The following is a 144,179-nucleotide window of genomic DNA, read 5'->3' on the forward strand; positions in this document are numbered from 1 at the left end:
GACCCAGTAAAAAAAGAGAACTACCAGCCAATATCCCTGATGAATATGGATGCAAAAATTCTCAATAAGATACTAGCAAATCGAATTTAACGGCATATAAAAAGAATTATTCACCATGATCAAGTGGGATTCATTCCTGGGATGCAGGGCTGGTTCAACATTCGCAAATCAATCAACGTGATACATCACATTAACAAAAAAAAAGAGAAAAACCATATGATCCTGTCAATCGATGCAGAAAAGGCCTTTGACAAAATCCAGCACCCTTTCTTAATAAAAACTCTTGAGAAAGTCGGGATAGAAGGAACATACTTAAAGATCATAAAAGCCATTTATGAAAAGCCCACAGCTAACATCATCCTCAACGGGGAAAAACTGAGAGCTTTTTCCCTGAGATCAGGAACACGACAGGGATGCCCACTCTCACCGCTGTTGTTTAACATAGTGCTGGAAGTTCTAGCAACAGCAATCAGACAACAAAAGGAAATCAAAGGCGTCAAAATTGGCAAAGATGAAGTCAAGCTTTCGCTCTTTGCAGATGACATGATATTATACATGGAAAATCCGATAGACTCCACCAAAAGTCTGCTAGAACTGATACATGAATTCAGCAAAGTTGCAGGATACAAAATCTACAGAAATCAGTTGCATTCTTATACACTAACAATGAAGCAACAGAAAGACAAATAAAGAAACTGATCCCATTCACAATTGCACCAAGAAGCATAAAATACCTAGGAATCAATCTAACCAAAGATGTAAAGGATCTGTATGCTGAAAACTATAGAAAGCTTATGAAGGTAATTGAAGAAGATTTAAAGAAATGGAAAGACATTCCCTGCTCATGGATTGGAAGAATAAATATTGTCAAAATGTCAATACTACCCAAAGCCATCTACACATTCAATGCAATCCCAATCAAAATTGCACCAGCATTCTTCTCGAAACTAGAACAAGCAATCCTAAAATTCATATGGAACCACAAAAGGCCCCGAATAGCCAAAGTAATTTTGAAGAAGAAGACCAAAGCAGGAGGCATCACAATCCCAGACTTTAGCCTCTACTACAAAGCTGTCATCATCAAGACAGCATGGTATTGGCACAAAAACAGACACATAGACCAATGGAATAGAATAGAAACCCCAGAACTAGACCCACAAACGTATGGCCAACTCATCTTTGATAAAGCAGGAAAGAACATCCAATGGAAAAAAGACAGTCTCTTTAACAAATGGTGCTGGGAGAACTGGACAGCAACATGCAGAAGGTTGAAACTAGACCACTTTCTCACACCATTCACAAAAATAAACTCAAAATGGATAAAGGACCTGAATGTGAGACAGGAAACCATCAAAACCTTAGAGGAGAAAGCAGGAAAAGACCTCTCTGACCTCAGCCGTAGCAATCTCTTACTCGACACATCCCCAAAGGCAAGGGAATTAAAAGCAAAAGTGAATTCCTGGGACCTTATGAAGATAAAAAGCTTCTGCACAGCAAAGGAAACAACCAACAAAACTAAAAGGCAACCAACGGAATGGGAAAAGATATTTGCAAATGACATATCGGACAAAGGGCTAGTATCCAAAATCTATAAAGAGCTCACCAAACTCCACACCCGAAAAGCAAATAACCCAGTGAAGAAATGGGCAGAAAACATGAATAGACACTTCTCTAAAGAAGACATCCGGATGGCCAACAGGCACATGAAAAGATGTTCAGCGTCGCTCCTTATCAGGGAAATACAAATCAAAACCACACTCAGATATCACCTCACGCCAGTCAGAGTGGCCAAAATGAACAAATCAGGAGACTATAGATGCTGGAGAGGATGTGGAGAAACGGGAACCCTCTTGCACTGTTGGTGGGAATGCAAATTGGTGCAGCCGCTCTGGAAAGCAGTGTGGAGGTTCCTCAGAAAATTAAAAATAGACCTACCCTATGACCCAGCAATAGCACTGCTAGGAATTTATCCAAGGGACAAAGGAGTACTGATGCATAGGGGCACTTGTACCCCAATGTTCATAGCAGCACTCTCAACAATAGCCAAATTATGGAAAGAGCCTAAATGTCCATCAACTGATGAATGGATAAAGAAATTGTGGTTTATATACACAATGGAGTACTACGTGGCAATGAGAAAAAATGAAATATGGCCTTTTGTAGCAACGTGGATGGAACTGGAGAGTGTGATGATAAGTGAAATAAGCCATACAGAGAAAGACAGATACCATATGGTTTCACTCTTATGTGGATCCTGAGAAACTTAAGAGAAACCCATGGGGGAGGGGAACAAAAAAAAAAAAAAAGAGGTTAGAGTGGGAGAGAGCCAAAGCATAAGAGACTGTTGAGAACTGAGAATAAACTAAGGGTTGATGGGGGGTGGGAGGGAGGAAAGGGTGGGTGATGGGTACTGAGGAGGGCACCTTTTGGGATGAGCACTGGGTGTTGTATGGAAACCAAATTGACAATAAATTTCATATATAATAAAAAAAAAAAAAGATTAGCAATTCAGATCTCATTAATATAAATTCCATTTTATACCACTTATATTAATTTATAATTTATAATTCTATTTATATTAATGATGCCTGGATTGTTACTCTTAAATTTGTTTGATATTTCTTGATTTTGTATTTGTATAATTATATTAATCTTCTCACATTACTATACATATTTAATTAATACACAGTTTTCTTCTTTGTAATGTTTTTAACACATTTAGAATCAAGAAATATATATAGCATGATATGTTAAAATTAGTGGCGGAAGATAAAAGCTGGTAGTTATTAATGTAGAGAAAATAAATGAATAAACTCCCAATTTGGATGCAAAAAAAAAAATAAATAAAAAATAAAAAATAAAAAGGTACTAGAAACTAAAATGGATTCAAAGGTAAAAAGAGTATTTAAAAACAATGAGACAAAAAAATATATATACTATCAATGTCTCTTTAAACAACAGAATAAATTATCTTAACATGAATGCAAGAGGAGTATTACTATTTGTTAGAGTTTATATTTCTCTCTCTCTCTCTCTCTGTCTTTCTGTTTATATTTTTACCACTCTCCTATTTGGTACAAACATCTTTTAAATTATGTCTTGCCAAAGTCAAAGATAGTTTTCATTGGTGCTTCCCTCTGGAGGGAAAGCAAGGGTGAGTGTCATTTGAAGGTAGACAGCTTCTTATTTGTTCTGTTGAAATCCTTGCACACTGCAGAGACTTGATAAAAGCTTAAAAAATAAGGAAAAAATCTACTATCAGTGGTACCATCAAGATCAATGTCCATGGTTATACTGAGAAAAAAAAAATTAACTCCACAAACTCCAGAGTTTGTGTTTCTGTAGACACATGAAAACCCTTCTGAATTCAGGCACTGAGAGTTCTGATTATCTTTTTTTCCTCCACAAAATGATACTTTCTTCTCCTAAAAGGAATGCATAGCCATCAGTTTAAAGATTCATTTAAATCAATAATGTTCTCTAAATTATAGAACAGTCTCCTCAGTGGATAGCATACTATATTAATGTGGAGACAAAGGTGATTGTCTGGTACAGAAATCCAGGAGCTCTTCCTGGGTTACCAGATATTATGAGTTGAATTGTGTCCCCAGAAAAATATGTTGAAGTCCAGTCCCTTGTACCTGTGAATGTGATCTCATTCAGAAATAGGATCTTTGCAGATACAATTCAGTTAAGATGAAGTCATTAGAGTGTGCCCTTATCCAGTATAACTGATTCTATAGGAAGAAGAAAATGCCATGTGAGGACAGACACAGCAAGAACATCATGTGACAAGGGAGACAGAAATTAGACTGATACAGCTGGAAGCCAAGGAACATCAAGGATTGCTGGCCACCACCACAAGCTGAAAGAGGCAAGGAAGGATTGATTCTACCAGATTCTCAGATGGAGCATCATCCTGCCAAAATTTTGATTTTGAACTTCCACCCCAAAAAACTGTGAGAGAATAAATTTATGTTGTCTTAAGCCATCTAGTTTGTGGTACTTTATTATAATATTCCACAAAATTAATATAACAATATTGTATTAGAACAATGGCAGGCATTGGGAAAAAACAAAATTTGTCTCAGAAAACTTGGATTTGGATCTTGGTTCTGCCACAACCCTGCTACATGTATATTATGTTATTATTATACGCTAGCAAACTATTTTCACTTGAATTACAAAATGATTGTTTTATCCTCAAATTATAAAAGTTTATAATTATGTGCAAGTGGTTCAAGAATCAAGAGTAACCCTACTATTCTGGACTGCTAGGATCACCCTGTTATATTTTACCAAACAACTGTTTCACTTTGATGCTTTTTAGTTTTATTTTTCATTTTTTTGCCTTTTAGTTTTTTAATTTAAATTTTTGTTGGTTAATACACCAGGAAATATTGGTTTTAGGAAGAGAATTCAGTGATTCATCACTTACATACACCTAGTATTCATCACAAGTGCCCTCCTTAGTGCCCATCCCCCATCTAGCCCATCCCCCACCCACCTCTCCATCTGTCTAGCCATTGTTTGTTCTCTATCATTAAGAGTCCCTTGGGGTTTGATTCCCTCTCTTCTCTTTTTCCACCCTTCCCATATGTTCATCTGTTTTATTTCTTAAACTCCATATATGAATGAAATCATATGGTATTTGTCTTTCTCTGGCTGACTTATTTCACTTAGCATAATATACTCTAACTCCATCTATGCCATTACAAATGGCAAGATTTCATTCTTTTTGATCACTGATTAATATTCCTATATATATATATATATATATATATATATATATATATATATATACCACATCTTCTTTATCCATTTGTCAGTTGATGGACATTTAGGCTGTCTCCATAGTTTGGCTATTGGCTATTGTTGATAATGCTGCTATAAACATGTGGGTGCATGTACCCCCTTTGAATCTGTATTTTGTATCCTTTGGGTAAATACCTAGTAGTGTAATTGCTGGGTCATAGAGTAGTTCTATTTTTAATTTTTTGAATAGTGGCTGTATCAGTTGCATTCCTACCAACAGTGCAAAAGGGTTCCCTTTTTTCTGCATCCTCACCAACACCCGTTGTTTCTTGTGTTACTAATGTTAGACATTCTAACAGGTGTGAGGGGGTATCTCATCATGGTTTTGATTTGTATTTCCCTGATGATGAGTGATGTTGAGCATCTTTACATGTGTCTGCTGGCCATCTGGATATCTTCTTTGGAAAAGTGTCTATTCTTGTCTTCTGGCCATTTCTTAACTGGGTTATTTGCTTTTTGGTTGTTGAGTTTGATAAGTTCTTTATAGATTTTGGATACTAACTTTTATCGATTATGTCATTTGCAAATATCTTCTCTCACCCACAGGCTGCCTTTTAACTTTGCTGACTGTTTCCTTCGCTGTGAAGAATATTTTTACCTTGCTGAAGTCCCAATAGTTAATGTTTGCTTTTGTTTCCCTTGCCTTCAGTGATATGTCTAGTAAGAAGTTGCTACATCTAAGGTCAAAGAGGTTGCTGTCTGTTTCCTCCTCTAGGATTTTGATGGTTTCTTGTCTCATATTTAGGTCTTTCATTCATTTTGAGTTTATTTTTGTGTATGGTGTAAGAAAGTGGTCCAGGTTCATTCTTCTGCATGTGCCATCCAGCTTTCCCAACTGCATTTGTTGAAGAGACTTTTTTCCATTGGATATTCTTTCTTGCTATGTCAAAAATGAGTTGACCATATAGTTGTGGGTCTATTTCTGGGTTTTCTATTCTGTTCCATTGATCTAAGTGTCTGTTTTTGTGCCAGTACCATACTGTCTTGATGATTACAGCTTTATAACATAGCTTGAAATCCAGAATTGTGATGCTTCTAAGTTTTTTTTCTTTTTTCGGGATTGCTTTGGCTTTTTGGAGTCTTTTGTGGTTCCATACATGTTTTAGGATTATTTGTCCTAACTCTGCAAAAAAAAAAAAAAAAATGCTGGTGGTATTTTGATAGGGATTGCATTAAATGTGTAGATTGGTTTGGATAGCATAGATATTTTCACAATATTTATGCTTCCAATCCATGAGCATGGAATGTTTTTCCATTTCTTTGTGTCATCTTCAATTTCTTTCATAAATGTTCTATGAATTTTCAGAATATAGATCTTTTAACCTTTTTAGTTAGGTGTATTCCTAGGTATCATATTGTTTTTGGTGACTTTGATGCTTTTAAAGAATTTGTTTCTTGATATCACAGATTTTTTTTTAAATTCCTACTTTGTAAATTTTAAAACAGTGGTGAGAAAGGAAGTAAAGTATTAATAACTGTAATGAAGAGAAGCTAGAAAGACACTCCGTGTTTATGTGTGTCTTATTGTTGATAATCTCACTTGAAACAGTGAGGTTGGCTTCATAGACCACTGTTATGGACTGAACTGTGTCTCCCTAAAATTCATATGTTGAAACTATAACCCCTCCTGTGACTATATTGGAGATAGGGCCTTTAAGTAGGTAATCAAGGTTCAATGAAACCATAAGAGTGGAGTCATGATTCAATAGGGCTAGTGACCTTATAAAAGAGAAGAAACATCAGACCTCTTTCTCTCTCTCTCTCTCTCTCTCTCTCTCTCTCTCTCTCTCTCTCCCTGCCTTCCTCTCTCACCCCCAACCATCTCTGTCTCTCTGTCTCTCACTGTCTTTCTCTCTCTCTACCATGTGAGGGCAGAGAAACACAACCATCTGCAAGCCAGAAAAAAAGTCTCACCAGAAACTGAATCCTGCTAGAATCTTGATCTTGGACTTTACAGTCTCCTGAACCATGAGAAAATAAATTTCTTTTTTTAGTCACCCAGTCTACGTTATTTTGTTATGGCAGCCTGAGCAGACCAAGACAACCATTAAATGTCTGGCAGGGTAAAAGAAGGGCTGCATAATGTGTACAGTTAGAGAAAGTCAGATGATCTAAGTCAAAACTACTATTTTGAAAATACATTGTATCTGAGTCTTCAGCAACATCTTGGTTTTCTTTTTAACATATCAAGGAATAATTTTGGGAAGTCTTTGAAAAACAAAGATTCCTGTGCCATTGGGCCACAGCCTCAGAGATTTTAATTCAGTAGGTTCAGGGCAGGGTCTGGGTTTTGTTGGTCTTGGTTTTACCTTCCCCAGATGATTCTGATGCATCACCAGATTTAGAAACCACTGTGCCAGGGAAGCATATCAGAAAGGATAGAGTCAATGAGTGCAATACCCTTCTCTCATGTTTTCTTCTCCTCTTCTCAAACCTGCATATCCCTTACCAACCATTCTCTTACCAGTAAAATGATTTTAAATTAATCAGTGTTGAATTGGAATCTGTGTGTAGAAATTTTCTGAAAAACAACAAAAAACCCCACCACTCTCTGGTCCAACAATTAGATGGTATGCAAAAAAGCGGAACAAAAGCCTGAGAAAGCCACTGAATCAATTCTATCTGCTCAAGAGGTCTGTTACAGATTTCTAGAATCTTGTATTCAAAATGGCCTTCTGGATTCATCTATTTACTTTCATTTCACCTTTGCATTTTTTGTCTCCCAGACTATAAAGAAGTGAAATTCCAACATTCCTTTTCCCTCCTCTCCCTCCTCTCTAGTTGGTCACCAAATCCTACTGATTGTGCCTTTTTAAGTCTGTCTCAAATACTTCTCTACTTCTTTATTATCCATAAGCTCTCTTATTTCTGATACATACAATTTCACACATAATTATTGCAATAGCTCTGGTTTTCCTTGCTTGCAGTCTTGACCTGCTGTGATCCAATCCAGATTCAGGTCTTTCATAGTCCTGACAGTGACTGGCAGGGTTCCTTTTCCTTTCAAACTTAACCTCCACAGCATTACCCCAGCTCTGACCCCTAAACACACACTGGCCCCAGTCACACTGAACTGTTTTATTCTCTCAATAACTTATTATTCAAATGAATTCCTACATTAGCTATTGTCAACCATGTCTCTGCTCAGAATAGGACTTCCCCAAGACTTGTCCAATTGTAATCATCATTCCTTCCAGACCATTTTAAGTTCTGCCTCCTCCATGAAATGCTATAGCTCTTCCCCTTTAGGGTTATTAGGGAAAAAATCATTTCTGTGAATAGCTCAAATCTCTGAATAGGCCTATTTTGGATAAGAAAAGAATATGGGGAGGTAAAAATCAAGCTTTGACATTGTGCCTCTAGAGCCTGGGATGTAAAACAAAGTCTGAAGAAGCTATGATGAAGAGAGAACCCAGTGCCTGGAGAGAGTCAGCTCTGCATCTTTTATTTCCCCAACAGCTCCCCAATAGTATTGGGGGAGGCACAGCCTTTTCTTCACCATGCAACATGGCCATGGAGAACAACACCACCATGAGGGGAAGGCCTGAACCATCTCCCACATGAAGGACCATTTAAGCTATAACATCAGGGACCACTACTCACAAAGTAAGGAGAAAGGAAGGAGTTGAAAATCCACTGAGGGAAAGGTAAAATATTCCACAATTGGCACTACCATTATAACGTCTGAAGTTCCTAGAGCTGAAATTTTGAGAGAGGCTCTTGTGAGAAACTCAATTAACTTTCCTTCCAAGGACTCGCTTTGGGAAGTACTTATTGTTAATAATTTCCAGGGCCTGGGGGCGCCTGGGTGGCTCAGTCGGCTAAGCGACCGACTTCAGCTCAGGTCACGATCTCACAGTTCGTGGCTTCGAGCCCCGCGTCGGGCTCTGTGCGGACAGCTCAGAGCCTGGAGCCTGTTTCAGATTCTGTGGCTCCCTCTCTCTCTGACCCTCCCCCGTTCATGCTCTATCTCTCTCTGTCTCAAAAATAAATAAACGTTAAAAAAAAAATTAAAAAAAAAATAAAAGAAAAAAATAATAATTTCCAGGGCCTGATATAACTAACTTTAAAAACATTTTTTTAGAGGGAGAGCACATGCACAAATGGGTGAGAGACAGAGAGAGAGAGAGGGAGAGAAAGAGAATCCCAAGCAGTCTCCATGCTCAGCTTGGAGCCCAATGCAGGGCTTGATCCCATGACCTCAGGATCATGACCTGAGCCAAAATCAAGAGTCACCACTAAAAACCTTTTATAATATCAACCCTTTCTCTCTGTACAGACAAATGGCACACATGGAATTCCCATGCTGGCCCAGTCACCTGTGAATTCAAGAATTTGCTGGAACTAAAGTAGGTTTGGGGCCCTCAGACATGCAGTCTTTGCATCCCAGACTCAAAGAAAAGCAATTATTTCTCTTTCATGTTTTTACTCCCAGTTTCAGCATCCTCAATACAAACTCACTCTTTTTCTGTCTCCCATCACATTAGGCTTTGTATCAATCCTTAAGGAGGATGCTGGTGACAAAAGTACCAACTTTGGAGTCAAGACCTCTGACCAGGTGTGTGACTTTGGAAAAGGCCAAACACATCTTTCTTTTCATGGCCTATATCTTTATCTGTTCCAAAAAAAAAAAAAAAAAAAGCATAATGTATATTAATGTCTAAGGTGTCAAATTCCTCTAAAATTCTTGGGGATCAGATATATAAATTTATATTGAATCTATCTATAGTGAGAATATACCTCCATGTCCTGGCAATGGCATTAAATAACTTATCTACTGACTTTTCTAGGCCTTACTCCTGGTACCAGATTGCCAGATTTTAAACCTGTTTTGCTACTTACTGGCTACAAAAACTTGTGAATGTTACTTAACTTCTTTGAACCAGCCTACCAATCTAAAAGATGAGAATAACAGCTCTTTCTGCATAAGGCTGCTACAAAGATTAAATGAGTTAATACACACAATATGTTTAGAGTAGCACTGCACATAGTAAGAGCTCCATGAATGTCAGCTACTATTACCATCCCTATTGTTATGATAAACTGAGAGTAGCAACCTGCTTTGAGTTCTCCCCTGATTCACGAGAATCAATTAAGATAATACATGCCGAAGTGATTTGTAAATGTAAAAGTGCTATTTAAAGTTAGGGAATTATACAAATGCTCAGCAACTGGTGACAAGATTAGGAAGAAAAAGTACCACATATCCATATAGTGCAAAACAATTCAGCAACTGGAAAGGAGGAAGTACTGGTACATGCTACATACAGATGAACCCAAAGACATTTTGCTAGGTGAAAGAAGGCAGACACATAATATTGCATATTTATATGCACTGATCTGCAAATTTATAAAGACATACAGCAGATTAGCAGTTGCCTAGGACAGGAGGTGAGAGCAGGGAAATTGAATATAAACAAGCACAAAGGAACTTTTTAGGGTAATGGAGATGTTCTACAGCTGGATTGTGATGATGGCTGCACAACTCTACACATTTAACAAACCATTGAGTAATATACTCAAGACAGGCAAATGTTACGTTATATAAGTTATACCTCAATAAGGTTTTAAAAATAAGTAAGTAAATATATATAAAGTTAAGGAATTATTATCATCTCATAGGTGGTGTTATAAATTCTGTTTCTTTTTTTAAAATGATTTGAAATTTTGGGTTTTTGTGGAGATAGCAAAAGTGCTTTAAAAGTTGTAAATCTTTACACAAAGTATTATTACCAATAAAAATAAATCACAATAAACATATCTTAAGGCATTCTATGATTGGTACATTCCAATCCCCCAACCACCACACACACACACACACACACACACACACACACACACACACCCTCACTGAGAAATACTCCCACAGGAATACCCTGCTTTGGTGAGCCTGAGTCCCACAGCCAACTGATTCCCATAACCAAGCTTTCGCTCCCTTTCCCTCAGCACTTCATCACCCCATCTCTGGAACACACTGTAACATCTTTAGAGCTAGTCCTCAGTCCAAATCTCAGCTCAGCCACATGTATCTCCCTAGGCAAAGTATTTACTGCTGAGCTCCTTTTCCCTGAGGGCAGGAAGACAGGCACAGAAGCAGAAAGATTAGCCATACATTGAGAGAGCCTAGTAATACTCTACACAGGATTTCCAAATTCAGCTTAGCCCCAATCCCTTCACAGAAGCTTCTCTACTCCTTCAGCTCTTTCATGTAGTAATCCGTGTAAGTGCCTTCTCCTACCTTGACTTTGAAGTTCCTTGAGAGCAGGGATCAGGTATATATCTTTCAAACTTCTAGGCTGGAGGTGTTTAAGAAATATTTATTGAAAATGTGTTATTTCTACTCTTCACTGAGTGAGCTGGCTTCTCAGGATCACTTTCAGTGAAGAAGCATATTGGTCATGAGTCAATATCATTAGAGCCTGAAGTTTAGTTCCATGATAGGTTTATCCTAATCCACCTAGTCTGTCTTACTTATTTCCTTATGGGAACAAATATTAATGTGTCCAACATGGAGAAATAGCCAGTGTATGCCCAGAGAATAAAGCTTTTTCTTAGTGCAAGGCCCACTGTGCTTATAAAGTTTGGACACTGATGACATATTCTAATCAATTAAGTTAATCAACTTAGATTCATTACTTTGTTCCCTATATCCCAAGGTTGGTAAACACCATTAGCAAATAGAGTCAAGTAAATATTTTAAAGAGAAAATACCTTCATACAAAAGCATCGCCAGAAACTGTTGTCAGTTGAATAATTTGTTTACAATATTTTGTCACTAACAGGCCCATCTCTACAGAGCCCCTCCTGGTATCCCTCCTTGGAGAAAGTATACTAAGCCATATGACTTATTTTAGCAAATGGAATAAATTATCCTATAATTGAATAAAATCGTTAAAAGCCATTGTGATGTTCTACCATTATTCTTCCCTCTGCCTAAAAATGGTCTGACCCCATCAGCCTAGGTCGCCTAATGAACATGTGGAGTGGACCTCCAGCCAATCCACAGCCAATATTTACTATGGGCAAGATATACACTTAACTGTATATCTTTGGGGGTTATGCTTTGATTAGTCACTAATAGCGGACTAGTGCAGGAAGCTACCGATAGATGTTTCATCCTCTCCCTCTGGCCTTTGTCACATCACGGGCATAGAATGCAGTTTGAAGTTCATTCTTTAATGTTTATTTATTTTTGAGAGAAAGAGAGACAGAGTGTGAGTGGGGGAGGGACAGGGAACGAGAGAGATACAGATCTGAAGCAGGCTCCAGGCTGGGCTCAAACTCACAAACCACTAGATCATGACCTGAGCCAAAGTCAGACGCTTAACTGACTGAGCCACCCAGGCACCCCTTGAAGTTCATTCTTTAAAAGCAATCAGTAAAAGAGAGAAGACATATATCATAGGGATGTTGAGATTATCTGGTGGGATAACATACGGAGAGGACCTAGGATTTTATGAGCTCAGTAAGCATGAGCTCCGCCCTCCCACAACTTCTCCCTTTCCCATTTTATTCCCACTACAGACAAATGTCTACTATAGTCTTGACTCTATACTGGTGACATGGAAAAAGTCATACATAGTTTCTACCTTAAGAATCTCCTTGTCTAATTCCTATGAGGAAAATGCAGCATGTGCATGCTTGCTTCCTCATATATTTAAGTAAGTCTCCAGCATCCAAGCAGAAAGTTAAAAAATAGGATTAGGATGTGCCTTGAACAAGCTATTGTTCATGATTTTCCCCACTGTTCACCACAACCAACCACCCCTTCTCCTATACACACACAACTATCACCCCCACCTCCAGCTGGTATTCCTTGATCCTCAAGGTGGGATCCTTCCTTGAGGGATCAATGCCATCCTTTGTGGTTCCACAGAACTCTGTACTTCCCCCTTCTTCTAACTATTACTTAGGATTAGATTTGTTAGTTTGTGAATTGGTCTTCTCACTAGATTCTATGACCCATCAAAGAAGAAACTGTATCTTCTTTATTGTATTCCTAGAAGCTGGCTCATGCAAGGTAAAAGGAAGGTATTTATCAACATTTTTGAATAAATGAGTGAATGAGTGTGCTCAATTAATTCTCCTTCATAATGACTTTTGAGTTCTCACTGCAAGTTGATAAATTTGTTATGCCATGTGCCCAAGGCTCCACTCAATATCCTCATAGATATTTTTTTAACTGGCAAGAAATTCTCTGTTATGAAATCGGTATGTAATTTACATATACCCACAATCTTAAAGTACTCTCAGAGCCCCATAGAAATTCAAATGGGCAATCGACAAATTAAATTATCAGCTCCTAATTAAGCAGATGTTGACTTTCACTAAAATTGGTAACATATATCCTAGGAATTAATGAATAGCTTGAGAATAACCATGAACTTCATGAAGCTAAAATCTGCCAAAGCCAGGGATGCTGAAGTATGTTCAGGAGAGTTTCCAAATGTATATGTTTCTATAGTTGCTTCCACTGCAAGAACTAAAGAATAAGTAAGCTAATTTCCTTTAAAAAAAAAAAAAAGACCAAATTGAACTCAAATTCTATTCATCTTTTGGAAGGACTCTAGAGTCGCCAAAGTAGGACCACATCCTCACTTACTCTTGGGGTATCCAAAAAGCTTTGATTATATGAGGTTCTTTTTTTAAATGAAGAAAAATTGGGGCGCCTGGGTGGCGCAGTCGGTTAAGCGTCCGACTTCAGCCAGGTCATGATCTCGCGGTCCGCGAGTTCGAGCCCCGCGTCGGGCTCTGGGCTGATGGCTCAGAGCCTGGAGCCTGTTTCCGATTCTGTGTCTCCCTCTCTCTCTGCCCCTCCCCTGTTCATGCTCTGTCTCTCTCTGTCCCAAAAAAAATAAATAAACGTTGAAAAAAAAATGAAGAAAAATTGAAGGACCAAGATGGTGGAATAGCATGGAAGTTTTTTTGCATCTCTCATCCCTGAAATACAGCCAGATCAACACTAAACCATCCTGAGCACCTAGAAAACTGATTTGAGGATTAACACAACAATCTGCACAACCTGAACCGGAGAACTTGGCAGGTAGGCGGCATGGAGAGGTGAACCTGGGGAGAAAGCTGCAGAGGGCAGGGAGCTGGTTTTGCTTGTGGAGAGAGGATGGAGGGGGGGGTGGTGGGGAAAGTATGGAAGGCATCCCCCCTGCCCTAAAGCAGCTGGAGAGAAAAGAAATAGTACACAAGGACTGAACAAAAAAAAGGAGAAAGGAGAAAGGAGAGGGTTTAAATTCCATTAAGACTCTATAAACAGGGGGGGTGCAGAGTCTGAAACTCTGCAGCTCTATACCTGGCGGTGCTCTGGTGGGAAGGACAAATCCCCAGGAGCATTTAGCAAAGTCCTCAGGGTCCTTGGGCCACACAAGGAGAGGCAGTTCTCCTGCTGGGAGGACATTTGGTAGAGGCTGTGTGGCCTCCCCAAAGGCAAAGGTCCCAGTGGACTCCAGAGAAAAACCACATTCGCTGGTGCTGTTACAAGGATGTTAAAGGGGAATCCTGGCCCCAGATGTGTGTTGTGATTTTCCATAATCCCTGAAATGCTGCTGCTATACAATCAAGTGAAATTTTGGGGGGGCAGGCTGGCACCCAGCCACAGTCTCTGGGCATCTGCAGCAATGCAGTATCCTGAACATTCCTGGGGATGCCCAGCACCTGGCCATTGCTCAGCGAGACCCTACCCCAGAAGGTCTGAGCGGGTCAAAGCCACAGTCCCATTGAAGTGAGATAAAACTCAGGAAGGAGGTGCCACCTGGCAGCTTGATGGCTTGGTCATGGACAGCATAAAAGCAGGGAGTGGATGGAAGCCAGAGACAAAGGACAGGTGTTTGACTGTCAGTTGGGGAGAGTACAGAGTTTTGATTCCAGAGATTGGGTATGGGGTGACACCATTTTCACCCCTCCCTTGCATGCGCATACAGGCCTACACGCGCCACAGCAATCTACCCCAGTAAGCTAAGCAGCGCCATCTAGTGGAGAACGGAGCCATTACACTAAGCCCCGCCCAACTGGGCCAACCTTGCTGTTCAGAAACAACACAAGTCTCTCTGCCTGCTTAGTTTATAGGCTATAAAGTACTTCATAGTTCGACTTCTGGAGAACGGATGTAATTTCAATCATACTCCAGTCTGTTTGCAGTGTATCTATTCAATTTTTTTCTTTTCTTATTCTTGACTACAAAAGAGAAAAAATTTATTTTTATTTTCCATTTCTATTAAAATACTGTTCTTTAATATTTTCTACTATATTTTTTGCTCTTTTGCAAATTTTTCAAGTTCTATTTTTTAATTCCATCATTTCATTTTATTCTATTTCATTGTATTCATTTTTTCAAATTTTCAAACATTTTCCTTTTTTTCCCTTTTTTCTCTAATCTATCAAGCTTCTTTCAACAACCAGACCAGACCACACCTAGGATCTAGCACCCTTTATTTTTTGTGTTGTTTTTAATTTTTTAATTTTAATTTTTTTACCTTATAATTTCTTTTTCTCCTTCAAAATGATGAAAACAGATTAGAATACCTTTCTGAGGAGATAAAAGCTAGTCAGGATGAAATAAAAAATGCTATAACTGAGCTGCAATCTCGAATGGCTGCCACAGTGGCAAGGATGAATGAGGCAGAGGAGTGAATCACCAATATAGAAGACAAACTTATAGAGAACAATGAAGCAAAAAAAAGAGGGAGACTAAGGCAAAAAAGCACGATTTAAGAATTAGAGAAATCAGTGACTCATTAAAAAGTAACAACATGAGGATCCTGGGAAGATGGCGGCGTAGGAGGATGCTGGGCTCACCACGCATCCTGCTGATCACTTAGATTCCACCTACACCTGCCTAAATAACCCAGAAAACTGCCAGAAGACTAGCAGAATGGAGTCTCTGGAGCCAAGCGCAGACGAGAGGCCCATGGAAGAGGGTAGGAAGGGCGGAGAGGCAGTGTGCACTCCACGGAGTGATGGGAGGGAGCCAGGGCAGAGGGGCGGCCCGTCAGCCAAGCAGAGCCCCCAAGTTTGGCTTGCAAAAGCGGAGAGGCCGGAAGGAGTGTGTTCCGACAGCAAGCGGGACTTGACATCTGGAAGGTTATAAGCTAACAGCTCTGCTGGGAGAACGGGAGGGCTGGAGGACAACAGGAGGGAGAGTTGTTGAGCCCTGACGACAGAGCTCAGCTTCGTGGGGAACAAAGGCGCTGGCCAGCACCATCTCCCTTGCCCATCCCCCAGCCAAAATACCAAAGGGAACCAGTTCCTGCCAGGGAACTTGCTTGCACCACACAACACCCAAAGCTGTGCTTCTGCGGATCCATCCCTCCAGCAGGTCGGACTCCCTCCTGGTGCCACAGGGCCCCTCCCGAAGCAGACCACTGAAGGAAAAGTGAGCTGAGCCTGCCCCTCCCGACCCTGTGAACCTAGCCGATCCACCCCAGCTAATACGCCAGATCCCCAGCACCACAAGCCTGGCAGTGTGCAAGTAGCCCAGGCAGGCCATGCCACCCCACAGTGAATTCAGCCCCTAGGAGAGGGGAAGAGAAGGCACACACCAGTCTGACTGTGGCCACAGCGGTGGGCTGGGGGCAGATATCAGGTCTGACTGCGGCCCCGCCCACCAACGCAAGTTATTCAAGACAGCACAGGGGAAGTGCCCCGCAGTCCTGCACCACTCCAGGGACTATCCAAAATGACAAAATGGAACAATTCCCCTCAGAAAAACTTCCAGGAAATAACAACAGCTAACGAACTGATGAAAATGATTTAAACAATATAACAGAAAGTTAATTTAGAATAATAGTCATAAAATTAATCGCTGGGCTGGAAAACAGTATAGAGGACAGAAGAGAATCTCTTGCAACAGATATCAAGGGACTAAGGAACAGCCAGGAGGAGCTAAAAAATTCTATCAATGAGCTGCCAAATAAAATGGAGACAACTACGGCTCAGATTGAAGAGGCAGAGGAGAGAATAGGTGAACTAGAAGATAAAATTATGCAAAAAGAAGAAGCTGAGAAAAAGAGAGATAAAAAAATCCAGGAGTATGAGGGGAAAATTAGAGAACTAAGTGATGCACTAAAGAGAAATAATATATGCATAATTGGTATTCCAGAGGAGGAAGAGAGAGGGAAAGGTGCTGAAAGTGTACTTGAAGAAATAATAGCTGAGAACTTCCCGGATCTGGGGAAGGAAAAAGGCATTGAAATCCAAGAGGCACAGAGAACTCCCTTCAGATGTAACTTGACTCGATCTTCTGCACGACATATCATAGTGAAACTGGCAAAATACAAGGATCAAGAAAAAATTCTGAAAGCATCTAGATATAAACGTGCTCTAACATATAAAGGGAGACTATAAGACTCCTGACCGATCTCTCTACTGAAACTTGGCAGGCCAGAAAGGAATGGCAGGAGATCTTCAATGTGATGAACAGAAAAAATATGCAGCCGAGAATCCTTTATCCAGCAAGTCTGTCATTTAGAATAGGAGAGATAAAGGTCTTCCCAAACAAACAAAAACTGAAGGAATTCGTCACCACTAAACCAGCCCTATAAGAGATCCTAAGGGGGATCCTGTGAGACAAAGTACCAGAGACATCGCTACAAGCATGAAACCTATGGACATCACAATGACTCTAAACCCATATCTTTCTAGAATAACACTGAATGTAAATGGACTAAATGCGCCAACCCAAAGACATAGGGTATCAGAATGGATAAAAACACAAGACCCATCTATTTGCTGTCTACAAGAGACTCATTTTAGACCTGAGGACACCTTCAGATTGAGAGTGAGGGGATGGAGAACTATTTATCATGCCACTGGAAGTCAAAAGAAAGCTGGAGTAGCCATACTTATATCAGACAAACTAGACTTTAAATTAAAGGCTGTAACAAGAGATGAAGAAGGGCATTATATAATAATCACAGGGTCTATCCATCAGGAAGAGCTAACAATTATAAATGTCTATGCGCCGAATACAGGAGCCCCCAGATATATAAAATAATTACTCACAGACATAAGCAACCTTATTGATAAGAATGTGGTAATTGCAGGGGACTTTAACACTCCACTTACAGAAATGGATAGATCATCTAGACACACGGTCAATAAAGAAACAAGGGCCCTGAATGAGACATTGGATCAGATGGACTTGACAGATATACTTAGAACTCTGCATCCCTAAGCAACAGAATATACTTTCTTCTTGAGTGCACATGGAACATTCTCCAAGACAGATCACATACTGGGTCACAAAACAGCCCTTCATAAGTATACACGAATTGAAACCATACCATGCATACTTTCAGACTACAATGCTATGAAGCTTGAAATCAACCACAGGAAAAAGTCTGGAAAACCGCCAAAAGCATGGAGGTTAAAGAACACCCTACTAAAGAATGAATGGGGGGGCGCCTGGGTGGCGCAGTCGGTTAAGCGTCTGACTTCAGCCAGGTCACGATCTCGCGGTCCGTGAGTTCGAGCCCCGCGTCAGGCTTTGGCTGATGGCTCAGAGCCTGGAGCCTGTTTCCGATTCTGTGTCTCCCTCTCTCTCTGCCCCTCCCCCGTTCATGCTCTGTCTCTCTCTGTCCCCAAAATAAATAAATAAACGTTGGAAAAAAAATTAAAAAAAAAAAAAAGAATGAATGGGTCAACCAGGCAATTAGAGAAGAAATTAAAAAATATATGGAAACAAATGAAAATGAAAATACAACAATCCAAATGCTTTGGGATGCAGTGAAGGCAGTCCTAAAAGGAAAATACATTGCAATCCAGGCCTACCTCAAGAAACAAGAAAAATTCCAAATACAAAATCTAACAGCACACCTAAAGGAAATAGAAGCAGAACAGCAAAGACAGCCTAAATCCAGCAGAAGAAGAGAAATAAAGATCAGAGCAGAAATAAGCAATATAGAATCTAAAAAAACTGTAGAGCAGATCAACAAAACCAAGAGTTGGTTTTTTGAAAAAATAAACAAAACTGACAAACCTCTAGCCAGGCTTCTCAAAAAGAAAAGGCAGATGTCCCAAATAGATAAAATCATGAATGAAAATGGAATTATTACAACCAATCCCTCAGAGATACAAGCAATTATCAGGGAATACTATGAAAAATTATATGCCAACAAATTGGACAACCTGGAAGAAATGGACAAATTCCTAAACACCCACACTCTTCCAAAACTCAATCAGGAGGAAATTGAAAGCTTGAACAGACCCATTACCAGCAAATAAATTGAATCAGTCATCAAAAATCTCCCAACAAATAAGAGTCCAGGACCAGATGGCTTCCCAGGGGAGTTCTACCAGACGTTTAAAGCAGAGATAATACCTATCCTTCTCAAGATATTCCAAAAATAGAAAGGGAAGGAAAACTTCCAGACTCATTCTATGAAGCCAGTATTACTTTGATTCCTAAACCAGAGACCCAGTAAAAAAAGAGAACTATAGGCCAATGTCCCTGATGAATATGGATGCAAAAATTCTCAAAAAGATACTAGCAAATCGAATTCAACAGCATATAAAAAGAATTATTCACCATGATCAAGTGGGATTCATTCCTGGGATTCAGGGCTGGTTGAACATTCACAAATCAATCAATGTGACACATCACATTAATAAAAGAAAAGAGAAGAACCATATGATCCTGTCAATCGATGCAGAGAAGCCCTTTGACAAAATCCAGCACCCTTTCTTAATAAAAACCCTTGAGAAAGTCGGGATAGAAGGAACATACTTAAAGATCATAAAAGCCATTTATGAAAAGCCCATAGCTAACATCATCCTCAATGGGGAAAAACTGAGAGCTTTTTCCCTGAGATCAGGAACACGACAGGGATGCCCACTCTCACCGCTGTTGTTTAACATAGTGTTGGAAGTTCTAGCATCAGCAATCAGACAACAAAAAGAAACCAAGGCATCGAAATTGGCAAAGATGAAGTCAAGCTTTCACTTTTTGCAGATGACATGGTATTATACATGGAAAATCCGATAGACTCCACCAGAAGTCTGCTAGAACTGATACATGAATTTAGCAAAGTTGCAGGATACAAAATCAATGTATAGAAATCAGTTGCATTTATACACTAACAATGAAGCAACAGAAAGACAAATAAAGAAACTGATCCCATTCACAATTGCACCAAGAAGCATAAAATGCTTAGGATTAAATCTAACCAAAGATGTAAAAGATCTGTATGCTGAAAACTATAGAAAGCTTATGAAGGAAATTGAAGAAGATATAAAGAAATGGAAAAACATTCCATGCTCATGGATTGGAAGAATAAATATTGTCAAAATGTCAATACTACCCAAAGCTATCTACACATTCAATGCAATCCCAATCAAAATTGCACAGCATTCTTCTCGAAACTAGAACAAGCAATCCTAAAATTCATATGGAACCACAAAAGGCCCCGAATAGCCAAAGAAATTTTGAAGAAGAAGACCAAAGCAGGAGGCATCACAATCCCAGACTTCAGCCTCTACTACAAAGCTGTCATCATCAAGACAGCATGGTATTGGCACAGAAACAGATACATAGACCAACGGAATAGAATAGAAACCCCAGAACTAGACCCACAAACGTATGGCCAACTAATCTTTGACAAAGCAGGAAAGAACATCCAATGGAAAAAAGTCTCTTTACCAAATGGTGCTGGGAGAACTGGACAGCAACATGCAGAAGATTGAAACTAGACCACTTTCTTACACCATTCACAAAAATAAACTCAAAATGGATAAAGGACCTGAATGTGAGACAGGAAACCATCAAAACCCTAGACGAGAAAGCAGGAAAAGACCTCTCTGGCCTCAGCCGTAGCAATTTCTTACTTGACACATCCCCCAAAGGCAAGGGAATTAAAAGCAAAAATGAACTACTGGGACCTTATGAAGATAAAAAGCTTCTGCACAGCAAAGGAAACAACCAACAAAACCAAAAGGCAACCAACGGAATGGGAAAAGATATTTGCAAATGACATATCGGACAAAGGGCTAGTATCCAAAATCTATAAAGAGCTCACCAAACTCCACACCCAAAAAACAAATAACCCAGTGAAGAAATGGGCAGAAAACATGAATAGACACTTCTCTAAAGAAGACATCCGGATGGCCAACAGGCACATGAAAAGATGCTCAACGTCGCTCCTCATCAGGGAAATACAAATCAAAACCACACTCAGATATCACCTCACGCCAGTCAGAGTGGCCAAAATGAACAAATCAGGAGACTAGAGATGCTGGAGAGGATGTGGAGAAATGGGACTTCCCAATTGTTGGTGGGAATGCAAACTGGTGCAGCCACCCTGGAAAACAGTGTGAAGGTTCCTCAAAAAATTAAAAATAGATCTACCCTATGACCCAGCAATAGCACTGCTAGGAATTTACCCAAGGGATACAGGAGTACTGATGCATAGGGGCACTTGTACCCCAATGTTTATAGCAGCACTCTCAACAATAGCCAAATTATGGAAAGAGCCTAAATGTCCATCAACTGATGAATGGACAAAGAAAACTGTGGTTTATATACACAATGGAGTACCACGTGGCAATGAGAAAGAATGAAATATGGCCCTTTGTAGCAACATGGATGGAACTGGAGAGTGTTATGCTAAGTGAAATAAGCCATACAGAGAAAGACAGATACCATATGGTTTCACTCTATGTGGATCCTGAGAAACTTAACAGAAACCCATGGGGGAGGGGAAGAAAAAAAAAAAAGAAGAGGTTAGAGTGGGAGAGAGCCAAAGCATAAGAGACTGTTAAAAACTGAGAACAAACTGAGGGTTGATGGGGTGTGGGAGGGAGGGGAGGGTGGGTGATGGGTATTGAGGAGGGCACCTTTTGGGATGAGCACTGGGTGTTGTATGGAAACCAATTTGACAATAAACTTCATATATTGAAAAAAAAAAGTAACAACATCAGAATCATAGGGGACCCAGAAAAGGAAGAAAGAGAAAAAGGTAGAAGGTTTACGTGAGCAAATTATAGTGGAAAACTGTCCTAAAGCAGAGAAAGACACAGACACAAAAATCCAAGAAGCACAGAGAACTCCCATTAGATTCAACAAAACCAACCATCAACAAGACATATCATAGTCAAATTCACAAAATACTCAGGCAAGGAAAGAATCATGAAAGCAGCAAGGGAAAAAAAGTCCTTAACCTATAAGGGAATACAGATCAGGTTTTCAGTAGACCCATCCACAGAAACTTGGCAAATCAAAAAGGAATGGCAGGACATATTCCATGTGCTGAATCAGAAAAATATGCAGCCAAGAATTCTTTATCCAGCAAGGCTGTCATTCAAAACAGAAGCAGACATAAAAAGTTTCCCAGTCTAACAAAAATTAAAGGAGTTACTGACCACTAAACCAGCCCTGCAAGAAATTTTAAGGGGGACTCTCTGAGGGGAGAAAAGATGGGGAAAAAAAAAAGACCAAAAGCAACAAAGACTAGAAAGGACCAGAGAACACCACCAGAAACTCCAACTCTATAGGCAACATAATAGCATAAATTCCTATCTTTCAGTACTCACTCTAAATGTCAAAGTACTAAATGCTTCAATCAAAGGACACAGGGTAACAGAATGGACAAGAAAACAAGATCCATCTATATGCTGTTTACAAAAGACCCACTTTAGACCTAAAGACACCTTCAGATTAAAAGCAATGGGATGGAGAACCATCTATCATGCTAATGATCACTAAAAGAAAGCCAGAGTAGCCATATTTATATCAGACAACCTAGACTTTAAAATAAAGACTGTAACAAGAGATGAAGAAGGGCATTATATCATAATTAAGGGGTCTATTCACAAAGAAGACTAACAATTGTAAACATTTATACTCCAAATGTGCAAGCATCCAAATATATAAATCAATTAATCACAAACATGATGAAACTCATTGATAATAATACCATAATAGTAGGGGACTTGAACACCCCACTTACAGCAAAGGATAAATCATCTAAACAGAAAATCAACAAGGAAACAATGGCTTTGAATGACACACTGGACCACATGGACTTAACAGATATATTCAGAACATTTCATCCTAAAGCAGAGGAATACACATTCTTCTCCAGTGCACATGGAATGTACTCCAGAATAGACCACACACTGGGACACAAATCAGCCCTCAGCAAGTACAAAAAGATCAAGATCATACCATGCATATTTTCAGACCACAGCGCTATGAAATTTGAAATTAACCATAAGAAAAAATGTGGAAAGATAACAAATACTTGGAGACTAAAGAACATCCTACTAAAGAATGAATGGTTAACAAAGAAGTTAAAAAGGAAATTGAAAAGTACAGTGAAGCCAAGGAAAATGATAACACCACAGCCCCAAACCTCTGGACCACAGGAAAGGTGGTCATAAGAGGGAAGTATATAGCAATTCAGGCTTTCCTAAAGAAGGAAGAAAGGTCTCAGATACACAACCTAACCTTACACCTTAAAGAGATGGAAAAAGAACAGCATATAAAACCCAAAACCAGCAGAAGACAGGAAATAATAAAGATTAGAGCAGAAATCAATGCTATCGAAACCAAAAAAAGAGTAGAACAGATCAACGAAACGAGAAGCTGGTTCTTTGAAAGAATTAACAAAACTCATAAACTACTAGCCAGTTTGATCAAAAAGAAAAAGGAAAGGACCCAAATAAATAAAATCAATAATGAAAGAGGAGAGATCACAACCAACACAACAGAAATAAAAACAGTAATAAGAGAATACTGTGAGCAATTATATGCCACTAAAATGGGCAATCTGGAAGAAATGGACAAATTCCTAGAAACATATATAAACTACCAAAACTGAAACAGGAAGAAATAGAAAATTTGCACAGACCCATAACCAGTAAAGAAATCGAATTAGTAATCAAAAATCTGCCAAAAAAACAAGAGTTCAGGGCCAGATGGCTTTCCAGGGGAATTCTACCAAACATTTAAGGAAGAGTTAACACCTATTCTCTTGAAGCTGTTCCAAAAAAATAGAAATGGAAAGAAAACTTCCAAACTCTTTCTATGAAGCCAGCATTACCTTGATTCCAAAACCAGACAAAGATCCCACTAAAAAGGAGAAACTACAGACCAATTTCCCTGATGAACATGGATGCCAAATTCTCAACAAGATACTAGCCAACCGGATCCAACAATACATTAAAAAAATTATTCACCACAACCAAGTGGGTTTATACCTTGGATGCAGAGCTGGTTCAATATACAAAGAACAATCAATGTGACTCGTCACATCAATAAAAGAAAGGACAAGAACCACATTATCCTCTCAACAGATGCAGAGAAAGCATTTGACAAAATACAGCATCCTTTCTTGATAAAAACCCTCAAGAAAGTAGGGATAGAAGGATCATACCTCAAGATCATAAAAGCCATATATGTAAGATATAATATCGCTAATATCGTCCTCAATGGGGAAAAACTGAGGGCTTTCCCCCGAGGTCAGGAACAAGATAGGGATGTCCACTCTCACCACTATATTGGAAGTCTTAGCCTCAGCAATGACACAACACTAAGAAATGAAAGGCATCCAAATCGGCCAAGAGGAGGTCAAACTTTCACTCTTCACAGATGACACGATACTGTATATGGAAAACCCAAAAGATTCCACCAAAAAACTGCTAGAACTGATCCATGAATTCAGCAAAGTCGCAGGATATAAAATCAACGCACAGAAATTGGTTGCACTCCTATACACCAATAATGAAGCAACAGAAAGAGAAATCAAGGAATCGATCCCATTTACAATTGCACCAAAAACCATAAAATACCTAGGAATAAATCTAACCTAACAGGTGAAAAATCTATACACTGAAACCTATAGAAAGCTTATGAAAGAAATTGAAGACACAAAAAAATGGAAAAAGATTCCATGCTCCTGGATAAGAAGAAAAAATATTGTTAAAATATTAAATTATTATTTATTAATAATTTTTAATATTTTAAATAATTTTTTTAATCTTTAATAATATTTATTAATTATCATTATTTAAAATATTAAATTAAAATATTAAAATACTACCCAAAGTAATCTACATAAACAATGTAATCCCTATCAAAATATCCCCAGATTCTTCACAGAGCTAGAACAAACAACCCTAAAATTTGCATGGAACCAGAAAAGACCCCAAATAGCCAAAGCAATCTTGAAAAAGAAAACAAGAGCTGGAGGCATCAAAATCCCAGACTTCAAGATGTACTACAAATCTGTAATCATCAGGACAATATGGTACTAGCAGAAGAACAGACACTGAGATCAATGGAAAAGAATACAGAACCCAGAAATGGACCCACAAACATATGGCCAACTGATCTTTGACAAAGCAGGAAATAATATCTAATGGAATAAAGACAGTCTCTTCAGCAAGTGGTGCTGGGAAAACTGGACAGCGACATAGAGAAGAATGAATCTAGACCACTTTCTTACATCATACACAAAAATAAACCCAAAAATGGATGAAAGACCTAAATATAAAACAGGAAGGCATCAAAATTCTAGAGGAGAAAACAAGCAAAAACCTCTTTGACCTCAGCCACAGCAACTTCTTACTCAACACGTCTCTGGAGACAAGGGAAACCAAAGCAAAAATGAACTAGTGGGACCTCATCAAGATAAAAACCTTCTGCACAGCAAAGGAAACAATCAGCAAAACTAAAAGGCAACCAACGGAATGGGAGAAGATATTTGCAAATGACATATCAGATAAAGGGTTAGTATACAAAATCTATAAAGAACTTATCAAACTCAACACCCAAAAAACAAATAATCCAGTAAATAAATGGACAAAAGACATAAATAGACACTTCCAAAGAAGACATCCAGATGGCCAACCGACACATGAAAAAATGCTCAACATCACTCATCATCAGGGAAATACAAATCAAAACCACAATGAGATACCACCTCACACCTGTCAGAGTGGCTAACACTAATGACTCAGGCAACAAGAGATGTTGGTGAGGATGCAGAGAAAGAGGATCTCTTTTGCATTGTTGGTGGGAATGCAAACTGGTGCAGCCACTCTGGAAAACAGCCACTCAAAAACATTTTTGAGGTTCCTCAAAAAATTAAAAACAGAGCTATCCTACAACCCAGCAATTGCACTACTACGTTTTATCCAAGGGATACAGGTATGCTGATTTGAAGGGGCACATGCACCCCAATGTTTACAGCAGCACTACCACAATAGCCAAAGTGTATACACACACACACACACACACACACACACACACACACACACGTGTGTGCATGTATATACACAATGGACTATACACACACACACACGTGTGTGTGTGTGTATACACAATGGACTATTACTCTGCAATAAAAAAAGAATGAAATCTTGCCATTTGCAACTAAGTAGAGGGTATTATGCTAAGTGAAATTAGTCAGTCAGAGAAAGACAAATATCATATGACTTCACTCATATGAGGACTTTTAGATACAAAACAGATGAACATAAGGGACGGGAAGCAAAAAATAATATAAAAACAGGCAGGGTGACAAAATTTAAGAGACTCTTAAATATAAAGAACAAACAGAGTGTTGCTGGAAGGGTTGTGGGAGAGGGGATGGGCTAAATGGGTAAGGGGCTTAAGGAATCCACTCCTGAAATCATTTTTGCACCATGTGCTAACTTGGACGTAAATTATAAAAAATAAATAAATTCTAGAAAGTAAAAAAATAAAATAAAATAAAATAAAGTAAAATAAAGAAACATTTTTGTTCTGCTTGTTTTTACATAACAGTTCTATCACCTAACACATTTCAAACTGATGACTTGGAAGTACTATCTTTCTTTGGTAGGAAAACATCCTCCCATCCCATGTTCCTGTTTGGCTTTAGACCACTTAAGCCTTTTCTTTTAGTGTAATAGGATTAACAGAAGCTAATCACAGTTCAAGACTATAGTTTACCAACCTGCCTTTCTCTTGTTTAGTGAAATTCCCCTTCACACCATCACTCAGCCCCTGCTGATCCTGAGAGGCACTACAGAAGGCAGGAAGAAAGGAATGCATGCTTGCTTTCTGAATTGAAAAAGGATTTCATTTGTTTTAGAAAAGCCAAGCTACCAAAAATTAAATCAAATCAAATAAAGCCTTCTCAATTCAGCCATAAAGCCACACACTAGAAAGGCAAGTGTGAGGCAGGTATTTTGGGGAACTACATAGTTGTCTACAGAGGTTCCAAAGTCCTTTCAACTTCTATCAGGATGACTATAGATCATATAGTCTGCATAAAACTTGCCATTCCACAGCATTATCAACAATAGCCAAACTATAGAAAGACCCCAAGTGTCTGTTGACTGATGAATTAGAAGATGTAACATATATAATATATATAACTGGATATATATATATATAAAACATATAATGGAATATTACTCAGGCATCAAAAAGAATGAAATCTTGCTATTTGCCTTGACATGGATGGAGCTGGAGTGTATATGCTAAGCAAAATAAGACAGAGAAAGACAAATACCATATTATTTTCACTCATATGTGGAATTTAGGAAACAAAATCATATGAACATATGATAAAAGAAAAAAAAAAAGAGGGAAGCAAACCATAAAAGACTCTTAATAGAAAACAAACTGAGGGTTGATGGAGGGAGGTGGGTGGGGGATGGGCTAGATGGAGGATGAGTATTAAGGAGGATACTCGTTTTGATATGTAAGTGATGAATCACCAAATTCTACTCCTCAAACCAATATTACACTATATGTTAACTAACTAGAATTTAAATTAAAAATTGGAATAAAGAAACGAAATAAAAACATCTTTAAAAAAAAAAGATTTGCTATTCCATTTTATAACTCCCAATCTCTCCTCTCCCATCTGCCAGGGTTGTAGTTCAAATAATCTGATTTTTTTTTCTCCCAAAATATCAGGGAATCAATGTATATACAGCTTCAAGTTTTCAGAACCACTTAAGTTCCCTCTGGGGAAGTAGTAACCAAAGCCCTCAGTATGCTTCCTTCAGCAGTGCCAGGATTCTATAAAGTCCCTCTCAAGTTAACTCCTCTGGCCTGGCAGCAGGTGAATATCCCTGGAACACTGGGAAGAGCACAGAGACCTTTGCAGCCTGAAATATCAACTCCAACACCTCCTTTTCTCTTTTTCTCCTCTGTTTTCCCCACCTCTCTTCCCCTTTCCACTTTTCCCCACCCCCAATGCTCCCCTACTTCTTCCTCACCCTCCTCTTCCCACCCCTCTCCTTAAAGCACCCTGTGGATGTTGACTGTAATTTTCCCCCTGGGGAAAAAGGAGTAATTCACTTCCAGAGGATTTGCCTGGAGGAGCCACAGACAGGCGAAGTCCAAACCTGTCAGCTACTGTATTCCCTCTCTCCCCAACCCAAGCTGGCCACAGAATAAGGGTATAGGGTCTGCCTTTCCTTGCACCACCTGGACCCTTCTCGCCTGGGCCTCCACCAACAAAGGGCTCAGGCGGTGAGACCCTGGTCCACACCGCCAACCCTGTAGGCCAGGTTTATAGCGTGGACAGCGCTGCCCTCTAGTGTTTGCAACCGGGAGCCCTGAGGGCGCCATCAGCTTCAGAATTTCTCTTTTACAGGCTAAGCAAGATCTGAAGCACCTCAGAGCTCCGACCTCCAAGTTCTCCTCCACCGCCACCGCCCTCATCGCACCCCGGCTCACCTTTTCATCCCACCCACCCCCTTCGCTGTTCAGTGGTGTCCTGCGCGCCTGCAAACCTGCCTGGTGATTTAGTAAACTGCTCCCCGCTCCTGTTCCTGTTCCTGCTCCTGCTCCTCCTCCTCCTCCACCTCCTCCTGCCAGCTCTCGCTCACGCCTCCTCTTCCAGTCGGGGCACCCAGACTTCGCAAAGCGCAGCGCCTGCCGCCTGCAGCGCCACGGGGCAGCCCAGCGCATCGCGCTCCCAGCTCCTTCTGGCCGCAGCCAGGGGGCACGGGCGCTGGCAAAGGACGCTCGAGGGCCCAACGACCCTGGACTCAGCGTGCTCCAGAGCTGGGTGTTGAGAGAAGCTGTGCTTTCATAAAGCTCGGGAGAGAACGGAGCGCGTTTGGTGTGAGACTTGGGGAGCCAGCGGGACGCCCTAGGTCGCCCAGTACGACGCGGCTGCACGCACCGTCCACAAGGTGAGGGGCGCACGCTTCCGGGGACGACCTGGGCCTCCCTGCTCACCCCCTCCCCAGGCCAGGGGCTCAAGCTCTGGTTGAGGGATTTTTGCCCCCTCTGAGGCGCGAAGGCGGCCGGATTGGGACAAGGGAGGGAGACTACAGGGGTCGCGTGGGCACTGTGCCTGCCCCCTGGACCTCTTAGTAAGGAACGCATTTCTAGGTTAGACAATCCCCAAACGTGTGAAGCTGCGTGTCGACATTGTGTATAAATGTGGTTGAAGAATTTTATCCTGCTGCCCTTGCCAAAAGACTTGAGGCGGCTTAAAGATGAAATGAATGTGGGAGGGGTGCTAGGAGGAAAAAACTTGAGTGGAAATCACGCGGAGATGGGTGTGCGGCGAGGACCGCTGGAGGACGAGGTGATTTCAAAGCCAACGCTGATTGAAAAACCTTTGATTGGAAAGGACCGTACGGTTGCTCCAGCCCTCAGAAAATAATGATGTGCTTAGCCTGATAAAGAAAATACCCAGATGGGGAGATGATGGGTTTGACTCATTTTCTTAAATTACAAAATAAACCTTGAAAGTGCAAGTTAAGACGTGAAGTTTAGTCTTTGGCTATTTCCAAACCCAATACTGCAAGGTGAGAGAGACTGGCCTCCTGCGTAATGAAAAGGAAAGGGAATCCAGGCTAAATGGAAGTGATTCCTGCTCCTATCACAGGATGATACATGATTTTGCCTTGTTAATACATATATACTTTTGCTTTTTTGTGCCTTTTTTTTTAACCTGTATCCAGTATTGTATAGGACCTTGTATTCAACTCCACCCTGCTTGTCCTTGAGTTACAAGGGTGAGGCAGAGGGTGTCAGCATCCCAGGATGATGCTTTCTAACCTTCCTCACTGTCCTTCCCTGCCTCCTGCACCAAATCTGAGTCCAGGAGGGAATAATAGATGGTCAAGTAAGTTGGGGGAGGGGTGTTTTTCCAAAATATGTCAGGGTTCTCCTACCACTCTTCTTTTACCCCAAGCTCCAGCAGTTTATGCTCTTGTTCTGAACTTGACATTACTAATACATTTTCCATGGTTACACATTTGGACATAATGTTCATGACCTTAGACACCCAGGGTGGACTTATGAATCTAGGGCTTCCCTGACTTAACCCTGTTTATGGAGCAGGAAGCAGGGGCCTGGATCTGGCTCTCCATGCAGCTTCTTTCATAGGGAGCATATTTGCAATACTTTCGAAATACAGATTTGAAATACAGAAAGGAAATTATGAGCCAGCCTTTCTGTACTTCTGGTGCACTTGTATTCCTACTGAATTAAATGAGATGACCCTGTCTTCAACAAATAAATGAGTGGAGGCGTTTGAGGCCCATTTAGCAAGTGCAGAAAATATGCCTGCCTGCCTTTCTCCTCCCTTCAGAACTTTAGCCCTTAGACCACAGAACTGTGAAAATGAAGCTAGCCTCCCAAGTGGGACTCAGTTCAATTTCTGTACCATGTTTAAAGCAAAGTGTGTTGCTTATTTCTGAAATTGCACAGCACCTCCACAACTAACTATTTTGCTGCCTTGAAGTGGGAAAAGTACTTCTGCCCAGATATTTCATCACTAGAGATCTATACAGAGAAACTCATTCAAATCCTGACTCATCATTGTTGATAGAACTTAACTATTATGTCATCATCATCTGATATGGGCTTTTGAAACCCAGGGATTTCTACAGATCTCTGTATAAATTGAGACTTGTAATGATAGAAGTGGAAAGGAGCTCAAAAAATAATGTAGCCAAAACTGTGGTTCTCAGAGTCTTGGTAAATGCATGCCTAAATATTCCTTTAGGTGGTAATTCTTCCTCTTATAAAGATTTCCAGGGATGAAGACTTCACAGATTACTTTTATATTAAAAAGTATTCAAATTGACTATTAATATCTACAAGCTGGCAAATTTAAAATTCTACAGGAATCAACATCACAAACAGTAAACTCAAGTTTTCATTTTCTCTTCTCCTGCCCATGGTAACTTGACTTGGGGCATATTCCTAGGCCAGGTGTTCCTGGGTATCTTCCTGGACACACCTTTCCCTTGGGCACATGATGACACATCAACCACGGCATACCTTGATACTCACTCTGATGTCACCTTTGTTAGCCATTTTGGTATCTATTCAAAACATTTCCTCCCCATTTCTTCTTATTGATGCCTGGCCAGCATTAATTATGTAAACAAACTTCCTTTTCTTTTGAGATAAATAACCAAGTCAGGATTTCTCAGAGATAGTATTTAGGAAGAAACAAAATCTAGGACACACCACAAGCTCAGGTGATGCTGCAATATGTTCCCGTTCCTGTTTGATGAGGTTATTATTGGAGAGCAAAGTGAGGTTATCACCAACAGCATCTCATCCCCAACTAGCTGAAGCTCCTCTCTATCAACATATTACACCATCACCACCACCAAGATTCCAAGGCTTCAGATTGAAAGCAGATCCCTTTACAGAAAACCTTAGGCCCTGACCTGATGGGTTATCTTCTCATTGCTCAAGCATCTGATTCCCTACACCTCACCTTTATACACATGTCATTTTTTCATGCCTGTGGTCCTTCTTGGAATTTTATTTCTATGCTAGCCTTTAAAAGTAAAAGATCTGAAGCTAATATTTTAATATGGGGAGGCTTTTCCTCCATTTCTGTAGGCTTATTTACATAAGAAAATAAGCTTGAGGCTGCTCAAGAAGTGAGTTTCCACAAAATAGGGATTTATTATTCATACCATATGTTATCAAGGCCATTTCAGGGTAGAGGTGAATCTGGGCATCTCATGCTATATGCTCCTTTCCCCTCCACCTCCCACATTTTTATATGTATGAAATTATATGAACGTTAACTTCATGAAAACACTGAATATGCTCTATGGGCAAGGAGGGGGCAGATGGATGGACAAGGAAGGAGAAAAGGGAGAAGAAATGGGTGAACAAGGGAGAGAAAGGGGGCAATGGGGCAGCAACTCTTTAGAGTGGCTGACTACTCCCTTGTTTCCTCCTCCCTGAGTCGTTTTGTAGAACCAGTATTGTGGCCCCTAAAGCTTAGGGCCCAGGTGAGTGAATTTACCAAAGTCCATCCTCCTGGGAATAAAAGGACTTTCATCAATATTCTATCTACTTTTCATAATTTGGTGTCCCTTTTCAAATTTTTTGGATTAAAAAACTAAGAACCAGAATTTATAAAGATCAATTAATCAATTTGTTGTTCCTAAATCATAACAAATTGGTAAAATCCTTGAGAATTCTATTTCTAATACAGTTTGATTCTAATCTTGTTTTTCATTTTTAGTGTTCTCTCTCTTTCTTTTTCTCTTTCTCTTTTTTGTCTTGCCCACTGTGGATTAGCTGATTCACTATGGTCCTTATCCTAATAGATTTCAATGCTTTCATTTCATGATTTTATTCTCCTAAGACACGCCAAATGAAAAATAACATAGCCAGTGGAAAACTTGTAATAGGTTCATTGTTAGCACTCTCTCCTGTTGGTCAGTCCTCAACACATACAGCTGTAGGATTAGGAAGACAAAATCCTTTAGAAAAAGCTGTAAAACCCAATTCTTCTACATCTGGATCATTTAAAACTACAAGTTGTAAGAGGAATGAGCATCTCAAGATTCTAGTTATCGGTACAGACCAGATGGAAAGTCTTTATGAAATGTGGCATGAGAAGGAAAGCATTTTTATAGCAAGAATATAATATTTTGAAAAACAGCAACCAATAGAAGCAGCAGCATGCAATTCTAAAATTCTTAGATCCTTCTAATGACCCCGTCTACCTAAAGCACCCAAATAAAGTAAAACCAGACTCCAGGAAATGTCTTTCCTTAGCTGCAGCTGTTCTTTATCCCTTTATTAGATAATGGGCATGTGGTGATATTTCCAAGAGATTTTGGAGGAATCTGACTTAAACGTTAAAGTATGAGTTTTGTTGGGACAGCTTGCCCAAGGAAGTCACATTTGTGTCAAGATTGGTAATCTTGCGACTTGAAGACAAGCCAGAGTGTCTTTGGGGAGTAAACTTCACCAAATGGATAATGAGAGTTATAGGCAATACCTCTCAAAAAATGACTTCAGCTACAATACCCTAATAATGTTCAGAGGTATCATAGGTCCATTCATCTGCACTGGTGGGAGTGGGGAGGAGGAAGGAACCAAGATGATGAACGTCTGCGTCTGCTATGCTTCAGGAACTGTACCAAGAACTGCACATACATTCTTTTATTTAATCCTCAGAAAAGCACTGTAGGGTAAGTGTTATCAGCCCCACAATTATCAGCTTCACATCCTTTCATTAAAAACCTGTATTTGCCATCCAACCACCTGACCTGCTGTCCTTTTCAGGGAGCTTCAAAAAATCCAGACAGAGCGAAGTGAACATACACAAGGAGAATACCTAGAGAGAAGGTCTGAGAAGTATGCTGGTAATTGAGGGGATCCTATGAATTTGGACTTTACCCTGTAGGCCTGGGGGAATTATTATAGGATTTTTAAAAGTATTTATTAATAATAATGTTCATACAGAGATGTATACAAATCCTAGTTGTTAAGCTCAGCAACTTTTCTCAAACTGAACATACCCATGTTACTAACCACCACCAAGATAAGAAATGGCACATCACCACACAAATAACCTTCCCAACCCCACCCAGACATCACATCAACCTCCCTAAATGCAACTCCCTGCATTCCAACATCATAGATTATTCTGAGCTTTCTATCTGTGTAAAGTGTAGGGAATGGTATCTTTTATGATTTGGTTCAGTGTTATATTCATGAGATTCATTCATGCGGATGGTTATACTAGTAACTTGTTCACTTGTTGCTGTTGTTATATGCCATTGTGTTGTATGAATGTGCCACGATTTAATTATCCATTCTACCACTGATGGGCGTTTGGGTTGTTTCCAGGTTTTTGCTTTGATAATGCTTCATTATGGTATTTTAAGCTGTTGACCAAAATAATTAGTTTGGTGTTATAGAGAAGCCATTCTCACTGCACTACAGAGTGAAAGAGAATAAGTGTGGAGGAGGCAGTTGCCCTGAGAGCCCAAGCCAAGGTAGTAGCAGTAGACAAGGAGAGAGGGAAACAAGAACACAATTAATTAGGGCTACAGTGGAAGAAGGAAATGATAACGTACAAATAATAAACAGACATAGAGAGTGAAGGAAAGTATGGAATGCAGGACAACTCTCAGCTTCCTAAACTTGATGAATAATGTTTCCTTTCACCAAGACTGAGAACACAGAAGAATGAACAAAAACATATTTGTTGGATCTCAGAAGATTAAAAGAATTGCCCAAGATGACTCCAAATCTGTGCTTCTGCCACAAAGCACTTTGTTTCTCCCCTGGCTCCCACCAAGCCCCTTCCTCCTGCAAAATCACCCCTCACACCCCAAATGGTAATAGTCACCTAAAAAGAAACATGAACTACTTCATGTTTCCTGAACTGTTGACCTATGAATCATTTGCTTTTCCCTTCAATTTTGTCTCACAATTACCAAAAGAGAAGGAGATGATAATGAATCAGCTAAAACTTTGTTTTACTGCAAGATAGAATTCTTCTCAAGAGAGTAGAAATAAATGAAATAGACTGCAGATGGCCTAGTCTTGCTCTGGTTCATTCAGGAGGGCAGATGTAGTTAACAAAATGTGCAGAGAGGCTGATTCCGGCACTTCATGGAGGAGTTGTCCAACACTATCTGACTCACAGTTAAGACTACCTGTGAAGTATGCACTCTGCATCACTGGGAAGTGCAGCATGTTTGGGGACATGTCACAGGTTGGGTTCTCAGTGCTCTAAGAGAAACACAGTCTAAGATGGGTTTTATTGTGCAGTATGTTGATTAGGGAATGCCCTTGTCTTGAGAGCCACAATGGAGGAAATGAAGGAAACTGCTCAGCAAACTGAGCTGCAGAACAACAGCCTCAGCCAACCCTGTGGCGAATCTGAGCTAAAAGTAGTTGGGGCATCATAGTTGCCCCAAAATAGGTGAAAAGGGTCCGGCTTTCCAACCCCTTCCTCCATCAGGCACTGAGTGGGAGCTACCCCGAAAAGAGCACCATTTTGGGAGAGGCAGCTCTCAATGGCCAAGGACATCCCCGAAGGGGCTGATGGCTGAAGGCTGTCCAGACCCAATCTCAGCAGCTGGCTACAAGCTCTTTCTTGAAGGAGGGATCTGGGCAGTATGCCTCTGTGTCCTTCTCAGGATATTTTTTTATTTGGACTTTGACTACAGAGGATTAAGCTAGATAACCTTGCAGGCCTTCCAGCTCTGACATCTGCATATACTTATTTCATTAGATTTTCCAGGTTCCTGGCAGCATTGGGATTTGCATTTACTTATTTCATATACCCAGGTTTGTAAGCCACTGAAGAGTTTACAAACTTGTAAATATTTTTCCATTTCACCTTTAGTCCCTCCTCCCTCCCATTTCAGCACGTAAATATATCACTTGAATAGCTGAACGTGGATGGAAAGCAAGAATTCCTATAAACATATGTGGTCCCTTGATGCAGAACTTCTCGTGAGAAGGTAGACAGAGTAAACTGCCAACTGTCTTGGGAAGGAATTTTTAAATCATCGTAAGGGGACTGTGTGTGTGTGTGTGTGTGTGTGTGTGTGTGTGTGTGTGTGTTTAGTGTTTGAACTTGAAATACACTTTGCCACAACTGCTCCTTTTATGATTGGACCTGCATGACAGCTGAAATATAACAGAAAAACTGCTCACGAAAAACCTCTCCTTGATATCTCTGCCTGTTCAATTAAGTAACATAGTATCCCACAAAGAGATTTTATGCTGTACACTTTTGACAAGGGCTGACTGAAACTTGGCAGCTTGAAGAACCTCTCAGAACAAATTCTACCAGGGAAACCCCTGCAGTCACATCCGACACAGCAGTTCCTGAGCTGGAGATGCTGCCTCTGACCTCATGCTGCATTCTACCTTTGCCTTCAATTCTGGGGCTGCTGCTCCCAGCTATACCACAACTGTATTTAGCGAACTGCTACCAAGAACCACTCTACACAATTTCTATGGCCCAGAAAGGACAGAATTACACTCTGTTTTCTACATCCATCCCAGCTCCATTCCTTGGTGCTAGTTTGGTTTTCTTTCAGAAATAATTTTTGTGTCTACAAAAGCATAATCTTTTTAAATTTTTTTAATGTTTATTTATTTTTGAGAGAAAGACAGTACATGAGTGGGAGAGGGGCAGAGAGTGAGGGAGACACAGAATCCAAAGCAGGCTCCAGGCTTTGAGCTGTCAACACAGAGCCCAATGCAGGGCTCGAGCTAACAAACAGTGAGATCACGACCTGAACCAAAGTCAGATGCTTAACCGACTGGGCCACCCAGGTGCCCCAAAAGCATAATCTTTTAAGAAAACATCACTAGTTTTTTGGCCTTCATTGTATTGATTTTCCGTAGTGTTATTATTCTGATTCTCCAGTTTGCTTCTGTTGATTGTAATCTGAATTCTCTCCCCTTTGTCCTTATCACCTAAAGTAATTTATTTGATTCCTCTGTGCTTCATTGTCCCATCTCTAAAATGTGAATCACAACTCCTGCCTTATAGACCAATTGTAAGGAGTAAAGAAAACTTAGTACAACTTAGGCCATGAAGAAATGGTATTATTACAATTATTGTCATTATTATTCTTATGGGGGTGCTGTACAAATAATCCTGACCTAAAATGAGGTGAAGAATGTGGTCCTGGCTTTGGAGAAAATAAAGAGAAATGGGTCCAGGCCAAGTTCCACTGCCCTGAACCCTGTTGGCAAGAACTTTTCTCTTTTAATTACCACCATTGCCTCTGATCAGATATATCCTCAAACCCCAGAGAATGCCTTTCCCGCTACTTTCTCCAACCACTGAATCTCTACACCCTGAATCCACTCACACATCCTTTCTTTATACACACAGGACACGAGACTGAGCCCAGTATGTGACTCTGGAGTTTCATTTGCAATTTCTCTGCACCTGGAAAGTGCACACTCTATAGTGATGCCTCTCAAACCATAGTGTGCAGGAGAAGCACTGGGAAAGCATGTTAAACCTCATGTTCCTGGTCCCCACCTGCAAAGCTACTAATCAGCAGGGGAGGGGGGTGAAGCCAAGGATTTAAATTTCTCGCAAAATCCCAGGTAATGCCGATGCTGCTTATCTGGCAAACCACACTCTGGGTAGCGGAGATCTATGGGAGTCAGCATGACATACAAAACTAAATGTTTTTGTTAAAGCTAAAGAAACAGGAAAATATGTCAGGGAACTTACTCTTAAAGAACTACAGCCCTGATGAGAGATAAGTAATCTTTAAGCAATAAAATGTGTTGCTGTCATGCTGGAAGTATTTTATTACCAGAGAACTCTTTATGGGGAAGGCAAACTGCCTTTAAAAATGAGCAAGAATATCACATCAATGAGACAATGGCCATCTCAAAGGGTACTAAAAATTTACAAAATTCAATATACAGTAAAACCTTGGATTGAGAGTAACTTGTTCTACTAGTGTTCCTCAAGACATTTCCTCAACACTAGTGTTCCTCAAACATTTCTAATAAATTTTAACTTGATAAATGAGCGATATCTTGCAACTTGAGTAGTACATGAGGCCAAATGTCACATAATCACAACTGAGCCAATGATTCTTGAAATTTGCTTTGATATATGAGTGCTTTGGATTACAAGCATGTTTGTGGAACTAATTATTCTTGCAAACCAAAGTTTTACTGTATACTTATGATTTTTTAAAAACTGGCAAACTAGCAAACTAGAAATAGAAGAAATAAATTTCTTAGTAAACTGGAAATAAAAAGGAACAGTTTTTCACATTAAGAACATCTTTCTCAGGGTGCCTGGGTGGCACAGTTGGTTAAGCAGCTGACTTTAGCTCAGGTCATGATCTCACGGTTCATAGGTTTGAGCCCCATGTCTGGCTCTGTGCTGACAGCTCAGAGCCTGGAACCCACTTCAGATTCTGTGTCTCCCTCTCTCTCTGCCCCTCCACCACTAGTGTTCTGTCTCTCTCTGTCTCTCAAAAATGAATAAAAACGTTTAAAAAAAATTTTTTTAAAAGAACATCTTTCTCGGGGCACCTGGGTGGCTCAGTCAGTTAAGCGTCCAGCTCAGGTCATGATCTCGCAGTTCCTAGGATTGAGCACCACGTCAGGCTCTGTGCTGGCAGTGTGGAGCCTGCTTAGAATTCTCTGTTTCTCCCTCTCTCTGCCCCTCCCTCACCCACACTCTCTCTCAAAATAAATAAATTAATTTAAAAAAAAAGAATATCTTTCTCAAACAATAGACAACATCATGCTTATTGGTAAAACCCTATAAAGACAAGGATGCCTAACAGCAGCAGTATTTAACAGTCATCTGAATGTTCTAATCAATGTGATAGAAAGAAGGAAAAGAAAAAAATAGAGAAAGTGATATAAATTTGTAAGTACTGGTCATGCAGTAACTATATTATTACTTACAGATGATGTGATTATCTACTAGGAAAACACAAGTGAATAAATGAAAATGCCATTAAAAAGTATGCAGACAATAAGATGTCTAGCTACAAACTATACAAAAGCCAATAGTTTGCCTGATTAGCAACAATATAATTGTAGACATTTCTACTAAGCTTGCAAATCACTGGGGAGAAAACAGACCTGAGAAGTGTTAAAAGATTCTGTCAGAGTCCAGGAAGAATGAGAATTAAACGCTCACCTCATCTGAGGAAGATGGAGGACGAGGACCCTGGAGAAAAAGACTCCACATTCCAAAACCAATCCCTATGAACTCTGTAATATTTATCCCTCCACAATTTCTGACAACACAATGTGGCATTGTAATTAACTCTCTCCTGTATTACTGTAAATGTACAAGAATAGTATACTTACTTAAGTAGCTTACACCTTAAAACTTTATTACATAGTACAAATTTTAATTTGAACTCTGTCCTACTCAAGGAAATTTTTGTCACCTGCATGAGAATTTGGCATTTAGTAATCCATAAATCTCTCCTGCCATTATTGTCCAGCATAATTTAAGTAAACATTCAGGGAAGGAGAACGGTTTCCTTTTTCATTACATTTTCATTTGATCATTCTGTCCCTCTGAACCTAATTAAATTCCTTACACAGATGTTTTTAAAAAATCAAGTATTAAATATGACATTTAATTAGTAATTAGCAATTTTGCAAATTACTAAGATGCACTCACATTGGCTAGCATATTTTATTTCAAAGATTCTAAAATGGCAAAGCAATGTCATCTCCTGACCCTTTCTGTGACATGATAAAGCCTGGTTCTGTGGGCAGCTGTGGCCTTAATTTATGCCCAAGGCATTGGAGGACTAAAACGTACTCACCCTAGGTTTTGGTCACTTACATATAAATGTAGCACCTTACAAAAAGGGATGAAAAATGACTTTAGAGGAAACAAAAGTCTCAAAGCTCAGAAGATTTGATTCGTTTTTCAGCCTGGTAGAGCGACAATGGCCCTGTGATTCAGATGGAGCAATTTTCTCCAGCACTTTCTCCAGCATTTTCTCCATGGCAATTTATGCCTTCGTACCAAAAAGGTGGCCAACTGGGTCCCATTGACTTTTGCAGAATCTCTCACTTTGCCTTGAGTGTACTAAGTGCCTCTCTCGCAGGCATATATAATATTGGTATGCATTTAATTAATAACTGATGATTCTATAATGTTGTTATTATGATTGTTATGCATTACTATTATATTAAAATATATAGTATTTATAGCATATGGTTTGTCTGTTTAAATAAAAGATGAGTATGAATGTAGGGGTAAGAAGGGATGGAGTAGAGATTTAGGGTCAGAAGGCCTAAGTGAATGTCCCAGCTTCCTGGCTGTGTGAGCTATAGGGTCTGTCATCACTAATAGGACAATAATACCTGCCCTGCCTCCCTAGCCTCCTTTTAGGGAAGTGACTCAAATCAAAGTGTGGTGTTGGAATTCATCCTTTACATCATCATTGTGTTAAGTCAACTGCATCTTGTCTCACTCCTAGGGAGCAAATCAGCACAGGGCTCAAGCTCTGGTGTTCAAAGAGCCAGGTTCAAATACTACCTCTGCCACTTGGTGACCACTTGCTTTGGGGAAAATTACCTCTCTAAACCTTAATTTCCTCCTTTGTCAGGCTGTGGGAATTTAAGATATGTATTAATCATCTGTTGCTGCATAACAAATTACCCCCAAATCTAATGGCTTAAGACAACAGACTAATTTTCTCACAGTTTATGTGGGTTGGGAATCTGGGCATGGCTTAGCTGGGTCCAGTGGCTCAGGTTTCTCTCAAAGCTGCAATCAAAGTGTCAAATAGGACTGCAAACCTCTCAAGACTCAACTGGGGGAGGATATGCTTCCAAACTCACTAATGTAGCTGTTGACAAGCCCAGATCCTGGCTGGCTGTGACCCATTGTCAGGTGTACCTCTATACAGGGCTATTATTAACAGAGCTTGCTTCTCCCAGATGTTGCAGCTTGCTTGCCCCAGAGCAAGGGCTGAGAGCAAGAGATTCCAAAACAGAAGGCACAGCCTCTTTGTCACTTTGTCAGAAGTGACATCCCATCACTTTTGCTGTATTCCATTCATTAGAAACAAGTCTCTAGTGCCAACATGTACTCAAGGGGGGAGCAGGGGAGTGGCAGAAATACCAGGAGGAACAGATCATCAAGGGCCACCTTAAAGCTGCCTACCACAATATAATATACTGAAAGCCGTTTGATAAGGACTCAATTCAGTATCAACTGCCACAACTACCTCAGTACTGTTCTTAGACTGAAATTAGATAATCTATGTAAAAGAAATTTGTAAAATGTAATGAGCAATGCAAAATCAAGATTTTATTAGTTTTGTTTTTGTTTTTGTTTAAATTCCAGTTAATTAAGACACAGTGTAATAATAGTTTCAGGTGTACAATACGGTGATTTGACACTTCCATACATCACCTTGCTCATCACAACATGTGCCCTCCTTTTTTTTTTTTTTTTTTTCAACGTTTATTTATTTTTGGGACAGAGAGAGACAGAGCATGAACGGGGGAGGGGCAGAGAGAGAGGGAGACACAGAATCGGAAACAGGCTCCAGGCTCTGAGCCATCAGCCCAGAGCCTGACGCGGGGCTCGAACTCACGGACCGCGAGATCGTGACCTGGCTGAAGTCGGACGCTTAACCGACTGCGCCACCCAGGCGCCCCAACATGTGCCCTCCTTAATCCCCATCACCTACTTAACCCATCTCCTTTCCCTCCTCCCATCTCGTAACCGTCAGTTTGTTCTCTATAGATAAGAGTCTGTTTCTTGGTTTGCCTCTCTCTTTCTTTTTTGTTCCTTTGCTCACTTGCTTTGTTTCTTAAATTCCATATGAGTGAAATCATACGGTATTTTTCTCTGACTTACTTAGCTTAGCATAATACACTCTAGCTCTATCCATGTCATTGCAAATGGTAAGATTTCAGTCTTTTTGATAGCTGAGTAATATTCCTGTGTGTGTGTGTGTGTGTGTGTGTGTGTGTGTGTGTGTGTACCACCACACCTTCTTTACCCATTCATTAGTTGATGGACATTTGGGCTTTTTCCATAATTTGGCTATTGTTGATAATGTGCCTATAAACACCAGGATGAATGTGCCTCTTTGAATCTGTATTTTTGTATGCTTTGGGCGAATACCTCCTAGTACAATTTCTGGATCGTAAGATAGTTCTATTTTTAACTTTTTGAGAAACCTCCATACTGTTTTCCACAGTGGCTGTACCAGTTTGCATTTCCACCAACAGTGAAAGAGGGTCCTTTTTCTCCACATCTTCACTAATACCTGTTGTTTCTTGTGTTTTTGGTTTTAGCCATTCTGACAGATGTGAGGTGATATCTCACTGTAGTTCTGATTTGTATTTCCCTGATGATCAGGATTGTGGGCATCTTCTCATGTGTCTCTTGGTCATCTCTGAAAAATGTCTTCTCTGAAAAATATCTATTCTTGTCTGTCCATTTTTTAACTGGATTATCCATTTTAGGGGTGTTGTGTTTTGTAAGTTTTTTTTACCTATTTTGGATACTGTTTATTAGATAGGTTATTTGCAAATATCTTCTCTCATTCCATAGGTTGCCTTTTAGTTTTGTTGATTGTCTTCTTTGCAGTGCAAAAACTTTTATTTTGATGTAGCAGAAAGAGAAATTAAGGAATCAGTCCCATTTACAATTGCACCAAAAACAATAATGTTCCTAGGAATAAACCTAACTGAAGTAGTGACAAACCTGTACTTTAAAAACTCTAAAACACTTATGAAAGAAATTGAAGATGACACAAATAACTGGAAAGATATTCCATGCTAATTGGTTGGAAGAACAAATATTGTTAAAATGCCTATATTACCCAAAGCAATCTACACATTTGATGCAGTCCCTATCAAAATACCAGCAGCACTTTTCACAGAGCTAGAACAAACAATGCTAAAATTTGTATAGACCCACAAAAGACCCCAAATAGCTAAAGCAACCTTGAAAAAGCAAAGCAAAGCTGGAGACATCAAAATTCCAGACTTAAAGCTATATTACAAAGCTATAGTCACCAAAACGGTATGGTACTAGCACTAAAATAGACACATAGATCAATGGGACAGGATATAAAACTGAGAAATGAACCCAGAACTATATGGTCAATTAATCTTCAACAAAGGAGACAAGAATATACAATGGGAGAAAGACAGTATCTTCAACAAATGGTATTAGGAAAACTGGACAGGGGCACCTGGGTGGCTCAGTCAGTTGAGTGTCCAACTTTGGCTCAGGTCATGATTTCACAGTTCATGAGTTCAAGCCCCACACTGGACTCGCTGCTGTTAGCACAAAGCCTGATTCGAATCCTCTGTCCCTCTCCCTCTCTGCCCCTCCCCTGCTTGCACTCTCTCAAAAATAAATAAAAACATTTTTTTAAAAAAGGAAAACTGGACAGCTACATGCAAAAGAATGAAACTGAAAAAAAAAAGAAATCAAAAAAATAATAAAAAATAAAAAAAATAAATGAAACTGGACAACTTTCTTATACCATACACAAAAATAAAGTCAAAATAGATTAAAGACATAAATGTGAGACCTGAAGCCATTAAAATCCTAGAAGACAGCACAGGCAGTAAGTTCTTTGACATCAACCTTAGCAATATCTTTCTAGATATGTCCCCTGAGGCAAGGGAAACAACAGCAAAAAATAAACTATTGGAATTTTATTAATTTTATTAACAGTGAGAATCTAGCTCCAAATTACAGGTGGTGATAAAAGAATAGCAAATCAAGGATTAAGATACCTGAATTCTACACCTTACTCTCTGAATGACCTTGGCAAAACCATCTATTTGTTTTATGACTTAGTTCTCCTATAAGAACAATGATCATAACAGCTTTACCAGGACAAAATGAGATAATATATATAAAGTTATGCTTAAACCTAAAGAAATGAGGTGATGATGATGATGGTGATGATGATGACGATGATGACAGCAATGATAAAGACAATTACATATTTCAGCTACTGCTTCTTGGTCCTCTGTTGACAACTGAACTAAGCAGATGTGATTTTTATCAGTTTTGTTTCAAATGTATGTATCAAATCCAGCTTCTTCCAATGTTTACAATACTTTTATATGGCTTAATCTTATCTTGCTTTCCACACTAGATATGCTACCCTGAAAAGAGGATGCAAATACAATTTTGGGAAACTGACCCATAATTCAAACACACAGAGGTTTCCATGTATCTAGTGGAATTGTAAAATGTACATGTGATATTGTGATATAATTAATATTTTTGTAATAGAAATCATCTTTAATTAGCTTGAATTTTCTGACATTATATCACATTCTGTAGAATTGGGCACACCAGTTTACACCAATATGTAAATATTCTTCTAGTGTATAAGTAATCAAGCTTTATAGTGATTGAAGAAAGAACTCACAAAACGGCCTTCTGAAGTAGGCAAATATAACCAACTCTTGATTATCTAAAACAGTGTTTTATGTTTGATTCTTGTGTTATCTACATTTCTTTTCTCACTGTACAGTGACATAAATTTAGCAGATACAAAACAAGTTCAAACTCCTTCATTCAAGTCACCTTAAGGGTGACTTTTTTTTTCCTCTGCTTAAAATGTTATACATATTTATTGTAGAAAATATGGAGATACAGAAAAGTATATGGAAGAGAATTTAAATTACTCATATTCCCACCACCCTCTGCTTAAAAATGTTATACATATTTATTGTAGAAAATATGGAGATACAGAAAAGTATACGGAAGAGAATTTAAATTACTCATATTCCCACCACCAAGAGATTGCCACTGTTAACTTCTGCCTCTGGGGCTTTCCTCTATATGGATGGAATTTTTTTTATATAATTAGAAACATACTATGTATTTTTTTATTTCTACATTTTTCCAATTAACATCATATCTTTAGTACTTTCACATATAATTATTCTTTTAAAACATCACTTCTAGTAAATATGTAACATTCTACTGTATGGATATACCAGAAGTTTAACCAATCATTATTATTATACTTTCAGGTTGTGACCAAGGTTTTTTTTCAAACACTATAAATCATAGTGTAAAAAGAAATTTTTTACATATATCTTTGTCCTTTATCATTCTGGTTATTTTAGTAAAAATCCTATAGTAAAGGAGTCCTTGAAGTCATTGGGAGGAAATAAGGTTTGGTAATTTAAGTGTGTTAAGGATTTATACACACTCGATGGCCTTCTTTTACCCCTCCCTGCCCATTCCCCTTTGGTAACAATGTGTAGGCTTTATTGCTGGAAATTGCCAAAGCAACAATCTAATTGGGGTAGCCATCTGTCATATTTTTGCCCACCCAACATCCATGCCCCTCTTCTGGTAATAGTGTTCTGGTTTTCCTTGAGAAACCTCACCTCTTCATTCTCAATTCGTATGGCTAAGGTCAAATTGAATGCACCCTTTGCTCCAAAAGTTATGTGTGACCTAGACTAATCACAATATCTTGTTCTCCTGGCCACTGTGATTGGTTCAAAGATGGCCCATAATCCAGAATAGGCCAATCAGATTCAGTGCAACACCGTTGAGAGATTTACAAATACCATCAAGGCATTCTGTCTACACTTGCTTCAGAAATTTGAGGATCAGTGCCTGGAACTCCTGGGACCAGATTTAATGAGACAACTTCCTAAGGATAAACCTCCTTACATGGAGGAAGGAAGAAATGGATCAAGATTCTTGATTTTTACTGTTTGGGTTTGGGTTTTTGGATCCACCTGTGCCTGATCTCCTGTGGACACTGAAGTCTCATGAGCAAATACATTCCTGTTTTTGCATAAACCAATTTTTAAAAAAAAATTTTTTTTTTCAACGTTTATTTATTTTTGGGACAGAGAGAGACAGAGCATGAACGGGGGAGGGGCAGAGAGAGAGGGAGACACAGAATCAGAAACAGGCTCCGAGCCATCAGCCCAGAGCCTGACGCGGGGCTCGAACTCACGAACCGCGAGATCGTGACCTGGCTGAAGTCGGACGCTTAACCGACTGCGCCACCCAGGCGCCCCATTGCATAAACCAATTTAAGAGGATTTCTGTTATATGCCTTTGAAAGGATCTTCAATAATCCAGAGATCTTATACCCTCAATTGATGAAGATGAGTTTTGGCTAAGATAGTGTAAGTACATACTTGATGAGTTGTTGGTTAAGGCAGATCCTGGAGCTGAACCCTAGTTCCACTGCTTACTATGTAATGGAGGGAAAGTTACAAGACCTTTCCCCACCTCAGTTTCCCTATCTCATTCCCTAATGAGGAGAATGTTAATACTTAATCCGTAGGGTTTTTGTAAGGGTTAAATAAGTTGATATGTAAAAAGTGCTTTGAACAGTGCCTGGCACCTCATAAGTGCTGTGTGTGTCCCTGCTGTTGATTTTTTTAAGGTGGAAAGCGAAACACAGGAGAGTAAATTTCACTCATGCAGAGATTGATTGGCTAAGCGAAAATTCAAACTTAGGTCTTCTCTATTCTCTGCTTGGTGTGCCTTCTCAAAAGTTAACCTTATCATCATCTTTATGACAGAGATTTAAGCATTAGCTTTGAGAGGGTTTCTGTCCACATATTTAAATATTTCTATGAAGGGGCGCCTGGGTGGCGCAGTCGGTTAAGCGTCCAACTTCAGCCAGGTCACGATCTTGCGGTCCGTGAGTTCGAGCCCCGCGTCAGGCTCTGGGCTGATGGCTCAGAGCCTGGAGCCTGTTTCTGATTCTGTGTCTCCCTCTCTCTCTGCCCCTCCCCCGTTCATGCTCTCTCTCTGTCCCAAAAATAAATAAAAACGTTGAAAAAAAAAATTTAAATTTTTCTATGAAAAGCATTTGAGGGAAGTCTGAAGCCCATAAAATAGGTATATGTTACAGCAGTGACCAGACCCTATCATTAGGATTGTAGGTTATTATAACCTGTAACTGAATAGCTTTTATTATAATAAATTTAATTAAATTTATTGTTAAATTTATTGATCAAATTTGTGTTAAAGTTAAAATACATTTTATTGTAATTTCCACTACAACAAGTGACTGAAAAAGAAATACTTGGTAACTTTTGCAGCTTTTTTATTTTTTAAATAATATATACCTTCCCACTAAACCAGTTGCTCTTGCAGAATGCTTGAATCATTTGGCTCTCAGCTGGAAGGTTCCCATTACCTTCTGAGCGCTGGGTGAATGTGTGCTGCGGGAGGCAGCTGGTCTCTCCTAAATGTAAATCAGATTCATCATGTCTGGCTTGGAGAGAATGTGGCATATGGCAAATGAATACAGCTGCCTGGTTAATTTTTCCACCAAGAATTGGTCTAATACTTAAATTCAGAGTGAATAAAACATTTTCTAAATAAGGATATTATGTTCAAATTCCTTATCACTGTTAAGTATTAAATCAGGCCATTCCCCTGAATTAAAACAAAATCCTACTATCCTATTCGAAAAAGTACATGGTATCTAGTATCCAATGTCATACTATTCAAGTCCAACAAGTACCCTCCTTAATGCCCATCACCCATCTAGTCCATCCCCCGCCACCTCCCTCCAGCAACTCTAGGCTGCCTTTTTATTTCTATTATTAAAAAACATTTCTGGGGTACCTGGGTGGCTCAGTCAGTTAAGCAGCTGACTTCAGCTCAGGTCATGATCTCATGGTTTGTGAGTTCGATCCCCACGTCAGGCTCTCTGCTGACAGCTTAGAGCCTGGAGCCTGCTTAGGATTCTGCGGCTCCCTCTCTCTCTGCCACTCCCCTGCTTGTGTTCTCTCTCTCTCTCTCAAAAATAAATAAACATTTAAAAAAAATATTTCCAAGCAGCTACATTGCCTATTATTAAAACACAGACTATTCTTTGGGTGGAGAGCTTTTCCATAAGGCTTTTATAAAGTACTGCTGAAGGAGATGGAGAGTATGGACAAATGGTAGAGTTGGGGAAAGATCCATGGCCTGGGGTTTTGGAGCAGTCAGACCAGAGTTCACAGGCCTGCCACTTCTTGGCTACCTGGCACCAAGCAAGCTACGAAACTACCCTCTGCCTTAGTTTCCTCATATATAAAATGATAGTAATATCATGCAATGATGATAATACAAACCTCATAAAAATTGTCAAAATCAAAATGAGGAAATGCATATAATGCTCTCAGCATAGCTCCTGTTGGATAATAAACATTAGCAATAATGTGAGCTGCTTTATTGTTGGTCGTAAAGTTTTGCTGAGTTGTCTTTATAACCATGGGATAATTATCAAACCTTTCTGGGCCTCAGTTTTGTCATCTTTCTGAGTAAACTGGGTCAGTCCATATAAAATGCCTTTCAGGTTTAAAATACTATGACAATGCCTGCAGGTATTGAGGTAAAACAAAAATCTCTAACAGTGTCAAAGTGGGGAGAATTTTTTCAAACCTATTCATGCAGAGTGAAGTTGAGCCTCATCCCTTCTCCAAGGGTGACCATCCCCTCAAAGAATTCGGCAAGGACCATCTATTCATGACTTTCATCCATCTGGCACTCAGACTTTTCAGCACTTGTGTGGGGAAGAGAGTTCAACAGCTCATTGTGGAATTTTCCTCATTTATGACAATTTTTTATATGTTTTTTTACATTTATTTATTTTTGAGAGACAGACTGAGACAGAGCACAAGTGGGGGGCAGGGGGACAGAGAAAAAAGGAGACATAGAATCCAAAGCAGGCTCCAGGCTCTGAGCAAGCATTCAGCACAGAGCCCAACATGGGGCTAGAACCCACAAACCATGAGATCATGACCTGAGCCGAGGTCAGTCACTTAACCAACCAAGCTACCCAGGCACAGTTGTCATTTATGACAATTTTAAAAGTACTACAGCCACTCTTTCAGATTCCATAAATGAATTCTTATCATAATCAAAGGGCATCATGAGGTTGATAACACAGACAAATCCAATTCAAGGATTAATTTCATTAGTGAGGATCACTAATATAGCTTATTCCCTCCCAATTGTTTTGGTGGGGTGGGTGTTGGGTGTCCTATTTAGTTGTCCATATTGATCAAGCTAACCTGAAAATCTCCTTCTCAGACCTTAACTTCGTACTTCACCAACAGAACTTTTGAAGTATCTGTGTTTTACTTTTCATGAGGGGCTCTTAAAGTTTTTTTGCTTAGACTCCAAAGTCAAAAATTAATTTAAATAGCATTACTTTCACACTAGACTTCTGAAAGCCTCCACATATCATCATTAAATCTAAATTGGTATTTTTTTCCTTAAAATATGTAACTTTTAAAACAAATGCCACTCTCTATGTGAATAGAGCTATATTGATTTATGAACTCCAGGAAGAATTACCACTAGGGAAAAAGACAGACTAGAGGAGTATTAGTTGTTAGGCAGATAAAATATTTTAAACTGGTGGTAATACTCCTCTTACAACATGTATTTGTGTTCATTGATATTTATACTCATTTTCCAATAGTGAATTGTAGATTGATGCAAATATATTCAAAACTAAATTTGCTAAAAGGAAAAACAGTAGACATATCTATTTAAAAAATTTTAATGTATTATTTATTTTTGAGACAGAGAGAGACAGAGCATGAGCAGGGGAGGGGCAGAGAGAAAGGGAGACACAGAATCTGAAGCAGGCTCTGAGCTGTCAGCACAGAGGCTGAGGCGGGGCTCGAACTCACGAACCACAAGATCATGACCTGAGCCGAAGTCGGACGCCCAACCAAGTGAGCCACCCAGGTGCCTCAGACATATCTACTTAAACATACACTGCAGGGCCACCTGGGTGGCTCAACTGGTTAAGTGTGCAACTTCAGCTCAGGTCATGATCTCATAGTTCATGGGTCACAGCCCCACATCGGATACGGGCTCTGTGCTGACAGCTCAGAGCCTGGATCCTGCTTCGGATTCTGTGCCTCCTCTCTCTCTGCCCCTCCCCTGCTTATGTTTTCTCTCCTCTCTCTCTCTCTCTCTCTCTCTCTCTCTCTCTCTCTATTTCTCTCTCTCAAAAGTAAAGAATAAACATTAAAAAATTTTTTTAAAAGAATCAAATATATCCCCCAAAACTGAAGAATGCCTTCCTAATAATATAAATGGAATAATGCAAATAATGTCACTTGAGTTTAAGTGGCACGCAATATTTTTAGCCCCCAGATTGACTACTGGCATAAGTACCAGAAAATAAAATAGAAACTAGGTACAGCCAGGCATGGGCAAATATCCTTTCATACATTTGTTAAGAAACTCAGAATAACTGCCCCTTCTTTGGTGTGACTTTTCCTTAGTTGAGGCTCTCCTGATTACAAGTAACAGATTCCCACTTCAAATTAGCTTAATTAGCAATCCCTATCAAAATAACACCAGCATTCTTCACAGAACTAGAATAAATAATCCTAAAATTTGTATGGAACCAGAAAAGACCCGAAATAGCCAAAGCAATCCTGAAAAAGAAAACCAAAGCTAGAGGCATCATAATTCCAGATTTCAAGTTGTATTACAAAGCTGTACTCATCAAGACAGTTTGGTACCAGCACAAAAACAGACACTCAGATCAATGGAACAGAATAGAGAACCCAGAAATGGACCCATAAACATATGGCCAACTAATCTTTGACAAAGCAGAAAAGAATATCTAATGGAATAAAGACAGTCTCTTCAGCAAATGGTGCTGGGAAAACTGGACAGCAACATGTAGAAAAATGAATCTGGACAACTTTCTTACACCATACACAAAAATAAACTCAAAATGGATGAAAGACCTAAACATAAGACAGGAAGCTATCAAAACCCTAGGGGAGGAAACAGGCAAAAACCTCTTTGACCTCAGCCACAGCAACTTCTTACTCAACACGTCTCTGGAGGCAAGGGAAACCAAAGCAAAAATGAACTAGTGGGACCTCATCAAAAAGGTTTCTGCACAGCGAAGGAAACAATCAGCAAAACTAAAAGGCAACCAACAGAATGGGAGAAGATATCTGCAAATGACATATCAGATAAAGGGTTAGTATCCAAAATCTATAAAGAACTTATCAAACTCAACACCCAAAAAACAAATAATCCAGTAAAGAAATGGACAAAAGACATGAATAGACACTTCCAAAGAAGACATCCAGATGGCCAACCAACACATGAAAAAATGCTCAACATCACTCATCATCAAGGAAATACAAATCAAAACCACAATGAGATACCACCTCACACCTGTCAGAATGGCTAACATTAACAACTCAGGCAACAACAGATGTTGGTGAGGATGCGGAGAGAGAGGATCTCTTTTGCACTGCTGGTGGGAATGCAAACTGGTGCAGCCACTCTGGGAAACAGTATGGAGGTTGCTCAAAAAATTAAAAATAGAACAACCCTACGACCCAGCAATTGCACTACTAGGTATTTATCCAAGGGACACAGGTGTGCTGTTTCAAAGGGGCACATGCACCCCAATGTTTATAGCAGTGCTATTAACAATAGCCAAAGTATGGAAAGAGCCCAAATGTCCATGGACAGATGAATGGATAAAGAAGATGTGGTGTATATATATATATATATATATATATATATATATATGTATATACACACACACACACACACACACACACACACACACACACACACAATGGAGTATTACTCGGCAATCAAAAAGAATGAAATCTTGCCACTTTGTATCTATGTGGATGGAACTGGAGGGTATTATGCTAAGCGAAATTAGAGAAAGACAAATACATGACTTCACTCATATGAGGACTTTAAGATACAAAACAGATGAACATAAGGGAAGGGAAGCAAAAATAATATAAAAACAAGGACGGGGACAAAACATAAGAGACTCTTAAATATAGAGAACAAACAGAGGGTTGCTGGAGGGGTTGTGGGAGAGGGGATGGGCTAAATGGGTAAGGGGCATTAAGGAATCTACTCCTGAAATCACGGTTGCACTATATGCTAACTAACTTGGATGTAATTTTTTTTAATTAATTAAAAGAAAACAAATTAGCTTAATCATGACAGGAATTATTAAAAGGTGCTAGGATATTTGGTGGAACCCAAGAGCCAGAACTAGCTGCTAGGAAGTTATCAGGATCCTGGGACCTAGTATGTATCTGTCCCTCTTCTCCTCTCTCCCCTTTTCCCTCCCCCAAGCTGGATTTGTCTTTCAGTGCATCTGTATGCATGTAGTCAAATGCTGATGTCTACAGCTCCTTAGTTTAGATGTCCAGGTTGAAGTAATGCAAAGAAAAAAACAGTGTTTCTCACTTGAAGGTCCAAATGTTTAGAAAAGAGACTGATTGACCCAGACATAATTAGGTGTCTATCCCTGGACCCAATAAACAATAGCCAAGCAGTGAGTTTACCGAATGTCAACATGGTGCTGTGAATCTAGTCCTAGCAGGATGAGAACACTATGCAGAAAAAAATGAGGATATAGGTTGTAGATACACTCCCCCAAAAGTTGTCTATTCTTTCTTTGGCTGGCACGTGTGCGCACGCGTGCACACACACACACACACACACACACACACACAACCTACTTTTATACATTTTTATTAAGAGTACTCCTGCCATATATGATTTAAGAATCTCTCATAAGGACAGTTAAGCATCTGACTTTGGCTCAGGTCATGATCTCACAGTTTGTGAGTTCAAGCCTGGCATCAGGCTCTGTGCTGACAGCTCAGAACCTAAAGCCTGCTTTGGATACTGTGTTTCCCTCTCTCTGCCCCTCCCCTGCTCGTGCTGTCTCTCTCTCTCTCTCTCTCTCTCAAAAATAAACATTAAACAAAATTTTTTTTAAAGAATCTTACATTGAACTATGCTCTTATCCACCTTCTTCCTATAGGGAGATAATCCAATCAGTCATCTAGCAACTGAAACCAACATTTCATCAGTTGGCCCTTCACCTCATAGTGAATGATTTCCAGATTCATCCATTTTCCTTCTAAGTCATATTCCATTTTGTTCGGACAATGCTCTTTTCCATTCTGCAACTCAATGCTTAAGTGGCAAAATTAGAAAGCTATCCAAAACACAAACACTCCCACATAGAAAAAGACACAAGAAGCAAAAATGTTCACTGGAACACCACATTATTGGTTACCGGACCACAGAATATATTTCATTCCACAGTACAAGAATTATAAGGTAAAGGGTAGAATAAACATATTTTATGGGCATCCACTGGTGCTGGGTGGGGTTCTTTCCATAATCAACTGTGTCACCACCTTATAATGCAAATGAAGGAATTCTTTGTGCATGCCACCCTGAGTGACTTAGGCAATCAGTTCCACATTCCTTCTATAACTCTATTAATTGTAGCCTTCTCTATTGATATAATGTCTCCTTTAGTGAACATTCTTTCAGTTGCAAGTAAAAATATACACAGATACAAAACTACACACTTTAAGTTAGTTTAGGTAAAATTTAAGTTAGAAGTTTTTTGGAAGGGTACAGGGATGTTATCAGTTAGCTTTTACTGAATAACAAATGATCCCAAAACTTAATGACATAAAACAGCACCCTTTCTTTTGAAAATTGGCTGGGTAGTTTTTGTCACCTCAGCTGGTCTCTGCTGAGATTACTCATGCAACTACATACAGCTGGCAGGTCAGTTACAAGTCTATCTGGTATGTTCTCATATTTCTGGGTGTTGGCAAGCTATCAGCTAGTACAGAAGAAGCAGATGGACTATGTGGTTCTCATCATCCAGGAAACTAAATGGGATTTCTTCACATGGTGGTCACAGGGTTCTTAAAAGAGCAATAGAGTAAACTGCAAAACTCTTAAGACCCAGACTGAAGAGTCACCCAATTCCATTTCTGCTATGTTCTTCAGATCAAAGTAATTCATAAGTTCAGCCCAGATTCAAGGAATGGGGAAACAGATCCATCTCTTGATGGGAAGAGCTACAAAAGACATTTTTGCGATCTCCAGGGAATGATGTTTCAAGGAAGTCAAAGATAATATGTATAGCCAGACACCACTGGAACTAGGAACTGTAGACCTCACAGAACCTAGGAGATTTCAGTTTTTATTCAGGACATCCATCTGCCTCTCATCACATGGTCTCTTGCTCTGCTTCTCTCAATAAGATAACTAACTTTATTTTGTGACTGTCTTCTCTTTGGTGTATGTATATAAGACAAGAGAGAATGGCCCCACAATTCGCCAGTGTGCATGTCTTCAGTTCAAGTGATCTACACAGGAAACTGAATAGTGTCTTTTGATACCAATGGGCAACTGTTCACTCAATTCACCTACTATGTCTGGGTGAAGAGCCACAGGATAGACACAAAATTGCTGGGAGCCCACCCTGTGAAAGGGGGTGTGGGATCCTTCTCAGAGGATGAGACCCAGGAGGCACATTCTATCACAGTGTGTAATGACAAAGCCTGTGTGCCATGAAAAAAACAATTCTTCAAATGATATAAGTACTCTATTACCGAGTCATTAACAAGCAAGTGCAACAACAATGGAAAACAAGCTTGTCATTTTCTTTTATTCCTTCTGAATCTGAAGTTCCTGTAAATACTCTCTGTTCTTTTAAAAGGTTGATAAACAATATTTAATGGGAGTTAAATTTGGTCTACAACTTATTTTTTTCATTTGCTTTTCTCCCCTTTTCTTCCCCTATTGAAGGAAATAGTCTAGAGCACCATCACAGGATGTGTCTGGGAAATGAGCACAGCATAAACCAGAGAAAATAGACTATCTGCATCCTGATAGCAAGCTTGATTTTCAGGAACTTCCCTGAGCCAAGTCTTACGACTTCACCACACTCTCCTAAAATTTCCAGAGGCCCAGAAAAGAATCCATTTCCCTGACAGTCTTGATGTGGCAAACAGTATCTCATGCCGGCACCACTGCTTATTTTCTACAGAGTGAATGAAGGGAACATGGGCCCCATGCAGGTTATCTTCACATCTGCACTCACCAATCATGTGACCAATGCACTTACCAATCAGAGCCTCCCCTCTGTCAACTTGTCATATGAAAAATTTAAATTTAAAATATCTACTCTTGGGCATCTGGTGGCTCAGCTGGTTAAGCGTCTGACTCTTGGTATCAGCTCAGGTCATGATCTCATGGTTCATGGGTTTGAGCCCCACGTCGGGCTCTGCATTGACAGTGTAGACAGGCCCTGCTTAGGATTCTGTCTCTCCCTCTCTCTGCCCCTCCCCCGTGCTCATGCTCACTCTCACTCTCCCCCCCCCCGCCCCGCTCAAAATAAACAAATACACTTTAAAAACTTTTAATAAAAATTAAATTAATAAAATATCTGCTATTGCTAGTATTTCATATATTGGTTATTGAGATCAAATGAGATCATATCTCCATGTGGTAGCACCTTGAAAATAGTAGAATATTCCACATTTGAGAAGAAATGGAACTTCTCTCATAGATACTTGGTAGTGAGATCAATTGTTACAAGTCATTTTATGCCCAGTGTCATAGAACAGAAGTAAAATCCAACCTTACAAATGTAGGTGACCATATGTAGAATTTTTCTCTACCTACCCAAGCCTGCTGCTGCCCCTTGCAATATCTTTGAGGCTTTTCTTCTTAGCCTTCCTCTTTAAGTAGAAGCACTTGAATAAATCCATGAGAAGAAGATTGAAGTCATGAGAATTTAACAAATTTTGGTTCTTCTGGAAAAAGCCTCCAGAAAGCTTGCCAGTAGTTTCAAAGATGATTTGTCACTCTGGTCTAGTTTAGAACCACTTTGGAATACCCATCTTCTACTATTCCTTCATAGTTTTCTCCTAAATTTATCATTATTGTCTTTTATGATTTCCTGTGAATTTTACTTTAATGGATCATGTTTTCCCATCCTTTAAGTTACTCCCAAAGTGTCAGGCGGACTCATAAAATGCTAAAACAACCAACCTTCAAATTATGTTCTGGATGGAGTAACTTTTCATATTATTCTTCATTCTTACATTTGAAATTTTCCCATACTCCAATATTTTATTTTGATAAATGTCAAATTTACATAAAATTTGAAAAACTAGTACAATGAGCATGATTCTTTAATTATTCTCTAATTATTCTAGATTCTCTAATTATTAACATTTTCCCATATTTATTTGTCTTCTGACTTTCTCTTTCTCTCTATATATAGATGGTAGATAGATGATGGATAGATAGATAGACAGATATAGATATACAAATTAAACATAAATACCTTAGGCATATTCACATATGTCTATATGTGTGTATACACACACACACACATATATAGGTTAAACTATTTGAAGTGACAAGATGTTCTGGGCTCGTCTTAGACTTTCCCTACACCAATTTGGAATCATCCATTTCTTGAAGAAGTACTGGTTTCTTAATGGAGAATGGTATTTAGAAACCACAGTCTGAGCTTTAGGTGTACTTGTTACTAGGGTGTCATTGCTTCTAGGCATTTTTAATGAAAAGAACTAGGATATGCATAATGTATTTATGTTTAATTTGTATGTATATATATTTCTGTCTCTCTGTCTCTCTGTCTCTCTGTCTATCTCTCTCTCACCCTCCCTTAGAGAGAAGGCAAATAAATGTGGGAAAATGTTAATAATTGGAGAACTAGAAGAACAATTTTAAATTATGAGTTAATATTGTTTCCAATTCAAATCAAGCACCTAGAGGTTTTTCTCACCATCCCCTGATTCAAATTAAATGCATCTCCCTTTTTCATGGTGAGAACTCTTATATAGTTTGCAGCTACATACAGGTATTTACTCATGTAATCTATCTGGCAGTACACACAAAATCATTTCAGAATTACTCATCCAAAACTATTGCTGACAATAAAGCTTCTGGGGGCATCTGGATGGCTCAGTCAGTTAATTGTCTGACTACTGATTTTGGTTCAGGTCATGATCCCACAGTACATGGGTTGGAGCCCCACATCAGGCTCCATGCTGACAGCACAGAGCCTGCTTAGGATTCTCTCTCTCTGTACCTCCCCCACTCATGCACACACTCTCTCTCAAAATAAATAAATAAACTTTAAAAATTTAAACAGGAAACCTTCTAAGTAAAGGTCAATATTTCTTTGCAGTTTCTTTTTTTCCCTTAGAATATACATTATTTTGTAATATAGAGTATGTGTCACTGTATTATCAGTTTGATTACATACATTCATTTCTACTTACACTCAGTTTTATAATTTGTTTTTTCCATTGTTTTTCAATTATTTTTTGAAGACAAAATATTTACTGAGTTCAAAAGTCCAAACATATTTTTACAAAGAACTTAGAAAAGTAAGTATGCCTACTCTTGGGGTGCCAGAGTGGCTCAATTGGTTAAGCATCCAACTCTTGGTTTTGGTTCAGGTCATGATTTCACAGTTCATGGGTTGGAACCCCACACTGGGCTCCACACAGTGTGGAGCCTGCTTGGGATTCTCTCTCTTTCCCTCTCTCTCTCTCTCTGCCCCTCTCTTGCTCACACTCTCTAAATAAATAATATTTATAAGGAAGGGAGGAAGGAAGGAAGGAAGGAAGGAAGGAAGGAACGAAGGAACGAAGGAACGAAGGAACGAAGGAAGGAAAGCAAGTATGCCTACTCCTTATTTCCTTCTCACTCACTCCCCATTGGTAACAATTTATAGTTGTTTCTGGTTTACCTTTCTTGTGTTTGTTTTCACAAACTACAGATATACATTTCCATTTGTCTTACACAAAAAGTAGCATTTAAGATCAATTCTTTTATACCTTATATTTTTTGCTTATCAGTAAATCTTGGAAATAGTTCCATATAAGTTTATACAAATCTTCCTCTTGATTCTTTTTTCCATTACTACATAGTCATTTTGTGGATGAACCATAGGTTATTCATCCTGTAGCATATGAAATGGCTTTAAAGTTGTTTCTAATATTTTACGTTTCTCTAAGTTTATTTATTTTGAGAGAGAAAGAGAGAGAGAGAGAGAGAGAGAGAGAGAGTGTGTGTGTGTGTGTGTGTGTGTGTGTGACTGGAGGAGCAGGGGAGACGCAGAGAAAAACAGAGCTAGAGAGAGAGAGAATCCCAAGCAGACTGTCAGCACACAGCCCAATGCTGGTCTCCACCCTACAGAGTCAACACTGGGCTCCAACCCACAAACTGTGAGATCACGACCTGAGCTGAAATCAAGAGTAGGATGCTTAACTGACTGAGCCACTCAGGCACCCCTAATATTTTACCTTTAAAATAATATTGCTATAATTAACATTGTGCTTTTTTAACTTTCAGAGGTAAATTCATAGAAGTAAATTACTAAAACAAGGCTTAAACATCCTTAGAAATGTTATAAATATAAATAAGCAGTGTGGGAGAGTGATGTTTTCTCTCAACCTTGCCTAATAAAGTATATTGCCAAATTTTTAAATTTTTGCCAATCTACCAGGTGACAAATGATATTTCAGTATAACTTCTTTTCATTTCTTTTATTGTGAGTGAATTTGAACACGTTTTCATACGTTTAAAGGTCATCTGCCTATCCTTTCTGTAAACTGTCATTTCATGTCTTTTGCCCATTTTTTATATTGGGTTTGGGTATTTTTCACTCAATTTTAAGAGGTTTTTTTTATATTAGGGAGATTAGACCTTTATTTTCAATACATGCTACAAAAAAAATTTTCCCTGTATGTTTGTGTATGTCTGTGTTTTGCAATGTAACTTTTTAAATGTAGTCAAGTTTATTAATATTGTTTTCATTGCATTTGTATTTTTAATCAACATTATCAAGGCTTTCCCCTGGGTTATAAAGGAACTCACCTATATTTTCTTCTGTTCTTGGATGGTTCCATTTTTATATTTAAAACAGATTAATTTGGAATTCTGATACAGATCTAATTATATCTTTTTTCAAATTGCTATCCAGTTATCACAACACCATTTATTTACATGTCCATCATTTTCCCAGTGGTTGTAGATGCCACTTTTATCTTAACCTAAATTTCCATATATATTTGGGTCTACTTGGATGTTTCTATTCTGTTTCACCAGTCTATCTCTTTATGCACTAATATAAATTTGGTACCTTTTCACTTAGGTTTCATACAACAGCCACTCCTTCTGTAGTTGGTTCCTGTAAGGGCTGAAGTTAAAGAGTCCCATCAGGCCCAATATCTCATGATTTTAAAACTTGGAAAGTGTTTGTAGTTTTGACAGACCCTAAGGTGATTCCCAATGATTCTGCTGTCTGGTATTCATCCTTTTATATACTCTGCTCTCTTTGAATGTAAGTGAGACCTGTGATTCTCTTCTAACCAATAAAATACAGCAAAGCTGATGGGATGTCATTCCCTTATGTTAGAGAAGGCTGATTCTCGCCAGCAGACATACTCTCACTCTCTTGGTGGCCTTGAAGAAGCAAACAGTTATGCTGCAAACTATGGATCAGGCCACATGGCAGAGAACTGCTGGCGGCCTCTAGAATGTCCACACCAAGACACATAGTAATTTAAAAGGCAAAAAGTAGTGATAAGGAGAGAGTGTTAAAAGAAGCAAGAGAAAAGAAAACAGTTACATACAAGGGAAACCCTATGTGGCTATCAGCTAATTTTTCAGCAGAAACTTTGATATATTCAAAGAAAAAAACCCTGCCCCCAAGACTACTCTATCCAAAACAGCTATCATTCAGAATATAAGGAGAGATAGTTTCCCATACAAACAAAAACTAAAGGATGGGGCGCCTGGGTGGCGCAGTCGGTTAAGCGTCCGACTTCAGCCAGGTCACGATCTCGCGGTCCGTGGGTTCGAGCCCCGCGTCAGGCTCTGGGCTGATGGCTCAGAGCCTGGAGCCTGTTTCCGATTCTGTGTCTCCCTCTCTCTCTGCCCCTCCTCCGTTCATGCTCTGTCTCTCTCTGTCCCAAAAATAAATAAACGTTGAAAAAAAAAAAAAATTTAAAAAAAAAACTAAAGGAGTTCATGACCACTAAACTAGCCCCACAAGAAATGTTAAAAGGGACTCTTTGTGTAGAAAAGAAAAACCATATTCAGAAGTAAGAAAAGTGGGGGGGAGCAGAAAAAAATAAGTATATTTATAAAAATCATTCAAGAGATTCATAAAATAAAAGGATGTAAAGTATGACATCATATACCTAAAACATGGAGGTGGGGGCAAGGAGAAGTAAAGAATGGGTTCAAATTTAAGCGACCATCAACTTAATATAGACAGCTATATGCAGAAGAGGGTATATACAAACCTAATGACAACCACAAATCAAAAACTAGTAATAGATATGCAAAAACTAAAGAGAAAAAATCTAAGCATATCACAAAAGAAATCCAGCAAACCATGAGAGAAGAGAGCAAGAGAAGAAAAGAATAGAGAAAAACTATGAAAACAACCATAAAATAGTAACAAATGGCAGTAAGTACATACCTATCAATAATTACTTTGAGGGGCTCCTGGGTGGCTCAGTGAGTTAAGCGTCCAACTTTGGCTCTGGTCATGAACTCACGGTTCATGAGTTTGAACCCCGCATCAGGCTCTGTGCTGACAGCTCTGAGCCTGGATCCTGCTTCAGATTCTGTGTCTCCCTCTCTCTCTCTGTTCCTCCCCTGCTGGCTCTGGCTCTCTCTCTCTCTCTCTCTCTCTCTCTCTCTCAAAAATAAATAAAAAGATTAAAAAAAATTTTAATAATAATTACTTTGAATGTAAATGAACCAAACACTGCAATCAAAAGATATACAGTGACAGAATGCATAAAGAAGCAAGACCAATGTTGCTTACAAGAGATTCATTTCAGACCTAAAGTCACATGCAGATTGAAAATGAAGGCATGAGAAAGCATTTATCATGCAAATAAAAATGAAAAGAAAGCCAGGGTGGCAATACTTATATTGGACAAATCGAATTTAAAACAGAGATTATAGGGGCGCCTGGGTGGCGCAGTCGGTTAAGCGTCCGACTTCAGCCAGGTCACGATCTCGCGGTCCGGGAGTTCGAGCCCCGCGTCGGGCTCTGGGCTAATGGCTCAGAGCCTGGAGCCTGTTTCCGATTCTGTGTCTCCCTCTCTCTCTGCCCCTCGCCCATTCATGCTCTGTCTCTCTCTGTCCCAAAAATAAATAAACGTTGAAAAAAAAAAATTTAAAACAGAGATTATAACATGAGACAAAGAAGAACATTACATAATCCTAAAGAGAACAGTCCAATGAGAAGATAAAGCAATTGTAAGTATTTATGCACCCTACATGAAAGCACCCAAATACATAAAGCAGCTAATAATAAACACAAAGGAAATAATTGATAATAATATAATAATAGTACAGGACTTTAACATCCCACTTACACGAATGGATAGATCATCCAAACAGAAAATTAACAAGGAAACAGTGGCTTTGAATGACACATTAGACCAGATGGATCTAACAGATATATTCAGGACATTCCATCTTAAAACAGCAGATTACAAATTCTTTTCAAATGCATATGGAACAATCTCCAGAAGAGATCACCTATTAGGCCACAAAACAATTCTTAACAAATTCAAAAATACTGAAGTCATACGATGCATCTTTTCTGGCCACAACGCTATGAAACCAGAAATCAACCAGAAGAAAAAATCTGGAAAAAACACATATACATGGAGGTTAAATAACATGCTACTAAACAATGAATTGGTCAACCAAGAAATCAAAGAAGAAATCAAAAAATACATGCAGACAAATGAAAATGAAAATTCAATGGTCTGAAGTCTTTGAGGTTTATCAAGAAAAATTTCAAATAAATAACCTAGCCCTACACCTAAAGGAACCAGAAAAAGAAAAACAAAATCCAAAACAAGTATAAGGAAGGAAATAACAAAGTTCAGAGCTGAAATAAACTAAATGGAAACTAAAAAAAAAAAAAAAAAAAAAAACAGCAGAACTGATCAATGAAACCAGGAGCTAGTTCTTTGACAAGATTAGCAAAATTGATAAGCCTTTAGACAAATGCATCAAGTGAAAGAGAGAGAGAGGACTCAAGTAAAGAAAATCAGAAATGAAAGAAGAGAAATAACAACCAACACCACAGAAATACAAACAATTATGAGACTATTATAAAAAATTATGTCAAAAATTGGACAACCTAGGAAAAAAATGGTAAATTCCTAGAAACATATAACCTCCCAAAACTGAACCTATAACCTCCAAAAATTTAAACAGACCAATTACCAGCAATGAAATTGAATCAGTAATTTTAAAAAAAAACTCCCAAAAAACAAAAAGTCCAAGATTAGATGGCTTCAGGGAATATTCTACCAAACATCTAAAGAAGAGTTAATATCTATTCCTCTCAAACTATTCCAAAAAAAAAAAAAAAAAAAAAATAGAAGAAGAAGAAGAAGAAGAAGAAGAAGAAGAAGAAGAAAAGCTTCCAAATTCATTCTATGAGGCCTGCATTACCATGATAGCAAAACCAGATAAAGACACCAGAAAAAAAAAAAAGAGCTACCAAATCTTTGGTGAACATACATGGGAAAAAATCCTCAACAAAATACCAGCAAACAGAATCCAATACATTAAAAAAAAATCATTCATGGGGCACCTGGGTGGCTCAGTCAGTTAAGCGTCTGACTTCAGCTCAGGTCATGGTCTTGCAGTCCGTGAGATTGGGCCCCGCATTGGGCTCTGTGCTGACAGCTCAAAGCCTGGATCCTGCTTTGGATTCTGTCTCTCTCTCTCTCTCTCTCTCTCTCTCTCTCTGCCCCTCTGCTCATGCTCTTTCTCTCTCTCTCAAAAATAAATAAACATTAAAAAAAATTTTAATCATTCACCAAAATCAAGTGGGATTTATTCCCTGTATGCAAGGTTGGTTCAATATTTGCAAATCAATCAACATGATAAATCACAGCAACAAGAGAAAGAAAAAAGCATATGATTATTTCACTAGACAATAGATGCATGAAAAGCATTTGACAAAGTACAACATCAATTCATGATAAGAGCCCTCAACAAAGTAGATTTGTACCATTCACACCTCAACATAATAAAGGCATATATGAAAAACCTAGAGCAAACATCATACTCAATGGGGAGAAACTGAGAGCTTTCTCCTTATGGTCAAGAACAAGACTAGGATGTCCACTCTCACCACTTTTATTCAACATAGTACTGGAAGTCCTAGCCACACCCCTCAGAAAATAAAAAGGAATAAAAGGCATCCAGATTGGTGAGGAAAAAGTAAAACGTTCTCTATTTGCAGAAGACATAATACCCTACATAGAAAATCCCAAAGATTCCACTGAAAAACTATTAGAAGTGACAAATGAAGTCAGTAAAGTCACAGGATACAAAATCAATGTGCAGAAACCTGTTGCATTTCTAAATACCAATAATGAAGCATCAGAATGAGAAATTAAGGAATCAATCCCATTTACAATTGGACTAAAACCAATAAGATACCTAAGAATAGACCTAACCAAGACATGAAACACCTGTACTTTGAAAACTTTGATGAAACAAATTGAAGATGACACAAAGAAATGGAAAGATAGTGCATGCTATTGGATTGGAAGAACAAATATTGTTAAAATGTCCATACTGCCCAAAGAAATCTACAGATTTAATGCAATCCCTATCAATATATCAACAACATTTTTCATAGAACTAGAATAAAAAATCCTAAAATTTATATGGAACAAAACAATCAAAGAAAATTTAAGGAATTTAAGAAACAAAACAAAGGAAAATGAGAGAGAGAGAGAGAGAGAGAGACCAAGAAACAGATTCTTAACTACAGAGAACAAACAGATGGTTGCCAGAGGGGAGGTGGAGGGGGGGTGAAATAGGTGAAGGAGTTTAAGAGTACAGTTACATGATGAGCACTGAATAATGTATAGAATTGCTGAATCATTATGTTGTACACCTGAAACTAATTAACATGGTATGTTAACAATACTGGTATTAAAACTTTTAAAAAATAATGATTATCAGATATGGGGGGAAATGATGCAACTATATGCTGTCCACAAAAAAAAATAAAATGAAATAAAAATAAAGTACCTTCTTTTTCCTCACTCTGTCACTGCTTTCCTTTTTTCCCTCAAACTTGCCACAACCCAAAATTAACTTGTGTAGATGTTTACTGGCCTCTGTCCCAACTAGAGTTAAGGTTTTGTGATAGCAGAATTTTCATCAGTCTTGTTCAATTTCAATTCTCCAATGTCTAGAAGAGAACTTACATCGAGTAAATGGTCAATAAATACTTGAATGTTTGGATGAATGAGACAGATACCATTTGCTTTGTACCATTCTTCTCAGCTGCACAATCCCAAAGTGGCAAGAGCTACAAGAAAAAGTAGCCATTTTTACAAGTTTTACATCTGCTTCTGAAGAAAACCTCTCTTCTTTGTTAGAGACACTTTTTTCAAGAGCCTCAAATGTTTACCCAACAGAGGATCCTGGCAGTCAGAGACTTGAAAGGGAAGGGAAGTGTCCACCTATCACATGTTGGTCTAGTCCCCAAACAGTATGAGGCAGCATGTTAGTCAGGATTCTCCAGAAAAAAAAGAATCTCTCTCTCTTCCTCTTCCTCTCTCTCTCTCTCTCTCTCTCTCTCTCTCTCTCTCTCTCTCTACACATTATAGTTCTGTTTATTTTATAAAAATTCAAAACATGGATTTTTTTTTTTCCAATAGGGAGAACACAAAAGAAAAACTACAGCCACCATCTTATGTATAGAGCTATGGTCCCATACCAGATTGTGACTCTCATCACAGACTTTTAGTGAGGCAATGATACTGTTCAAAAGAATCCAGAATTGGTCTCAAAGTATCTGTCTACTAGCTGGAAGTAGTAAAGAAGTGAATTATTCTAGAAGAATAGAAAATGTTAGATATAGTATAACATGAAGGAAACAAAATTAAGTAATTAATTCTCAGTAGTCATGGCTTTAAAAAAAAAAAAAAGGAGCATAAATTTAAGCCTGTATCCATCTTCAGGAGGTTAGATGTGATGAAAGAACAGCAGCACATGACAAGGAGGCCCTACTATTGGGAGAGCATAACATGAGCTTCCAGAATTGCCACTGTGACATTTAAGATGTTACTTTGTACTTTGAGCACATTTTGAATTGGGGATTCATCCTCTCTCTTGTCCTATTCAACAGCTCTACTAGTTCTAGAAGCATCACTGCATCTACTACTGAAGAGAGAGAGAGAGCGCTTAAGGTACTGGCTTACAAAATTAGTTGCTATGTCCAATATTTACACAGCAGGCCAGCAGGCTGGAGACCCAGGGAAGAGTTAATGTTCCAACTTAATCCCAAAGCAGTCTGCTGGCAGAATTTCCTCTTCCTTGGGGAAGTATTTTTCTTTTAAGGACTTTGACTGATTGGATGAGGCCTACCCTCATTATAGAAGGTCTGCTTTACTCAAATTCTACTGATTTAAATGTTAACCTCATCTTTAAAAAACACCTTCACAGAAACATTTAGACCATTTGACCAAACATCATGGTGTCATGGCCTAGCCAAGTTGACACATAAAATTAACCATCACAGGCAGGATGACGGAGGTTCAGTGGATGCAGTTGGGGTAGAGGATCCTGTGGTAAAAAGATCAGAAACAAGGGCATATATGAGGAAGAAGGGGTAAGTTTATGTAACTTCCTGAAAGATTTTGAAGCTTTCTTAACCTTCTTTTATGCAATTTTTGGAAAGAGAATCAGAGGATAGAGCCAAGTTCATTGAATCACTATGTTGTCCACGAGAAACTAATGTAAATCATGTGTCAACTATACTTCAATATAGAGAGAAGGGAGATTGAGACAAGTTCAGCAATGGAAGGCCTAGCTTTCCAATCCCATTTCAGCCAAGAGCCCACATAAAGCTGTTGGCAGGGGCTGGGTAGCTCTGAATCCCCAGGTTATCTGTGGTGACACTCTTCCCTAGTGTCGCTATAGTCTTGAGTAACAGTAAGGAAGCCAAGCCATTCTACCCAGTTTACAGATAAGTACATTGAAAGGCAGAGTGTCTAAATAAGCAAACTTAAGGGGCACACTGAAAAAGCTGCCCAGATAAGTCAGGATAAAATTTGGCAGATAAGTTTGAAAAGCTTATATTTGGGGTTCACATTGTTCCAGCTAGTAAGCTTTGCTAGTCAGATACCCTTTAAGACTCAACTGAGGCGGATGTTCTGTCCTCATAGGTGTCTTTTCAAGTTCTGTTGAGGTGCAAGTGGGGAGAGGAATGGATCAGGTACAACCACTGTAGGAAAGTGGGAGTTAATGAAAGACAGGCTAGACTGGTGTTAGAGCAACAGAATTCTAATAACTTTTAGTTCCTGTCTAGGTAATTTGGGACAAGTCACTTATTCCTCAAGCCTCAGCTTCCCCTCTGATTCTCTCCCAGCCTTACAATTTCATGATATTTCTAATCCCAGACACTCTGTTGGCCATAATGGCCTCAGACCCTTCTCCTAATGCCTGATGCTAACCCTATGTGCCTTCAAATACACTACTGCTGCTGTTGATTTTATTTCTACCACTTGAGTACTGAAAAATCCAATATTAAAAAACATTGATTTTTCCCACAAGGTGAGTCAGAATACGGGCTCTGAATTGCTTTACACATATACTATATATTTATCCAATTATAAATGGTAATAATACTATGCTAGTGATAAAAAATGAAGCTAGGATCTATCAAGAGAGCCTGGTCATATTTCCAAATACCATTACATTCTTTAATATTTTGGCCTCAAATAAGCTTCTGATATTTGGGGAATCAGTTTTTCTTTTTAATATTCTTGCTGCTCACTTGATTCAGAAAATCTCTTGTTGCTATGGAAGTCAAAGGGGTTTTTCATCTGTTTTAAAATCCTCTCTTCATGCCTTTACAATTAAAAGTCAGACCTAATTATAATGCTAAGCATCTGAGTGCAAGAGCTTGTATGAAATAACGGATACTTTTTCTGATTCAGTTTATTACTCTAGCAGACTTTAACTCTTTCCTGCTCTTTCACATGCTACTTGAATCGGACTAGTGTGTCTAAAATCAATTATATGAGTTTAATTTTCCCAAGCTCAGGAAAAAATTTTATTACTTTTTTCCTAAGCACTGGGTTATTCTAATTAATTTTCTCTTCCTTATCAGCGGATTTAATGATTCACTTCCATGCCCTTGTCGCCAAGTGCGTCACAGCAGTATTGTTAGCCAGAGGGGTCTCCATTGCTGTTAAGAAGCTCTGATTCTGGATGAAGAAACAGAAGGAGTATGCTGAGCAGGAGAAGAGGCATGAGGTCATGCCACTGAGCAATGACTGTCACCTTCACTTTGCCCTTGGGTTTTACAATGTGCACACACAAATACATGGCTCATTGTAGGTATCGTGTTAGATGGGTGGCAAGTGAAGATGAGGGAATATTCCACATTTTTTAACCTAGTCTAAGTTCAGCTCCTTTGTAGAGCTTCACTCCTTTTCAATATGAGCCCTCTAATTACTCCTGATTCATTTAACACTTGGCTACTTATGTGCCTCTGTTGTCAAAGCAAAGGCACAGCCTGACATCCACAGCAGGGAAGATAAGTAACGAATGCATGAACTTGTGGCACAAGATCCAGGCATACGTGCTCATGACTGCCATTAAGGGAAATGTCAGATCTTCTTTAAAAAGTAAGAATATGATGTGAGTGCGTGGAATTAAAAATGGAGACATATTAAACCTGAAATGGTATGTATGGCACCTGTCCATGGAAGGTGTGAAAATGTTCCTGGTCCACTCTAGCCCCCGGTAGGTTTATTTACTCCTTCCCTAAGTTGTATCCTAGATACATGGCTCAGCCTCAGACACTGAGTGTCTGCCAATACTGCAAAATGTGTGGGAAAACAGATGCATGAATGTGAATACATCCATGTGGAAGTATACTATCACCACCAAACACTGCACTGAGGCTAACATCAATCATGCAGAAAGAATAAATCAACAACCCATGCCTGTTTTGTTTTGCCTTTAGTTCCCAAGACTAATCTTCTAAGAACTGCCTTCCCGAGGGCATTTTTTCCATGTACATTTTTCCTTGTTTACAGAAAGTGGGCAAAGAAGAAGGGAACATAAAGCAGGTGAGATTTTGTTTGCACATGAAGGAGACTTTCTTAGTTATGAACAATCAAATGGTTTAAAATGTGGTTGTGTGATCTCCAACCCTTGGAGAAGCAACACATAAAGAAAAAAATTTTTAAAGAACGTTTGCCTAAAGTCATTTGGGTCACAAATAACAAGGATTGAATACAGACTGTCATACCTCATTAAACTGGCCAGACATTGATATAGGGAGATTTATATAATCATTTCTCCTGTAAATACTTGCTGACCACTTACTATATGGCGAACACTACGTGTAGCACTGAAAACACGATGAACACTCTCTTTTCTAGGCCCTCATAATCTTAGGGGCGAGACAAAGAGACAGCCCAAAATTACTATACAATTAGAGACATAATGCTAGAAAACCCTAGAAGGAAAGTATGCACTGGGTACTATGTAGTACAGCAGAGAGTCATCTTACTTGAGGCAATTCATGCTAGGGAAGGCTTCCTAACAGTATGCAGCCCTCCAGTTCTAAAAACTAAATCATCATTGATTTTGAATAAAGCTCATATAATCATCTGTAGGAATAAAATAATATGCATTGGAATCATATCTTGGGGTGTGGGGAAGGTTGCACTATTAGCACACTATACTTACAATTATTTGTAAAATTCTTGCATGTTGTCCATAAAACACTATGTACATGAATATATGCAACTTTATGTTATAATTATATTCGGTAATAAAGATGCATAAATATGTGGTCTAAGCAATAAGAATAAATCATATTCAGGGCACCTGGGTGGCTCAGTTGGTTAAGCATCCAACTTCGGCTCAGGTCATGATCTCACAGTTAGTGAGTTTGAGCCCCACATCGGGCTCTGTGCGGACAGCTCAGAGCCTGGAGCCTGCTTCATATTCTGTGTCTCCCTCTCTCTCTGCCCCTCCCCTGCTTGCTCTCTGTCTCTCTCTCTCTGCCTCTTGAAAATAAATAAACATTAAAAAAAAAGAATAAATCATATTCAGTGAAGCACAATGCTCTCGATGTGAGAGATGCAAAGAAAATGGGATAGAGGGTCATACACTCATTTAGTGATATAGCAGAGTTGTCTGCAGTGTTTAAATTATTTCTTCCTTCCTGTCTTTATATATATATTTATTTATGTGTGTATTTATTTATTTATTTAAATGCTTATTTATTATATATATATGTATTTAAATGTTTATTTATTTTATATATATATATATTTAAATATATATATGTAAATGCTTATTTCTTTTTTGGAGAGACAGACTGTGCAAGGAGGAGATGGGGAGACAGAGGAAGAAAGAATCCTAAGCAGGCTCCACACTGTCAGCTCAGAGCCCGACATGGGACTCCATCCCATGAACTGTGAGATCATGACCAGAGTCAAAATCAAGAGTCAGATGCTTAACCAACTGAGTCACTCAGGTGCCCCTGTCTTTATATATTTTTTGAAGCATGAGTAGTTAGATTTGCCTAAGTTAAATGAGCACATGGCGTGATTACACTGCGTTACTTCAACTTGTCTTGACAACAGTAATAAATTGCAATTTGAACAAAAGTCTTCGAAGTATCTTAAATTCTCTTAAAACAGAGATTCACAGTATTGAGGAACTAAATGAAAAAGCAATAAAATAAACCTTTACAAGTAACAAATGTTTGCTAATTTTAGTATCCTTATATATTCCTAAAGCTCTGCAATTGTGAAGAATTATTTCATTTGTAGGAATAATTTTCACATAAAACTACAATTGATAACAAAATTAATAAATGAAACAATATGATACCCTTAAAAGAGAAGGAACATCATTAGAAACATATTCTCCAAATTTCTTGTGCTTCATCTGCCCCCAGATTGTGTTGTTCAGGCTATTGGTTGAGAACCAAATCTGCTCAATTAATATCACCTTCTGCCTTGTTTCCGTTGCCTCAACTGGCCAAGTTCTCCATCACTGCACCCATTCCATGCCCCACTTGCAGCTCTCCAGACCAGTCCTGACTTGAGGGACTTGGCGTCTTGGGCTTCTTGCGCCTTTTAGGGGAGCTGTCTAAAGTGGGGGGGTCTCCATCATTCCTGGGGAGTGCTCACTGTGCTTTGACCCAAACTGTGACCAGCACTAACCACTGCCTCTAGGCAGTTCATCACCCTGTACAGGAGTGCTCCATACCTGATAATGAGGCTTCTATCCCTGGCATGGAATGTATGTCACTCCCTCAACTTTCTATAAGTCCCAGTTCAGGGATTCTCAGTGATTCTCAACCGAAAACATCAGAATTCTCTAGTGCAGTGTTTCTCAAACATGATGCTGTGTTTTACTCATCTGGGAAGTTTTGGTTTTGTTTTCTTAAATATCACTGTCTGGCCCTGCCTCCATAGATTCTGATTTAATGGTTCTGGGATGGGTTACAGTGATCAGCATTTTGTAGAAGTTTCCCAAGTAGTTCTAATATGCATGCAGCCAGGGTTGAGAACCACTGCCCTAGTAAGCTTCACAAATAATCTCAGTCTCACCTTCTCAGGTAATACCAACAGCCAGGTTGATCTATCCAGGGGTTCCCAACACACACACAAACACACACACACACACACACCCCACTAGCTATAAGTAAATACCTTGAGGAATGATTACAAATAGGTTGGTTTTTCTCTAAAATAAGTACTAATAACTGATAGAGTCTCAGAAGACAATGAGTGATGAAATGATGGGGTGGTTTCATAATTTTCCAGACTCTGAAAAAAAATGAATAAAAGAAATGCCATGGCCATGCAGAATTTAAGAGAGAAAAATGATATACCAAGAAAAAAAAGAGAGAAAAAAAAAAGTCAGGTGAAGTAATTGGGTCCAAAGTAAAAAAGAGATACAAAGGAATAGAGAAAAGTAAAGAGGGAATAATTGAGATTTTAAGGAAGGTTAACCTTACTTAAATTAACATTCACAAATAAGAGAAATCTCCAAGTATTCGCATCATCAAATGACTGAGAACCTGTGGTGTAATGAAAAATGTGTAAGTCTTGAACTAAAATGGACAGAGTGAATCTCATCTCTACCTCTTTCTAGATCTGAAACCTTGGGCTATTGTGGCAGATTTTCTAAGATGCTCACAAGATTTCTTATCACACATCCTCTTTTTACAATGAGATGTTAAATCTTCTAATGAGAGGAGAGGTCTATTTCGCCATCCCTTGAATGTGATTACAGTAGATGTGGCACTACATGACATCTGAAACTATGTCATGAGAAGCAGTACAGCCTTTCTTAGTCCTCTTCAAACACTCCTATTGGATCACAGGCACCATGATATGAGGAAGTGAGAGAACACATGTAGAGGCCAAATGCAGGTGTTTTGGCCAAAGCTCCAGTTGAGGTCTCAGCTAACTACAACCATCAACTTCTAGGCTAAACCCTTAAGTGATTCTAACTCCTAGCTTTCCAGGAAGACCCCAAATCTTCCTAACTGAGGCTCTAGACATAGAAGACCAGAGACAAAGTACACACAAATTCCTCTTCCTGACCTGCAGAATCCAAGAGTATAATAAAATAGTCACCATTTTATATAATTATGAAGGTATAAAATAGTGATAGATAAATTGGAAAGAAAGTTATATAACTTTTCTAAGGTTTGGTTCAATGGTTTTATAAGGTTTTAGAAGGTTGTGTTGAAAATTAGAAATAACATGTGTAATTTACATGGCACGAAATAAGTGCTGAATAAAATATCAGTTGCAATAAGGATTATCGTTCATTTCCATTAACTACTGTCTCTTTGCTTTTTTGGTTTTTTGGTTTTTGTTTTGTGTTTTTAATTTACATCCAAGTTAGCATATAGTGCAATAATGATTTCAGGAATAGAATCCAGTAATTCATGCCCTATATATAACACCCAGTGCTCATCCCAACAAGTGTCTTCCTTAATGTCCCTTCCCAATTTAGCCCATCTCTCCACCACAGTCCCTCCAACAACCCTCAGTTTGTTCTCTACACCTAAGAGTCTCTTATGTTTTGTCCCCCTTCCTGTTTTTATATTATTTTTGCTTCCCTTCCCTTCTGTTCATTTGTCTTGTATCTCAAATTCCACTTATGAGTGAAGGCATACGATATTTGTCTTTCTCTGATTGACTAATTTTGCTTAGAATAATATACTCTAGTTCCATCCACATTGTTGCAAATGTCAAGATTTCATTCTTTTTGATTGCCGAGTAATACTCCATTGTGTATATATATACATACAACATCTTTATCCATTCATCTGCCAATTGACATTTTGGGCTCTTTCCATACTTTGGCCATTGTCAATAGCACTGCTATAAACATTGGGCTGCATGTGCTCCTTTGAAGCAGCACACCTGTATCCTTTGGATAAACACCTAGTAGTGCCATTGCTGGATCATAGGGCAGTTATATTTTTAATTTTTTGAGGAACCTCCATACTGTTTTCCAGAGTGGCTGCACTAGTTTGCATTCCCACCAGCAGTGTAAAAGGGTTCCTATTTCTCTGCATCCTCACCAGCATCTATTGTTGCCTAAGTAGTTAACATTAGCCATTCTGAAAGCCAATGAGGTGGTACCTCAGTGTGATTTTCATTTGTATTTCCCTGATGATGAGTGATGTTGAGCATTTTTTCATGTATCTGTTAGCCATCTGGATGTCTTCTTTAGAAAAGTGTCTATTCATGTCTTTTGCCCATTTCTTCACTGGTTTATTTGTTTTTTGGGTGTTGACTTTGATAAGTTCTTTATAGATTTTGGGTACTAGCCCTTTATCTGATATATCACTTGCAAATATCTTCTCCCATTCTGTCTGTTGACTTTTAGTTTTGCTGATTGTTTCTGTCTCCATGCAGGAGCTTTTTATCTTGATGAGGTCCCAATAGTTCATTTTTGCTTTTGTTTCCCTTGCCTATGGAGACGTGTTGAGTAAGGAGTTGCTGCGGCCAAGGACAAAGAGGTTTTTGCCTGCTTTCTCCTCTAGGATTTTGATGGCTTCTTGTCTTACGTTTAGATATTTCATCCATTTTGAGTTTATTTTTGGATATGGTGTAATAAAGTGGCCCGGGTTCATTCTTCCTCACATTGCTGTCCAATTTTCCCAACACCATTTGCTGAAGAGACTGTCTTTATTCCATTGGATGTTCTTTCCTGCTTTGTCAAAGATTAGCTGGCTATATGTTTGTGGGTCTATTTCTGAGTTCTCTGTTCTGTTCCATTGGTCCAAGTGTCTGTTTTTGTGCTAGTACTTGCTTATTACAGCTTTGTAGTACACGTTGAAATACAGAATTGTGATGCCTTCAGCTTTGGTTTTCTTTTTCAGGATTGCTTTGGATATCTGGGGTCTTTTGTGGTTCCATACAAGTTTTAGGATTGTTTGTTCTAGCTCTATGAAGAATGCTGGGGTTATTTTGATAGGGATTGCATTGTATATGTAGATTGCTTTGGGTAATATCACATTTTAACAATATTTGTTCTTCCAATCCAGGAGCATGGAATATTTTTCCATTTTTTTGTGTCTTCTTCAATTTCTTTCACAAGCTTTCTACAGTTTTCAGCATATAGATTTTTCACTCTTAGTGAAAAATTAGGCTTATTCCCAGCTATTTTATGGTTTTTGGTGCAATTGTAAATGGGATTGATTCCTCGATTTCCCTTTCTGCTGCTTCATTATTGGTGTATAGAAACGCAACCGATCTCTGTGCATTGATTTTATATCCTGAGACTTTGCTGGATTCATGAATCAATTCTAGCAGGTTTTTGGTGCAATCTTTTGGGTTTTCCATATAAAGTATCATGTCATCTGTGAAGAGTGAAGGTTTGACTTCCTACTGGCCAATTTGGATGCCTTTTATTCCTTTGTGCTGTCTGATTGCTGAGGCTAAGACTTCCAATACTACGTTGAATAACACTGGTGAGAGTGGACATCCCTGTCGTGTTCCTGACCTTAGAGGGAAAGCCCTCAGGTTTTCCCCTTTGAGGATGATATTGGTGGTGGGTCTTTTGTATGTGGCATTTATGATCTTGAGGTATTATCCTTCTACCCTACTTCCTGGAGGGTTTTTATCAAGAAAGGATGCTGTATTTTGTCAAATGCTTTCTCTGCATCTATTGAGAGGATCATGTGGTTCTTGTCCTTTCTTTTATTAATGTGATATATCATATTGATTGATTTGCAAATATTGAACAAGCCCTGCAACCCAGGTAAAATCCCACTTGATCACGGTAAATAATTCTTTTAATGCATTGTTAGGGCTGGTTGGCTAGAATCTAGCTGAGAATTTTTGCATCCATGTTCATCAGGGAAATTGGTATAGTTCTCGTTTTTAGTGGGGTCTTTTGTCTGGTTTGGGGATTAAGGTAATGCTGGCCTCATAGAATGAGTTTGTAAGTTTTCCTTCCATTTATATTTTTTTGAACAGCTTTAAAAGAATAGGTGTTAACTCTTTAAATGTTTGATAGAATTCCCCTGCAAAGCCATCCAGCCCTGAATTGTTGTTTTGGGGAGGTTTTTGATTACTTATTTAATTTCTTTACTGGTTATAGGTCTGTTCAAATTCTCTATTTCTTCCTGTTTCAGTTTTGGTAGTTTATACGTTTCTAAGAATTTGTCCATTTCTTCCAGATTGCCCAATTTATTGGCATATAATTGCTCATAATATTCTCTTATTATCGTTTGTATTTCTGTATTGTTGGTTGTATCTCTCCTTATTCATTTTTTTATTTTATTTATTTGGGTCATTTCCTTTTGATCAAATGGGCCAGGGATTATCAGTTTTGTTAATTCTTTCAAAGAACCAGCTCCTGCTTTCATTAATCTGTTCTACTGTTTTTTGTTTTGTTTTGGTTTGGTTTGGGTTTGGTTTGGTTTTTTCTATAGCATTAATTTCCACTCTAATCTTTATTATTTCCTGTGTTCTGTTGGTTTGAGGTTTTATTTCCTGTTCTTTTTCCAGCTCTTTAAGGTGTAAGATTAGGTTGTGTATCTGAGACCTTTCTTCCTTAAGAAAGTCCTGTATTGCTATATACTTCCCTCTTATGACTGCCTTTGCCACATCCCAGAGGTTTTGAGCTGTCATGTTGTCATTTTCATTGGCTTCCAGGTACTTATTAATCTCCTCTTTAATTTCTTAATTAACCCCTTCATTGTTTAGGAGGATGTTCTTTAACTTCCAAATATTCATTGTCTTTCCAAATTTTTTCTTATGATTGATTTCAGGTTTCATAGCATTGTGGTCTGAAAATATGCACAGTATGATCTCCATCTTTTCGAACTTGTTGAGGGCTGATTTGTGACCCAGTATGTAATCTATTCTGGAGAATGTTCCATGTGCACTCGAGAAGAATGTGTATTCTGCTGCTTTAGGATGAAATGTTATGAATATATCCATTAAGTCCATCCAGTCCAGTGTGTCATTCAAAGCCATTGTTTCCTTGTTGATTTTCTGTCCATTGCCATAAGTAGGGTGTTGATGTCCCCTACTATTATGGTATTAATATCAGTGAGTTTCTGTATATTTGTGATTAACTGATTTACATATTTGGGTGTTTCATGTTGGGGGCATAAATGTTTACAATTGTTAGATCTTCTTGGTGGATAGACCCCTTAGTTATGATATAAAGTCCCTTCTTCATATCTTATTACAGTCTTTATTTTAAAATTTATATTGTCTGATCTAAGTATGAGGCCATGATACATGATACATGATACATGATAGGTTCTCCATCCCCTTACTTTCAGTCTGAAGGTGTTTTAGGAGCGCCTGGGTGGCTCAGTCAGTTAGGCATCTGACTTCAGCTCAGGTCATGATTTCATGGTTTGTGAGTTCAGGCCCCGCATTGGGCTCTGTGCTGACAGCTCAAGGCCTGGAGCCTGCTTCAGATTCTGTTTCTCCCTCTCTCTTTGCTCCTCCCCACTCATGCTCTGTCTCTCTGTCTCTCTCTCACTCTCTCTCTCAAAAGTAAACAAACATTAAAAAAAATTGAAGGTAATCTTAGGTCTAAAATGGGTCTCTTGTAAACAGCATATAGATGGATCTTGTTTTCTTATCCATTCTGCTACCCTATGTCTTTTGATTGCAGTGTTTAGATCGTTGACATTTAGAGTGAGTACTGAAAGATATGAATTTATTGCCATTGTGTTGCCTGTAGAGTTGGAGTTTCTGGTGGTGTTCTCTGGTTCTTTTTAGTCTTGTTGCTTTTCGTCTTTTTGCTGTTGTTTAATCTTTTCTCCTCTCAGTCCCCCTTAAAATTTATTGCAGGGCTGGTTTAGTGGTCACAAACCACTAGTTTTGTTTATCTGGGAAACTATTTCTCCTTATATTTTGAATGACAGCTTTGCTGGATAAGGAATTCTTGGCTGCATATTTTTCTGATTCAGCATGTCCTGCCATTCATTTCTGGCCTGCCAAGTTTCTATGTACAGGTATGCTGTAAACCTGATTGATCTACTCTTATAGGTTAAGGACTTTTTTCCCCTTGATGCTTTCATAATTCTTTCCTTGTCTGTGTATTTTGTGAATTTGACTATTATATGCCTTGTTGATGCTCGGTTTTTGTTGAATCTAGTGGAAGTTCTCTGTGCTTCCTGGATTTTGGTATCTGTGTCTTTCCCCAGGTTAAGAAAGCTTTCTGCTACGAGTTGCTCACATAAACCTTCTACCCCTCTCTCTCTCTCTTCATCTTCTGGGATTCCTATGATTCGGATGTTATTCCTTTACAGTGAGTCACGGAGTTCTCTAATTCTTATATTGTGCTCTTTTGCCTTAGTTTCCCTCTTTTTCTGCTTCATTATTCTCCATAATATTGTCTTCTATATCACTGATTCACTGCTCCGCTTCATCCATCTTTGCCTCTGTGGCATGCTTTTGAGATTGCGTCTTAGTTATAGTGTTTTTAATTTGTCCTGACTAGATTTTACTTCTTTCATCTCTGCAGAAAGGGATTCTATGATTTTTGAACCCCAGCTAGTATTCTTATAATCGTGATTCTAAATTCTAGTTCAGACATCTTGCTTACATCTGTGTAGATTAATTCCCCAGCTATCGTTTCTTTCTGTTCTTTCTTTTGGGGTGAATTCCTTCATTTTGTCATTTTGGAGGAAGAAAAAGAATTAATACAATAAAAAAGGAAAATTAAAAATAATAAAAACAACACAAAAAATCAAATAAAGGAAGCTACATCCTGGGTATGTTTTGGTCTGGTTTTTGAAAGAAGCTTGATTGAATAGAGAAAAAAAAGGAAAGAAAAGAAAAGAAAAAGAAAAAAGAAAGTAAGAAAACATTTAAAAATTAAGAAAATGTATACAATGAAATCGAATAAAATGAATTGGAGAAGGTAAAATAGAATAAGAAACAAATCTCAAAAACTATAGTAAAAAAATTTCTTAAACGTTTTATATAAAAACACAAAATAAAAATAATTGTTTTCTCTTTCTGTATCCAAGAATAAGAAAAGTAAGGAAAAAGAAAACACAAAACCAACAACAAAAAAAAGCCGAACAGATGGACCAGTGAACAGAATGAAACCCAAATGAAATTACATCCAGTTTCCCCTAGAAGTCAAACTATGAAGCACTTTATAGTCCATACACTAAGCAGTGGAAAGACTTGTGGTCCTCTCCCCAGGGCTTGGTTGGTGCTGTTGGTTGGGGCTTGGTGTAATGGCTTCATTATCCACTATGTGGCACTGCTTAGCTTAATGTGGTGGATCAGCGCTGCAGGAGAGGTGAAAATGGTATCATGCAGCTTCCCAGTCTCTAGCATCAGAACTCTGTGCTCTACCCCACCATCAATCAAGCACCCCTCTTTTGTCTCTGGCTTCCTTCCACTCCCCACTTCTACACTGTCCACATCCAAACCATTAGCCTGCCAGGCAGGACCTCTCTCCCGAATTTTATCTCAGATGGAGCTGTGTTTCCAAACCCCTCACATCTGAGGACCCTGTAGCTTGGACCCACTCTGACCCTCTGGGGGAGGACTGCGAGGAGCAATGGCTGGATGCCAGCTTGACCCTGGGAATGTCCCTGCAATCATGTTGCTGAGGCTCGGAGGTTGTGACAGGATGTCGACTTGCCCCAGAATAAGTTTGTGCAATCTCATATCATTTGCATTTCAGTGGTTATGGTAAATCACCACATACAACCCACATCAGGTGCCACTGCACCCTGGAATTTTTGTTCTAATACCAGCAATTGTGTTCTCTGGGGTCCGCTGGGACCTTTGCCTGTGAGGAGGCCATACAGCCTCTACCAAATGCCCTCCTAGCAGGGTGGCAGGGGAACCACTTCTCCCCGTGTGGCCTGTGGACCCTTCGTCCCTGGCTGTCAGTTCCTGGGGATTTTCCCTTACCACCAGAGCACCGCCAGGTATTGGGCTATGGAATTTCCAATGCTGCTCTGCCCTGTTTATAGAGTCCTAATGATATTGAAACCCTCTCCTTTCTCTTTTCTCCCTTTCTTGTTCAAACAACTGTGGGTGCTTCCATTATTTCTCTTTCTCTCCAGCTACATTTGGGAGGAGTGCTTTTCCTGTACTCTCCCCCCTTTCTCTGTCCTTTCTCCACAAATACAGCTCCATATCCTTCGAAGCTTCTCTCTCCCTCAGTTCACCTCTCCCGAGTTCTGTGGCTCAAGTTATGCAGATTGTTATGTTAATCCTCAGATCAATTTTCTAGGTGTGCAAAATGGTTTGATGCTGATCTAACTGCATTTCAGGGCTAAGAGAAGCAGATAACTTGCATGCTGCTCCACCATCTTGGCCCCTCCAACCATTGTCTCTTTGAGACCTGGACTCTGCCACCACTTTATAGTTGCCCTTCAAATCTGAAGATGTATAAGAACATGAACAAATACTTCTGTATAGAAGATGCTCTTTTAAAATTAATGATGCATAAAGACCAGCCCTTTGGTTTGAGATGATATCTATCATTTGCCCCACAACTCAATCATAGGTTACTTTTTCGATATGTGTTTTTCTGGGTGATGTAATGAATATTTACAGTGTGCTATGCACAATAACACAGAAAATAGAATCCTTGCCAAAAGGAGTTTGTGATCTTAATTAAGAATACAAATCATCAACTAGACCTGAGAGAGTTTCTAAGATATCCCTTCATTTTATACTTGAGGAAACTGAAATCTGGAAAAGTTCATCAAGTTGCTCAGAACCACACATTATTAGCAGCAGAGCTGAAACTAGAACCTAGGACTCCTCAATTCCAATAATTATCCATTCATGCCTTCAGGAAACATTTGTTGAGCACTTCCTGTGTTCCAGCCACTAGGGATTCAAAGATGAATAAGAAACACTCTTGCCAATAAGGAGTTCACAGTCTGATGGAAGATGCAGTCACAAAAGCAGATAAATATAGAGCTCAAGAGAATGTTGCACATTGTAAGATAGCATGGGATCAGAGATGGCTCTTCTTTCTTGGGCAAAGATTCAGAAAGGAGATGATATTTAGGCTGTTTTAAATGCTGAGTAGGAGTTTGGCAGGTAGAGAAAGGGCATTCCAGGTAAAAATAGCCAATTTTTGTGAATCCTTAATAATATGAATATGCATTTTCATTGTCCCAAGGTTTCTGAAACTCAGCTCCATGGACGTATTCTTAAAGGATCTAGAGAATTTTTATCCTTTTAGAGGATTACTATTTTATTGAGGCTTATTAAACAGACATAATTCTTCATAACCAAAACAATACAAGACACATATAATGTACATCTTCTCTAGAGACACATACAGCATCTGAATTGGAGGGGTTCTTAGAGATCATTATCTAAGCTCCTGTGTACACATGTGCCATAGCTGAGAAGTGATATAGCGTAACAAGCAGGAAAACGGAAACTACATACATAGTTAAAGAGCAAAAGCAATTAAAGGTTAAAATTAGGTTATTATTCCCTTTGATGCCTTCCTCCCAAGGCAGATCACAAAATGTGAAAGCAAAGGGAAGGGAGAAAAACAGCAAATAGGAAGACTATACTCTCTAGCCAGCCTATCACGGTTATAACATGGTATTTGAAAAAAAAAAAAAAAAAGACATTTCAAAAGGGCACCATTATTAATGCCACTAAGAAGGAATTGGAAAATTGCAGTTTAAAACATTGGTTTTGTGCCAGTTCTCTTTTTTATATAAATATCAATTCTCACTGTGAGGTTTTGCACCTTAATTTAGTTAGGAATACATTTTAAAAATGGCTTGCTAAAAGGTGTGATTCAAAGGAAGGAAAGTATTATCAAGTGGTGCAATGTTCCATAAATAGCTATTATTATTATTTAATATTCGTTAAACACCCACAGTGAGCTAAGCACCGTACTAAACTTTGGAAAGATATGGATCTTTCTCTGACAAGGAAAGATTAAATACATAGAAGATAGGAGAGCTTAAATCTACTTAGGATCTGAAATTTATTTTTCTACTCCAACTTTTCCTTGCTTCACTTGTCAAATTAACATAATTCACTATATTAGAGGAGGACTAATGATAGTTATTCCTTACTTGTGTTCAGTGTTTTATATTTTACAAGGGTTTTTATATGTATATCTTATTAGATAAGTTGACAGATGGTCTCTGGAAGATGTGAGCACTAAACAGAGGTAGTTTCATTTTAAGAGAAGACCAAAAACTTGGAGGGGTCAACTGGCCCGTCAGAGCATCAAAAGGCAGTTGTACTTAGGGGGAGGAGAGAGATTTTTCAGATAGGCAATAGGTGCACAAAACAACTCTCTCTACCACCTCAGCTACCAGTTTCCCTCCCTGGAGGCAGTCACCAAAATCAATTTCTTGTGTATACTTCCAGAGATATCAAATGCACTCACTAGCATACAGTTTACACATGTGGCTTCATACTATATGCACTGTTCTGTACCCCGCTTCTTTCTCTTTATGAAATATTACAGAGATTATTTCATGCTACATTACCATTTGTAATGGCTACATCAGATATTAGGTATTACTGTACCATAATTTATTTAAATAGCCTATTCTTAAAGGATATTTAGTGGGTTTTGTTTTGTTTCATGTTTTGTTTGTTCCTGCAAACTTCTGCTGTTATCATGATTCAAGTAGATATATAATTTCCTATAAGGGAATTGCTGGGCCGAAGTATATTTGAATTGCTAATTTTGGTAATTGTTGCCAAATTCTCCTCTGAAAAATCTATATTGATTGAAATTCCCAGCAGCAATGTATAGGAGCACCCATTTCCCCACTGTCACTAATGCAATGTTATCAAAATTTGTGGTCTTTGATCATCTGATAAGTGAAAAATAAGATTCCATGATAGTTTCATCTGCCTTCCTTCTAATTATGACACTGTTTGAATTTTTTTTCAAGGTTTAAAAAACTCCAGTATTTCCTTTTCTGTGCACTCTGTTTATACCATTTCAGTTTGTCTTTCGGAGTGGTTGTTCTTTTACTGGTTGATTTTTGGGAATTCTTCTCATAATAATGAAATTAGTCTTTAGTACATAATCTGAATTACATATATTTTTTCCTAATATGTCATTTATCTTTTGACTTTTTTTTTTTTTTTTTTTTTTTTAATTTTTTTTTCAACGTTTATTTATTTTTGGGACAGAGAGAGACAGAGCATGAACGGGGGAGGGGCAGAGAGAGAGGGAGACACAGAATCGGAAACAGGCTCCAGGCTCTGAGCCATCAGCCCAGAGCCTGACGCGGGGCTCGAACTCACGGACCGCGAGATCGTGACCTGGCTGAAGTCGGACGCTTAACCGACTGCGCCACCCAGGCGCCCCTATCTTTTGACTTTTTTAATGACATTTTTTGCCTTACAAATTTAGGTTTAATTGTTTGACAAATTAATTTAAACTAATTAATAAATTAATGAATTAATCAATTTGGGTTTACTTACCTATAAAATTATTTACTAATACAAGATTATTTAAAAAAGAAATTCCTTCATTTTCATCCAGTACAATGATTTTATAGGTAAAATATTAATCCATTTGGTATTTATTTGATGTGAGATAGGGATCTAACTCTGGTTTTTTTCTTGATGGGCACTAAGTGGTCCAGAATACAGTAATGAATAATATAATTCACCTTCCCCCCCCAATGTGAAATGCCACCACCATCATATATTAAATTATTTTATAAAGAGTAGTGCTTTAGTAAGACTATTATTCAGTTTAGGAATCTAGAAATTCCTCTGGGTGAATTCACCACAATTGGTGCTAAATATGACCTACTGAATCCAAGTAGATGTATGTGGCAAGGAACACAGAAAAAGTTATATGCAGGAAAAAGCAGAATGCATAGCTGGAATTCAGATAGCAAATAAGAACAATGAAAAGTTGAGATTAAAATATAAGGGAAAAAGTAGAGAAGATTCCAAAACAAATGTCTGAATGATACAGAGGGTAATAGGAAGAGACATATTCCAGTTGCCTTCATGATAAAGTCCAGACTCCACCACGTGAACTCTCACACCTGTCTTATCTGGCTTCTGCCTACCCTTCTAGCCCAGGGCATGTTCCCCTTAACTTTTCTTTCAGATTTCAGCTTACACATTATTTCCCCAGTCTTCTTCCCTGACCTGGCCAAAACTGATATTCCTCTTATGTGTCTCTGCATGATTCTGTACTTTAGACTCTAACAATCTAGTCTCTTAATGCTTTCACCCCTGTTGTGGACATTTTCCTTCACTCCCCAGATTTTGTAGCTCTTTGTCCTGGTAACTAAATTTCTCTCCATGCGTCTTTGTGTGTGTGTGTGTGTGTGTGTGTGTGTGTATCCGTGTGTGTGTGTGTGTGTGTGTGTGTGTGTGTGTGTGTAGATGGAGGAGGGGGAAGGGGGTAAATTGGACCTGATCTGTAATTAAGCAACTGGTGCTTCTTTCTTTTTTTAATTTTTTTTTCCAGAGTACATCTGACTCACAATGTTACATTAGTTTTGGGTATACAGCATAGTGATTCAACTTCTCTGTACATGATGCTGTGCTCATAGTTGGAGCTTCTTATGAGGTAGGCTCAGTCTATTTCAACACAACTTTCACATTCAGGTTTCTGTATCCACTACTTGGTCAGAAACTCCCAAATACCATTGGGTCCACATGCACAGTTGTCATTGCAGCACTAAGCCCTAGAGTGGTTTTCATCTCACAAAGGAGCAGACTGGGCCATAGTCCACTTGGGCAGCCAGCTCATCTCCTGAGTATCTTCAAGAGAAGGGTTTGGCAAATTACAGGCCATGAGCCAAACCTCCCCCCTGCCTTTTATACATATATATATATATATGTATGTATATGTATATATACATATATATATATATATATATATATGTAAAGGGTTATTGGAACACACATGCCATGATAATGATAACTACATATATCAAAAACTTATTCTTAGATCTGATTATTTCACTCTTTTTCTTATACAGGTTTAACGCCCTTCAGAATCTTTATGGATTATAGAACTCTCTAAACTCTGAAAGGAAGATATCATAGCTATGAGAGATTACTCTGAGTTCTGCAAATAAAATTATGTTTTTATTCGGCCTCCAATTGTCTCTGCTAATGAGAGAATGCAAAGTAGTGGATAATCAAAAGTCATACATGTTTGGAGACTTTGTTCTATGATGGGTGCAGTAGTAAATTTTCCTTCCTAATTGCATTTTCCTACAGTGGCACCAAAATGAGCTTGGATTGTCTGACCATATATTAACTGGGAGACAAAGATGATAATTATTGTGCTGGGCAGGAATAGAAGCCATTTAAAAATGTTTAAAAATTTCATTTTCTATTATCCTCAAAGCAGATAATCCACAAAGCAAAGGGGTGAGGGTCAATTGAGTATAAGAAATTTTTTGTTCTAGTGCACCATTATGATTTTTTACATAGCATTATAATTTTTATTTTGCAATAATTTTTTAAAAATCTTGCGTACTTCAGTTAAGACATTCATTAACTGTAAAATTTTATACCAAATAATCTCATGTTTCAATTACTATCTTCTTAAAATAGTTCATGATGTCTAAAGCATTATTTATTCTATTCATAAGTTAATGCTGTTTAAATTCTGTTAGCGAAATGTATTAAATTTTTTTATGCATTTTTTCACCCTTCATATTTTTAGTTATGCAAGGTTTAAAGGTCAGGCAGAGTATTTTAATACTTTGGGCATTCTTAGAAAAAAAAATTTACCTAAACTGGATGAAGCAAACCATTTTTACAAGAATCTGGAACCCTTGTTGTGGTTGGTGGTTGTACACATTGATATATTATTTCTGGAGATCAGTTTTCCTATTTGTATAAAAATCCATGAAATATTTAGCATTTGACTCAATTACACTTTGAGGAGTTGTCTTAAGAAAATAATTAACACAGGGGTGCCTGGGTGGCTCAGTTGGTTGAGCGTACGACTTCGGCTCAGGTCATGATCTCACAGCTCGTGAGTTCGAGCCCCACGTTGGGCTCTGTGCTGACAGCTCAGAGCCTGGAGCCTGTTTCAGATTCTGTGTCTCCCTCTCTCTCTCTGCCCCTAACCCATTCTCACTCTGTCTCTGTCTCTCTCAAAACTAAATAAACATTAAAAAAAATTTTTTTAAAGAATTAACACAAAAAAATGTCATTGCAACACTGTTTATTATAGGGAGAAATCTAAATTTCTAGCAGTAATAGCATATCTATAACTTCAGAAATCATGTTTTCAAAGATAAGTTCATAGCCTGGCAAGATGACTATAATGTAATTATTATTAAGTAAAATTAAACACACACACAAAGGCAGAGCATTATCTCATATATCTATATGCATGTGTAGGGGCAGGGGCAGGAGCTGGAGGAAGGAATGTGGAAGAAAATTTGCTAGTGATTATTAGAGTTGTGAGATGATAATTTTTACTTCTCATTTTCAACTTTTACCATCACAAATTTCTGTAACACAAAATTCTGTAGCTTATATAAGAATGAGTTTTATTTCAATAACTAGATGCTGGTTCCCAGAGCAGGTAGATTAGGTAAACAGCCCTCTTTAGAAAATGCTTTCTACAATTGAAACTAGACCACTTTCTCACACCATTCACAAAAATAAGCTCAAAATGGATAAAGGACCTGAATGTGAGACAGGAAACCTTCAAAACCCTAGAGGAGAAAGCAGGAAAAGACCTCTCTGACCTCAGCTGTAGCAATCTCTTACTTGACACATTCCCAAAGGCAAGGGAATTAAAAGCAAAAAGGAACTACTGGGACCTTATGAAGATAAAAAGCTTCTGCAAGCAAAGGAAACAACCAACAAAACTAAAAGGCAACCAATGGAATGGGAAAAGATATTTGCAAATGACATATCGGACAAAGGGCTAGTATCCAAAATCTATAAAGAGCTCACCAAACTCCACACCCAAAAAACAAATAACCCAGTGAAGAAATGGGCAGAAAACATGAATAGATACTTCTCTAAAGAAGACATCCAGATGGCCAACAGGCACATGAAAAGATGCTCAACGTCGCTCCTCATCAGGGAAATACAAATCAAAACCACACTCAGATATCACCTCACGCCAGTCAGAGTGGCCAAAATGAACAAATCAGGAGACTATAGATGCTGGAGAGGATGTGGAGAAACGGGAACCCTCTTGCACTGTTGCTGGGAATGCAAATTGGTGCAGCCACTCTGGAAAACAGTGTGGAGGTTCCTCAGAAAATTAAAAATAGACCTACCCTATGGCCCAGCAGTAGCACTGCTAGGAATTTACCCAAGGGATACAGAAGTACTGATGCATAGGGGCACTTGTACCCCAATGTTTATAGCAGCACTCTCAACAATAGCCAAATTATGGAAAGAGCCTAAATGTCCATCAACTGATGAATGGATAAAGAAATTGTGGTTTATATACACAGTGGAGTACTACGTGGCAATGAGAAAGAATGAAATATGGCCCTTTGTAGCAATGTAGATGGAACTGGAGAGTGTGATGCTAAGTGAAATAAGCCATACAGAGAAAGACAGATACCATATGTTTTCACTCTTATGTGGATCCTGAGAAACTTAACAGAAACCCATGGGTGAGGGGAAGAAAAAAAAAAAAGAAGAGGTTAGAGTGGGAGAGAGCCAAAGCATAAGAACTCTTAAAAACTGAGAACAAACTGAGGGTGGATGGGGGGTGGGAGGGAGGGGGGGGTGGGTGATGGGTATTGAGGAGGGCACCTTTTGGGATGAGCACTGGGTGTTGTACGGAAACCAATTTGACAATAAATTTCATATATTGAAAAAAAAAAAGAAAATGCTTTCTACAAAGAGGCTGTAAGACTGAATCTTGTTTTACAGCTGCTATTTCTCATTAGCCAGTTCGTTATCATCATTGCACTTTACAGCTTGGTCTATGATGGAGAAATTATCTAGCAAGGTTGGATACTTCCTTGGTATTCAGAAGGATTTACCTTCCTGGAGAAAAATATTCCCTTTCTCTCTCATGTCTCTCCTATGCCACAATCCACTTTCTCATCTTAAATACTTGGCTTAAAACATAGTAGGTTCTATGCTTCTTGTCTAGAAGCAGGAAGATCTGTTAGGGGACTGTTATAATAGTCTGGGCAAGAAATGATAAATCTAAACCAAGTCAGTGGTTTATCACCTTCCTCACATAGACATCTTCCTTACTCCACTCAGGCCATGATCATATATGGATGTTCTCCTCACCCTGTTCAGTCACAAAACCCCATGCCAAGTTACTCTACATAATCCCTTCGTTGTATACCATCTTCAACCTGTTCTATCTCTGACACCCCCATGCCAGGCCACTGGCCCCCATGTGAATGCCAACCTTACCCTGCTTGTGCTCCAGTACCCACCCAGGCCATCCTACATGTGTACCCTCCTAACTCCACCAGGGTGCCCCATACATGTTTTTCCTTATTTACAATAATAAATTATTACAAATTTTAAAATAATAAAATTTTTAGTTAAAGGAAAAGAGACACTGGTAGAACTTTTAGTCTAAAGATATTCTAATACCTTAAAGTCCTTGGCCAAACCCTGACTTTATTAGAATATGTGAAACATACTCAAGGAACATGGATTCCTTCTTTTGCTACAGTTATCAATGTAATCATTGTTTAAAAGAGTAAACATATCAGTTTTACATTAAATATCATGCACATGCAGCCACACACTCATATTCTTTCACTGTCATTCATTCCTCTGAGGATCAAAAATTGGCAAAAGATGGGTACCTGGATGGCTCAGTCCACTGAGTGTCCAACTCTTGGTTTTGGCTCAGGTCATGATCTCACAGTTCATTGGTTTGAGCCCCACATCAGGCTCTGCAGGCTCTATACTCACAGCACTTGGGATTTCTCTCTCCTTCTCTCTCTGCCCCTCCCCCACTTGCACGTGCATGCTCTCTCTCTCAAATAAATAAACTTTTTAAAAATTGGCAAAAATATGGGGCGCCTGGGTGGCGCAGTCGGTTAAGCGTCCGACTTCAGCCAGGTCACGATCTCGCAGTCCGTGAGTTCGAGCCCCGCGTCAGGCTCTGGGCTGATGGCTCAGAGCCTGGAGCCTGTTTCCGATTCTGTGTCTCCCTCTCTCTCTGCCCCTCCCCCATTCATGCTCTGTCTCTCTCTGTCCCAAAAATAAATAAATGTTGAAAAAAAAAAATTAAAAAAAAAATTGGAAAAAAAATAAAATTATTAGCATTTTTAATGAAAAGTACTGCCTATTGCATTCTGTTGCTAAGAGTCTTCTGTTACAACAAGAATGATGGTAACAACAAAGAGGATACAAGGAAGGTATTAGGGAAGACAGAAGGAAGGAGAGAGATGAGAAAACAAGAAAGTGAAAAGGTGGGAACAAGGAAGGTAGCAAGAAGAGAGACAGAAAGAGGAGACCTAGGAGAGAAAAGGCAGAAGAGGGAAGCTAAATGTGAAAAGGAAGTGTCAAGATGACATTCAGGAGAGTCTGACTTGGCCACCAAATCCCATGGCACAGGGTTCTAACCCTGTGCCCCAAAGCAGTGTCATTGTCTAATCAGCCCCAAAGCAGTGTCATTGTCAAAATAAAAACATATCTACTCCAAGATTGCTGACAAGTAATGGAGAAACTGTTAGTTCATACATTTCTTTAATACACAACTGAATGAAGCTGACATCCAGAGTTTGGTACAGCCAACTTCTGGATGTTGTTTATGTATTTGTTTATGACACCTTTAAATGATTCCTATTTTGAGAGTCACTTTTAGAGGCTACACAAGAATCAGCATCTGCAAATGGTGAGAAAGTTCTTGGTTGGTCAAAACTTCAATGAGGAAGAATATGGATATTATATGTATAATTGGAACACTTGCAATGCTTTGCCCACATCTCATTTTGCTGCTTTGATAAAGAAAGAACTACATGTTCTGTAAATAATGATGTCCATGTTTCAGATTCAATCCCCTACCAACCATGCTGAAAGATGTCTTGTCCAGTGTTGTGGTTCTTGTTAAAGCCAGGGTATTAAGCCATTCCCTTTTAAACAGTTTTGTCTCAAAAAAGTGTAACAGAATATAAAGATTTTTCTCTACTATTCATATGATTGTTAGATTTACAAAAGAGTATTCTTGAAACACAATAAAACTTAAGGCAAAACTTTTAGAGAAAAGGGATACCCTTTCCCAGAGTAACTCAACAGAGTTATTTGATGGGTTAGGTTAATTGGCAGATATTTTTAGCTGAGGTGAATCTTTCTATTTATTTCCTGTAGGTGCTATTATAAATACTACCGAAGATATCAAGAGAGAACGTTACCTTCCCAACATCCGTTTCTTTTTTTTCCTTCCTAATAGAATCCTGATTTTGTTTGGATAGCGCAGTCCCCACCCATCCACCCTCCCCCCAACCCAATGACTGAGGGATAACAGACCTCACTGTCAAGTTATTCCTGCTTCACAGAAAGCAGTCAGCACATGACATGGCTCTGGCTCCTGCTGTAAGTAAAGAAGACACTGGTCTACATTTGTCCAATTATAGTTGGGGGAAAGGGTTTTCTCTCATTTAGGAGGTGAGCAAGAATGTATGTTGATTCAGATAGTGCTGGTATTGTATAACCATAAGAGTAGCAAGTCTAAATTCAACACTCTCACACTGAGGATAACAGAGCAGAAATATAGAGCATGGATCCTTGATGGTCACCATTGAATTATTGCATCACCAACCTGACCAAAACTAATTCTACTTCTGGACTTTCTGTTATGTAAGATAATTAACTTTTTTACTGTATAATTTTTTCTTGAATTGGGCTTTTTTATTTGCAGCCAAAAGCATACTAGTTGATCAAACTATGTCCAAGCTCCAGTAGGAAAGCCAGAATTGCACACAGACATCCATGCCAACCTTGCAGTGCTAGGGAAGGTGCTTTTATAGGTTATAGTCAAGAGTTACATGGCCTTCTCAGTGTCCCTGCAGAAAGAAATCTGAAAATAATTGGAAATACTGGAGACTTCTCTCACAGATTCCTTCTATTTAGACAACTTTAAAACTTAAATGTGGACTCACAGTCTTTTCTTTTCTGGCATAGAGGAAATCAATAATGCAAGCTTTGCAAAGGTAAACTTATTGATTTGAGGACAAAGGAAATGATGCTATATAAATTCAACCAAAAAGAGTCTTGGGAAATTCTGATATTCTTTGACAACAATCTACCTTTGAGTTATAGTTTTTTAGCACTAGCTGCCATCAAAATTAAAATGTCAAAATCAGCTTAGTGCCCAAGATAAATGTTCACGTTGCTATGACAACCTCTTTTTCAAGTTTAACATCAGAAACCTTAATTTGGGCAGAGTTAATATTTACTTTGGGAGGTTTTTTTGGGGGGGAGGGGGGTTGTACAAATTAGACTTGTTTCAATTATTTCCAGAATATCACTATTAGATTTTACATTACCTTTTCCATAAATAAAATATTATATGATCAAAATCAATTTCCAGTTTAGTAACATAAATCATATGCAAATTTGTTATATATGTGTTTTATATACTGTTCTAGGGAGAAAAATTCTATTTTCATCTGATTCACAAAGGAGTCATGACTCAAAAAGTTAAAGCTATTGCTGGAGACTGAATAATAACTGTAGGTGGTCAGAGAAATTACCATGAAAAGGTAAAACAGAAGGAATAAAATTAGATGTATTTTTTAAGTTTTGCTGCAGTAAATACAATAGAGGACAGATATATGGAAAGTGCCTCCTGGATATGGCAAGTGGTTATATATGTATTTGTATCTGTTACAGTTTGTTGTGGGAAACACTACAAACACACAGGAAGCCACTGGAGCCTTTAAGATATTTAATGACAATATATTGTGGTACATGTACAAATTAGATGTGTATCTGTCAGTCAAAGTCCTGGCAGGACATTTGAAAACAAAAATGGAGACATTTGGTTCTACAACAACTTTGGTACACATTTTGGGCTAAGATGTATATTTTAGAATCCTTTCCATTTTGTTAATGTTAGTTTTTAGTCATTATACTTCATGTTGACAACTTTTGAATATAAACAAATACATGTTTCATAATCATTAACTTTCTCATAGTAAATCCAATCCTTTTTTCTTCAGGCAAAAATATTCTTCTAGTTCCAGAAACCTGGCACTACTTTATTACTGTCAAAGAGCGAAGTGTTTATGTAAACTTCAAAGACAATTTGCATTGATTCCATTTCCAAACTATACTCTTTCACGTTGGAGTCATATTTCTCTTTTAAGTTGTTATGAACATAAATTGTGTGTGGAGTGTGGGTAGGTGCATGAGTGTAGTTTACTGAGCTGATCAATGGAGAATCCATGTACACAGACGATCTCAAGCCACCACCAGCTCATCATGTCTGTGTCTTTTCAGGAAGTGACTGAATGGGTTGTTTGGTGCAATGGCAAGTGTTCTGGACTTTAGGTCTGGAGGTAATGGCTATTATTAGTCTTTTCATTAACAAGCTGTAGGACTCTGGCAAGTCCCTTCACCAGCTTATCTTTTATTTCCATAAAAGGGGTTGAGGCACGGGAGTCTCTGATGTCACTTCTAGCTTTAAAATTCTGTGGTTCTCACTCACGTCCCTAATTATCATGCCTAATAGAAGCCATAAGTTTTGCTGCTTTAGTTTGAAAGGGCCTTTTTCAAACTGACATTGAGAATGCTAAATACACTATTTTAAAATTTAGATAAAGAAATTAGCAGATGATATTAAAATACAGCAAATCCCCAGTGACTTTTTGAGTCTAACAATTACAGCTTCCCATGAACTTTGACATTTTCCTGAATTGCATAAATTATGTTTATCAATTCGCAGGTAAATATTTATATGCCTAAGTAATGATTCAACAAAACTATGAGAAATGAAGAGGATAATTTACACTCTAGAGTAGATATGTATTTTTAATTCAGCTTCATTGAAGAAACTCTCCTTAATATCCTTAATATCTTCTTCAATGTCTTAGAACAAAGGAAAGAGCTATTTATCCACTGCAAAGGCTGAAGTATTCCATGCAAGCTATCACATGGGTATTCAAAAAACATTACTGCATTGTATAAATTCCTATGTACTTAATACTTGCTATTCACTGTATTAAGTGTATTATGTATATTGTTTAATTCTCACAACTGTTCTTTGACATTATCTCCATTATTTCTGGTCTCAAAGAAGTCAAGTAACTTAACCATAGACAACAGCTAGTAAGGGACAGAGCCAGGATTTGAACCTAAAATTCTAAAGCCAGTGCCTTTAATCTTGCTACCCTAGTATCTCTGGCAACACTGCCCAGACATATCCACTACATCTCAAATACTTCATCATTTTTCACAGATATGGAAGCTGTTCACTTAACTTTGCTTTCTCCCTTGAGTGATGCCTCTGCACACTGAACCCCTCCACATGTCCCTCTAGCAACATCCACTGATACCTCAGGAACGAGAACGAAGTAGGTTTGGCCTCAAATGTCAGTGTTCTCAAGCTCTGTAACAGGGCAACTGACACATCAACATGGCATGTCTTTTGACATCAAAAGCCCTATCTCTTTTCTCTTGATTATAGACCACATTTTTTCGTAAATATCTACCTCGTCTCTCCTTCCACCATAATTACCCAATTGTCCCTACTCCAATTTTCTCTAGAAGACATCTACCTTCTAAATGCGCTTTAGAAGAGTTTTGACCTTTACTGGTCTTTGAGAAATAAAGAAAGATTGGAGGCACTGCCCTGGACTAATCCACTTCTGTCTTAGACTAGATCTCTTGAAAACATTCTGAGATGAAGAATTGTGTGCATAAGGATGGTTGGGGAGTGCGCTCAGGAGATACACTGCAAAGAAGTGAGGAAAGGACTGAGGAAAGGAAGACCCAGTGATAGTTCAGCCCTGGGGAGGGGTCTGGGTGCACTATAACCCTTGTCAGACTGGTGGATCTAATTTGTGTCTTCAGTTTAATTATGTTTCTCTTCCAGAGAAAGGGCTTTTAAGGTTATAAAGACCAGTCTGAAATCTGACTATGCAGAATTTAAGAGCCTGAGCTTTCTCTCCTGGGAAAATAAATGGAATAAAGAAAGATTATGAAATATGAAAGTTCTAAAAATAATAGCAGATCAAATAATTTAGTTATATTCTACTTACCATGAAGTTTTCACACCCTGAGCCTCCCTGTGTGAAGTCTATGTTATCTGATTAGAGAAAGCAGAAAGAGAGAGAAAGAGAGAAGCCATAAAGAGAAGCTTAGTTAAGGATGGCAGACTGCACTGCAAATTCAGAAACGTCTTTAATATGTACAAGAACTGGTGCAAATTCATCTTTTGTTTTCTATAAATAATCCAGGTTTGATGATCTTAAACTATTGGTAAGAATATCTTTCCCTTTCATCTTTCCTGGACTTGAGCCAGGAAAGAGTTAACATATAACTCTTTGTTGTTTCAATTGAATTTAGCAAAACCCAGAAAGAAAATTCCTTCCTAAGGCATAATTAATTTCTACAACATGTTGAAATAAGAGCTGCTAACTTAGGCACATACACATATCCCTATTGCTAGGTTCTCCTGGTTGGATTTTAAAGATATTCTTTCAAAGAATATATAAAAGTATAAATATATTTTTAAAGATATTCTTCCAAAGATAGACATATATATATAGATATATATAGATATAGATATAGATATAGATATAGATATAGATATAGATATAGATATATATCTCAAGTTCTAGAATAAGGAAGATTTATTTTTAAGGGTTTTTTTAAGTTTATTTATTTTGAGAGAGAGAGAGAGATAGCACAAGCAGGTGAGGGGCAGAGGGAAGGAGAGAAAGAATCCCAAGCAGACTCCATGCCATTAGCACAGAGCCAGATACAGGGCTTGAACTCATGAACCATGAGATCATCATCTGAGCTGAGATCAAGAGTCAGATGTTTAACTGACTGAGACACCCAGGTGCCCCTAGAATAAGGAGGTTTCACTGACTGAAAGATATTGAGGAAAACATAAAGCTCTTATTTAAAAGTATCAAGTCAAATACATCGGTGGTATAATCTAGGCTGAAAACAATTATTTACTTTTCTCCTGATGGGAGATTATATGATAAATATGCAAATAATGTTGATCAAACTAATATGGTCAAATAAAGTAATAACTCTATAAACACTAAAGGTTTAAGGAGTGTTTCCATGTAAAGAATAAAGAGGTATGCATGTATGTATGTATTTAAAACATTTCCCATAAGTTACAGTATCCTGGGAATTATATAAAATGTACTTTTAAGTACATTTTAAGTCTCTAAGGGAATCACAATTAATATTTCATTTTAAATAAATTATGCTAGGAACAGGATATAAACTTGTGGAAGGTATAGTTTATTTGTTTTCTTTATTTATACTACATCCCCAACAGGTGAAACAGTAACTACACAAAATAGGTGCTCAATAACTATCTGTTGAGTTAATAAATTAGGACAAGGCCAGTGAGGACTATAAGACAGTACTGAGAATAAGAAATTATCCTGGCCATTCAATGAATATACTTTGTCTTAGAAAGAGAACTAGCAGATATTTAAAGCAAAAGGAGTTCAATCCAGGTTTGTGTTAACACTAAAACACTATTTACATTTGTCCAAATTCTATTCACAATCTTGGGTTCTTACATAAATGTTCCAAATTCTTTTAAAATAGCACAACAGGCATAAGCCCAGAACCATGACAGCTTTGTTTCAACAGAGAGTTAAGAGATGGCCTGTTTATGAAATATCTTTACCATGAATTATTCATGTTGGGAAATTAACAATATACTTACTAATTCCACTGTAATGTCTAACTATGTTATTTGACCAAGACTTTGAAATTGTCCTGGAAAAGCCAGGAGAGAAGTGAGAAACTGGCAAGGAATATCACCCCATAGTGTCACATAAAAACACTAAATACTCTATTATCATCACTATTATATAATGTGCTTTATACTTTACAAAGCAAATTGATAATGTTATCTAAATTGATGATCATGACAGCCACGTGAATCAGGTAGCAATACTGAATCATGCTGGAAGTTTGGGAGTACTAGTGCCAATCTTCTGCAATCTAACCAATTGAAAATAATGATAACAATAATCATGATCATACTGATCATAACTAGTACCTAAACAGAACTTATTCATGTGCCAAGTGTGACCTACCTGCCTCTACATGTTAGCTCCATTACTCCTCCAACAATCAGAAGCCACCAAATTGGAATCGAGGCATCTACTTTATTCAAGTTGGTTGGCAAATTCACTTTCCACCTGGTAAAAAAAATAATGCACTTTTTGTCCCTCTCTCCTGGACTGAAAATAACCAGGGAATGACCACGCTGACCTTTCCACCCAGTGTCATGCTATAAAGCTGGAACAGAGAGAACTGACGTGTAGCTGGGAGGCTTATGTGGTCTGATGGTCTGTGTACTGACAACCTGAGCATGAGAGCTCCAGCCTCTCCTGCACCCTGGCAGGTCTGTGAGCTGGGGGAAGGGGCGGGCACAAATGCCAGGCTTTCCCCAATCTCACACTCTCAAGTTTTTTCAGTAGGTGGAAAACTTGTTACTGAACATGCTGCTGTTCTCTCCTGGGAAGGAAAGCAGATAACCGCCCCCCGACCGTGCCTCCATGGGACACTGCAGGGAAGAAAATGAGTGTTCCGGTGCATCCTGCCCCCAGCATCTCCAACAGCCAAATGAGGGAAACTGAGGACTATGTAGGCCTAGTTTCTTCCTCAAAGGCAAGGAACTGGCAAGCAGCAAAGACAGGTCTTGAGTCCCTAGCACTCTGACCAGAGATTACACATCATATTTACTCTTCACTATACTAGAAACCTTGCACTCCGACAAGTTTGATGAACACTGAAAGGCAAACATTCTAGAAGTCAAACTCTTGAATGCTCTTCTGGAAATGTTTTCATGCCCTAACCAGATTCTCTTTTCCCATAATTTCTTGTCAAATGTGCTGAAAACATGTCACTGAAACCATTTCTTTCCAAGCCAAGTTAAGAGATAGAGTAAACAACAAAAAAGGAAAGGAAAAAAAATTGTAATTATAGTTCATCTCACAACGGTATATTTAAAATTTGACTCAATCTGACTTTGGTGTATTTCCATTACTCTATAAGTACTCATTATACTGTATAACAGGGTAAAACATCTGTTCATAGAGTTACCATTTGTGCCAAAAGCACTAATATTTTGCTTGCCTAAATATCAGACTCAGGAACAGATGTTACTTTATTCTCTTTGTATTTTGTCATCAGTCTTCATTCAACAGGTATCCCAATATGGAACTGTTGTTAGTTTGCTTTCCAGTAAATATATATATATATATGTGTATATATATGTGTATATATATATATGTCTGTATATATGTGTATATATATGTATATATATGTATATATATGTGTGTGTATATATATATATATACACATAATTAATATGTGCTGGGTCTTAAAGTGTTTATGTACTGCTTATTAACAAGCTCAAACTGTAGACCATGAATAAATTTGACTGCATTTTGTGAAAAGCAGCTCAGAGTCTTGAACTTCCTAGTGAGAGTAGAATTATATCATCTTCCACCCTGGAAGAAAATTTTATATTTTACATACATGTATTTTGTAACCACTACCACTGTTATTTACTATTTGTGCTGTTATGGAAGGGAAGAAAGTTACATCACTTCCTTGCTGTGATTCTTACAAACAATAAAAAAAGTAGCATTAAGGGTCACAATTCTATCAGTTTTCTGATAAGAGCTTCAGTTCATAAGCATGGTGATTGGAAGAATTTGTTTTTCTCTAGGCAGAACTGGAATTGAAATTAGATTGAATCAAGACGATAGTCCTCAATACCTTTGCTGCCATTTAGAAAGATAATTATTAATTTTTTTATTTCTAGAAAAAAAAAACTTAAGATTTTCAGATATCAATCTAGGCTAGTTGCTAGTGATTTATCATAATCAGTCATAACTCTGGACTGAGTCCAGACACTACCTCTGAATCCTCCGCCCAGCACTCCAGCATCTAGGACCCATGGGTTGGAGTTTATATGGGTGAAACTATTTGCCTTTCCTATTACATTTGAAGTACCTCACCTGTGGCAGTTTAAAAAAGGAAAAAAAAAAATAAATATAATCCTATAATATTTACAGAGGTATCAGTGCCCTTTCAAATTCTGATTAGTGCTACTAATCCTTATAGACTCTTTCAACATTTTGCAGGAAAATAGTGAAATCTAACTATATTCTAAAAGGGACTGTGGCTGATAATAGCTTAGCAACTAAAAGGGTTCATCAAGTTTAAAAGAAACATAACAAAGCCCCTGTTAAATATTTGAAAAATGGCACCAGTATAACCAGGGAAATGATTTTTTCATTTAATTTAGTTTTAACTTGGGGCGCCTGGGTGGCGCAGTCGGTTAAGCGTCCGACTTCAGCCAGGTCATGATCTCGCGGTCCGTGAGTTCGAGCCCCGCGGAGCCTGGAGCCTGTTTCCGATTCTGTGTCTCCCTCTCTCTCTGCCCCTCCCCCGTTCATGCTCTGTCTCTCTCTCTCTGTCCCAAAAATAATTTAGTTTTAACTTAAAGGAAATGATTTTTTAATTTAATTTAGTTTTAACTTAAACAGTCATGTATGGCTGCCATATTGGGTAGCACAGGTATATAAAATCTTGTTTTACCTTCATAACAACCTTGTGAAGCAGGTCATCTCCACTAAAAAGAGAAAGAAGTACAGAGATATTAAGTGACTCGCCAGCATTACAAAGCTGGAAAATGACCAAATGTATACTTGAATCCAATTCTCTGGAAATCCAAGTTCTCAATTCTTTTGATGGTACCACATCAAGCTCAAGGTAAGTATGAATAAAGAGAGGACAACCCCCCAAAACTAGTGATTGTACACAACCCTCTGAAAGTTCACAAGGGAAGTATAGTACAAAGAACTGTCAAAATATGTTATTTTATCCTACTTATAAGCTATCAAATAAGCATGCCACAGTTTTATGGAAACCACATAGACAACAGGAGATTCCTGAGTCAGAGAGTAAGGACTTTACTATAGCAATAGCAGTAGCCAGAGTATTAGCATTTTCTTGTACCAATTTCCCAAGCCCAAATTCACACAGAGTGATGCCAAGAAGGTCAGCTGATTCTCACATGCAGTGAGTGCCTTACAGGCTGCATACTGAGTTTAGGGAACTCAAATATTTTATAATGGGCATTAAGCATCCTGCTCATTACTCCAAAGCAGGCATTATCTTTATCATACTAGACAATAAGCATGCCTCCCTTTCCCAATCCCTACCTTTCAAGACTATTCTCTATGCAAATATCCTTGAAATTGATAGTATGGAACAAAGGCAATCTCAAGATTTGCATAAATGTGAGAGACCACACACCACCCATGACAAGTGACAAACTGGGAGAAAACCAGCCAAGGAAAGAGACATGGCTAAATATCAACATGAGAGTTAAAGTGAACAGATAAATGTGTATGTTTGATAGAAAGATTGTGTCCAAAGTAAAAAACAGAAAATTAATGTTGAAACTACAAAATTAAGGTGAAAGTAAATTTGAAAAATAATAGTGCCATATAAATGTCAAGAAACATTGGCATTTTTATGGGGCATCAATAGATGCCCATTTACAAATATAATTTCTCCAAACTAGAGGCTACTTCACTCTTGGAATTGAATTGTAAATATATGCACATACCCCCCTCTCCCAGCCACCATAAAATTGTAGCATAAAAATCATAAGACGTTAGATCTGAGAGATGGTCAGAAATAATGAAGTCCTGGTAACACAGGGAAACTGAGATCCAAAGGCATAGAGTGTCTTTTTCAGGGCCACACAGCCAACCATCAATAGATCTGAGATGCATTCACAGGAGTCTCTACTCTTGGCCCCTCCATTTCATTATAACACACTACCTCTTGCTTCTCAGCATGAAGTAGATTGAGCCCCCCACACCCCCCAAAAAAGATACTTGCAAACCTCCCTCTTGTAGAACATGCCCTTGGAACTAGTTGGAGCAGAGCCAAGTGGTCTGAGTTAGCAATGCTTCCCCAGGTAGAAGCCTTAAATGCTCATTCCCTTGAGTCTGCCACAAAGGCACATTGCACTGCAGAAGATTTAAAAGAAAATTGTGTGCACAGCACAGGAACGAGCCCAGATCTTCCCTGAAGAATTGAGTACTTCAGTAATATCATTAAAGCTGGGTCAAAAAACATCATTTCATTTTTTTTAATATGCTAATTTAACCTCAGGCACCAGATCACTTAAATGAAAGGCACTTCATAAAGTTCATTTTTATTATTCTCAGCTGAAAAGTAAACAACACTTCTACAGGTGTCCTTCATATTAAAAGGCTTTATTTGCTGGCAATAGAGACTCTCTATTGACTAAAAACCTTATCTATACTTCACAGAGCAGATTGTTTTCCCCCAACACCCTTCAAAGAGGTGTAGCCTGTCCATTCTGGACAAAGGAAAATAGTGTGATAAAAGAGATAATGTATCAACAGCCAACTGAAAGAGCTCTTGATGGCCAATGCTGGAACAATTTAAGCAGCAAAATAATGCAGTATTCAATTAAAAAGTTTAAAATAAATATTCATAAGTCTATATTGATAAACAAATAATGTAACTAGGCATCAACAGCACTTTTATAAAGATAATTGTCCCAAAACTAGAGGCTATGGTTTTCTTTGGACTGAGTCATAAATGTACAGACATATAAGTACAAATATAAATTACTGAATAAGTAGAATAAATGGTAGAGGAGAGACAAATCTTCCCCACAGAAGAATTCTAAATAATACATACACATATTCTCCCCTCCAGAAGGTGGCGCTTAATTCCCTACCCTTGAGGGTGAGCTACACTCAGTGACTCACTCCCAAAAATTAGAGCAGGGAAAGGGAAAAACAGTCCCTTTGCTGTGGAGAGTCCTGGAGAGAGCTGCCTTAACCAAGTGATGAAGGTTAACATCACCAGTAATGCCATGTGGATATGATGTACTCTGATGTGAGGTAATGAGAAGGTATTCTTCCCAAATCCCATAACCGCAGTCTAACCATGATAAAGACATCAGACAAACCAAGATCAGGAGACATTCTAAAAAATACTTGGCCAGTACTCAAGACCATCAAAGTCATGCAAATCAAGCAGAGTGAGAAATTATCACAGACCGGAGGAGACTAGGAAAATGTGACAACTAACTATGATGTGTCCTGCAATGAAACAGAAAGAAGGCATTAATGGAAAAGCTGGTTAAATCCAACTAAGGTCTGGAGTTAATAGTGATGAATAATGTTGCTTTCTTAGTTTTGATAAATGTACTCTGTAATGTAAGATGTTAACAATGGGTAAAACTGGGTGATGGATATACAGGAACTCTGTACTATCTTCACAACTTCTCTATAAATATAAAATTATACCGAAACAAAAAGTTTATGTAAAAAAAAACTAGATGGTACAAATATCTCATCATATGCTGTCTGTCTGAAGCATGGCAGAATTCTATAGCTAATGCATTGCCCAATCCAAGACGCACATTTTAAAAAAGGTTTGGGGAAGCTGAATGAGTTTAACAGCCAGGGGTGGAGTGGAAACAGCACACTGCACAATAAAAGGAAAAGCAATGTCAGGGCGCCTGGGTGGCTCAGTCGGTTAAGCATCTGACTTTGGCGCAGGTCACGATCTCGTGGTTGAGTTCAAGCCCTGCATGGGGCTCTGCACTGACACTGTGGAGCCTGCTTGGGATTTGCTGTCTCCCTCTCTCTCTGCCCCACTCCCACTCTCTCTCTCTGTCTCTCAAAATAAATAAACTTTTTTAAAAAAGGAAAAAGCAATGTTTGTTCTTCACTGAATAACCTGAGTATTATTTATAATAATTATTTGTAGTAATCTGAGAAACAGAATGTGTTCTGAACATAACAAAAATTGAGGCTCTCCTTTATAGGTCAGCAAAAGTACTAAGGTAAAAGCCCAAACCAGTAAACTAACCAGATTTCAAAGAAACAAAAGTGTGCTAGCTATACAATAGTGTCTATGTTTAATACCATAAAAGACTCAAATTAAAAACATAAGTTTTAGACAAACCTTCAAATTTGAGAAACTTCTCTAAATTCTCTTTACTCTAGAAGTTATCTAGGATATTATAACAATATCTGAAATTTATATTATCATCTCCAAAATAGTAAAATCATTTTGCCCATAAATCATAGCCCCTTCCTGCCACCCAGTTCTCTAAATTACTTCCTTTTCCCAAGAAAAGGCCTTTTCCCACACAGGCCATCCTCTGCTTTCAACCTGGAAGGTTTCAGCCCCAACCTAAACTCCACCACACTCCCATCCTCACTCATCACCTAAATCCCTTAGCTTTGTCAAAGAAATCTCAACCATCTCTTCCTTTGGACATCTTTTTGGATTTGTCTTCTAAACAATAATCCCTTCAAAATGACTTTGTGAATGAACGGAAGTGACTTGGTTAAAAAAAGGCATATATCTGCTTTCCACATAAATTTTATATAGATGGGGAAAACTTCCTTGCTCTTTTTCTCCTCATCTTTTCATATAATTGTGTTTCCAAAAGATACAAGAAAGGCATGAGCATAACCTGTAATACATGTGATATGAATTTTCTTAAAAACAGTCCTTAAAGTCAAATTCAACTATGAATTCTATGTTAGGGGGACTGACAAATGCATAATATTCTGATCAGTATATATGAGGTTTACATTTTGTTTCATCACTTTTATTGCTGAAGAATACATTTTAAAGGGATGGATTAAATATTCAAAGACACAAACACTAGTAAGTACCTTTTAGTTCAATATGAAGATAACAAACCCATTAGTATATCTACATATGAGTATGCTCAGCAAACAGGAGACTGAACAAATGTTTATTGAGTACCTCACGTTACAGGAAATGTGCACGCACTTTGGCAAATGCTGTCTCATTTCCTTTTTTTCTATAAATATGTGAGGTCGATATAATTATCCTCATTTTTCAGGTTGTAAAACCAAACATCCAGAGATTAAATCACTCAAGGATGTGTTACTTAAGGTAAATAATTAGTTCCTTTAAGTGATAAGCCCCAAAGTATCAGTGACTTAACACAGTAAAATGCTATTTCTCATTTATATCACCATCTAATGCAAGTCAGAAGGAGAAGGGGTTGCATTCTGCCCCACCTCATCATTCAGAGACACCCCCCCCCCCCCAGGATACTTCCATCCCATCCACTAGTGGATGGAGATTGAGAGCTAGGATAGTACATTAAAAGTTTTTGTTGGGGCGCCTGGGTGGCGCAGTCGGTTAAGCGTCCGACTTCAGCCAGGTCACGATCTCGCGGTCTGGGAGTTCGAGCCCCGCGTCGGGCTCTGGGCTGATGGCTCAGAGCCTGGAGCCTGTTTCCGGTTCTGTGTCTCCCTCTCTCTCTGCCCCTCGCCCATTCATGCTCTGTCTCTCTCTGTCCCAAAAATAAATAAACGTTGAAAAAAAAAATTAAAAAAAAAAAAAAAGTTTTTGTACACCAGGCCTAGAAATGGCACATACCACTTATGCTCACCTTCCATTCCCCAAAAATGATCCCTCTTCTGTTAACAAGGAAAGAATGGATGCTTTCTCCCTAAGGTAGGGAGAAGCTAAAGAAGGATGCTCTCACTACTAATAATCAATATAGTACTGGAAGGTCTAGCTATTCAAAAAGGCAAGAAAAGCAATACAGATAAGAAAGAAGAAAGTGTTCCTATTTGCAAATGACATGATCATCTATGCAGAAAACACCAGAGTCTACCAAAAGAGTCCTATAATTAATAGGTGAGTAAGCAAGATCAAAACACAAATCACATTTCTGTATCCTAAAAATAAACGTGTCAAACCTGAAATTAAAGAAACAATGCCATTTACAATCCCTCCAGAAAAAACTAGTAAGATGCTTAGGTATAAATTTACCATCACATGCACAGAACTTGGATGCTGAAAATCATAAAGTGCTAAAAAAATCAAACAAAAGGATACTTGATTAAATAGAAAGTAAATACAAAGATGGTAGAATTAAAAACAAGCAAATCAATAATTACATTATGTGTAAATAATCTAAACATCCTAATTAAAAGGCAGAGAAAGACTGGACAAAAATGCAAGAGGCTATCTATAAGATATCTATATCTTATAGATAGAGGCTATCTATAAGAAACCCACTAAGTATAAAGACATAGATAGGTTAAAAGTAAAAGTATAGAAAAAGATATACCATGCAAACATTAATTAAAAGAAAGCTGGAGTGGCTTTATTAAAATCATACAAAGTAAACATCAGAATATAGAACACTGGGGACAAACAGAGGTATATAATGATATAACGGTCAATTCATCAAGAAGACAGCAATTCTAAATGAGTATATATCTAATAACTTACTTTCAAAATACATGACTCAAAAATTGACCTAACCAAAAGAGGAGATTAGCATATCTAAAATTATAGTTACAGATTTTAACACTTCTCTCAACAATTGACAGAAAGTTGACAAAACGTCGGCAAAGGTATAAAAAATTTGAACAATTCTGTCAAGCAAATAACATGGAAGAATCACAGAATATACATTCTCTTTAACATACACATAACATCACCACAGAGACTATAAGCTGAGCCATAAAATAAGTCTGAATAAATTTCAAATGACTGAAATCATACAATGTTTTATAAGCCTGAGTATGACGGAATTAAAAGTCAATTTTAAAAGAACATATAAAATCCTTATTTTTGAAGTTAAGAAGTGCACTCCTAAATGTCGCATAAGCCAAATAAGAAACCACGAAGATATTAGAAAATATTTCTGAGTAAACAATAATGAAAATACAAATACTAAAATGTATAGAGTGCAGCTAAAATAGTGCTTAGAGCAAAATTTATAATTCTAAATGCTTACATTGTTGGTGAAAAAGATCTAAACTAATTTTCTTAGCTTCTACATTAAGAGACTAGAAAAAGAAGAGTGAGTTAAACCAAGGTAAGGAAAGGAAGGAAATAATAAATATAAAGGCTAAAAGTAATTAAAGAATAGATAATAGAGAAAACCAAGTCATTCAGAAGCTGATTCTTTGTAAAGATTAATGTAATTGAAAAATACTTACCTAGATTGATCAAACCAATAGCAAGAATGAAAGAATATCACAAAGATATTACAGGCATTAAAAGAACATGAAAGGAATATTATGACTAACCTTATGACTATGAATTTGACAACTAAGATTAAATTCTTAGTTAATTAAACTAAGATTAAATGGAAAAATTCCTTAAAGGATATAAGTTACCAAAAGTGACACAAGAATAAATAGAAATCCCATAAAGCCCAATATATGGTGTTTTGGTGTTGCTGTTTATGGGGGTTTTTTTTATTTGAGTAAAGAATTTGTACTTAAAAATCTTCCACAAGGAAAACTCAAGTTCCAAAGAGATCCACAAGTACATTCCATCAAATATTCACAAAAGAAAGGACATTGATATTTCTCAAAACCCTTCAGAAAAATTTTTAAACTCATTTTTTAAAAGACAGCATAGCCTTGATACCAAAACTCACAAATTAATACAAGAAAAGAAATTTTCAGACAAATATCACTCCTTAACATAAATGCAAAACTCCTTAACAAAAAATAGCAAATCAAAGTCAGCAATAGATGTTTTTTTAAAAAACAATACATCGAAACTAATTATGATGTTTTTCCAAGACTTGGAAGTTTTTCCAAGACTGCAAGATTGTTTTAACATCCAAAAATCAATTACTGTGATTCACCACATTAACAGAATAAAGAAATCACAAAACCATCTCAGTAGTTGAAAAAGATACATTTGATTAAATTAAATGCCCACTTATTATAAAAACTAGCAGCAATTTAGGAATAGAAGAAACTTTCTTCAAACTAATAAAAGGTATCTAAGAAAAACTTGTAGTTAATATATTAATGATAAATGATGAACATTTCCCCCACGTATATTGGGAAGAAGATAAGAATGTCTGCCCTTACCACTTCTAATCAGCATTTTTTAAAGGACTATTTATTTATTTATTTAGAGACAGCACACAAGCAGGGAAGGGTGATAGAGAGAAAGAGAATTTTTTTTTTTATTTATTTAGTGTTTAATTTACATCCAAGTTAGTTAGCATATGGTGCAACAATGATTTCAGGAATATATTCCTTAATGCCCCTTATCCATTTATACCATCGCCCCTCCCACAATCCTTCCAGTAACCCTCTGTTTATTCTTTATATTTAAGAGTCTTTTATGTTTTGTCCCCCTCCCTGTTTTATATTCTTTTTACTTCCCTTCCCTTATGTTCATCTGTTTTGTATCTTAAAGTACTCATATGAGTGAAGTCATATATTTGTCTTGAGACAAAGAAAATCTTTTTTTTAATTTTTTTTTTACTGTTTATTTATTTTTGAGAGAGAGAGGCCGAGTGTGAGTAAGGGAGGGAGGGCAGAGAGAGCGAGAGGGAGACACAGAATCTGAAACAGGTTCCGGGCTCTGTGCTGATAGCACAGAGCCCAAATGTGGGGCTCGAACCCACAAACCATGAGATCATGAACTGAGCCAAAGTCAGATGCTTAACAGACTAAGCCACCCAGGCAGCCTGACAGAAAGAGAATCTTAAGCAGGCTCCACACTCAACATACAGCCCAATGTGGGGCTCAATCCCAAGACCCTGGAATCATGACCTGAGCCAAAATCTAAAAAGAGTTAGATGCTCAACTGACTGAGCCAAACAGGCACCCCCTATTCAGCATTTCACTGTAGTACTAGTCAGTATAACATGGCAAGACAAAGAAATAAAAGGAATAAAACAGAAGAAATAAAACTGTCTCTGTTTGCAAATGAAATGATTGTTTTCACAGAAAGATCATAAGAATCTACAAAATATCCACTAGGATCGATAAGAGTATTTAACAAGATCACAGATTGAAAATCAATATCCAGAAATCCACTGTATTTCCCTATGCAAAAAATAAAAATGGAAATTGAAATACAAGTGCCATTTACAAAAACATCAAAAATATTATAATGCATAGGGATATTTCTCTTTTTGCTACTTGATTATTAGTTTATAGAAATGCTACCAATTTATACACCCTTAGGTTTATTGCAGCATTATTTATAATAGCCAACATATAGAAGCAACCCAAGTGTCCACTGACACACAAATACATAAAAAGATGTTGCATAGATACAGATAAATAGATATAGATAGATACAGATACAGATATAGATATACACAATGGAATATTATGCAGCAATAAAAAAGGTTGAGTTTTGTTTTGTTTGCCATTTGTGACATCATGGATAGACCTAGAGGGTATTATGCTAAGTAAAATGAGTCAGACTGAGAAAGACAAATACCATATGATTTCACTCATATGTGGAATCTTAAAAACAAAACAAATGATTAAACAAACAAAAAGGACAATCAGACCTATAATACAGAGAACAAACTGATGATTTCCACAGGGATGGTGGGTGTGTGGGATAGGTAAAATGGGTGAATGGGTGAGAGATAGAAGATTCCAGTTACAAAATAAATAAGTCATGGGAATAAAAGGCACAACATAAGGAATACAGTCAATGATGTTGTAACAGCAGTGTGTAGTGACAAATGATAGCTACACTTGTGGTGAGCATAGCATAACATATAAACTTGTCAAATCACTACACTGTACACCTGAAACTAATGTAACGTGTGTCAACTATACTCAAATTTAAAAATTAAATAAAAAATACAGGCCTCTCCCTGCCTCTCCCTCGCTCTCTCTCTCTCTCTCTCTCTCCCTCAAAAATGAATGAATAAATAAATAAACAAACAAACATTAAAAAAAAAAGAATAGAGTGACACATATAGTTGACTGATTTTTGACAAAGACACCAAAGCATTTCAATTGGGGAAATAAAGTCTTTCCTACAAAAGTTGCTGAAATAACCAGACACCCATATTGGGAAAAAAGATAATCCTCAACACTTACCTCATATCCAAATGCTAAAATGTATTCAAGATAGATCATGAACTGTTGGTTTACAAATTCGGGAATTTCTCAGTTGAAATCTGAAATTGGCCCCTGAATGGAGGGCAAGGAGAGTCTAAGAGACAGACCACTCCAGATTGGTAGGCGGCAGGTTTAATAGGAAAGGAAAATTACACAGGAGGCTTGTCTGCCCATGAGAAGAGTAGACCTCCACACCCATCCTCCAGAATCTTTATATAGAAGCCTTACCTGGGTTCAGTAATGCATTCCATCCAGACAGTCTCATCTACAAATTGTTCTCTCAAGGCTGCATCCTTCAAAACGGTTCCCACTATGGGAATGGGTAGGCTGAGCACACATTCCAAGGATAGGGGAAAGTAGGTGGTGAGATGCCTCTGGTTGTCTGGATCCAGCTTACAAGTCAATCAGTGGTCATGTCCCCTGATGACCTCTTCCCACATGAAAGCTAAAGATTTTAATCTTCTAGAAGAAAATACATAAAAACATTTTTGTGAACTTGAAGTCATTTCTTTGACACAGGAAGCTCTAATCATAAAGAAAAAATAGATAACTTAGACTTCATCAAAATTAAAATCTTCTCATCAAAAGAGATCATTAAAAAACATAAAAGCAAAGCTAGAATAGAAGAAAATGTTCACAAAACATTCTTCTGACAAAAGACTTGTGTCCAGAATATATAAACATCTAAAACTCTATGTATTGTTTTGTTTGATTTTTACAATGATAGTATTTTCCTGTTATTATGAATATAATAACCTCATAATAATCACATGTCATGTCTCAATCACAGTTTACATAAACAAGAAAAAAAACAATGAACTCCACAATCCAGTATCTCCTGTGCACCTTCCTTTGCTCTCATTGAAGAACAAACCGAGAAACTACTATGTACCCCTTTCTTTCCTATAACAGGCCAAGGAGAAGCTTTATGAAGGCTGAGGAAGTGAATTTAAAACAATTAGAGAGATAAAATTATCTCTCTATATGAGGGCAAGCAGCTACTCCCAAAATCTGAAAAAAAAAAAAAAAAAAAGAAATTAGCACCCGTTGAAGATTTTTTTCTTTTTTTATTGAAGTATAGTTGACGTGCTATACAATATTAGTTTCAGGTATACAACATAGTGATTCAACATTTATATATATTATTAAGTGGTCACCATGGTAAGTCTCATTACCATCTATCACTATACATAGTTACTACAATATTATTGACTATATTCCTTAATGCTGCACTTCATATCCCATGATTTACTCATTTTATTATTGGAAGTTTATACCTCTTAATCCCCTGCACCTACTTCATCCTCCCATTCTCCTCCCCTCTGGCAACCACCAGTTTGTTCTCTGTAGTAGAGTGTGTTTTGTGTTGTTTTGTGTGTTTTATTTCTTAGATCCTACATTAGAGATTTTTTAAATTTAATTATTTGAAGAAATTAGGGCAAAATGAAAATAATCAAAGAAGAAATGAAAGAATATTTATGGTAAACCATAAAGAGTTGTTGAAAACTGGGGTGCCTGGGTGGCTCAGTTGGTTAAGCCTCCCACTTTGGCTCAGGTCATGATCTCATGGTTGGTGGGTTCAAGCCCCGCGTCGGGCTCTGTGCTGACAGCTCGGAGCCTGGAGCCTGCTTTGGATTCTGTGTCTCCCTCTCTCTGTCTGCCCCTCCCCCGCTTGCGCTCTGTCTCTGTCTCTCTCTCTCTCAAAAACAAATGAACATTAAAAAAAATTTTTTTAAAAAAGAGTTGTTGAAAACCAAGACTACGTAAGATGGTGAAATCTTACCACCTGAGTGGCTCAGTCGGTTAAGCATATGACTTCGGCTCAGGTCATGATCTCACAGTCTGTGAGTTCAAGCCCCACATCAGGCTCTGTGCTGACAGCTCACAGCCTGGAGCCTGCTTCGGATTCTGTGTTTCCATCTCTCTCTGCCCCTCCCCTTCTCATGCTCTGTCTCTGTCTCTCTCAAAAATAAATAAACATTAAAAAATTAAATTAAAAAATAAGTGTGCTAGAGGTGCATGGGTGGCTCATTCAGTTGCGCATCCAACTCTTGATTTCAACTCAGGTCATGATCCCAGGGCCATGGGATCAAGTCCTGCATTGGGCTCCAAGCTGAGCATGGAGCCTTCTTAAGATTCTCTCTCTCTAGAGCCAAAGCATAAGAGACTGTTAAAAACTGAGAACAAACTGAGGGTTGATGGGGGGTGGGAGGGAGGGGGGGGTGGGTGATGGGTATTGAGGAGGGCACCTTTTGGGATGAGCACTGGGTGTTGTATGGAAACCAATTTGACAATAAATTTCATATATTGAAAAAAAAAAAAAGATTCTCTCTCTCTCCTCTGCCCCCTCCCCTCCTCACAGCTCTCTCTCTCTCTCTTGCTCTCTCAAATAAATAAATTAATTAATTAAATAAAAATTAATTAATTAATTAAATTTAATCTAAAAATGAGTGTGCTCATGACCTATCCCTGGTGTTCTGCCACTGGGGTAGTATACTAAATCAGAGGCTCTGAAGCATCTCAGTAAATGAAAGCAGTATACCCCGACCCATTTGGTTTACAGTGATTCTCCCTATTTGTAATTTCAATGAAAAACTATTTAAATATGGCTTTGGGCTGCACTGGTATTTTCCATGTCATAATCAGAACAGAAACTAAATTTTATAAACCTCCCCCCATTAACTCCTGATAGGATATGTCCATTTTTAGCTGTGATTATTGCAGTTAATTTTGCATCCCAGTGGACTAACGCAAGCTTGGTGTATTGATATTAGTGTTTGGATTGTTCTGCAGCATGTGTTTTGAGTTAAGTGTTACATAGTTCCTCCTCTCCTACTATGTTAAAGGCAAAAGAGACTTAAATTTTGGGGGGCTATTTAACAAGCATTGTTCTAATTAGAAATCATACTACCTCTAGAAAAAATTTTAAAAAAAGAAAAAAGAAAAAAAAAAAGAAATCATACTACCTCCTAAGGAATTGCTAGTGATTATAAAACCATGTGCTATTTCCTTAACAAGGTAAAGGAACCAAGACAATTGAAGTTGGATCATTTCCTGAGTATGGCTATATCTTTTTCCCTTTCATGATCCCCAATGTAATCCCTGAAATTGCTCAAAGAATTCTACCTACCTGGTGCCCCCACCCCACTGACTCCCTGCCTATTCCATCACTGCTTTCCTCCTTCCTCTTTTACATTTCACTCACTCCAGAAATGCTCTCTGCCCCAATATAAAGTATATTGGGTGTAGCAGCAAAGAAAACTGTAAACAGTCCAGTTTAAAAAGACAATCTCTCATCCTAAAAAGAAAACAACCTTGACCCCACATCTCCCCCCATAGCTACCTTATTTCTCTGTTCCCCTTTTCAAAGGCAAAACTCTTGAAATACTTGTTCTTATCCAATCCTCTATTTCCTTTCTTCCCATTCTTTCTTGAAGCTACCACATTCAGACTTTCATCTCCACCACTGCACCAAATGGGTCCTGTCAAGGTCATCAGTGTCATCCACATTGCCCAGCCCAATGATCAAGTCCTCGTCACCCACCACCTGTCAGCAGCACTTACACAGCTGATTGCTCTTCATGCACTTTCTTCACTTGGTCTTGGGATTATCTCCATCATTCTCCTCCACCTCGAGAGCTATTCTCCTCTGTTTCACTGGTTCCTCCTTTCCTTCCTGACCTTTGATTAGTGAAAAGCTCCAAGGTGCAGTTCTCAGACTTGTTCAATCTGTAATTGCTCCCATGTCATCCCACCCAGTGATTTGAAAGACTGCGTTCCATATGGTGTTATGGAACAAACTTTAAGATATATGTTAAATGAAAAAAAGATAAAAGATGGAAAGCTGGATGTGTGCAGGAATTTGGAGTGACTGACAACACAAGGATACAACACTCAACTTCTATTCTGAAAGGCCTGGGCACAAAATAAACCAGGGAGTCACATTAAAGAGCTGACAATATAGCCTCAACCAGTAATGTTTTTGCTAATTTAACTGAAGGCAGCTAAAAAGATGAATCAGGCATACATCCCACCCTCCAGAATGTATAGTCTTCTGGGGGGGAATGAAAAATAAATAGTGACAAAATAAGGAAGAAAATGATGTCACTGGAGAAATGACAGGATGTATGGAAGCTCAGATAAATAGAGAAGCTTTTAATTTTTTTTTAACGTTTATTTATTTACTTTGAAAGAGACAGAGAGAGCAGGGAGGGGCAGAGAGAGTGAGTCAGGGGAGGAATCCCAGTCAGAGTCTCTGCTGTCAGCAGAGCCCAATGCGGGGCTCAAACTCACGAATCCTGAGACCATGACCTGAACTGAAATCAAGGGATAACTGACTGAGCCACCCAGGCGCCCCTAGAGCAGCTTTTAAAAGCTTGATAAAGCTGAATTATTTGATTTTTGTTTTACTTGATGCTTTGAAAATAACATTTCCTAATTATCTCTATTATCAAACTAAAACTTCTGAAGTTTTCTGTCTCTTCTCCATGCTACTCTCCAAACTCTCAATCTTCTGATCAGAATGGAAAAGCCTTTTTATTTAGAACTGCTCTCCCAACAAACCTCAAGAACTCAAGAAAAACATAACTTAGGATTAATTTTTGCAGAAAAAAAAAGAACTTTCCTTCATTTAAAGAGAAAGGGGTGGGACACAGGGGGAAATGTAGTGAGATTGCCCCAAGCTGATGATGGCTCAGCAACAACCCGGGTCTCCCTGATTCCAAAGCCCATATACTTTCAATGCTACAGCCTGTCTTAGATATAAATGTAAGTTTAAACTGATTATAAAAGAAGGGTAAATAACCAGTGGAGACGAAAACATTTAATTTACAAAAAGGAGGGGATTGTTGGCAGAACAAGTCCCATGGAAGAACTAGAGAAACATACGAATTTCAAAAAAGGGTACATCCACAGAAATGCTGTAGAAGCATAATGACAACAGAGAGGCAGAATGAATCTCATTTCACTGCAGAAAAATAAAGACTGTCTTAAAAACAACTGCCCCATTTTTGGTCTTTAGTGAAATCATTTTCTTTTACTTTCCATATCTAAAGGATAGATGGTAACTATCTCCCCGTCTCCTTGGGTTTTGCCCAATGGGCAGAAGCAATTAAATCCAGAGCCAGAGAGATCTCACCATGGCTGGAGACTTTTATTCCTGCCCCCTGACTTCCAGTCCCCATTCCACGCGAAGACTCCTACATACTCCACTCTCCATTTTACACATGCCTCACCTGTTCCTGTCCTCATTCTTTGCTAACATCATCGTGCCTGTTAAACCTAATCCGTATCAATCCATGTCCCTTCTTAAAACCGCAAAAATGTCAGTTTTCTTTGAAGTTTTCCTGGACCGAATCCCACAGAGACAAATTAGAGGATTTGATTGGCATTCTGACCAGCAGCCATTGGCTGTGAATATTCCTATGTTGATTTTGATTGTCTTGTTTTCATGAGTATACATTTATATTTGAGTTTACAGTAGCTCCCCCTTATCCCAAGAGACATATTCCAAGACTTCCAGTAAATGCCTGAAATTGCAGGTAGTACCAAATTCTGTATGTACTATGTTTTTTTCCTATACTTACATACCTATGATAAAGTTTAATTTATCAGTTAGGTTTAGTAAAGATTAACAACAATAACTAATAGACAATAGAACAATTATAACAATATACTATAATAACAGTTAATGTGGGGCACCTGGGCGGCTCAGTCGGTTAAGCGTCTTGACTTCAGCTCAGGTCATCATCTCACAGCTTGTGAGTTCCAGCCCCAAATCGGGCTCCGTGCTGACAGCTCCGAACCTGGAGCCCGCTTCAGATTCTGTGTCACTCTCTCTCTCTGCCCCTCCCCCACTCGTGCTCTGTCTCTCAAAAATAAATAAACATTTTTTAAAAATGTTTTTAATTATGTGAATATGGTCTCTCAAAATATCTTACTGTGCTGTACTCACCTTTCTTGTGATGATGTGACATAAAATGCCTACGTGATGAGATGAAGTGAGGTGTATGACGCAGCCATCGTGACGTATTGTTAGGCTACTACTGACCTTCTGCTGATTCGTCAGAAAGGATCATTGGCTTGCAGACCGTGGTAACTGAAAGTGCGGAAGCGAAACTACAGATAAGGCGGACTCTCGTACTTTTTTAAAGTTCCTTACAACTATGCATTCAATAAATGTCAGTATCTCAGTGATTGCCCAGCTTAATCACAGCTATCCAGGAGACAGACAGATCATAGATGGTAGGTAGGTAGGTTGATCAATTGATCAACTAATAGATAGATAGATAGATACTAAAAGAACACAAATGTTAACCAAAACTAAACACATTTTTTAACGTACATTTCTTTGACCTTGATGATAATGCTATTTCACAATTTACCATATTACTCTGAGAACAATTTGCCATAAACATCAAAGTAGTGTTATATGCTTTTTTTCTCTCTTTTCTCCAAAGAAATGCACAGTGGGATAGTAAAATGTCAGAAATAATTAGACAAAATTGCACAATTCCGTTGTGACATTAAAATATCTTTGGAGTTGAAATTTGTTATGGAACTTTAAAACTGGTTTCAGGGGCGCTTGGGTGGCGCAGTCGGTTAAGCGTCCGACTTCAGCCAGGTCACGATCTCGCGGTCTGGGAGTTCGAGCCCCGCGTCAGGCTCTGGGCTGATGGCTCAGAGCCTGGAGCCTGTTTCCGATTCTGTGTCTCCCTCTCTCTCTGCCCCCCGTTCATGCTCTGTCTCTCTCTGTCCCAAAAATAAATAAACGTTGGAAAAAAAATTTTTAAAAAATAAAACTGGTTTGAAATCTGCTTATTATAAACAATATAATTTTTTCTTTAATGTCCCTGAATTTCTAAAATATGATACAATGTGAATGTATGTTTCCAAATGTAAAGAAAAAAACCCCTTTTACATATAAATGTTACATATATATGAATAAATGTAAATAAGAAAGTAATTCAGGTGGCAAGATAGACTTTCAAGTTGGTAATGTTTTCATGAGAAAGAGTTTGGGAACTTAACTTTTTAAGAAGTATCTTTTTGGTAGCTACACTTGTGGTTAGCACAGCATAAGGAATAAACTTGTGAATCACTATGTTGTACACCTGAAATTAATGTAACATTGTGTGTCAATTATAATTTTTAAAAGGTATCTTTTGAAGAATAAAAATAAACTTCAAACCCACAGATAAAAAAGGAAGTTATATCAAAAATATGTGTAAAGAATTTACGAATACTGAAATATGATAATGTTTTCCAGAGGGAAAAAAATATGTTTTTTCACTCATTAACCAGTAGCATACTATTTTCCAGGAACCCTCCATTCAGAAGAAATGCTGTGGTGCTTCCTTTTACCCCATACAAAATGGAACATAAGAAACTACAAAGCTGAACAAACTACAATCTTCTTATAAATGAGAGGCACTGAAGTCTGAGCAGTTTCCAGCTGAGGGAAAATAACCAATAGCTTCTCCACAGTGTAGATCAAAGCAGGGAAAACATGAATATCACTAACTGTACCACAGAAGCCAGTGTGGCTGTGAGACCCAAGACTGTCACTGAGAAGATGCTCATTTCCATGACTCTGGTGACCATCACCACCCTGACCATGTTGTTGAATTTGGCCGTGATCATGGCCATCTGTACCACCAAGAAGCTCCACCAGCCTGCCAACTACCTGATCTGTTCTCTGGCCGTGACGGACCTCCTGGTGGCAGTGCTTGTCATGCCCCTGAGCATCATGTACATTGCCATGGAAAGCTGGAAACTAGGGTACTTCATCTGTGAGGTGTGGCTGAGTGTGGACATGACCTGCTGCACCTGCTCCATCCTCCATCTCTGTGTGATTGCCCTGGACAGGTACTGGGCCATCACCAATGCTATTGAATATGCCAGGAAGAGGACGGCCAAGAGGGCTGGGCTGATGATCCTCACCGTCTGGACCATCTCCATCTTCATCTCCATGCCCCCTCTGTTCTGGAGGAGCCACCGCCAGCTGAGCCCACGCCCTAGTCAGTGCACAATCCAGCATGACCATGTCATCTACACCATTTACTCCACACTGGGGGCATTTTATATCCCCTTGACTTTGATACTTATTCTGTATTACCGTATTTATCATGCAGCCAAGAGCCTTTACCAGAAAAGAGGATCAAGCCGGCACTTAAGCAACAGAAGCACAGATAGCCAAAATTCTTTTGCGAGTTGTAAACTTACACAGACTTTCTGTGTGTCTGATTTCTCCACCTCAGACCCTACCACAGAGTTTGAGAAGATCCACACCTCTATCAGGATCCCTTCCTTCGACAATGATCTAGATCACCCTGGAGAACGGCAGCAAATCTCTAGCACCAGGGAGCGCAAGGCAGCACGAATCCTAGGACTGATTTTGGGTGCATTCATTTTGTCATGGCTGCCATTTTTCATCAAAGAGTTGATTGTAGGTCTGAGCATCTATACAGTGTCCTCTGAAGTGGCTGATTTTTTGACGTGGCTCGGTTATGTTAATTCTCTGATCAACCCTCTGCTCTACACAAGTTTTAATGAAGACTTTAAGCTGGCTTTTAAAAAGCTCATTAAGTGCCGAGAACATACTTAGATTGCAAAAAGCCAAAAAGCATCACTTTTACCAGCCTTGTGAGTGGACAAGGGTAAGGGGTGCAACTTATCAATTTGTGAACATAGTTGGTTCAGGAAATTTTGTGAGGTAGTGTGGTCTTTTTGTTTGTTTTGTTCTGTTTTGTTTGAGGTTTGTTATTTGGTGTGCCGTTTTCTACCTCTGGTTTTATTGTGGTACATGATTTCAAATAAACATTATCATATAAAGACAGAAATTTCATAGAAATAATAATAAGGTGAAATAGTAACTACTTTTTTTAGCCATTTCAGTTAATCCTGCAATTAAAGAATGCCAAAATAAATCTTCATTTGCAGAATTTCTTATTACTTATAAATCAAATACCTGATAAGTTACCTTCGTGTGGCATTAAACCTGGGGTCATGGCTCCATATTTGTGCAAATTTTAGTGGGAACTGCATGACTCCATAAAGCATTTTTTAAAAAGTGATGTGCTGCCATCTGCTTGCAGACCTGAACCAAAGTCATTTACTGTGACTACATCCTTTTAGGTGCAAATAGTACAGCTGATGTATCCTTTTTAGTTCATGATTAAATACGCTTCCTCATTCTCTAAAGAGAACCTGGAATGAATCCTCTGCTTTCCTGGGTCTCTAACTATGAACATGAAACATAAACAAATACAAAATAACCTAAATATACTTCGGTCCATGTGTTGCTATACTACCTGACAGGCACACTGGACTTCCTCCTATTCGGAGAAGTGTCCCCCTAAGCCTCGCACACACTCCCTCATGCTGACAGGATTCAGGTGGGAGTACAAGCAGTTTCACAGGGTGGGGTGATCAAATGAAGGAATATATTATCTGAAGAACTGTGCTGGAGAATGCTACTCATTAAATTACCAGTGTGCACTTGGAAAAACAAAAGTTGAACATCTGTGCTTACACCCATCAAGGAGATGAGTGTGAAATTGTGACCCCTGGAACCTCTGTGGCTTCCATGCCAGACTGCACCCTGGGGCCAGGAGGCTACAGATGGGACCTGAGGCCACACGCGCCTCTCCTCAGCTGGGGTGACTGCTCTAGTCACGAGGAGGAGCTTACCACTAAGTCACGAGTGATGACAGAAGGGAATGAAAGTTTGTAAATGCTTGTGCACTCTCAAGTCAGTGACTCCTCATCTCATCCACAGCTTCTCCTCATCTCTTCACCCTCCAAGGGTCATATCTCTTCTTGGTTTACAGAGAAGACCTGCATTTGCTCCCTCTCCACCTCCATGTTTTAGCCTTAAATCTAAGCTCTCTAACCTTTTCTGTAATCTTGCACCTCTCTCCTTTGCCCCCAACTTCTTTCCCCCATACCTCTCCTCCCTCACTTCCCCCCTCCCTACCTCCCATCCCTTCCTCTCCCCACTCTTCTTGAATCTCACCTTTTCATTTGCTCAAGTCTCTTGGACACTGGTGTATACTTCCCCGACCCTGCTTCCCCCTCAAGCTCCTGCTTCGTCTCTCTCCTGTCTCTCCCACCTGAGCTTCTCCACTCATCAATCCTTCATTCTGCTCCACCTCTCACCTTCCACTGACTTTCACATCCTTTGCCATCTGGGTGTGCCCTTCCTAGCTCTCCTGAAACACATCTCCCAGTAGGCAAATATAGTGGCCTTCCCTCTGTCCTCATCTGCTTCACAATCTGTCATCAGGTAAAACAGCTAAGGGGAGCCTGAGTGGCTCAGTCGGTTAAGCATCAGACTCTTGGTTTCGGCTCAGGTCGTGATCTCAAGTTTCGTGAGGTCGAGCCCCACATCGGGCTCTGCCCTGACAGCATGGAACCTGATTGGAATTCTCTCACTCCCTCTCCCTCTCTCTCCCTCTCTGCCCCTCCCCTGCTCACATGTGCATGCTCACTCTCTCTCTCTCTCAAAACAAATAAATAAACATTAAAAAAAAAAAAACAGCTAAGCCTCCCTTTCTTGTTTAAGCCTGTGCTTTCCAGAATACTTTACTCCCCTGTTTCTCCAACCACCTCATTTTTTGTCTCTTTTCCTTTCTCCTGGAGCATTGTCCTCAGCTCTTACCTCCTGTGTCTCCATACTCAATCTTATCCCATCATTTTAACAATGAGGTCCATTCCTATGGCTCTTCAATTTGTGTCTTTAGTTCTGATCTCTGTGTTTCTCAAATTCCAGACCCATGAATTACATCCAGTGAACATCTCCCTATGAACTGTCTGTTGGTTCCTCAAACACAGCTTTTCTAAACTGAACTCAGGATCATTTTCCCACACTCAAACCTTCTCCTCCTTCCACCTTCCCCACCTCAGATAACAGGATTACCATGCTTTTTATCATTCATATTAAATAAATGTGATCCTCTCTCTTTGTGGCTTGTGTCTCACATCCAGATAGTCTTATATGTTTACCTCTACAGAAATGTTTGAATATGATCCCTTCTTCTCCAATAATTTGGTTTCTTCACCCATTCCAAATCTTCTTATCTGATCTTACCTCTCAAGTCCTTCACCTGTCACTCTGTGGCCACATATCTGCACACCTATCAGATATATCTTCCTATGACAGTGGTCTATCAGAGACATCTTCCTAGAACAGTGGTTTTCAGAGGGGCAGTTCCCGACCAGCAGCATGAGCATCAGCCAGGAAGTTGTTAAAAATGCAAAGTCTAGGGCCCCATTGAAGACATACTGAATCAGAAATTCAGAGGGGGGGGGGGGGCATCAACTTCCTCTTATAAGCCCTCCAGGAGATTCTGGTGCACACTAAAGTTTGAGAATCACTATCCCAGAGCATGCCATTGGTTTTTAATTACAGTATTTATAATCCTCTAATATTTCCCTATCAGTTTAAAGTAAAGATTCTTTTTTAAAAAATGAACATTTAAAATAAAAAATAAATAAGGATTCCTTAGTATAATGTTCAAGGCTCCTTCACTATGTGACCTTAATTTACCTTTCCAGAGTTATGTCTCACCACTTCTTCTCACCCATCCCATACTCCAGCAAAGTCTGGATATTTTATGTGCTCTCTGAATTTCCTTAACAGTTGATCCCACTGCTTCAGAAACCTGGCCCCATGGCTTTCCATTATTCATCAATTCTTTATCATGCAACTCAAATGCAATCTCTTCTGTAAAGTCTTCCTGAGATCCTTCTTCCTTCTCTGTCACTATGAGAGTCCTCTCCCCCAGCTCTATGTTCCTTAGAACACCATTTCTGTCACTATTATTATATGCATCCTATCTCATAGTGCATTTGTTTCTGTATTTCTGCTGTCTGCCCTAATATACTGTGAGCTCCTTGAGGGCAGGAACTGTGTCTGTTTCATCTCTGTATCCCTAGGGACTCCTACAGTGTTTTACACACAGTGGGTACTCAATAAATGTCTGTTAATGTGAATGGGATTATATCCCTAGAAGAGAATATGTAAATGTGCCATCTTCTCCCAGTGAGAAAACCGAAGTTCTTAATTCCCATGGTGCAATACTGACTTTATTTTTCCCCAAAACTTACCATACAACTTCCCAACTTTGTTCCAAAAAATGCTAGAAAAAGCTTCCCTATGGAAAGAAAAAGAATTTCCCATTGAATAAATGAATAGACTTTATTCATTAGGATTCAGTCTAAGCTGCTTTCAAAGAAGAAACCTCCAAATACAGTAGTTCAAACAAGACAGTTTTTTTCTCTTTCATGTGACAGTCAGGAGGTAGGAGGGCAGCCCAGAGTGAGTAGGGGACTCTGCTCCACAACATTATCCAGGGACTCAGTTTTATTCTGTCCTGTGGTTCTGCACCCACCCCCCACCACCACCACCCAGGTCTTATTCTCATCTGCATGGCCAGAGCTGACGCACCATCATATCAACATTCCAGTCCATAGGAAAGAAGAGAGAGACGTAGAGAGTAATTTCCTTTTAAGGAAGTTATGTGGATCATGTAACTTCTGCTTATACTCCATTGGCAATTATTAGGTCACATGGCCACACCAAGTTGTAAAAGAGAATAGGAGAGTAAATCTCTAGCTGGGCAGCCATGTGCCTTGCTAAAATTGGGGACATTATAATAAGAGGAAGAAAGAGAGAATGACCACAAAGGGACAATGAACAGTCTACCCCAAAGGGATATTGGTTTCTGTGCGTACGGCTCATATATTCCAGGCAAGTCAATTGGTTACCCAGCTAGTGGTGATCTATGTACAAGGATGTTGAGGTTTAAATCACGGGTTACTTGACTGAAATTGTGCATATGCTGAAAATCCAGTATTTATCATGCCTATATCTCTACTATCTAGAAATTATATGAGCAACCCTCTTGCTTTCCCATCATCAACCACATATCATCATTGAAAATTCTTGGCAATTATAAGCATTTTAAAATGTTAAGAGTCTAAGTAAATAAACAAAAAGAAGATGCATAAGTAATTTTTACTTACTCATTTTTACTAACTCATTTCAATTTGCTAGATAAGTCCTAGTTAAATGCAATTCTCTCACACCTATCTTTGCCCTTAGCAAAGAAGAATCTGTATTTATTTCCTAGTATAATCAAACCTGTTGGGAAAAAAAAATCTGCTGTTTGGTTTACTCATTTAACTAATAGTCTAGCTGGTATTGACCACCATTGCCAGTTTCAATTAAAACTTGAGTGAAGTAATGGTACCTTCTGATATCGTCAGTTTTTCCAGTGTAAACAGCAAATTAAAAGTAAACCCCAGGGGTGATATTTTGAACACTTCCATTAACAATAACTAATAAATTAGAACTTCCTGATTTGTGTACCCAGTGAAAGAATTCTTGGATATAAGTCACTCCCTTGCAGACCTGGTAATTATCTGGTTATAACTGGTAGCAATAAGAATCCTTACGAGCATCGCTACCTCTGTCTGCTTTGGATAACTGGATAGTTTCCTATACTTATGAATTTCAGCTTGCAAACTCTGACAGGCATGTAGAAGGGAAGTTCCAAAGTGAAGTTCAGCAACTGTTCTGGCTACCAGCACAAAACATCCATTATCGTACTGATCTCAGACTAATGTGTGTTTGCTGTGTTTGCTTAGTTTTTAAGGTCTTCTATACGCAACAACTTTTAAGTCCTTATGTACAGTATTTGCAAATACAGTAAGAGGATCAGAAAAGCTAGTGAAAAGAACCTTATGACTACAAAGGAAAGACAAGTAAAGGCAATGTTTTCAATTAAAAGGGCTGAGAAAATGACTATCATTGCATAGGAAAATGGGATCAAATCTTGTTCGGCTTTCAAGGACCATCATATGCAATATGGGAAAAAGTACTGTGCCTCAATTATTGACTGTAATCAGCAGGAAAGAAGGAAAAGTGATTAATGAGATGGGAAAATGTCTGAGCACCACCCAGTAGTTCTAAAAGTTGTTTCAGAGTGTGTGTGGGCATGTCTAGTTATCTCAATAGAAAACCCTAATGGTATTTTGCAGTAGGAGACAATGGAGGCTAAATCTTACAATTAAAAAAAGGGGGGGGGGGAAGAGTCCCACTCAATAAAGAAGTACCACACCCAAAATACCAATATCATTACCTGCTAAGAAACACATAAGTACCAGCATTGACATGGGATGCTCAGAAGCTGAATGTTAATTCAGGTGTTGGCTAGGGATTATTTGAGATTTTAGAAGACTAATCATGGTGAAAGTGCTGCTATGAACTTTTATTGCAAGTCATGGAGGGTTTCAGAGTTTCAAGACCAATTTGAATCTGTCTAATATCAAAGTATGGGTCAGGCCAACAAATATAGACACCACATTGGTTAAAGAGTTTCCATTGACATTGACAGAGATCATTAAGAAATGCGACACAATAAAGTACCTATCAGCAAGAAGGAGGTATTGGTACTTCAAAGGATTGACTCATATCCTTATTTGGTGGAAAGGCTTTCAAAGACCAAATATAGTCTCACCTAAGTCACTTCAGACTTAGAATTAAAAGAGACTCTCAGGAACCTGTCAGTAGAAGGAGGAGATACTTCAAAAGTTAGGAAGTATGACATTAGATGTTTCTGGAACCCTTAAACTATCCAAGGTCCCTCCTTTCTCCCCATAAACCTCACCCTGGAGAATATACAGCAAGCTTCAGCCTTGCCACAAAAATGGTTTGAAATTATTTCCTTCATAATAGAAAGGAATAACTCTGAAGAGAGAATTGTTTAAAGAAAGTAATCTGTTGGCTCCCTAGAAGCTCCTAGTACCTAACACAGAGGGTGGTGCATGATGGCACTCAAGTTATATAATTTACATGTTTATTGAATTTAATTGAAATGACCACATTGATTACAGACTTCAAGAAATTTAGAGGTAGAACTATGTAGTGGGTAAGAAGGTTCTCATATGGAGGTGGAGTCGCCACATATTTAAATTTTTTTTAAAGAAAGGGACATCAGGACAATGATGATACAAAAGAAACAGCAATGGGAGGAGTTGGGAGATAATATCAGCAGAGTTTTAGGCAATAAAAAAATTGACCATCTGCTGTGAGTTTGAATAAATTGTAAAAGTTTTCCATTGAAAAATAAAAAATGGTATAAGAGCAGTGATATGAAGAAAGCAAGACTACAGCAATGGAAAGAGCAAAATTGGGGAGATAATGGTGGTGGTGGTTTGGGGTTCACAAACACCAAGTGAGCATTTGCCATGAGCTTGACATTGTACTAGGCACTGGGATCTCTATAAGGAAAAAAGCAGAGGGACAGAAAGAGGCAGACAATCCAGGTAGAAAACTACAAGGCCCAAATTAAGAGCATATTTGTAGGAAGGTGACTTTATTTATTTTCTATTTGGATAAAATAGCATTTCGGAGGGAATTAGAAACATTGCCTTTGCTTAAGGGGATGGGAGAGAAAGAAGACAGAAGAGCACATTTTGCACATCAAAATCTTGGGGGAAAAAAGTAATACCAGAAACTCTGGAGGATGGATGGTTCTTCAAAGAAAATGTATAACCAACATGGATACAAGAAATAAGGTCACAGGTGCATGTGTTTCTAGTTTGCATGGTATCAAATAGTGGTACATCAGAAGATAATTTAAAAAAAGCTGATTTAGGGGCGCCTGGGTGGCTCAGTCAGTTGGGCATCCGACTTTGGCTCAGGTCATGATCTCGCGGTTAGTGAGTTCAAGCCCCGCGTCGGGCTCTGTGCTGACAGCTCAGGGCCTGGAGCCTGCTTCGGATTCTGTGTCTCCCTCTCTCTGACCCTCCCCCGTTCATGCTCTGTCTCTCTCTGTCTCAAAAATAAATAAATGTTAAAAAAAATTTTTTTTAAAAAGCTGATTTATGAAGACATCCACAGGAATGAGGATGGAAACAGAACTGAGGAAAATTCAGATTTATAAGCAGTCTAATAATAAGTAGACCAGTTACCCCAAGTGTTTCTGGTTCATGGTTAAGCACTCAGTAAGGGATTGGCAAATGAATAAATTAATTACTCAGGCCACCAAGTCTGAGTCAGCATTTAGATGGCAAAGGAGAGCAACTTGGTGGTATAACCAAAGTGTCTGTGTGAGTCAGTAAGAAGGATGCTAATAAAATCCACACTCAGATGTAAGAAGCAGTTATATAAAAATACTAACCCATCAGCCATCCTCTCTTTCTGCACTTTGGAGGGGAGGGGCAGAGAAGAGGTGTTTTATAAAGAACAATAAGAACAACCACAATGTAAACAGTGTTACCTGACAACTTTACCTGATTACTTCTTATTGATCCATTTCTCACGAAAAACTAAGGCCTAATTGCCCTTTCTAATCACACACACACATGCATCTAGAAATAAAAACAATGTCCCATTAGGAAACCAAAGGCAAGTTTGGTGCAGGCAAATGTCATTGGTATAACTGTTACAAGAGTCCGATTAAAAATGAATGCCAAGTGTACTATGTATGTACATGTTATTTCATGTTTAATTGTTGGACATTATACAAACTGGAATAGGAGGATATAAAGATAACAACCTCATTGCTAATACTTAGGAAGAATCATCAAAGTTTCCAAAATATGTCTATATCAGAGAGATCTTGCCTTAGAATGACTGCCTTGCCAACAAACTCCTTCTAAATGTGTTACAAGACACAGCTCCTACTGAGAAAAGCAGCTCTAAGTGTTTCTTTAAGCATAACTCACCATGTGGCACCAGGTGACATCCCCTGTCTGTCCCCAGCTTCCCTATCTGCAGCTGATGAGTTAGGGCAGTTGGGCACTGGACCCAAGAACAGTAGGCCTATATACTGGCCATGTGCTATGAGCTGGTCTGATGTGAAAGCTCCCCTTACACATAAAGTGATTGGTTGTGATAATGACATTCTTACCTCTCAAGAATTTGAACAAAAAAAACACATAGAGAGTCATTCCATTGTCAGTGGAAGCAGAAGTAGAAAGACAAGCAAAATGAGACCAAAGAAAGAAAGAAAGAAAGAAAGAAAGAAAGAAAGAAAGAAAGAAAGAAAGCAAGCAAGCAGCCAACTGGCATCCATGGCAAAGCACAAGAATGAAACTCAATTAATTCCTGCTGCTAAGAAACTAACAATGTTGCCTGTCCTTTAGAGTTGCCTTTTACAATCCCAGACAACCTTCCAGGTCCCAAACTATGCTCCAGGTCCTTGAAGTTTAGCTGTGAAAATACTCCAGAGACTCCTTTCTTGCTTACTGCAAGTTACCGTTACAATTGACCACCACTACTTAAGGAAATCTGCATCGTTCTCTTTCTTCCAACTGAAGGATCCTGAATGCACAGAGTTCCTGAGTCTCTGAGCCATAAGCTTCTGGAATAAGCACACTGGCTCCATTTGGACAGTAAGTGCAGTTGGACCAGATTCAAGTCTTTTCATTTCCATTGACCTTTCTAGTGTGGAAATGTACATAGTCTCCATGACTCTAATATGTCTCAGTTGCCTTCATGAAATTTTTCCATTTAGTTTTTTACTCCATGGATGTAGTTCTATTCATCATAGGTTGCTTTTTATTTTTAAGTTGTTGTTATTTGTTTTTACTTTACTTCTTAGGATAAAATGACCTTCCTTTCCTTAACTCTTAGCCTTGGGAGTGGGAAGGAATAGAATGGACAGGGTGGGAGGGGCGGTGGGCAGAGATCAAAGGGCCGTGTTAGTCTGTTTGGGCTGCTATAACAAAAATACCATAGACTGGTTGGCTTAGAAACAACAGAAACTTATTTCTCACACTTCTGGAGGCTGGAAGTCTGAGATTCAAGGTTCCCGCATGGTTATGTTCTGGTGAAGACCCTCTTGCAGGTTGCAGACTGCTGAGGAAGGTTTTTAATATATGAATTAGAGGAAGACACAATATCCATTTCATGACAGGTACTAACAGTCATCTTTAAAGGGTTTGTCACATTTAAAGGGTGCCTGCGTGGCTCCGTCAGTTAAGCATCCAACTTCGGCTCAAGTCATGTTTGAGCCCTGCATCAGACTCTGTGCTGACAACTCAGAGCCTGGAGCCTGCTTCAGATTCTGCCTCTCTCCCACTCACGCTCCCTCTCTCTCTCTCTCTCTCTCTAATACAAATAAAAATTAAAAAATTAAAAAGAAAAATTAAAAAATAAGGGGTTTGTGAACTAGTTACACTTGCGTCCTCAACAGGTGTTTTGAGGGATTTAGGTGAGGGAAGGAAATATTTCTCCTCTACCCTCATGGTCTTCCAACTGGACTAAGAATTACATTTACATGAGACAGACTAATGGAAGAAAAAAAAGTTTTAGTGTGTGTACATGGAGGCCAAATAATGAAATTGAGACATAAAGAAATGACCAAGACAGGCAGGTTTTATACTTTTTAGACAATGAGACAATAAATCTTTGAGTAATTGACAGGACAAAGAAAACTTAACTTTGGGAGCTTCAATTAGTAAGAAATTCTAAAGATTTTTTAAAAATTTTTAAGTAATCTCTACACCCAACATGCTGGAACCCACAACCCCAAGATCAAGCGTCACATTCTTTACCAACTGAGCCAACCAGTTGCCCCCAATTAGTAAGAAATTCTAAACAGGATTTGGCCTGGAATAGTAAATTAGTAATATAATAATAATAACAACAATAACAACAACAACAACAAGGGTTGTTTCTACAGACTTCTTGGCTCTCAATTTCCCATCTCTAGTGGTAAGGATGTCTCTTTACATCCTGGTACAAGGAGGGTACTTGCATATGGGAGATTTAGTTCCTGCTCTCAGGAAGCAGAGAAGGGTCTAAGTGTCCTTCTTGCACAGGCTGTCTCTTAAGTAATTTTTATTTAAAATAAAATGTGCCACTGTGGCCCATATTGGGGCAGCCTGATCTTGGCCTCTCTAGAGTGGAGCAAAATCATGACATTAACAACCGCTCTATACTCACCCAGGCTTAGCTCAGTCACAAGCATCCTAGGGTATAGAATCACCTCTTTGACTCTTATTAAAATGTCATAGATCTGAATATACTCCAGCAAATGGGCATATTTCCAGTGATATGACCCCTTTCTTAATAAAAATAACCAGGAAAAATTACCAAAATCCAGTAAGGGTGTGTGTGTGTGTGTGTGTGTGTGTGTGTGTGTGTGAAACTTAGTCTACTAAATAATAATTTGAAGATAAAGTTCATTCAACACACATTTATTAACATCTGTGTGTCAAGCTTTGCAGCAGATTGTCTTGTGAATGAGACCCAGCTGTAGCCCTTAAGAAAAATATGGTCTATTGGAAGAGAAATCCAAGTAAACAACAGAGTATGATACATTGCATTGTAGAGATATGTACAATCTGCTATGTTTGTGCAGAAGAAGAAATAATCAGTTCTGTAGGAGATAGAGGAGCCTTCACTGGTACATGATGCAAGAGTTCACTAGGCTGGTACATAATATAAGAGTTCACTAGGCTGACAATTCATTCAGATAAACAGCATGAATAAAAGCATGGAGACACAGAGATTTAAATGGCGTTTAGGGAATGAGAAGTGGCCTGAGGTGGTCAGTATATGGGGTAGGAAGGAGAAAGTCAAGAAAGGAGGCTGATGGTCCAGGCATGTCCATGAAGGGTCTCAAATGCCTCACTAAGGACATTAGATCTTACCCTGAAGACAGCAGAAAATTGCCTGATGTTTTCAACCAAGGGAGAACATGATCAGACCTGAAATTTTGAAAGAATCCTTGAATGAAAAAGAATGGAAGAGTGAAGACCACAGTGCTGGAATAAGCCAGGGAGCAAAAAGTGGAGTCTGTACTAAAGAGGAGGAAATTGAGCAGAAGGAGAGGTGGGGGGAGATGTTAGAGAAATTTCAGAAATGAAATTAGAGGACAGACAAATCAGATTTATCCAGAAAATGACCTTTTTAAATTGAAAGAGAGCAAAGTTTCAGAATGCCAAAGAGAACGTACGGTAACTTTAGCAGCAGATCATAAATTCCACAATTTGAGGACATAGTAGAATAAAACAAGAGTCACCTTCTTTGCCAAACAGACCAATCCTTTTTCCACATTGCAGATTGTCTACCCTTGCTTAATCACAGTGAACTGGATAGAAAATCCTTTCTAGGAAATAACAATAGGTTAATTACACACCTCATTTGTCTCCACCGTTAGCACTACTCTTTCCCTGAGTCCTTCTAAACACACTGGTTACTTAACAACTCAGTTAAGCAAACAACCCTTACTAAGGCAGATATTCAATTCATTTGTCATTTAACAAATATTTACTGAGCACCTACTACCTGCCAGGAATTATGCTAGGTCTTAGATATTCGGTGGTGAACTAAACAATACAGATTCTTTCTCTAACTGAAAGTTTAGTCTAATGGAAGAGAGAGTTAATTTAAGTGGCATTTTCAATACAGTGTGTTAAAGTGCAGTAAAGAGCAATATTTCTCCAACTTCTGATATGGAAGGTCTGAAGTAAGGCCAGAGATTGTATATTTCTTAAAAATTCCCAGGTGATGCTGATGTTACTGGTCTAAGGACCACACCCTGTATGGCACAGTCTAAGACATCTCCATCCAAAGCCATTTGAGGAGACATTGGCAGGAAAATAAATTCTCCTGCATTTCCTACATTTCATAATTTGAGCCATGGCAATTAAGAACCAAAAAGAAATAACAAGAACAATACAAGTGGTGTGTCTCCAGATCTGATGGGATTGAAGCAGAAAATCTGAGCTGATCTTTGAGCAAGTAGGGACAGAAGAGAGTGGGGATGACAGTGCCTACACTTGGGACCTCAAACAGAAACATGGAAACTGAGCCATGAAAGTTTGCAGGATAAGAGCCAAGACAGAGCACTGACCTCATCTTTCAGGCTTATGGTTTTTTGCTCACAGCACAGTGTAGTGGGAATCATATTTAATAGCTTTTCCCCAAATTAGTTGTATCAGTACTTTTTAATAATTTTCTGTGTGCTTTTATGCTTATATTGACTATCCTGTAAGTAAACGCACTTTATCCCATGGGTTCATATCTCCCTAACTAATCCTTATGTTACAAGGCCAAGAGAAATGGGAAAGAAATGGGAAAAAGAAGGAAGTTGCTCCTGTTTAGTTAGCCTGTTTCACACCTGACTGTATTGGACATTGCAAACCCAGAATCCTAACAAATGCAACAGCAAGACACAGAAACATAAAGCAGGAAATCTGGAGACATCAGTGAAAGATTCTTCCTTAAGGGAATAGTTTTTATTTTGCACTTTAATACTGTGTAAAATCTAAAATGTGTTTAAGCTCGAAGATCTATACCTGCATCATTAACAGAAGATGTTTAAATGTGTACCTAAGTCAGCATCCTAAAAAATGGTTCACCTGGCTTCCAGAGCTCCATCAGACCATATTCAGTGAGCTTTTACCTTCTAGAAAGCTGTACTTCTCAGCCCTGTGCATCCTGAGGGCAGTGAGCCCCAGGTGGGAGGTACATCATGCCTGTCAAGAAAAGCCAGGAATCATAGTTTTGCACAGTTTTCCTTGGCTTTTGTTATGTTGGTAACCAAAAAGTACCTTATAGGATACTTCTGAAGATCAACCCTTAACACCATTAGATTCTTTGGGCCTTTCCTACACTTGCTTTTTGTTGCATTTATCGGCCAACCCCCAGTGAAGGCCCACAGATCTTTACTGAGGCACCCACACTGGGCCAATAACCCATGCTCCAAAATCATTTCTCTGTTCCTCTGGAAACAGCTCCTTCAGTAATTTGGAAAATTCTCCCTTGCCTCCATTTCCTGTGGCTCCAGGGATCCAATCAAAATCTTTTCCTAAAGGTTATGTTTGGTCCCTGAGAATTGTAAAAATAGGAACCCAGTGGCCATAGGCTCTGTTCTTTGGAGGAGACTGAGCTAATGAGACCAACACAACAGACAAGATGAAATGGAAGTTGAAGATCTGGAGAGAGCCATAAGCATTTTTTGCTAATGAGGAATTAGAACACCTAATTCCTTCTATCTCTTAAATCTTACGATTCTTGAAAATATATCCATGAGTAGTTGTAGTGTAATAAATTCCTTCTACCAAACAATGCATTTGGAGTTAAGTGTAGACTTTCTCTGGTAGACTGAAAAGAATATTGAACATGAAGTAAGAAAGCCTAGATTTAAATTTCTATCCCAAAATTAATGAGTGACATCAGGAAGTTGTTTAACCTCTCAGAGCTTCAGTTTCTTCATCTATAAAAATAAGGGTATAAAGACTTACTCTCCAGGTTGCTGTAAGAGTTAAATGACATAATACTCAAAAAAGGTGTTGGGGTGCCTGGGTGGCTCAGTTGTTTAAGTTTCCGGCTCTGGATTTTGGCTCAGGTCATGATCCTGGGGTTTTGGAATGGAGCCTGCTTAAGATTCTCTTCTCTCTCTCTCTCTCTCTCTCTCTCTCTCTCTCTCTCTCTCTCCTCTCTCTCTCTCTCTCTCCCTCTTCCTCCCACCCACCACCTCCTGCTCATGTGCATGCACACATACACACACACTCTTAAAAAAAAGGTGCTTTGGTGAGCCACAAAGCCAGAGAGAGAGAGAGAGAGAGAGAGAGAGAGAGAGAAAGAAGAAGGGTGGGTGGGAGGGAGAGAGAAAGATTGAAGAGGATGGGAAGTGAAATCAGAAAATCTCTAAAACTGCCTAAGATAATGAATTATCTTTATTTTGATTAAAAAACGCTAAGAGGGGCGCCTGGGTGGCGCAGTCGGTTAAGCGTCCGACTTCAGCCAGGTCACGATCTCGCGGTCCGTGAGTTCGAGCCCCGCGTCGGGCTCTGGGCTGATGGCTCAGAGCCTGGAGCCTGTTTCCGATTCTGTGTCTCCCTCTCTCTCTGCCCCTCCCCCATTCATGCTCTGTCTCTCTCTGTCCCAAAAAATAAATAAACGTTGAAAAAAAAAATTAAAAAAAAAAAAAAACGCTAAGAAATCAGACACATTATATCCACAAACTGCAAGGGACTGTTTTTTTTTTTTTTTTTTTTTTTTTTGCAAGGGACTTTTAATCCAAGTTCTGATCTGATGCTGGGAGCCCTCCAATGGCTGAGAGGTAAGAATACATCTGAATTCTCCTGTTTGCACTGGTATTCCCAGAAGATGAATAAAGATTCATTGTCACATTGTGATATAAGTAGAAAAGACCTTGGAGAGTACTTATTCAATCTCCCACATTTAAAAGATGAGGAAATGAAGACACTGAGGGGCTGTATATACTTATTTAAAAAGTTAGAAGTTAAACTTTTCATTTTTATTATTTTTTTTTTAATTTTTTTTTTCAACGTTTATTTATTTTTGGGACAGAGAGAGACAGAGCATGAACGGGGGAGGGGCAGAGAGAGAGGGAGACACAGAATCGGAAACAGGCTCCAGGCTCTGAGCCATCAGCCCAGAGCCCGACGCGGGGCTCGAACTCACGGACCGCGAGATCGTGACCTGGCTGAAGTCGGACGCTTAACCGACTGCGCCACCCAGGCGCCCCTAAACTTTTCATTTTTAAATTTAACCCTTTATATTTTTCCGAAGAATGTCAAAATTCAACAGTTTCCATTTTGACATGAGTAAGAGGTATTCTTATCTCAAAATGTATAACTAAGGCATGTCTATAGTTATAGACTGAGACCCAAAATTACCACTCAGTAGTGTAACCATGATGCTTTGAATATAGTTACGTCATGAAATTATTTTTGTATGCATGTTTTGGCTGAAATTGTTCTGCAATTTAAACACCAATATTTTTGTCTTAGCAAAACCTGTACTTGGGACAATTCCTTGATGCCCTCTACTGGCCATAATGTTATTATCCAATGTACAATATGAATTATTTCTACATAGACTACTAATCTACTTTATAATATGCCTGAACACTAAAAAGGTTGACTTCGGGGATAAAATAAGTAAATAAAGAAATATACAGAATATAATAATGTATCAAAAACATTTAGGCAATGAGATAAACCAAAAGCAAGCCATCACTGGGGTCAATATTTGGAAAGCTAAGAAATTATGACATCAACTAGTTTCACCTAATATTTGCTCTACAAAATATAATAACTAGGCTGTGAATTTTATTCTTAATTTACATATTACAACAGTACCAGATTCTATAAGGATGGTCTGTTGAACAATATATTATTGAATTTAATACCAAAAAACAGGATTAGTAGAATTATATTACCAAATGTTGAGAGATGCCATGTTTAGAAGTGCAAGCAACAGAAAAATATGAGTGAATGCACTAAACACCCAGATATCCTTAAGACTAGCCTTCTCCTTCCCTGAAACAATTTTATCAACCTTAGGAACAGCTCCACAGTTCATGTTGACCATTACGCTGGTTCCTCTGGCCTATTGGGTGGGTGTCAGGCTGAATCACAGGTTCATCTACCTCCTCATCTACATCATGTTGCCAAAATATTACTACTACTTATAATAATAATAGTTAAAACATTAATTGAGTTGTAGCCATGTTCTAGGCACTGTTACAAGTGCTTTTCATGCATAAATCTCACTACAATGCTGTAAATTTGCTGCAAAATAGATGTGCAATAATTGCATGAATAACTTAATGAATGACGACTATAATTGTCCTCATTTTGCAGATAAGAAAAATGTCAACTCATAGGCATTAAGTAGCTTTTGCATTGCCACATAGACAGCAAGTGGCAGAGCTGGGTTCACCAAAGCCTGTGATCTTTACCATGCCTCACCAACTGCCATGCTTTGTGCGCACCCCCTGAGTTATAACTGTTAAGCCATTTACTGCCTTGTTTCTCTTATGACTCATCCCTGAACATTCAAAGATATGAGACAAGTGAAAATTGTTCTGTGACATTCCAAATCAAAATTCAAATGGTAGATAGACACTGACATGCACTAGGGTAAGAAATGTATTCAACTCAAAACCATGATGAGATATCACCTCACACCTGTCAAAATGGCTAAAATTAACAACACAAGAAACAACAGGTGCTGGTGAGGACTTGAAGGAAAAAATGTGAATGCAGTGTTGTTGTGAATGCAAACTGGTACAGCCACTCTGGAGAACAGTATGGAGGTTCCTCAAAAAGTTAAAAATAGAACTACCCTATGATCCAGCAATTGCACCACTAGGCATTTACCCAAAGGATACAAAAATGTAGATTCAATAGTTGTATATGCTTGGCTGAGGAGCTAGTGGAGTGAAGCTACCATCTGTGGAACTATGACTGAATGCCTCTAAGTCAGAATCCCACCCAGGCAGAACAATACAGCAGCGCTTTGGGGCCTCAGTTAGCTTTGGATAGCCCGTCCCACACCCACCCTGCAGGTGGCCACTGCGCTTGCCCTGAATATGTGGCAAACCCCACCATTCAGTGTGCTGAGCCCCTCAACCTGGAAAACCGGTGAAGGCTGGAAAGGAGGCCACTCCCTTGCCCATCACTCAAGGCATGTTCACATGTTCAGGGAACCTAGTGCTAAACCATTCATAGACAACCTACTTCTAGGTCAGGGTTTCATAGGTAGCAGAGCAGCTCTCTTGCTGCAATCTATTGGAAGTCAGCCCTCCACCGACACAAGGGTTTGTAAAAAGGAAAAAAAAGAAAAGAAAAAGTACAGATTCAAAGTGGTACATGCAATCGGATGTTTATAGCAGCATTGTCAACAATAGCCAAATTGTGGAGAGAGCCCAAATGTCCATCAACTGATGAGTGGATAAAGAAGATGTGGTATAGGGGCGCCTGCGTGGCTCACTCAGTTAAACACCCAACTTCGGCTCAGGTCATGATCTCACCGTTCCCGGTTCTGGAGTTCGAGCTCAGAGCCTGGAGCCTGTTTCAGATTCTGTGTCCCCCTCTCTGTCTCTGCCCCTCCCCCACTAGTGCTCTCTCTCTCTCTCTCTCTCTCTCTCTCAAAAATAAACATTAAAAAAATTTATTTTAATTTTAAAGATCATCAACTTGAAGATGATCATCATTTTAAAGATGATACACACACACACACACATATACATATAATGGAATATTAGCCGCCAAAAAGAATAAAATCTTGCCATTTGCAATGACATGGATAGAGCTAGAATGTATCATGCTAAATGAAATAAGGCAGCCAGAGAAAGACAAATATCATATGATTTTACTCATGTGTGGAATTTAAGAAATAAAACAGATGAGCATATGGGAGTGGGGAAAAAGAGAGAGAAGCAAACCATAGAGACTTTTAAAGATAGAGAACAAACTGAAGGTTGATGGAGGGAGTTGGGTGGGGGATGGGCAAGATGGATGATGGGTATTAAGAAGTGTACTTCTTACGTTGAGCATTGGGTGTTGTTTGTAAGTGATGAATCACTGAATTCTACTCTGAAACCAATATTGCGCTGTATGGTAACTAACTAAAATTTAAATAAAAATTTGAAAAGAAAAATTCTCACCACAAACCTACTCAATCATAAAATGATAATAATAATAATAATAATAAAGTTGAAAACACTTATTGCTTATGTCAATTTTAAAACTTAGTCCCCAGCTTTTTTAAAAACCTAGGTGAGAGGAGAAGGAAGATGGCGGCGTAGGAGGACGCTGGGCTCACCGCGCGTCCTGCTGATCACTTAGATTCCACCTACACCTGCCTAAATAACCCAGAAAACCACCAGAGGATTAGCAGAACGGAGTCGCCGGAGCCAAGCGCAGACGAGAGGCCCACGGAAGAGGGTAGGAAGGGCGGCGAGGCGGTGCGCGCTCCACGGACTGGCGGGAGGGAGCCGGGGCGGAGGGGCGGCTCCCCGGCCAAGCAGAGCCCCCGAGTCTGGCTTGCAAAAAGCGGAGGGGCCTGACGGACTGTGTTCTGACAGCAAGTGCGACTTAGCGTCTGGGAGGTCATAAGTTAACAGCTCTGCTCAGAAAGCGGGAAGGCTGGAGGACAAAGGGAAGGAGAGCTGCTGAGCCCCCGGACGACAGAGCTCAGTTTGGTGGGGAACAAAGGCGCTCGCCAGCGCCATCTCCCCCGCCCATCCCCCAGCCAAAATCCCAAAGAGAACCAGTTCCTGCCAGGGAACTTGCTCGCTCCGCGCAAACACCCAACTCTGCGCTTCTGCGGAGCCAAACCCCCGGCAGCGGATCTGACTCACTCCTGCTGCCACAGGGCCCCTCCTGAAGTGGATCACCTAAGGAGAAGCAAGCTAAGCCTGCCCCTCCTGCCCCTGTGCACCTTGCCTACCCACCCCAGCTAAGACGCCAGATCCCCACCATCACAAGCCTGGCAGTGTGCAAGTAGCCCAGACAGGCCACCCCACCCCACAGTGAATCCCGCCCCTAGGAGAGGGGAAGAGAAGGCACGCACCAGTCTGACTGTGGACACAGCAGTGGGCTGGGGGCAGACATCAGGTCTGACTGCGGCTCCGCCCACCAACTCCAGTTATACACCACAGCACAGGGGAAGTGCCCTGCAGGTCCTCACCACGCCAGGGACTATCCAAAATGACCAAGCGGAAGAATTCCCCTCAGAAGAATCTCCAGGAAATAACAACAGCTAATGAGCTGATCAAAAAGGATTTAAATAATATAACAGAAAGTGAATTTAGAATAATAGTCATAAAATTAATCGCTGGGCTTGAAAACAGTATAGCTGACAGCAGAGAATCTCTTACTACAGAGATCAAGGGACTAAGGAACAGTCACGAGGAACTGAAATGTGCTTTAAACGAAATGCAAAACAAAATGGAAACGATGACAGCTCGGATTGAAGAGGCAGAGGAGAGAATAGGTGAACTAGAAGATAAAGTTATGGAAAAAGAGGAAGCTGAGAGAAAGAGAGATAAAAAATCCAGGAGTATGAGCAGAAAATTAGAGAACTAAGTGATACACTAAAAAGAAATAATCTACGCATAATTGGTATCCCAGAGGAGGAAGAGAGAGGGAAAGGTGCTGAAGGGGTACTTGAAGAAATAATAGCTGAGAACTTCCCTGAACTGGGGAAGGAAAAAGGCATTGAAATCCAAGAGGCACAGAGAACTCCCTTCAGACGTAACTTGAATCGATCTTCTGCACGACATATCATAGTGAAACTGGCAAAATACAAGGATAAAGAGAAAATTCTGAAAGCAGCAAGGGGTAAACGTGCCCTCACATAAAGGGAGACCTATAAGACTCGTGACTGATCTCTCTTTTGAAACTTGGCAGGCCAGAAAGAATTGGCACGAGATTTTCAGTGTGCTAGACAGAAAAAATATGCAGCCGAGAATCCTTTATCCAGCAAGTCTGTCATTTAGAATAGAAGGAGAGATAAAGGTCTTCCCAAACAAACAAAAACTGAAGGAATTTGTCACCACTAAACCAGCCCTCCAAGAGATCCTAAGGGGGACCCTGTGAGGCAAAGTACCAGAGACATCACTACAAGCATAAAACATACAGACATCACAATGACTCTAAACCCATATCTTTCTATAATAACACTGAATGTAAATGGACTAAATGCGCCAACCAAAAGACATAGGGTATCAGAATGGATAAAAAACCAAGACCCATCTATTTGCTGTCTACAAGAGACTCATTTTAGACCTGAGGACACCTTTAGATTGAGAGTGACGGGATGGAGAACTATTTATCATGCTACTGGAAGCCAAAAGAAAGCTGGAGTAGCCATCCTTATATCAGACAAACTAGACTTTAAATTAAAGGCTGTAACAAGAGATGAAGAAGGACACTATATAATAGTGACAGGGTCTATCCATCAGGAAGAGCTAACAATTATAAATGTCTATGCGCCGAATACCGGAGCGCCCAAATATATAAAACAATTACTCATAAACATAAGCAACCTTATTGAGAAGAATGTGGTAATTGCAGGGGACTTTAACACCCCACTTACAGAAATGGATAGATCATCTAGACACACGGTCAATAAAGAAACAAGGGCCCTGAATGAGACATTGGATCAGATGGACTTGACAGATATATTTAGAACTCTGCATCCCAAAGCAACAGAATATACTTTCTTCTCGAGTGCACATGGAACATTCTCCAAGATAGATCATATACTGGGTCACAAAACAGCCCTTCATAAGTTTACAAGAATTGAAATCATACCATGCATACTTTCAGACCACAATGCTATGAAGCTTGAAATCAACCACAGAAAAACGTCTGGAAAACCTCCAAAAGCATGGAGGTTAAAGAACACCCTACTAACGAATGAGTGGGTCAACCAGGCAATTAGGGAAGAAATTAAAAAATATATGGAAACAAACGAAAATGAAAATACAACAATCCAAACGCTTTGGGACGCAGCGAAGGCAGTCCTGAGAGGAAAATACATTGCAATCCAGGCCTATCTCAAGAAACAAGAAAAATCCCAAATACAAAATCTAACAGCACACCTAAAGGAACTAGAAGCAGAACAGCAAAGGCAGCCTAAACCCAGCAGAAGAAGAGAAATCATAAAGATCAGAGCAGAAATAAACAATATAGAATCTAAAAAAACTGTAGAGCAGATCAACGAAACCAAGAGTTGGTTTTTTGAAAAAATAAACAAAATTGACAAACCTCTAGCCAGGCTTCTCAAAAAGAAAAGGGAGATGACCCAAATAGATAAAATCATGAATGACAATGGAATTATTACAACCAATCCCTCAGAGATACAAACAATTATCAGGGAATACTATGAAAAATTATATGCCAACAAATTGGACAACCTGGAAGAAATGGACAAATTCCTGAACACCCACACTCTTCCAAAACTCAATCAGGAGGAAATAGAAAGCTTGAACAGACACATCACCAGCGAAGAAATTGAATCGGTTATCAAAAATCTCCCAACAAATAAGAGTCCAGGACCAGATGGCTTCCCAGGGGAGTTCTACCAGACGTTTAAAGCAGAGATAATACCTATCCTTCTCAAGCTATTCCAAGAAATAGAAAGGGAAGGAAAACTTCCAGACTCATTCTATGAAGCCAGTATTACTTTGATTCCTAAACCAGACAGAGACCCAGTAAAAAAAGAGAACTACAGGCCAATATCCCTGATGAATATGGATGCCAAAATTCTCAATAAGATACTAGCAAATCGAATTCAACGGCATATAAAAGGAATTATTCACCATGATCAAGTGGGATTCATTCCTGGGATGCAGGGCTGGTTCAACATTCGCAAATCAATCAAAGTGATACATCACATTAACAAAAAAAAAGAGAAAAACCATATGATCCTGTCAATCGATGCAGAAAAGGCCTTTGACAAAATCCAGCACCCTTTCTTAATAAAAACCCTTGAGAAAGTTGGGATAGAAGGAACATACTTAAAGATCATAAAAGCCATTTATGAAAAGCCCACAGCTAACATCATCCTCAACGGGGAAAAACTGAGAGCTTTTTCCCTGAGATCAGGAACACGACAGGGATGCCCACTCTCACCGCTGTTGTTTAACATAGTGCTGGAAGTTCTAGCATCAACAATCAGACAACAAAAGGAAATCAAAGGCACCCAAATTGGCAAAGATGAAGTCAAGCTTTCGCTTTTTGCAGATGACATGATATTATACATGGAAAATCTGATAGACTCCACCAAAAGTCTGCTAGAACTGATACATGAATTCAGCAAAGTTGCAGGATACAAAATCAATGTACAGATATCAGTTGCATTCTTATACACTAACAATGAAGCAACAGAAAGACAAGTAAAGAAACTGATCCCATTCACAATTGCACCAAGAAGCATAAAATACCTAGGAATAAATCTAACCAAAGATGTAAAGGATCTGTATGCTGAAAACTATAGAAAGCTTATGAAGGTAATTGAAGAAGATTTAAAGAAATGGAAAGACATTCCCTGCTCATGGATTGGAAGAATAAATATTGTCAAAATGTCAATACTACCCAAAGCTATCTACACATTCAATGCAATCCCAATCAAAATTGCACCAGCATTCTTCTCGAAACTAGAACAAGCAATCCTAAAATTCATATGGAACCACAAAAGGCCCCGAATAGCCAAAGTAATTTTGAAGAAGACCAAGGCAGGAGGCATCACAATCCCAGACTTTAGCCTCTACTACAAAGCTGTCATCATCAAGACAGCATGGTATTGGCACAAAAACAGACACATAGACCAATGGAATAGAATAGAAACCCCAGAACTAGACCCACAAACGTATGGCCAACTCATCTTTGACAAAGCAGGAAAGAACATCCAATGGAAAAAAGACAGTCTCTTTAACAAATGGTGCTGGGAGAACTGGACAGCAACATGCAGAAGGTTGAAACTAGACCACTTTCTCACACCATTCACAAAAATAAACTCCAAATGGATAAAGGACCTGAATGTGAGACAGGAAACCATCAAAACCTTAGAGGAGAAAGCAGGAAAAGACCTCTCTGACCTCAGCCGTAGCAATCTCTTACTCGACACATCCCCAAAGGCAAGGGAATTAAAAGCAAAAGTGAATTACTGGGACCTTATGAAGATAAAAAGCTTCTGCACAGCAAAGGAAACAACCAACAAAACTAAAAGGCAACCAACGGAATGGGAAAAGATATTTGCAAATGACATATCGGACAAAGGGCTAGTATCCAAAATCTATAAAGAGCTCACCAAACTCCACACCCGAAAAGCAAATAACCCAGTGAAGAAATGGGCAGAAAACATGAATAGACACTTCTCTAAAGAAGACATCCGGATGGCCAACAGGCACATGAAAAGATGTTCAGCGTCGCTCCTTATCAGGGAAATACAAATCAAAACCACACTCAGGTATCACCTCACGCCAGTCAGAGTGGCCAAAATGAACAAATCAGGAGACTATAGATGCTGGAGAGCATGTGGAGAAAAGGGAACCCTCTTGCACTGTTGGTGGGAATGCAAATTGGTGCAGCCGCTCTGGAAAGCAGTGTGGAGGTTCCTCAGAAAATTAAAAATAGACCTATCCTATGACCCAGCAATAGCACTGTTAGGAATTTATCCAAGGGACACAGGAGTACTGATGCATAGGGGCACTTGTACCCCAATGTTCATAGCAGCACTCTCAACAATAGCCAAATTATGGAAAGAGCCTAAATGTCCATCAACTGATGAATGGATAAAGAAATTGTGGTTTATATACACTATGGAATACTACGTGGCAATGAGAAAAAATGAAATATGGCCTTTTGTAGCAACGTGGATGGAACTGGAGCGTGTGATGCTAAGTGAAATAAGCCATACAGAGAAAGACAGATACCATATGGTTTCACTCTTATGTGGATCCTGAGAAACTTGACAGGAACCCATGGGGGAGGGGAAGGAAAAAAAAAAAAAAAAAGAGGTTAGAGTGGGAGAGAGCCAAAGCATAAGAGACTGTTGAGAACTGAGAGCAAACTGAGGGTTGATGGGGGGTGGGAGGGAGGAGAGGGTGGGTGATGGGTATTGAGGAGGGCACCTTTTGGGATGAGCACTGGGTGTTGTATGGAAACCAATTTGACAATAAATTTCATATATAAATAAAAAAAATAAATAAATAAAAAATAAATAAAATAAAACTTAGTCCCCAAATTATATGATACTACCCCAACTTCAAGGTGGGGTATATGTCCTCTTTCTTTGAATCTAGATGTGTTTGTGACTGCCTTGATCAATAGACTAGGAATAAATTGCACTCTGACATCCTCTGCTAAGTCAGAAAAGACCACCAATTTTCTACCTGGTCCTTTTGGGATGCTCACTCTGGAAGAAGCTAGCCACCACACATAATAAATCTACCTACTCTGAGATCACCATGCTGGAGAGTTCAGGTGCCAGTGCTCCAACTAACAGCACCAGATGAGCTCCCTGCTGACAGCTAGCATCCACTGCTTTGAGAGTGAGCCATTGCTTCTCCAATTGACTTGAATCTTCAGACGACTACAGTCCTAATTGACATCTAAAAGCAAATATGTGAGACACTCCAAGCAAAAACTGCCTACCCAAGCCCTTCCTGAAGTATTTACCCAAAAATTGTGAGCAAACAAAATGGCTGCTTTGAGCCAGTATGTTTGGGGGTAATTTCTTATGCTGCGATAGTAAGCAGATCATGACTCCGCTCAGTTTTAATTTCTCTTGTTACCCCAAGGTCCTGATCTTGTCTCAGTTGGCTTAACATGGGAAAACTCTAACAACCATGTTCATCTCTGGTTTAGATGTCTGTTAGATATGTTTCACAAAAAAGACTCGTAGAAAACAGGAAACTCATGGAACTGAAACAAAGTATATAGACACACTTCCTATAATTTAAGCTAACCAGTTTTTACTTTTTAAAAAGAAATAAATATTGCTGTCTGGAATAAACACACAAAGAAGCATAAAAGAACTCAGCTTGTGCACTCCAGAAAAATATGAGAGAAAGCCCTTATTCTCAGGCCATTCTCCTTTCCCAAATGATATGGACCATTGAAGGTGTCATGTTCTGCTGTCACTATATTTTCTTGGTGTCAACTCTGTTGTGGGGACTTCTGAGGCACCCAAGGCCCCCACACTTACTAGGGTACCCACGCAGGCATCCATGCAATGTCTTGCCACCTGTTAAGTGCTACACACAAGTAAGACACAGGGATCCAATACCCATGGAAACAGCCACCTCTGTGCCTTCCTAGCCTCAGGAAATTGAACTCTTAAATGTTGGAACATCTCCTACTTCTCAAAACAAAACTCTTCACCCCCAACCTAGAAAGTCTACCCTAATTACCTGGAAGGTCTTCAACCTATAGTCTAAAACCTCTCTCAGATTTTGGTCTCCAGGTACCAGAGTTGCTGGAAATTTCTTCACTGATTTATGATCCACTCAGATCCACATGGACAACTATTTACTTCTTTTCTGATATCGTGGAAATTCTAAATTTAAAAAATAAAACTAGCCCTCAAGACAATGAGCATATTCAGTGCCCAGATCTTGATCTTCAATGTCATTCTCTAATGAAAAGAACTGGCATTCCTTAGAAAAATGGCTGATTCTAGGGCTGGGGCAGGAAATGCACAAGACAGACTTAAAGCACCTTGTAGTTCCAGAAAGCCAGGGTGTCCTCAAAAAACACAATGATAGAGGTATATCAAAGAGACACAGTAGCCCACTGATAGAGCTCCCAATTGCCAAAGCTGGAATAGTTTTAGGAAAAAAATAAATACTGTAGTATTGGATTGTAGCCCAAAATATAAAATAAGTATCTATCCATGAGTCCATAATGATATAAATAAATTATAGAATAAATTAAAAATGACAGAGAATAGGAAACCTACCATACAGAATTCCAAATAATCTATGTGGATAGTGCTCCCTCAAGGTGATACAGCATAACTCCCCATCACTTAAGTGTGGATTGTGCATAGTGACCCCAACCCAAAGAGTACAGTATAGAAAGGGGGACAAAGAGTAATTGTACCAAACTTTACCTGAAAAAATACTACTTCACCCAGGTGATCAAGGTTAATATCAACAATGATAAGTCATGTACCTTAATATGATGTGATGAGAATGGCACTTTACATCTGTGGTCATCCTCCTTAAAACTCGTACCTCCTGTCTAACTAGGAGCAACATTCTAAAAAACACCTGAATCATAATCCTCAAACCTGTCAAGGTCACTGAAAACAAAGAAAGTCTGAGAAACTGTCACAGTAGAGGTGCCTAAGGAGACATGCTGACAAAATTTAATGTGATATCTGGACAGGATCCTGGGACAGAAAAAAGAATTTTGGGTTAAAAACTACTGAAATATAGTCTGATAATAGTCTATTGTTAGTGTCATATACATTACATATGCATTAGTTGTGACAAACGTGTCATGTGGAATGCAAAATGTTAACTATAAAAGAAATTAGGTACAGAGTACACAGGAACTATCTAGCTATCTTTGCAACTCTTTTGTGAATCTAAAACTGTTCTAAAATAAAAATTTATTTTGGGTGTGCATGGATGGCTCAGTCAGTTAAGTGTATGACTCTTTTTTTAAAGTTTATTTATTTATTTAAAGAGAGACAGCACAAGTAGGGGAAGGGCAGAGAGAGAGGGATAGAGAGAGAGAGTATCCCAAGCAGGCTCTGTACAGTCAGTGCATAGCCCAACACAGGGCTCGAGCTCTCAAAACCGCAATATCATGATCTGAGCCGAAACCAAGAGTTGTGCACTTAATCAACTAAGCCATCCAGGTACCCCAAGTGTCTGACTCTTGACTCTCACACTGGGAGTGGAGCCTGCTTAATATTCTCTCTCTCCCTCTCCCTCTCCCCCTGCCTCTCTCTCTCTCTCTCTCTCAAAAATAAATAGATAGATAAGTAAATAAATAATAAAAATTCATTTTAAAAGAATATTCTACTACAATGACATCAAATTTTCACAACTGTTTACAAAATGTTGGTGTATTTCATCATTCATTTCTATATATTTAATTGTAAACCCAATTAACAATCACGTTATTCTTAGACGTGACACTTAATAAACCCAAGAATTGAATGTTGCACTATTGCTTTGAATGCTTTCCTAAGTTGTACTCTCTAATATGTTCCCTGTAGTTTGGCACTTCATGTGCATGCCCTAGAAAGAGTTCTCATAATAAAATATGTGCCTAAGACAGCATATGGTATATTTACTATCTATCTTTGAATGTCCCTGGTAACATGTATTGCAATGCTCACAATTCTAAAATATACTTTCCTGGGGTGCCTGGGTGGCTCAGTCAGTTAAGTGTCCAACTTCAGCTTAGCTGATGATCTCACGGTTTATGAGTTCAAGCCCCATGTCGGGCTGTGCTAACAGCTCAGAGCCTGGAGCCTGCTTCAGATTCTGTGTCTCCTCCTCTCTCTGACCCTCCCATGCTCATGCTCTGTCTCTCTGTATCTCTCAATAATAAATAAATGTTAAAAAAAATTTTTTTAATATACTTTCCTGTTATAGCGTACTGTTGTAAGTAACAGTATAAGTAACAGTGTGCTACCTAAGCAAGTAAATGCAAGCAAAGAAGTTTCTTGTTCAGGGGTGCCTGGGCAGCTCAATCCGTTAAGAGTCCCACTTTGGCTCAGGTCATGATCTCATGGCTCCTGGGTTCAAGCCCCACATTGGGCTCTGCGCTGACAGTTCAGAGCCTGCTTCAGATTCTGTCTCCCTCTCTTTCTGCCCCTCCCCCGCTCACGTTCTATCTCTCTTTCTCTCTCTCTCTCTCTCAAAAATAAACATTCAAAAAAGTATTTACAAAAATAGGATGTTAAATGGGACCTTCCTAATTTCAGCTGAAATGAATAGGTGTCAGGTATCCCTACATTCTAAATAGAGGTGCCAAATACCCCCACAGGACTGGCTAAGAAGCATCCCCTAAAAAAGAAAATTACAATCCTTAGCATATCACCAATCTCCAGGGTATAGGAAAGAAAGCTAATACATTATTTAAGCTTGTTGGTGAATATTTAAACAAAATTCTGAGTGCTCTGCATGTTTACCCCAACCCCTTTAGAAGAGTACCACCCACTGCCACTAGCCTAGGGACAGAGCTTTCAGAAACTACTCAAAAAGAACAGAGGTGTTTGCTGGGAGGACAAAGGATGGACAATGAGGACAGGAGCCCCAGGAGAACATTACTGAGCAGGGAGCATGTGTAGCCATGGGAAATAGTTTGACTTGTGTCTTGTGGAGTTGGAGAGTGCACATTCTGGGGTCTGTTATTATCTGGGAAAGCTTAAGGTGAGAGCCTGGCTGGAGTGACTTTTAACTAGAGGGGCAAAGAGAGAAAACAGCGCTTGCACCCATAGTGAGCTAAGCAGAAGAGCATCAGGCTTGAGTGAGCTGTGAGGGACCCTGCCGCAGAGGACTGCTAGAGACATGAGCCAAACCACACTGAAAGATGCCTCATGGCATAGACCAGAGCAGACATTGGAAGGGGGTAGCCAGTGAACACAAAACCAGCTTCAAGGAAATTTTGAAGGCCCTTGGCCAGGGACAGGGGGGGACATCTGAAAAATCCATGAAAAGTTCCACAAGAGAAAGAGCTAGCATTTGGGCATAAGCCACAGAGAGAACCAGTTCTAGATTTAGTCATACCAAGCAAGGCCAAATTGCTTCTGTTCCAAATAAAATGATTCCAGCTGATTTCAAACTATATTAATTATCCTACTAAAGGAAACATTTGTAAAACCTGGAAAACAAGACATCTTTTTTTTTTTTTTTTTTCAACGTTTATTTATTTTTGGGACAGAGAGAGACAGAGCATGAACGGGGGAGGAGCAGAGAGAGAGGGAGACACAGAATCGGAAACAGGCTCCAGGCTCTGAGCCATCAGCCCAGAGCCTGATGCGGGGCTCGAACTCCCAGACCGCGAGATCGTGACCCGGCTGAAGTCGGACGCTTAACCGACTGCGCCACCCAGGCGCCCCTGGAAAACAAGACATCTTAACAGGTTCTGCTTGAATTAAGAGATTTTTTATGGCAAAGAGATTAAGAACAGGTAGCAGTTTTGAAAGGAGAGAGGGGGTGAGGGAAGAGGTGATATTATTATTGTGCATCCTGTGGCACAAAATAGTTTCTGGCAGACCAGCTTTTGAGTTGTTTTTTTTTTTTTTTTTTTTGAGTGGGAGAGAGAGAGAGAGAGAGAGAGAGAGAGAGAATGCAAGTGGGGGAGGGGCAGAGAGAGAGAGGGAGAGAGAGAATGCTAAGCAGGAACTCCACTGTGGACTGGAACCCACAAACGATAAGATCATGACCTAAACTGAAATCAAGAGTTAGACACTTAACCAACTGAGCCACCCAGATGTCCCAGGCAGACCAATTTTAACCTTAGAATCTTACAAATTGATTTTCAAGGGAATAGAAAACCCAGAAGAGTTCTAGAAAACACAGGTGAGACTCACCTTTCAAAACCATATTGATTCTGCCTGGAAACCAGCTATTATACAAATACAAATTGCAACACCGGTTTGTTCACGAGAAAGAGCTTGTTGGCATAGCACCAAATAAAGACAATCTACTTGCTATGCAAACAGATGTGTTGGTCCCTGCTATTGTCAAGAGATCAATCACTCAGCAACCTCAATTAGAGCCTGTAAGTCAATACTCTGTTTTAAGAAGCATAACTATTCTCATCCACACAAAAGTATGGATTTCCTCAGGGAAATTCTCTCATGAACTTCCCACCCATGACCAAAATCT

The 144,179-nt window shown here is 38.8% G+C and overlaps 1 protein-coding gene across 2 annotated transcripts; it reads left to right on the forward strand.

The window, feature by feature from the left end:
* The first annotated feature begins 28,403 nt into the window (after positions 1-28,403).
* On the forward strand, positions 28,404-119,046 carry HTR1E (5-hydroxytryptamine receptor 1E). Of its 2 annotated transcripts, none has more exons than XR_015251377.1 (2): positions 28,404-28,959; positions 88,302-89,055. XR_015251377.1 is itself a non-coding variant. In XM_086707365.1 (2 exons), the coding sequence occupies exon 2, from the start codon at positions 113,543-113,545 to the stop codon at positions 114,638-114,640; it is 1,098 nt and encodes a 365-aa protein (XP_086563491.1). In that variant the 5' UTR covers positions 28,404-28,959; positions 113,356-113,542; the 3' UTR covers positions 114,641-119,046. The 2 variants fall into 2 exon arrangements, 1 of the variants encoding a protein (XP_086563491.1); XM_086707365.1 differs by lacking the exon at positions 88,302-89,055 and adding an exon at positions 113,356-119,046.
* The last annotated feature ends 25,133 nt before the right edge of the window (positions 119,047-144,179 follow it).

This window comes from Puma concolor, chromosome B2 (genome assembly GCF_028749965.1).
Source record: "Puma concolor isolate L17-30 chromosome B2, mPumCon1.1.hap2, whole genome shotgun sequence".
In the NCBI taxonomy this organism is placed as follows: domain Eukaryota; kingdom Metazoa; phylum Chordata; class Mammalia; order Carnivora; family Felidae; genus Puma; species Puma concolor.

Coding starts and splice junctions, on each gene's coding strand:
- HTR1E (XM_086707365.1), top strand. CDS start 113,543: ATGAATATCACTAACTGTACCACAGAAGCCAGTGTGGCTGTGAGACCC.